The sequence below is a fragment of the Engraulis encrasicolus genome, chromosome 5 (genome assembly GCF_034702125.1).
Source record: "Engraulis encrasicolus isolate BLACKSEA-1 chromosome 5, IST_EnEncr_1.0, whole genome shotgun sequence".
In the NCBI taxonomy this organism is placed as follows: Eukaryota; Metazoa; Chordata; class Actinopteri; order Clupeiformes; family Engraulidae; genus Engraulis; species Engraulis encrasicolus.
Window position 1 is genome coordinate 36,170,103 of NC_085861.1, and position 110,000 is coordinate 36,280,102.

General features: G+C 41.5%; 1 protein-coding gene across 1 annotated transcript; it reads left to right on the forward strand.

Annotated features, from left to right (window-relative positions):
- The first annotated feature begins 11,294 nt into the window (after window positions 1–11,294).
- On the forward strand, window positions 11,295–72,553 carry LOC134449778 (solute carrier family 2, facilitated glucose transporter member 11-like). The gene is made up of 12 exons (XM_063199886.1): window positions 11,295–11,321; window positions 13,591–13,689; window positions 15,083–15,243; window positions 15,433–15,557; window positions 19,147–19,276; window positions 19,942–20,090; window positions 62,106–62,293; window positions 66,141–66,251; window positions 68,385–68,486; window positions 70,441–70,516; window positions 71,095–71,222; window positions 72,314–72,553. The coding sequence occupies exons 1-12, from the start codon at window positions 11,295–11,297 to the stop codon at window positions 72,551–72,553; spliced, it is 1,536 nt and encodes a 511-aa protein (XP_063055956.1).
- Window positions 72,554–110,000: the final 37,447 nt, after the last annotated feature.

Consider the following 110,000-nt stretch of genomic DNA (forward strand, 5'->3'; position numbering starts at 1 on the left):
TTGCAGCAATCAAGTGTTTAATTTTGAATGTATGCAGAAAGTTCTGCAGCACTCTAGCAGACAGGAACGCCTTCTGTTTTTCATCATCAATTCACAGTAAAGGTGACAAGCGATCTACAGAGGTTTAAAGAGGTACACTGTAACAAATAGCTGTTTATTTACGGCAATTCTGCAACAGCATTCTACTGTTTTTCGAAAAAACAGACAACTACTGTGAAAATATTACTTTGAGTCACATATTGAGCATAAACAGTAAGTACTGCACAATAGCAGTATTCGCCTGATTTTTAGGATCCTGCCGGATACCAGATCCACTGAATAAGATCCTGCCGGATCCGGAACCGGATACCGGATCCTACAAAAGGGTCGAAACATATAGTCTACTCGCACACGTGGGCCCTTTTTATTACGTTGGCGCAAACTATTTTTTAGACTCATTGGCTTATTGCCACACTGCCTGCAATAGCCGCTTCCAAAGGGATTTAACTCCATGCAGTGATTGGGGTTGTGAAAGACTGAAAAGCCTAGGCTAGACATGCACCAGACCCTGATTTTTAGGTAACATGCCGGATACTGGATCCACTGCTTAAGATCCTGCCGGACCCTGTGAAAAACTCTATTATCCTGACGGATCCGGAACCGGAACCGGATCCGGTGCATCTCTAGAAAATAACAAGTTATTTTAGGCAGCACCATTGAAACCCATTCATCCTCCACTTGTCCGTGATCACCATCAAACTTCAATACCACCTGAAGAACTGAAGTCATTCTGACTGGTTAAAGATTATCTGATACTATTAAACATGATGAAACAATTTCTAAGGAAATGCAGCAAAGTGTGTGTAGCACATGCATTTTGATAGTGATGAAAGTGTGAATGGCTGAAACATTTTAAGAACTTGTAACACTCTTGCAACAAGCAGCCCCATCTAAACCAATCTGCTAATCAGTGCCTGGCCTCACCTGAGTAGGGCTGTTATGCCATTATTCAATTACGGGCGTCACCTGCCAAGGGCCTGATGACTCTGGTCACATGGTACTCCTGCACCTGTATATAAATCTGGACTATCAACACTTCAGTTGCTTGCCTACCTGCTGGCTGGCTTGCATGGCACAGCATAGCACTTGTTTGCCTACAAGCTTGCCTACAAGCTTGCTTACATGCTTGCACACTTTCCTCTTTGTGAAAGCTTGCTGTATGTGGCATCATTTGTGGCATTGTTGCATATAATGTGCCTGCTGCAAATTAGGCATTGCTTTGAGAGCTAGCTTGTAGTGCTGCTTGTTTGCTGTGCTACTTGGTGCAAAATATTTTTTTAAAGACTGACCAATGCTATATTTATCATTGGCTCATCAAGAGATACAGTAAAAAGCCCACCTTGCACACTATCATTGTAACATAGCACTGCGTACTCTGAAATTTTATTCATGCCCACACTTTCAAAGGACCACCGCAAACCATTTTCTCAATACAGCATTGCGCCATAGTATCATGCTCAAGGCACTCCAGTCATGGTGAACGATGGGAGGGTGGGGTGGTAACATGGCCAGGGTACCACAGTTATGGAGAATGATGGGTGGGGTGGGAAGTTGCCATGGCCATATTCATGAATACAACTATGACCCAGTATTTGCCTGTCATCACACAGTACAATTCAACTTTTTAACTGAAATGTACTGTTATTTTTCTGTAGAGTACTGTTATTTAACAGTTCAATTGCTGCTGAAAAAATGTTATATACTGTGATACATTAAACAGCAAAGAGCTGTATTTGATTTTTGGTGTGAAATAACAGTAGAATTACAGGTAAATATACAGTATATCACGAAAGTGAATACACCCCTCACAGTTTTGCAGATTTTTGAGTATATCTTTTCATAGGAAAGCATTACAGAAATTTCACTTTGACACAATAATTAGAGACCTTTAAACAACATATTTAACCGCTTAAATGTCTTGTTCACTCAGAAAAAAACAAAATACAGCCATTAATGTTTGAACATGTACTCACAAAAGTGAGTACACCCCAGATTAAAATCCGGTAGAGAAGGGGCTGTGTTGGCTCGAATCGTCTCGAAATGAAACGAAATGAAAAGGGATAACAAGGGAGGTCATCAATGTGTGTGTCAACCTTTCTTTGCATTGAACTTTTACATTTTGAGTCTGCATCTGGCTTAAATAGATTGGTGTGAGATTTGAATGCAATCCTATGGAGAATATCATGATCTGCTTCAGTAGTCACAGTGCATGTTGACATGCATGTTTCTTTTAGGTGTATTTCAGATTGCCAATGTTGACAGCATTCATGCATCCCCAAACCATGTCAGTCCCACTATCATGCTTGGCTTATGAGAGGATACACCATTTTTGTACAACTCACTTGTTTACCACCACACATGCTTGACACCATCTAAAGCAAATTTGTTTATCTTGGTCTCAAGAGAGATGAACAGACCAAGGATATGGATCATTGGAACCATGTTGTGTGATCTGAAGATACCAAGATAAACAAATTTGCTTTAGATGGTGTCAAGCATGTGTGGTGGTAAACAAGTGAGTTGTACAAAAATGGTGTATCCTCTCATAAGCCAAGCATGGTAGTGGGACTGACATGGTTTGGGGATGCATGAATGCTGTCAACATTGGCAATCTGAAATACACCTAAAAGAAACATACATGTCAACATGCACTGTGACTACTGAAGCAGATCATGATATTCTCCATAGGATTGCATTCAAATCTCACACCAATCTATTTAAGCCAGATGCAGACTCAAAATGTAAAAGTTCAATGCAAAGAAAGGTTGAAACGCACACTGATGACCTCCCTTGTCATCCCTTTTCATTTCGTTTCATTTCGAGACGATTCGAGCCAACATAGCCCCTTCTCTACCGGATTTTAATCTGTGGTGTACTCACTTTTGTGAGTACATGTTCAAACATTAATGGCTGTATTTTGTTTTTTTCTGAGTGAACAAGAAATTTAAGCGGTTAAATATGTTTTTAAAAGGTCACTAATCATTGTGTCCAAGTTACATTTCTGTAATGCTTTCCTATGAAAAGATATACTCAAACATCTGCAAAACTGTGAGGGGTGTATTCACTTTCGTGATATACTGTAATTGCCAGTAACTGACGTTATTTTGCAGGGAAATTTTCTTAGAGGTAGCCATACTGTATTATATCTGTCATCCGGGGCATGGCTGCGCTGGTCACTGTTTATCACTGTTAATGTACAGTATATCTTCTCCTTTTCCCCTCTACCCCATAATAAAAACAGATAATTCCTTCCCGATTGAGAGTCATTAGCATTTGCTTTAGTAGCAGACATCAGCTAATACCACTATTGTATGGATTAAATAGGTTTCTGTTTATCTGTTTATCACTGATGTCACTGCATTTACTAAGAAGTGTTTTAATTTCTTTTACATTAATTAGCAATTTACGGGCATTAGCTGTGGTCATACCATCTGATGTCCGCTAAAACGTCAATGACCCTTGAACATGGCATCGCCTAGTTGAAATGCACTGCAGTTTTGCATAGTTCAAAAAGTGCAGACATGATGCTGTGACCTTCAAATGCACAGTGGTTTTGCCCTAGCTGTCAGTTTTCTCCTGAGTGCATTGTAACATTTCAGGAATTTCAAAGACTAATTGTTACTTGAAGGTGGAATACATAGCATAATCATCCACCAGGCAGTCTTCAGATGATGACACTCTCAAACATGGCCCTGCATTCAAAATAACCCACTGTAGTCTTGTCACAAAAACATTGAATTGGTACACACATATGCCCACAGAAGGAGTCTGGTTCAACTGATGTAACACTCAAACATGGCCCTATATTCTAAACAACCTACAGTGTTCTCACCACAATAACAGTAATGTTGCTACACACGTAGAGGCGGAGACGAGTTCAACATGGTGTAACACTACAATGTGACCCGCCACTACGACAATGCACAGTAGTCTTACCACGCTAACACTTACTATACAGAGGGACAGACTCAACTAAGATAGCAAAGAGCTAGGCCTGAAGTATGCTCTCTGTGCAACTTAACCCCATTTTAGCCTAAGCTCTTTTTGGTAAAGGGTGCCCTCTGCCTTAATATCTCTGGAGCACATAAAAACATGAAATAAGTTGTATTTAAAAGCTAGGACCCTAATGTTGCATTAAAATGTGTTCAATCAGCTCTAACATAGCCACATTTGTATAGTGCCACACGTATAGTGACCTAAGAGAACTGAACACACATGCAACCGGACAGACACCTATGTCCCGTCTCACCCTCTGTAGCACTCACCATCACATGGTGTGTGTGTGCCGTGTGGTGACTGGCCCAGGGAACCGAAAAACAAAAATGTACTCAGACAGAGAGAGACAGACAGACAAACAGACAGAGTGACCGACGGACACATCCTCTAGTCTAGTTCAGAACCCGACCACATGTGCAGAGACAGACGGACATCTCCTCCCTCCATCAGACTTTACATCTAGTGTGTGTGTGTGTGTGTGTGTGTGTGTGTGTGTGCGCGCGCACGTGTGTAAGTTTACAGTGGCTGGCCAAAGTGAACTCAACCAGGACTGACACTGTGCCTCTGACCCCACACCTAAAAAAGTAGCAGCTGTCAAAGCCAGTCGTCCTGTTTCTTGTACAGCTAGGGCGCACACACACACACACACACACCTTGCGTAACAGGAGATGTTTACATGAGAATGGGAATGAGAGGAGAGGGTCTGCCGCCTGACAGCATCATGCATTATTCATGCATTGTGTGTGTGTGTGTGTGTGTGTGTGTGTGTGTGTGTGTGTGTGTGTGTGTGTGTGTGTGTGTGTGTGTGTGTGTGTGTGTGTGTGTGTGTGTGTTTGTGTGTGTGCGTGTGCTCGGTTCACAGAGCAGTGAGTGGTAGCTGGACTTGGCAGCAGGGCCTGGCACACATACACCCAACAGGTGCTCAAACACACCTGAACGTCAGAATGGATTTAGTTCTCTGGGGCTGCAGCCAGTGTGTGTGTGTGTGTGTGTGTGTGTGTGTGTGTGTGTGTGTGTGTGTGTGTGTGTGTGTGTGTGTGTGTGTGTGTGTGTGTGTGTGTGTGTGTGTGTGTGTGTGTGTGTGTGCATTTCTGTGTTACATGTACTGTATGACTGTTTGTAATTTTAGGTGTGTGTGTCTGTGTGTGTGTGTGTGTGTGTGTGCATGTTCCAATGTTTGAGTCAGAAATGAGTAATTACAGTGAAGAGAAAATGGATGATCAGTCACACACACACACACCCACCCACACCCGCGCGCGCACGCACACACACACACACATACACACACACACACACACACACACACACACACACACACACACACACACACACACACACACACACACACACACACACACACACACACACCTGAAATCATCTGGTTTATATGTGTGGATATTTACTCTCTTAATGTGCTTCCACACAATTTATCTCACTAAATATTTACCAACTCAAAAGCGGTGATGCATTGCCAGATAGGTCTCAAACAAACCTGCAGAAATAAAATTGTTTTATGTGGAGGTCTTAGAATACAGTGGACCTTTTACTAAAAGTGCAGTTGTGTTGTTCTTTTATCGCTTCAGGTTAAATTTTTTAAATTATTATTTCATCACAACGACAATGATGAAATATACCCCACAAATTCAATTCAACACAACTTCATGGAAGGGATAGTGGTCGACAAAGGAATATAATGGAAGAGGCGGAAGCGTAGACCAGCCCATCAGCACAATTAAAATGTTTCCCTTGATATGGGGGCAACTCAAAGGCTTCTATCCCACTTATCACCGGTTGTGAGAAAGTAGATCCACAAGATTGTGCTTCACTTCCTACTTTTCAAGCAATAATGTTATCCAGTCCAAGTCAAGCTCAAACAAAACAAGATGGACATAGGGGCTTTTTACGCCTATATTCTAAGGACCATGTGAGATGGCGTCAGGAAGCGAGTGGGGAAGGACTGTTGACAGCTGATACAATTTTTTTTATAACCTTGCGAGTTGCCAAGGCGAGCCACGCAATGAGGGCAGTAGAACTTTGTACCGAAAATGTCCATTCAGAAGTTTTGCCTACTTTCTAGACTCTGATGTCTTTTTCTCTGTCAGCTGTCACTGGTGGTCTCCAACTGCTGCGTGCGAGGGGCAGGGTTTTTTAGAGCGCTGACGCTTTCAAAATAAAAGTGATCTAACGACGGGACGTTCATAAAAGGTTAAAAAAAAAATCACAGAAAAAAAACCCAATGCGTTAAGTGTTAACAAAATTGTTGGGCGATACTGGCCTCAATAGTTAACCCACCGTTAGCGCGTTAACGTTGCCCAGCCCTAGTTAAGACACTTTGACGCAACCAGAGCCCCATCCACATTCATCTCATTAACATAATGACTCATTTGCAAGTCCTGATCTTGAAAATGAAAATGCAAACAGCATTTTGGATTAGTTTCACCTACCAGGGATTCTTGAGAGATGGGACAAAACAAGTCCGGGAGATAAAACTCATGTTTGTGCTTAAAATGTAATTAAAAATTGCAACAAAATTAGCTGGAATGATAGAAGAACAAGTTTTGTACACTAAACTGTGATTTTATATTTACATAGTTTTATTTTTGCTATTTTCCTTCAAAACCCCATGTCCGAAAGCAAGATTTAGAATGTGACAATACCATAATAATTGGTTAAAATGAAATATAACAAACATCATAGCTACTGTCATTAAGTATTTTGGATAATTAATCAATCTACATGTATGTACAATGTTTTATAAACCTTTTTATATACTTTTTAAACTATTGAACATGTGTCCGGACTTTTAGTCAACACCGTAAGATTTTTTTAAAATACAAAAAAATCTACCATTACTGTGGTCAGCTCACACTCTAAGCAGCCTGGTATTACTTCCTGTTTGGTATACATGCCATGGAGACACTGTTCTGTTAAGGTCACATTTAATATTTGATTTTATCAATGCATCTTTAGGAAGGCCACCTATGTCACAACCATAATGTGTCAACACCATAATGCATAAAAATAAGGGTTATTTCAGTATTTTGTATAATAAAAGCTTAGAATAACTTTATTGGCAAGTCCTTAAGTGACTGCTGATGTACCAGATGATTTCTGTTAGAAAATCATGTGTTATTATGAAAAATAGCTTTATTTGTCAACTCCGTACGAGTCAACACCACAAGATTTTCTTATGGAGTTGACATGCAAAATCTTGTGGAGTTGACAAATTCACCAAAAACTGCTCAATATGCTAATATGATATTCTTTTCAAACGTAGAAACAGGAGGAAAAGTTATTTTAGGATATTATATGTATATTAATGTGCATATAATGCATATAACTACATAATTTTTCGATATATGGACAAAAAAGTTAAAACTAAAGTTTAATTCAAAACAAATAAACTTTTTAAAAAGAGAAGCTTAAGAATATAACAAAACTACAAAATAAACTGTGAAAAAACATTTTGCACTAAATAGGCTCCAAAAATCAGACCAGTTTGTCAACTCCGTCAGTTTTTCTGTCAACTCCGTAAGATTTTCCTCAGCATTTTCAGGTGTTTTTGTAACATTTTGGGGAAAAGGCTAATTCTTTAATTATTTTGTTTTGCTTAAGCAATAAAGGGTCAGCAGATCTATACCACCATGTATTTTAACCACTTTAGGTGTTTTCCTCATGGTTGCAAAATAAAAGATTAAGTCAGAAAATGCCAATTTTTCGAACTCTGTGTGTTAATAACAGTCTTAAATTAATATTTAAATATATATATTACATATTGCTGTACATCAAGGTAACTAAGTATCATTACAATACAAATCAGAGCTAAAGATTCTTGTTGGACTATTATAATAATTTAATTATGTACTTTTCTTGTGTCTGACGGAGTTGACGAAAATCTAGGTGTGAAGGTAAACATGTTAATTTGTTAAAAATGCCTTTTTACCTGGAGCCTGTATTTTTACATGCCTGAAAACTACACATCTTTATCTACATGAATATATAACCATCAACAACATATTCTGCATTTTCAAAATCAGGTTTTCAAAACGCGTTTTGTCCCATCTCTCAAGAATCCCTGCTACCTGAGTGACCATTGGGAGAGACCTATAAGTAGGGTATTGCAATAGTCAACTCTACAGGTAACAAAAGCATGGATTAATTTATCCAAATCCTGTTTACATCCTTAATTTTAGCAATGTTAGCAATGTAGTTATTTCACGTTTCACTTAATATACAATACCATACTCAGTGGCTTTCTGCACCTTTCTTTCAAGTTTCCTTTATTTACATCGAAAAACTGTTTCCCAATAAACTCTGCGGTTCTCCTACATCCAGATTAACATTACTTGGGATCTTCGTTTGTCGTTGGCAATCTGGATTGTGTGTAGGCACCCAATTAACCCCACTCTAATTTCCTCTACCAAAACTGACAGGAAGTGTGAGTGTGGAGAGAGAGATGGGGTAGGGTTAGGAAATGAGCCAGGCCAAATTCGAACCTGGGTGCCCCTGGGCATGCAAGCCCATTTGTGGGGGGCTTAGCGCCCCAGACCTGCAAGATCATTGGCTACAATTGGAACCAATCAGAGTGAGCCCTCTCCTCTATTCTACTCTGTGTGCTGCTACCAATGGAAAGGCCTCAAACTGGGACACAGACCACGGAATATTTCTGCAGAGAATACTTGACCCATGTCAGTGTGAACGACAAATTGTAAAATGAAGGAAGAACATGGAGACAAACTCAATGCTATTGCACTGCAGGAGGAACATGCACAAAAAGTGGTATGTTATATATTTGTTATAATCTAAGACTTGTTTACGCAAGAACATAAGTCTACACTGTTACAAATAAACCATAATGGCATATGTTTTTTGGGGGTAAGGGTAGGCCTGTCTGTGGACTACAATCTAGGTTTATAAGGACTCAATTTCTATCAAACTGGTGATGGGTTTTGTTGGAAATTTCGGGCCTTTTTGCCCTTCCCTGCGTGTTCTTTATTCGAGGTAAAAAAAAGGCAAACAAGTCAGTATTCAAGTATAATAAAAATCCAATGATATAATTCCGAAAAAGTATAAGTACAAAAAGTAGTAATTTGTCAAAGTTTAGACAACGAGTAGTAGAAGCATAACAGAGCTCTGGAGTTTCCTAGTCTTGACTGATCCCTGACCAATAAGAGTATTCTCTCAGTCCAAGATTTGGAAACTGACCTGACTTTCCCTAAGTGTATCTTATATAGGAATTCTCTCTGTGTGTGTGCCTATGTGTTTACTTGTCATTTCATGTGTGTGTGTGTGTAGGGGTGTGTGTGTTTGTTCATGGACCAGACACTAATGGGCAGACAACAGATAGAGGGACAGAGAGGGGTGAGAAGTCAGAGGGGAGGTCAATGAGAGTGGAGAGGGGAGAAGGGGATGAAGTGACAAATCTCATTCCCTGTAACATATGGATCATATAATCAACTAAATTTCAGACATCCTGACTGCTAAAAGATCAGGGGTCAACTCTGGCCTGGCAAATTAAGAAATGGTGGGAAGAAGGGGGACAGAGCTGATTAGGTTAAAAGCTGCTGCCGGACCCTGCTCCTAAACAGACAGCAAATGGTTTTAAACAAACTCCACAGGGTCAAAGGTTCCACCAGGCCTGTCACAACCACAAATAGTTACTCACAAGTTTATTAGTTGAAAACACATATGATTATATTTCAAATATAATGATACACATAATTACGAACACTGATTTCTATTTATAAACGAATGCACATACTATAAGCATTCTCTAATTACTAACAACTAAACTGCTTTGACAAAAAGGAAATAGGTTAAAAAAGGATATTTCTCTCAGTTTTCAAATAAATTGCTAGACATACCTGAGCATCTAAGAAATTGTAGCGGCCTACCCATACAGGAAAAAACAGAGAAAAACTAGATGCTTATTAAAACTTAATAAGAATAAGTAGTAACCCTTGTACAAGTATTCATCTACATATATATATACCAGTGGCGGCTCTAGGGTGAATGGTATTGGTAGGCAAAAAAAACCCTGTAAAGATGCCTTTCTAGGGCATGCGTCCCCACAAAATGTTTAGATAAAAATGTTCTTAAATAGTGACTTTTGAGCATGTTGTAGCGACCAAGAGACACTGAAAATGACGACTGCCAATCACCTTCATTAGCTCTACTCTGTGATTGACAGCTCTGCTCCGTGATTGACTGCTTCACAGTAAACGGTAACACCCAAGTTTGCTAATACCAAATTTACCTCCGTTTTCAGTTATCATCTCATCCAAGTTGAACGTCCAAAACCTCCATAGCGTACGAAGATCCTATCGTGCTTAATAAATATCCTTTTGATGCCTGTGTTGATTTTTTGGCGTAAATAACTGGCTTCTCTGTATTTCTGTCAAAGTCTTCAAAACTGTTTGAAGCACTGCTTGGTTGTGATGACACAATAGAACGGTGCAAGTGAGGGTTATCATTCATCAACTCTACTGTCAATCATAAGTACCAGAACGCTATTGGTTGAGGCAAGCTCATTATTTTGCCTCAAAACTGGGACTTTCGGCGGCTTCTAGCCAATTATTATTATTTTTTTTAAATGTACTGTCATTGACATCAATGTCTTCGAGAGTCCTTGCCTCATTCTGCTATACCGTGTCTCACCACACCATGGCTAGTTACTACTTGGCGTCGCTGTTGAGTCAATTATACAGCTCAAATTCACAGAATCAATAGCAGGGAGGATTTAAATTTGGGTGTCGCGTTCATCTTTTTTTTCTTGTAAGCTCTGCCTCAAATGCCTCAATGAAGAACCGCCATTGATTTATTCCTGAAAGTGGCCCCTTTTGTTGTTTTGACATAGAAAATGATATGGTGAAACTAGTATGAATTAAGTACAACATGTACATGGCATTCACAGATAATGTCTATGATACAATTAGTTTCTTTGAGTGCTTCATATAATGTTCAGTGTGAGATGTATATGCATTTTATATGTAAATTCACCCAAATATACACGTTTTCACATACACATTTCTACTACACGTACACAAGGGATACTGATCAGACGTTGATTAGGCAAAACAGAGCGTGAAATAGTCTGTGGAACTGAACTAGGACTGCAGATACACTGTATTTTGACAGATCTTTTACATGATATTTTGAAGTCGCCCAATGCAGTTTGTGTGAGAGTCACCATTTGCTTACTAATGATTCATTTGCACATTGGTTGACGGTCATTATTTATTTAACTTTTATGTCCTACCATGTACCCCAGTACAAAGTTTCAAGAGGTCAGAGTCCCCACACACCCTATATCAGGGGTGGTGAACCTTTTTCATTCGAGGGGCCACTTCAAATTCATCCGAGGGCCGTAAAAGTCCTCCGAGGGACGTATTATGAGCACAAACCAGGATTTCCCCCTGCACTTTAGGCCTATATTGAAGGCAGACACCTTTAAAACAGACCCCACCTTCTCTAGGTCCCCTGAATATAACTTAATTGTATTGCAAATGTATTTTAGGCGAGAAATGAGTTTTTCAACATGGCTGCCATAGGCTTATTATAAGGGTCAAGAGACACTCCAGGTGAATAGGCCAAAAAATTTAGCTTGCCGATATCACCATGAAACTTAATCCGGTGATTACTCACATATTTGTGAGAAAAAAATGTATTGCACGTTTTCTGGAATGCTATGTTTTAATATGGTAATTGGACTATATCTAATTAAATATGTATTAAATTTCAAAATGCAAAAACTCAAAATCTGAAAAAGCCAAGCTCAAAATTACTCTTTTATTTTGTTTCTAGTAAGCCAGAAGATATCTTCAGAAGAGATTATGGACATCTCTTTTTGTTTTGTAGTAAATCTAAAAGTCTTTGTGCAGACACACCAGCTAGCATTTATTTTTCAAAACATTATTATTTAACATCTCTCTTAGATGTAAATAATTGAGTTGGTTTCTCAAGTTCTTCCAGACATTCGTTGAGTCTGGTGGTATCATTTTTAGCAGGTATCAAGGGCAAGGTCAGCTGTCCTCAAATCATAGCCTCTCCACAGAGGTGTCCTAAGGGCTGATGCTGGGACTCCTATTTGCGATGTACACCACATCACTGGGCCATGTTATCTGTTCTCACAGCTTCTCATACTACTGTTACACCAATGAAGCACAGTTACTTTGTGCCAGATGACTCCACGGTCACACACATTTCCGCTTGCCTCTCTGAACTATCCACAAGTATGAAGGAATGTGACCTTCAGTTGAGCCTCACCCAAATGCACTGCTGGTGATCCCAGCAAAAGATTTAGGTTTGCCATGATATCGAACTCAATATGGATTCTGCTACTGTTGCCTCAAATAAGGCCACAAGAAATCTAGGTGTCATTGTTGATGACCATCTATCACTCTCTGACCACATAGCCTCAGTTTCACAGTCATGTCGCTTCTCACTGTTAAATATACATAAAATCAGACTGTATCTGACCTGACTGACTCAACTTCTGATATTGTCCATCTGACCTGAACTACTGCAACTCCCTCCTGACTGGTATTCCAGCTTGTGCAATAAGCCCTTTGCAAATGTCACTGCATGCCACTCCTCTTTTTCATGCCCTAATTGAATACAAGGCCCTGACCCTTGCCTATAAAGCTACAACAGGCCCTACTCTGGCTTACCTGAAAGCTATGCTAAAGCCCTATGTCCTTTCAGGACATTGTCTGTCTCCAGTACCAACCGTTTCACCTTGCCCTCTACTTACACATGTAGTGGCTCCTGTCTATTCAGTTCAGCTGCTGAAAGACCCAAAATACCTAGTGACACCATGCAGGGGCGCCGCTAAAAATGTTGGGCCCTATGAGAGACATACAGTTTGGGCCTCCAAAATGTCATATTATGTTATTAGCATCCTTCCAGGGGCCCTCTCAGTGCTGTCGGGCCCTTAGAATCTGTAACACCTTTCCCCCCCTCGCGGCACCCATGACACCATGATTCATCACTGATGATGTGCCCTGACAAACAGCACATGGATATTACCATAGCAGTAGTGTCTTTATCCACCCAAACAGCATTCCAAACAAACAGATCCTGAAAACGTGTTAATTCATGCCAATGTAATTATCATGTAGTAACCTTTATTTTAAAGAACTTTGATCTTGAAAATGACACCTTTCCTGAAGTTAGATTTTCCTAGAATTTTAGTATGTTAGTAAGGACAGCTGGATGTATTGAAATCAGTTGAAAAACCTTTTGTATCAATTTTTTGGGGGTTTGGTGCATTTTGGCCATAGATGTACTCGACTATTTTCTAAGATTCCATTACAAAATATGTCATATCTCATGTGAAGCTGCATAACATTGAAATGATGTTGGGGGCCGGATAAAATGGCCTCAAGGGCCACAAACGGCCCTCGAGACATAGGTTCCCCACCCCTGCCCTATATGAACTGTAACAGAAACACAAACACCTTAACAGCGTGCTGAACTACTGCATATGTGTGTGGCCAGTGCAACTTCTGCTCACTCATTATCTAATCACTGAAATGCAATTTGTTTATTTTCAAGATTCCAAGAATATCACTGATTTTGGCGGCCTGCGCTGTTTGCATCGGAGGGGGATTTCAGTATGGATATAACATGGGTATTATTAGTTCACCCGGCAAGGTAAGAATGTTTAAAATGTTATCCACAGTTTGGACTCTAAGATGTCTCTGAGTGTTTATGACAGTGATGATTTCAGCCAATTAGATGGCCAGATAAAAAAATTGCAGGGCAAAACTTGTGATCCCTTCAGCCACTCTCTCAGCCCACCTGCACATAAAACAAAAACAATCTTTGAGTCAAGATGTTTGGAAAATGGGTGGAACTGGACACGAAAGCATCAATATTGATGCATCTGTGTCCATCTGAAAACTCTGGTCATCTTGAAGGCATTGACCTTTCTTTGTTCATCAATTCATGCACCTTTTATGGCATATGGGCACACAAGATTTGATCCTAATCCATCAAGCTGTAACAGTGCAAATTAATCATACTTCTGTGATATCAGTATGTCCAGTGAGAGAGCAATATTTATGAATCCATTTTGCATTCTGTTGTACGAACTTATCTAATATACTCTATTTTTGGGACGTGTTTTGGTTATCACCTCATCAATTTCTAACATTTGCTTGTTAAATTTGCACAGCAGTATGCAAAATGGATTCACAATGAGTGTTGCTTTTTAACTGTACAGGCTGATATCACAGAAGTATGACTAACATTGCTTTGTTTTGGTGGGTTTTTTTTAGAAGTGTATAAAAATGTTTGCTGGATGGATTTATGGAGGACTCATGCAATGGTAGACCACTGGAAACCCACATGTATCAGGCACCATCTGTAGACGGAGGCATAGCTCATCACAGACAATTCAGGAAGGCTAAATCCCATTACACCCCTTAGCCCTACGCCTTTCCCCTTTTGCTCGTTCACGTGAAGGGCTAGGGCCGTCCCAATTCACGTTCAGACAGAGGGGAAGGGGTAAGGGAAATTACTTTCTACCTCTTCAAACGGAGATTATCCGAAGGCACACTTCAGACGGAGGGGTACGACCAAGTTCCCTGAATACATTGCGAATGCCTTTTAAAAAAATGGCGGCATCAACAAAGTATTTTGCCGTAATTTATGGCTTTACAGTTGTAATAATTATTGCATTGCACCAAGTTTAACATTGTCCCAATGTGTCATGGTCCTTGTCTCGGTGAAACTCACATGAAAAGAAACGCACATGAAAAAAAATGCTATTAACGTCAACCGAATGCATGGAATTAGTGACAGCTGTGAGTGTCATTCTGTGATTGCTGAAGGGGTGTCTAAATTCGTAGGGGTTGTGTTTCAAGCCCTACACCTTACTGCTTTGTTTGATAGCACGAGGGGCAAGGGGAAGGAGTAGCCAGGGGTAGGGGTAGAAATTAGTAATGGGATTCTTCTGGTCTGCCCTCTCACTTGGTGAGTCAGACTATGAGATGCCTGATCTTCTCACTGTATATTCTGTGACTATCTACTTGTCATCCTTCAGTATGTAATGAAATGTATTAATGAAACGTGGATGGAGAGGTACAACACTGAGATATCAGAAGACATGCCTTCCCTCTTCTGGACCATCATTGTGTCAATCTACCCTATTGGAGGACTAGTGGGCTCCTGGATTGCTGGAGCACTTTCTGTTAAATGTGGGAGGTTGGCATTCCAATTTTATTTTGGTTAATTTAGTATTCACATAAAAACGCCTCTGTGACAATATGCAAATATTAGCGGGAACTCTTCGTTGGAAATATATGGTTGATCAAATGTCTACACTTTAGACAGCAATCCTGTATATGAGAAGTTTAAATATTGCCTGTTTCTGTTTCACTTTTCACTTCACAGAAAACATGGACTGTTAATCAACAATATCTTTGCTTTGCTTGGAGCTGGTTTTGTTGGAATAAGTTATTTCAGTTGCTGTTTTGAACTGCTCATAGTTTACAGATTTCTCCTCGGTGTAAATGGAGGTAAGGATCATCCTACTGTATATTAATTCACTGCTGAGTGAAGATACACTCTGATCATCCAAATCATTGTTGTTGATAAAGCCGGATTTTTCCCCACCATTTTTCACCAAAAAAGTTGCCATCTGATATACGTTCACCTGATCATTCCAAGTGAACAATGAAGTGGTCAAATCACATCTGATTTTGTTATTGCGCCATTGCTAAAAAAAAGTTACCTGGTATATCATTACTGTGTTAAAGATGGTGGTGCAGGTTAAATTATACTGGATTTCTACCACTTTTTGGCAGGTAACACCCATTTAAACTATTTTCCATTGTATTTCATTTTGTTGGGTACCACAAAACACAATATTCTATGAAAAGGTGTCACTTATTATTCTCTGATAAAGCAGCGGCGTCACGTTGGGGCTTTATGATGAACTGGAGACCCAAGATTCTATAGGCCTATTAGAGCAAGAGCCATTCAGACAGATGACAGCAAGGGACACACCTGTAGTAAGACTACTGTAGCATCTCAAGTAGGTACAGTAACATACATTTTATACATTTGTACATTCTGAAATATAGGCCTACATACTAATCTGCAACACCCGCAGGTCCATCAATACGCGAGGCTGCTCAACTCCCACAGCACCGACGGTCCTGGCTGTTCCACTCGCAATACATGTGTGTCATAACAGAAGCGCTTTGAAACAACAGACAGACTCAATTTACTGCACACAGTTTTCATTTTAAGTGATAATGAAAACATGTCTCTTCTTTGCAGTGTTCTTGGTTCAGTTGCAACTCATCAGATGGGACAGGCTACACACAATATCACCACATCTTCGTTGTAGCTTATTTTATATGCAATCTAACACTTGGTTCAAGTATATCTCTAAGGGAGATTATTTCTAGTTGAGTTAGAAATACAAATTATCACTTGTTCCAGGCGAGAAACTATACTGAAGATTGGCCAATATTTTGAATACAACTGGCCTATGAAGTGGGGGCAGCATATCGGCAATGGTGAGGTTGAGGTTGTCATCTCAGCATGATATTATTAATTGGCTATTCAAAGAGTAGCCGACAACTACCTACCTGAACCAGTTCAAAATTACATTGATTTTGGCCAGCATAAATATAATAAATACATTTTTATTTAATTATTTATTTGCAACTTTTCTTATTTAGAGACGATACAGAACCTTGCAGTAGAACCCAGGGGGAGTCCCCAACGTGACATGATAACCAAATTACGTTTAAACATTTTGAGATTCAAAAACTATTTCAGATTTTTTAGAAGCATCCTAGCATGAGGTTATGTCCGTCCGTCAGTCTGTCTGTCTGTTATGCATTCTCATATTGTACTTCCTGCTAGTGTCCACAAGGCGACTGAGTGTATAGATGGACGCATCTTTGTCCGCCTGTCGGACTTGTTTTTGAAATGGTATACATATCTTCAGTGCTTTAAAGGGACACTCCACCCATTTGCATTAGGCTTTCCATTGCTTGACACCCAGTCATACTTTTGAATGGTCGTGCAACACTCTCTCAATTCCCCCTGAGACAGGAGAAATCCGTATTCACCTCTTAACACTTCCTCCTACAATGATGTAAAAACCGTCATTTTGCACCATTGTAGGAGGAAGTGTAAGAGAGGTGGATTTCTGTTAAAACTACAAGCCTTTTTCCCACCCTTTCAACCCTGCCTATAGGGGGTTGGACCTAATGTGCTAACAGACATATCACAGATCAGTGTGCTAGTGCTTTTGAAATCACTATGCTTATTTGAGATACCGCAACGGCTGTATGCGCATTTAGACAGCAATACATTCTGGCTTGAAAAGTTGCATGACGGTTAGATTTCCTGTCAAAATATCGGTGATGTTGCGTTGACGAGGTGACATGTCACATGGTGTCAAACTATCGCGGGATGAATGCGACTGCAGTCAGATCTTGCAACCTCTGCAGTTGCTTATCCCCTTCAACGCTCGTCTGCAGACCGCCTCCGAGGTCACGCACCCATGAACTGGTTGGTCAACAACTGACTCACGTGTGTATATGGGTCTTGTCTCACCTCTACACAAGTTTGCGCGAGTCCCCACTTCAGCTCCTCCTCACTGCCTGTCCCCCCACTCCTCACACGTGGTGTGTTAGTAGAGCAAACTGGTGCGAGCTCATCGTCTCGTTCATATTTGTGGCCGACTTTAAATGCGCTGTTTTAATACAACCCACATCTTGACAACAAGTTCTCGCTCAAATGCTTTGTCTACATAGATCGACAAAAATTGAGGCTCCAGTAATGGTGCATTCCCCAGAGGTAGGAGCTTCCTAGTAGGCAACCAGAAGGCAGCTACCTACCACTTGAAAGCGTTCCAACCAGCAAGCCAACCAAACTACACACATGGAGGGACAAAAATACATTTCCACTTCTCTAAGATGTCAGCAATGTAAACAATGAGGTGTAAACAACACCATGCGTTTTTTTTCATGTAGCCGCATTTCATCTTTGAAAGAGGCAATGCCAATAACTACACATTAGAAAGGTTCATGGGCGGTTTTGCTACTGCTAACCTGTCCAAATCAACTCTATTTGTCCATAGAATGGTGATTGCTGAGTAATGTGCAACATAAACTATTCCTAACACTGTGCGCTGCCATTGCTGTGATGACATCACGATTGTCAATGGGACAAAGTCGGTTTGCTTCGCTTTTGCCCCAGCTTGCGACTTGAACATTCCGCTTCAACAGCTTTCCAATGCATTTCAGCAAGTAGGAGGTCTGAAACATCCCGTCTCCCAATCCTGGGGAACGCACATTAGTCACTGGCAGAGATGCCTGGGTGTGGCCTGTGGAGCTTGAGCATTGCGATGCAACTTTGGGATTGATGTCACAAATCCACAAGCACTAAAAAGTCATTTTCTGCCTTTTCTCGGCCAAGAATGCACCAAATTAGAAATGTATGCTACTATTCTACTACATATATGACCCACTTTCAATACATATTCATTTCTTCACCGGTGGAATGCCCCTTTAAGTACTTTACATATTCATCATCAGTGGTACTTAACCTACACCACCACCTTTAACTAACGTTAATACGTTTTTTTTTGCATTTGAACCAAACGTAATCAATTTTCAAAAATCATGACACAAGCTTTTGCCTGCCATCTTTGTCATTTCTATTCATCACAGACCTCCCAACTTGAGAATGCTCTTGAGAAACCGGGTCCTGGCCCGATCAGAATAAACTAAGGCTGTTTTAATTCCTGACATTTACCTGGAAGCGAGATCATTCATATGGTTTGAATCCACACACTGCAATTTTCACTGTCGGCTTCAGAAGTGGAGAGAATCTCACTGCAAGACCTCCAAACTGGTTGGAAATCTGCTATTTGGTTTTCAAATCCCATTCACCTCTATGGAGATGCTATGTACTTCACCGTGACTGACTTAGCATAGTTACTGCAGCATTTCATTGATTGGTCAGTTGAAAACTGATAAAAACTAACGGCATATTTAAATGGCTTTCATAATGCTTTGGGGGAAAAAGCATCAATTCATTGGCTTACTTGGTCTAAACAAAGGCCTTTTCTCCTCTTTACAGGTGTGGCCTTGTGTGTCCAAAGCATGTATCTAATTGAGATTGCCCCCAGGGCATTGCGTGGGACTTTGGGCATGGGTACATCCATATCCCTCTCACTGGGGATTGTCATCGGACAAGTAATCGGACTGAAGTAAGTATGAATTAAATCAGGGTTACATTACATTACACATAGCTGACACTTTTATACAAAGCAACTTACAGACATTGAAGGGTATGGAGTAGTGTGGGCATAGACGTGTCTTACTTAAGGGCTCTTCATTCATGGAGGGAGGAATGGATTGGTAAGGGTGGGCATTGACTATATTTTGCATATGGACTGTTACCTTATTCACGAATAATCAACCACCACCATCAAATTCAAAGTGTTCATTATAACTGGGAAAATTGCACTTGTCATACAGAAATAGACATTTTTAGCGGCAAAACGTATTGTACTTTGGTCATATTAGAAAATATTAATTTATTATTTAGTAAATATTCATGAAAGATCAAATTGTGCAGTAGGTCGCACAGTTTCAATGAGCAACAATGTTGAAATACCTATCTCTGGCCAACACCCTACAAAGTGCACCTTCAAGGTTAAAGCACCTGCCTTAAACAACATGTATCACCTTGACTAGGTCTGCTGAAAAGACTAATGTGCCTGTGTGTATGTGTGTGTGTGTGTGTGTGTGTGTGTGCGCGTGTAGGCATATAAATCCTTTTCAATCATGACCATCACATGACTGTGATTCTGGCTAACCGCCCACCCCAACAGAACTAAGCAAGAAGCACTTGCTACTGAATGTCTTATAGGGAATTGCTGGGGAGAGAGGAGTTGTGGCCTGCCTTGCTATCAACCCCCGCCGTCCTGTCAATACTGCAGCTCATCACCCTGCCCTGGTGCCCAGAGAGCCCACGCTACTTACTGATCGACAAAGGCAACGAGACTGCATGCGACGAGGGTATGCTATTTAAAGTCTTGATTGAATTTGGCTGATTATGGGCAGATGTCTTTTGGGGTCTCTCCTGAAGTTCCAATCTTCCTAGCCGCATACTGCAACTAATCATATACAGTAGGGGCTTGTTGATATCTCATTCAGAACTGCAGTTAGAGCAAGGGTTTCTGAAAACATAGCTTTCTCCTTTTTTGGGGGACTATACCAGTATTTCATGACTCTGTATGACCGTATCAACACAATGACACGAGGTGTCTGAGTTTGGCACCATGCAATGTGGCTACAGTAGCTTTTGAAGTTTCACATAAATATACGCATATTTAATAAGCTTGGGCCTCATTTAAATTCAAAGAAATAAAATTCTGAAACTTCCGATGCAAAATAATCTTCGGTTTTATGTCCCTAATAACTTGGAGAAGTTTAGTCTTGTCTATTAATCTAAATTCTTGGCCTATCTAGGTGTGCCCTCTCACCTTAAAAACAATATCTGTAGAGTGACACATTCATATCCATGCACAGAGCGGAACAAGTGCCTGACTGCCATGTTACTTTGTGTTGAAAAACAGCACTGAAGCAGCTTCATGGCGAAGGTCATGGGCGATTTTAGCTTTGGATCTTTAGAGGGGCCTGGCCCCTGGTGCTGACGGTGGTACATGACAGAGGTACCTGACAGAGCAAGCGTTCCATTTCTATTTCAGATTTGAGATTTTGTTTTCAAAAGGCTTTCAATTTTAATTAACAGTTCACTCAATGAAGGACTACCCACAAGTCATGACATTACATTTTCCCCCACGAAATCTAACTTACATTACCTAGGCCTACATAGGTTGATCCTTGTGATTGGTAGCCTACTGTGTGTGAGATATGCACCCTAATGGTTGTTATAGTTCTTATGTGATTGAGAGGAAATAAAAAGAGAGAGGAAAATATTACAATAGAGTATAGGAAGTAATATACAGACTACAAAGGTAGATACAAAGCAAGATGAAAATGAAGCTTTTTTGTCAAACCATAATAGCCTCCAGTTAGGGCAGCTCTACAGGTAGGCCTACAGTAATTTGAACAGGAAGCTTGTTCCGTCATTTGACAGCATAATGGCTAAAAATTGGCACAAAAAGTAGAGAAGACACTGAAGAACTAAGACTCCTAAGTGGATGGTATTACTGTAGCATATCTGCAATATATGTAGGGCTAGGCTATTGAATGACTTCAAAATAATTAGAAGAGTGACCCCTCTCATGTGCGCTCCTGCACCGCAAATGACCGTTCCAATCGGTAGCTCAACAGATGAATATTAATTGTGAGTTTTTAAAATCTATCTGACATCTCCTTCTCAAGCAAACATAAGAATAACAAGTAAAACATCCCCTACCGAAAGTCATGCCGATGAAGGGAATCTCGCAACAAGCTGCGCGCTCCCGTTCACACATGTAAATGGACAGTATACCGCGCGGGCACCAAAGTCACTCCGGCTCATTCCGAGCCAGTATGTTCCAATAACAATAGCAAAGTAACGTCCAACCTTCACACAGTTTCCAATCAGTAGACTAAGTGAGAAGTTGGAGAGACCCCATTCTCACATCACAATTACAGCATCACCAAAATATGGATAAACCTATGGGCGAACCTCGACTATCAATGTAATGTGACTAGTATAATTTCCAGCCGATATGCCTGCTGTTCGCTAGAACTATTCCAACGCAAGACTGAAGCATGTTTAATTCCCTCACAACTTCTAAACGCTGCCAGGCAGATCATTTTGACTGTCCTGATGGTAGCGTAGGCTATGAGTAGTAGGATATAACAACCTTATTTTGCACTCTGTCCTCATCATTTGTGATGCATGGCATGGTTTTCCACCGTAGGTTGATTACGCATTGTATTCCACCTGTATTTTGACTCCTCTTTCCGTTATCTCGTTACCTCAAGCTTTTGTGATTCTCACTGACTCACCTTGCATGAAGTGGTCAACAGAGAGCCCCTTACACCGGCGAAAGTGAAAGTATTATGCGTCGCAAGGGACCACCTTACAAAATCTTAGCCACCACCTACCTATGTTAAGCATAGCCTATTTCACGGATATCCACAACCTAACAGTGGACGATTTTAATGATCTTTCATTGCAACACTTTTTTTTACCAACGTTTACCAGCTTACAAAAATATGCCAGTTATGATGACAATCAATGTTATCATAGTCCGCATAGCACTACAGTAGCCTACACCACTTTATTGTGTGTAGTGTGCACCTTCTCATCACGAGAATATGCACGGATTTGGGTTCTGCCTCGGCTGTATGACAACTCCAGAAACTACCAGAAACTCCTTTCGCAAAAATCATAACTGAACACAACTCTGGCGGCAAGCAGTTGCATGAAGATGCAAACCAATCAGAAGAGGTGTAACAGACTCGTCACAAGACCTTTCTTGAAGCCCAGACGGGGCAGTCGCAGCAGAATATTGGGCGAAGCGACTGCGCTCTTGCATTCATTTCCAATACAATTCACAAATAATATTTTAAAAGGCTCCTAAGCTAGTGGGGCCGAGCCAAGTCACGGTGGGGCCGTGGCCCCACTAAAAATAGCCTAAACTCGCCCCTGGCGAAGGTGGATATCTCAAAGAGAAGGCAGAGATCGAGAGGGAGAGACGTGATGATGCTGGAGTGAAACCGAAGAAACCCTGGGAACTGTTTCGGGACCCGAGCATTCGCTGGCAACTCGCCAGCATCATGGTCATTAACCTGTTTTATCAGATCAACGGCATTAATGCAGTAAGTCCATAACTCCTGTCTATAGAGTTCGGAAGTCACCCTGAAGCATGTAGTAGACTGTAATCTTTCTTGTTAGCATTTTAGGACTTCCCGGTTCCCACTGGCGATCGAAAATGAATAGGGACCAGTCTCAAATAAGGCGTGAGTGCAAACACGTGATTAGCGAACCCCCGCAAACTGTCGTGGGTGTTAAAAATAGGCTGTAGGCATGACATGGTTGATCATTTTGTGTCAAACGGCAACATAAATACGATATTGCTATCAACATGCTAAAGCGGGAAAACAGGCAGACTACAGAAAGGTGATGTAACTCTGGAGATACTCATCTCACTGGCCGTGTCCATGGTAACCTGTGGTAACCGACTCACACTATACTTCTTCTTTTTCTTTTTGAGTTTTTAATTGCGGTTGGCAGCTTAACGAAAAATCACACTACTGTCGTACGAGACTTCGAAATATTTCTAAACAAGCCCTGATACATGTCGTTTTTCACTCCTGACAACACTCTTTTGTTAAAACTTAAACAACATCATTACTGCATTAAATCCAATCGCCTTGGTTTAGTAATATAATTTCAAAACTTACCATCGAACTGAAGTTTGCTTATGCAACCGTCTTTACAGCGGAAAGCTCATGCGAGATGTGAACACAGATTTTTTAAGGAAGTAAAGGTCTGTGATACTTAAGGCTGTAACGATACACCCAACCCACGATTCGGTTTGTATCACGATATATGACCCACGGTTCGATATGCCCCACGATTTCACACAAAAAAAAATCAAAAAAAAAAAAATCAAAAAAAAAAAATGATAAGAAGAAAATAAATTATAGTTATACTTTGTAATTAATATATTTTTTGCATTTATCTGCCTGCATTAATTGTGTAGGTTTACAAGGCTGAATGATGTTGCTACCACTGCAACCTGTTCCCAGGTGTTGACATCAAAACACAACACAGAGAAATATGGGATATTAGTTCACCAAGGAAAAGGGCTTATATAAATAGTCTAAGGTATGTTGAAAGAGAGAAAGAGAGAACAAGAGGGGGGGGGGGTCAGGGTGTATGGTCATTTGGCAGCTGTCTTACTTTATCAAACATTAGGCCTATCCAATTAATATCCAAACATTAAAACAACACTGGCCATAGGCTATATCGTCAGGAAACATGTTGTATTAAGTTAGACTACTTAAAGAAATGCAACACTTAATTTTGATTAAGTTAAATATTTCCGTAGCTTTTTTTGATCGCGCAGCAGCGCTTGCCCGTAGCCTACAATCAAAACTCGAAATGAACCTCAGTTCTCACTGCTACGTCACGCGCACGTTTTTCGTTTTGTTTTGTGGTTTGACATTTTATTAAGAGCGAGAATGAATGCAGAGGCTGAAATGGAGCATGCTTTCTGTTTATGCAGGCGGTAATTTTACAATATAGCCTAACATTAATGTGGGAAGAAATAATGCTGCCTAATATCCTGCCTATCGACCTCAACGTTCGTCCGACTTCGGGCACCTCCCTACAAGCGATTCCAGGCGGAGCATCTCGTGCGCTCTCTCTCTCGCTCTCTCTCCACTCCAACGTCAAACTCCACTCGCAATACATCGCGCATGCATGAATGAAAAAATCTTGACACGTTTATAAAAGCCTTCTTGGTCTGTTGTTCATTTGTCCTTCACCTTCCTATGTTTGCCCAAGTTTTTCATCTCACGGAGGTTGCTCAGGCATTGGATAACAACAACATGCTGGTTGGAAGGAGCATTTTATATGAGAAAGGGGTGAATGGAACTGTTACTCGAACGTGTGCGCCCTTTTTCTACTGGTCTTTTTAAGCGCATATGCAAACTCTTGCCTGTATGTTGCCTGTTGTGTTCTACACTGAGGGGTAACAACTTTAAAAGGGCACATCGCAATTCTGTGAGGAAGCTTCGCGATAGGGGTTCGTGGGTCTGTGTACCGCGATCCCTCGGTTCGATGCAATATCGTTACAGCCTTAGTGATACTAGATATGTAGTTCTAAAAAAATCTCCTTTTAGCTTTGGGATATCACTTTATTATCGTTATGTTTCATTTGGTAAACACATCCATGTGGTTGTGCTGTACATGGCACTAATGAGGGAAGGATGCGGGGACACGCAAATGTTGGTTGTTGACAGCTGTCTTATATTTTTGTCAAACCTAAATTCCTAATGGTCCGTAACATTCTGGGAATTCTGCTAGGAAACGGATGTCGTTAAATGCTAATCCGCCACATACAAGTTGATATCACCCACTTGTGAGCTCTATAGAAAGAGAAGACTAGTGGGATCTTAGCCAGGAGGGGGTTTGGTGAGGTTTTGCAATGACCATGTCTGTCTGTCTTTCTCTCTGTCTCTGTGTATTATGACTTTGTTTCTCAGATGTATTATTACGCAACACCTATGTTTGCTGAGGCAGGCATTACAGAAGATAAGATACCATATGTGACAATCGGCACAGGACTAAGTGAATTCTTACCTTCAATCCTCTGTGTGAGTCCATTGTTGTGCATGTTATTTCATTTGTGGTGTACAAGTCAATGCTTTTCCATCCTTTCCGGTGGCTTCCAGGCTTGTGACGCGGTGCACAATGTCATCTATAATCATATTTGTAATTCAATATCAAAAATTAAAGCGCACAATTAAATTGCAAAAACATAATTCAAACGTAATTCTCTCGTATCTCTGCAATAGAGATGCTGATCGGGTGAAAACCAACAAAAAGTCACTCTGCACTGCAGGGGAGACTAAAGCCGGGCTTACACTGTGCGACTTTCGCACCGATTTTGCCACTATTTGGTACTCGCACGACTTTTTGAGAGTCGGGCCGATTTCTTGCTCAATAGCAGGTCAATCGTGAGTCTTGCATCGTGTAGTGTACATGGAGTAACGACAATAGTGCAGCAATTACCTCAAACAATCTTTCACTTGGTGATACAAGCATCAAATTTGGTTCAGAGGTGCTTCAGACCCTACCCTTTTAGAAAAGGTCGCTATCCAGGTGAAAAAACAAAATGGCGGCCATTTTCCAAGATGGCCGCCAATTGAACTGCTTTTAAATGGCTTTTATGTATATTTTGATTAACTGATCATATTTTGAATATCTATGTATGGAAATATATTATGTTGAGCATGGAAAATTCAATGATACACTCAAAAAAAATATTGACAATTATAGTATTTTCATAATTACATGTAAATAAACTAACACTCACTGAATGATTCTAAATATTACAAAAACAGAAGTAGGCCTATAATGATTACATGTTTGTTGTTTGGGTAGGAAAACTCTCTGATGCATATGTTGGATTAGTTATTTTTAGTCCTCACATTTGCAGGAACATAATTGTGTACAGTTGAGGCTAAAGCAATAGCATTTGCATCTTCCTCGGCAGTCAGTCTTGCATCCACGTTTTGTCAGTTGCTGGCAACTCTCCGCAATTGTAGGAGGCTTTGACCAGAGAACTTTCCAGGCCTCACCATCTTTTTGCCACCCCCAGTTGGCAGGGCTTTCAATTTGCATTTTGCACACAGTAGCTCGGCCCCATATACAGGCAGTTTGGCAGCGGACCGTTTAACATGATGGACAAGGGATGCACTTGTTGGTGGAATGGCATCATAGGATCTTTGTTTTCGAGCAAACAAGTCCAGTCTTAACCTCATCCACCTTGTCTGTTGTGCTGTTCTTGTCATGCATATTGATGACAAACCTCTCAAGAAGGTTCAGGTCAGTATGTTCAATTACTTCTGGGTATGAACTGAGCTTTTTGAAGACATGAGTCACTTCAGGGCAGACGTCTCATGTTTGCCATGCTGTTTTCTTGCCTTTGCTATGGAAAGCTGATACAACATCACAGCCAGTGAAAGAATGGAAGGACATCATGCTTTTGGATTTCTCTGGCCCAAGATTCAACACCATGTCATGAATTGGCAGCCACCTGATGGAATGACCATGGCCGAATTCGATCCACATCATCTCTAATCCTGCATCCTGGAGAATTTCTTTACATGCACTGGCCATACAAAGACTTGAAATTACGTTTCTTACTTTCCCATCTAGACATAGGCATAGACTTTAAGCTTAGGTGTGGACTTAGGCAATTAGACATAGACAGTACACATGCATTACACCTAGAGTACCTATACAATACCCTTACAGATATATAAAGTGCAAGACTGGGCAACAGCAGACATACATAGAACATGTATTAAGAAGAGGTATTGTTGTGCATTTTCAGTTATGTCCTATTGTGACGATTCTGATATGGTGATAGTAGCATTGTGAAATAATAATACATATAAAGTAAGCAATTGTAATGTGCAATATTTACAACTACAGTTTGTAGCTAGTTTTCCAGTACAGTCATTAAGTAACAGGCATGAAGCAGCAGCAACATGTGTGTGCATGTTTGTGTGTGCTTTTGAGTTAGTTCAGTGTTGTGTGTGTGTGTGTTTTGAGTTAGTGCAAGTAGAATGTGCAATCACAATTCAGTGTTGAGGGGGGGCTATCAGTGATAGGAGGACGGGTTAAGAGTTCAGCATCCTTATTGCTTGGTGTATGAAGGTCTTTGCCAGCCTGGTGGTATGGGAGCTGAGGCACCTGTACCTCTTTTCAGGAGACTGAACAGTTTGTGTGCAGGGTGACTAATGTCCTTGGTGATCATCAGTGCTTTTCGGGTGGGGCAGGTGGTGTAAATGTCCTGCAGGGAGGGAGTGGCGCTCCAATGATCTTCTACGCTGTGTTCACAATGCGCTGGAGTGTCTTCCTGTTTTGCTCTGTGCAACCTCCTCCCCACACTGTGTCACACAGCTGGTCAGGATGCTCTTTATGGTTCCTCTGTAGAATGCTGTCATGATGGAGGGTGTAGCACTTGCCTTCTTCAGTTTGCACGAAAAGTAGAGGCGCTGTTGGGCCTTCTTCACCAGTGATGATGTGTTTGTGGTCCAAGAGAGGTCGTCGCTGATGTGCACTCCGAGGAATTTTGTGCTGCTCACTCTCTCCACAACATCATTGTCGATGGTCAGTGGTAGCAGTTGTTTTTGGCCCCTCTGAAAGTTGACAACAATCTCCTTGGTCTTGTTGACATTCAGCAGGAGGTTGTTGTCCTTGCACCATTTGGCCAGCAAGTCTACTTCTTCTCTGTAGTGAGTCTCGTCACCCTTAGTGATGAGGCCCACTAGTGTTGTATCGTACGCAAACTTCATCAGATGGTTAGTGCTGTGGGTCGTTGTGCAGTCATGTGTCAGCAGCGTGAACAGCAGGGGGCTGAGCACACAACCTTGCGGGGCCCCCGTGCTCAGGGTCAGGGTGATTGAGGTGTTGTTCCCGACACATACTGCAGCTCAATGGATTTTTAGCAGACATCTTGTGTAATACGGTTAAAGGCCGAGGGTCTATCCTTTTACCACCCAACCGTTCAAATTATCAAAGCACATTGAGATATGGGACACAACAAGGTTAACTCATCTTCTGCCCTAGCCAGTCTCCGCCCTACTGGTGACGCTACGCCTTCGGCTCAGCTACACACAGTAGGGCCAGGAGCTTGCTCTCTCCCGCTACAGCGGGATCTCCACCCACTTTGTCTGGAACCAATCAACTGTGCATTTCCCGCTGTCCTGGGTAGAGATGTGTTCAAGGCAGTGACGTGGTTTAAGCAGAGACGTTCTATTGGGCTAAGAAATGTTTGGTTTAAACTTCGGCACAGCCCTCAACCAGTAGCAAGCCGAGGGAGGCGGGTTAACCAGGCCATGGAAACAAAGTTCTGTATGGAAACGCTAATCGTTATAGTCCTGGTCAGACCAGAATCGCGGTACGTGATCTGAAGTCTATGAAAATCAGGCAACTTCTGCCCTACACCCAGCCCGATCGTTCATCCAGTGTCATTTAAGTCCTGTGCAATCTGTACACTATCCCGGGTAACTGAAGCCCTGTTACCCTTGGCTCGGCTCTCCCGCGCTGGCACATCCTGTCAATTCAGGTGCGGCTATCTTTTTATCTATCTATCTGCGGCTAGTTTTTTTAATTTATTATTGTATTGTTGATGAGTGTATTGTAATGTGTCCAATGTGGGCCCTGAGCCTGTAATAAAGTTTATATATCTAACTAAATTTCTAACTACACTAACTACATTTCTAATTAAGCTATATACAGGGTCTTATTGGATAGTATATGGGAGACTATAAATACTAACAACTAAAGTGAGTATACTAAAGAGTTAGTAAACTACAACTACAGCTATTGTACCACAAGCCGACACTGAACCCCATGCTGAGTCTCACAGCAGTGATGTCACCAGTGTGCCCTGGTTGTGCTATAACATCACTCTAATACAGAATGTAAACAAGTTTACGACATTGTATTCCAACAGTGATGGCAAGGTTAGTATGCATTAATGAATAACTGCTATCGGACAGCTGTATGTCATAAATGTGCATTTTCAGTCATGTAAGGGCTGCCATTTTGAAAAGTGGTGGCCATTTTGTGATGAAATAATGATACTATGAAGTTGTCCTTGTCAGAATGCATACATTTTAATATTTCCATCACTCAGATATCTTGATTACTTGGCATTCTAAGACGAAAACAGCTTTTTTCACCTTTAATGAGGCGGCCATCTTGAAAAATGGCCGCCATCTTGTTTTTTCACCTGGATAGCGACCTTTTCTGGGAGAGTAGGCCCTGGAGCACCTGTGTACCTGATTTGGTGCTTGTATCACCAAGTGAAAGATTCTTATGGAATATTGACTTAACAAGCCTGACTACAAGTGATTTTACCTTGTGATCGTGCAATCGCAGGGTCGCAAGAAAATTAGAACTTTTAAATTCTGGTCATGCCTCGTGAGTAAATCGCACAGTTAAAGCAGTGCTACAACCCGATTTGTAGCGATTCGCCTGGTCATGCCTCGTGAGTAAATCGCACAGTTAAAGCACTGCTACAACCCGGCCGTGCAATTTGCTCTTTGAGCGCGTCCTCATCTCCACCTCAGATCCGCATGTTCCCTCCTCAGCAGACCCGGGAAACATGCCTGTCATGTCGCACAGTGGAAGCATTCGGCTCGTATAGTGTGAGGACGTGAGTCGTGAGATGTGAACTTTTAAATCGTGAAATTCCCTCGAGCAGTGTGAGCAGGACCTTAATACCCACGAGTGAAAATATTGCATAGTGTATGCCCGCCTAAAGGCTCTTTTCCACTGCCGGTTTTCTACCCAGTGCAGCTCGACACAGTGTGACTCGTCACTTTTTGCTTTTCGATTGGGCACAACACTGCTTGACTCAGCTCGAAAACGAGCCGACTGGCTGAAGCGAGCTGGGTGGGTCTTTCGCTGCCTACTTGCAGAATCTGTGTGAGCTTGTCCTCACCGGTGAATAAAAAATAATCATGACTGCCACGGGATCAACTCTCTGGGAATGCTCTTTAGTTTGACACTGTATAAGTTTGATATTAAAATTGAATGCAGAAATCAACATTGTAGTATCCAAATTTGATGTCGCTGAAACTACGTATCTATAGCCTACTACGATGAGAGATAACTGTTGGCCTAACCTCATGTCAATTACCCTACGTAAAGTAATTGACATGCTTTTTTAACCCAAATTGCTAATTAGTATTTATTAGCTGGGCTAAATTAATTGCCAGTAACCCAATGAAATTGATAAGACTTATTCTGGGCTATTTTGCTAGTACACAATTGTTACACTGATTTATGTATATTTTACTAATTCTGCCATAAATTGTTTACTGATGGTTTATTGTGCATTTATAATACTATTATAAGCATTGATATGTCCTTATTAAATCAATTGTATAACACTTAAACGTAAACTGTGCAAAAAAGGTGTGAAAAAAGTAGTGGTGGGCCGTTATTGGCGTTAACGTGCTGCGATAATGTGAGACTCTTATCGGGCTGTAAAAAAATATCGCACGTTAAACTATTCTCAAAATTGGGTTTGGAGTTTGGGTAGCCTATGCACATCACTATAGCATTTTTGACAGACGCTTTCAGCGCTCCAGTCGCTTCTCCTCTCCACCTGCTGCTTCAGCAGACCTACTAAATATGAACAGTGTTTGCATGCTGTAAACATTAATCTCTCTACCGTGGTAGGCGTTGTTTGAGTGTTTTTATTTTCATAAGTGGTAGACTAGAGAGTTATTGTTTGAGGTGAAGCGAGAGACATTATTGTGTGTGACCAGCCCGACAGCTATTGCCTCGCGCATTGCATGGAACACAAACAACAGTCCTGTTCCAGAAATCTGGCCTGTGCCATAATTGCAAAACATTCCATGTGATATGCTTTTTGAAGATTGTGAATCTGAAACTGTTAATATCTACTCTCGCTAAATGTTTGTGTTACAATCGCGCATTTGCGACTCAGTGAGATATTCTCATGTCAGACGGTAATAAACGTGTAGCGCGGTCGTCGCGCTTGATATTTCTTTCTTTTTTTTGCAAACTGAATTCATTTCGAGTTGTGACTCCTCTGGCATAGCCTGGGCGAATAGCCGACTGTTGACTCCGTCTGAGAAATCCGTCTCCGTGGACGATGGGAGATGGTCTGATCTTACTCACGTCACCACTCTCAACTGTTTGCTGATTGGCGAAACACTGAGAGAACCGAGCTTGAGGCTTTTGCCAGACGATGTGCGGAGCCAAAATCTTTGGATGGAGCACAGAGGATGGCGTCGCGAGGCTACCTCCGGCATTCTAACTTTGGCCCACAGCGATTTGACAGTTGTTCTCAGAGCTGTATGTTCTAGATATCTTGAGCGTAGTAGCCTAGCTCCTCCCTCTCTTAAAGGAGACACCTTTTTAACAGTCAGTGGCAGATTCTCTCTCTCTCTCTCTCTCTCTCTCTCTCTCTCTCTCTCCCTCTCTCCCTCTCTCCCTCTCTCCATTAGAAATGCTGAATTGTTGATGTAATTTTGTTCAAATAGCCTAAATGTTTGATAGATGTATCTATATTTGCCTCTACAATGTATAGCACTGTTCATTTTGAAATTTCAGTATGACTGTAAATGCTTCCTAACATATTCAACACACTTTACAAATATTACAGTGTTTTTATCAGTATCAACATGACCATTTTTTTTGATGCTGAGATGCATTTTGGAAAAAAGAGATGAGCTCTGGTGTAATGCGCCATCTGTCTTAAGAAATCCCCAAGGTTTTTTTCATCATTATTTCGCTAGCGAGCCTATTCTGAATGAGCCATTTTGATATCGATTAATCTAGATTAATTTCATAATTACAGTGAGATAATCTAGATTTTAAAAAATAATCTGTGCCCACCCCTAGAAAAAAGGTACTGCAACTATGCTGCTCATTGAAACTGGGTTGCCTATTGCCAAAATTGATCCTTTCATGAATGTATACTTAGTAATAAACTAATATTTTCTAGTATGGCCCAAGTATGGGTAGCATGAATTCTGGAAATAAACAACAAACAATCCTACACAGTGTACCTTTAACTAAAAAGTTATGCAACTATAATTCTATACTGGAAAACTAGCTACCAACTAGTTGTAAATATTGCACATTACAAATTGCTTACTTTATATTTATTATAAAGTAGTTGCTTAGCGTATTTTGTTTTGTTTCAAAACCTCTATCGCAAAATTATGCATCAGAGGGCGCGATTATGCCGCCCTTTCCTCATATTGCGCTCTTGGCGACGGCCTATACTTATCGCCGCCTATGGCTGGGCTCTATTTGGAGAAACGCCTTTAGTGTCACAGAGGACACAGGAAAGAACGAGAGAACAGATTGACTTAAAAAGGGTGTGGGACTATTATAGAATAATCTGCATATTTGTGTCAAATTCATGCTTACTGTGTAAGAGAAATGTGCCAAAAATCCAATCACATTCATAAAATGTTAGCCTACTAGAAATTAATGCTGTTTTTCTGTTTGTTCTGCAGGGCATCTTAGTAGTCGAGTACATATATGGCCAAAACACACCAAACCCCAAAAAAATTGATACAAAAGGTTTTTCAACTGATTTCAATACATCCAGCTGTCCTTACTAACATACTAAAAATCTAGGAAAATCTAACATCAGGAAAGGTGTCATTTTCAAGATCAAAGTTTTAAAAAATAAGGGTAATAACATGATAATTACATAGGTATGAATTAACATGTTTTCAGGATCTGTTTGGTTGGAGTGCTGTTAGGGTGGATAAAGACACTACTGCTAGTAATGTCCATGTACTGTTTGTCAGGGCACATCATCAGTGATGAATCATGGTGTCACTACGTATTTTGGGTCTTTCAGCAGCTGAACTGAATAGACAGGACCCACTACATGTGTAAGTAGAGGACAAGGTTAAACGGTTGGTACTGGAGACAGAAAATGTCCTAAAAGGAACATAGGGCTTTAGCATAGCTTTCAGGTAAGCCAGAGTAGGGCCTGTTGTAGCTTTATAGGCAAGGGTCAGGGCCTTGTATTCAATTAGGGCATGAAAAAGAGGAGTGGCATGCAGTGGCATTTGCATAGGGCTTATTGCACAAGCTGGAAGACGAGTCAGGAGGGAGTTGCAGTAGTTCAGGTCAGATGGACAATATCAGAAGTTGAGTCATTCAGGTCAGATACAGTCTGATTTTATGTATATACAGCTCCAGGCCTTTTTATTAGAATACCATGAAAAAGTTGATTTATTTCCATAATTCCATCAATAATGTTAAACTGTCATGGATTGTAGATTCATGGCCCAGTTTTTTAACTATTCCAATCATTATTTTTTTTCTTTTTATATACGTTGGCCTTCCAGCTCAAAAAACCCATGAATTGGGGAATTCGCATTATTAGAATATTGCTATAAAATCAAATTTTTCTTCATCAAAATTCGGGTCACATTAAATCAGTTGAAATTTGGTACTTTCTGCATAACATGCAATGGTCAATACTTGGTTAGGACATTCTCTGTCCTAAGGACATTCTCTCTTGTTTGCTGACCTGGTGCCCCACACTTCCCTCTTCAATATACCCGAAGATTTCCATGCCACGTTTTGGTGTTAACTCACCAGTTTAATTCTAACTCAACAGAAATTAAACCCCATTCATTTTCAATGGGGTTTCATTTCTGGTTATTTAGAATTAAACTGGTGAGTTAGCGCCAAAACGTGGCATGGAAATCTACAGGGTATATTGAAGAGTGAAGTGTGGGGTACCAGGTCAACAAACAAGAACAGCTGACAGCAAAGCATCAAGGATATCTGGGCTTCCATAACTCCCATGCACTGTTTTTGCCATTGACTTCAATGTTAAACGCATCATGGCCATTATGAAGACAGAGAATGTCCTAACCAAGTATTGACCATTGCATGTTATGCAGAAAGTACCAAATTTCAACTGATTTAATGTGACCCGAATTTTGATGAAGAAAAATGTGATTTTATAGCAATATTCTAATAATGCGAATTTCCCAATTCATGGGTTTTTTGAGCTGGAAGGCCAACGTATATAAAAAGAAAAAAAATAATGATTGGAATAGTTAAAAAACTGGGCCATGAATCTACAATCCATGACAGTTTAACATTATTGATGGAATTATGGAAATAAATCAACTTTTTCATGGTAGGCTATTCTAATAAAAAAGGCCTGGAGCTGTATAACAGTGAGAAGCGACATGACTGTGAAACTGAGGCTATGTGGTCAGAGAAATGATAGATGGTCATCAACAATAACACCTAGATTTATTGTGGCCTTATTTAAGGCAACAGTAGCAGAATCCAAATTGAGTTCGATATAATGGCAACCTAAATCTCTGGCCACCAGCAGTGCAGTTTGAGCGAGGCTCAACTGAAGGTGGCATTCCTTCATACTTGTGGATAGTTCAGAGAGGCAAGCGGAAATGTGTGTGTAGACCGTGGAGTCATCTGGCACAAAGTATAGGTATAACTGTGCTTCATCGGTGTAACAGTAGTATGAGAAGCTGTGAGAACAGATAACATGGCCCAGTGACGTGGTGTACATGGCAAATAGGAGTCAGAGCACCAGCCCTTAGGACACCTCTGTGGAGAGGCTATGATTTCAGGACAGCTGACCTTGCCCTTGATACATGCTAAGAATAATACCACCAGACTCAAAGAATGTCTGGAAGAACTTGAGAAACATAAAACTCAATTATTTACATCTAAGAGAGATGTTAAATGATCATGTTTTGATGTGTGTCTGCACAAAGATTTTTAGATTTACTACAAAACAAAAAGAGATGTCCATAATCTCATCTGAAGATATCTTCTGGCTTACTAGAAACAAAATAAAACAGTAATTTTGATCTTGGCTGTTTCAGATTTTGAGTTTTTGCATTTTGAATTTTAATGCATATTTAATTAGATATAGTCCAATTACCATATTAAAACATAACATTTCAGAAAACTTGCAATACATTTTTTTCTCACGAATATGTGAGTAATCACCGGATTAAGTTTCATGGTGATATCGGCAAGCTACATTTTTTGGCCTATTCACCTGGAGTGTCTCTCAACCCTTATAATAAGCCTATGGCAGCCATGTTGAAAATAACTCATTTCCCAAAGTCAGATTTTACTAGATTTTTAGTATGTCATTTAGCAGGTCCAACAGTAATAGAATCCATAAAAAAACCTTTTGTATCAATTGTTTTGGGGTTAAACCCTAAATGTACTCGCCTACTTGATTGACTCACTTGGAAGGAAAGTCCTCATCATTGGGGGGTACTTTCTAATGGCTCTCTGGTGTTTAGGGATAACCCTGACCCTCACTTTCGCTGCAAGTCCTTTTTTTACTCTCTATAGAATTATACTCAATAACTTTGTGTAGCATAGTTCATTTTCTCTCTTGCATGAACTTGAGAGTCCCTACACCGATGAGCTCCAGGGAAACAAGGAGAACTCCTTGAAGCACTCCGAATTCCTGTTTGATTTCTGTCTACTATGATGTTCATTAAAGCGACCATCCGGTATTTTTGACACTGGACCCTATTTCCTAGTTAGTAAGAGTCTTGTAGACATGTGGAGATACTTATTTTGATACTCCAAGCAGTCCTTGTAATTTCAGAGGGGGCTGGTGCTAGGCTAGCACAAGTGAACGGCTTTGAGCTAGCCTCTCTCTAAAAGGATACCCAGTCCACAAAGCGCCAGAAGCAAATGAATTAACTCTTCTAGACTGTCGGTAAGAATGTCTGTCGGTTGCATGCTTTTATTGATAAACTAACCTTGTATTTATACCTGAGCAGCAGCAGTCGACTTCCTTTTTGACAGCTTGGTGGAGTTCGTTCTTTCTGGATCTTCCGGTGGAAATTAGTGAAAACTTTTCGGTTCCCATATTGGAGGATTTGAGGTATTTGCAGTGGTGTAGTCTACTTTTTTATGGTGGGTATACTGTATATTTGAGCATTTTTTGAAGTGGGTATACTGTATATAGTTGTGCTATTCAAAACAATGGATCAATCAATTTTAAGTGGGTATACTGAAATCCCTGAAATTTAGAAGTGGGTATACTCCGTATACCCGCGTTCTACGTAGACTACACCACTGGGTATTTGTATAGTGACTGCGGTATTATGCACAATGATTGACCAGGTTACGACTTGGTTACATTGAGTTGGTTACATTACAGCTGACTAGAGCAAGGTAAAATTCCGCTGCTGCTGAGAAAAATAGTCCATCAACATGTGGCAATTATTTCCATACAAGGTTAGATTTATTTCAATCGGTATTCTATCAACACAAACACTTACATCTGGCATAATAATTTATATCATTGTTGTGCTTTGTGGACTGACTATAATACGGTTTTACAGATAGCGCGTTCAGGCCGACTGAGAACCGTGCTGGAGCCCGTTCCCGCACCTAATCGCGAACCGACCGTCTCCTTCACAACATAGATATTTGCGTTCGTAAACCGGGAAGTTGGTTCGCAATGCGAACTGCAAAACACTAGGTTTTTCTCCGCGAACTGCGAGGACAGCGTGGCCGTCAGCAGGTTCATCCGGGTAACACAGTCACGTGCGGAAAAAGTTCAGAGCCCGGTATGAACATGGGGGTTCTCAGATCAGCACTTTAGTGCCCAACATAACTGGTGCGGGCACCGGCTCCGGCTCCGTTCTGGTCGGCCTGAAAGCCCTATGAGAGGCTACTAAAAGCAGTTCATTTGCGCTAGCCTAGCACCAGCGACCTCTGGAATTATAAAGACTGGAATTGGAGTTGAAAAAAGTATTTCCACATGTCTACAAGGCCCTGACTAACTAGGAAATAGGGTCCAATGTCAAAAATCCCGGTGTGTTGCTTTAACTTGCTTAACTTTCCTCCCTCAGGAGGCAAGTCCATGGGTGCCATATCTCAGCATCGCATTCATTTTTGCCTTCATCGTCAGCTTTGGCATGGGACCAGGTAGTCAAATTATTGATATACTGCAGTGCATTTTGTATTCCAAAAGTCAACAAATTTGGTTTGCTCTTTGGTAGAGCACAATTGTTAGGAAAAAAACTGTTTTGTATGTCTAACTGGGCGAATAGACTGGCTGCGACGAGATTCAAGCAACAGAGAATCGCCGCTGTGCAGCAAAAGCGATATGAGTGATAGAGGCGATTAGAGTATGTCCGTTAAAAGCAGAATGCAAGCATTCCAACATTCCCATTGGCTGTGGCGGCTGTAGGCGAACTGCATCATAGCTCATTTGCACAACATTGCCTGGAGTTCAACTGCAAACTGTCGCTCTAGTCACGCGAATCGCTTTTGTCGCGCAACTCAAAAAAAAATCAATTACTTCCGCCGCTAGACTCGCTCATGTCGCGCTTCGTCCATTCATGCCTTAATTGATTAGAAAGTCTGGACCTGTCTCTCTAAAGTACAGTTGCTAACCAGTTAGCAACTTGCATGGTTGCCAATCCGAACCAAGGAATTAGTTAGTTAACGTCATTGTCAAGAAACACACACCTGTAGAATCAATATTGTTTTTTATTGTTTAGGTGGTGTTTCTCGTGCTCTAACCTCTGAGATCTTCACCCAAGCTGTGCGACCAGCAGCATGCATTATTGGGCTAACAGTCAACTGGATTGGCTTCTTCATCCTTTCCATGGTCTTTCCATATACAGTATAGTGGTAAGTGCAAACAAGTGTGTAGTGTTTTCTTCCTTGCAGGCTGTCTGTGTAGCTTAAAAAAGCCATGTTATTCTGAATGCGCCAAATATCTTTTTAAATGTGACAACAAAGTCAATTTCAAGTTCATTACCCTACTTCTGTTGCATTATCACACAGTGGTTCTGTCTGATTGCCATTCTGCATTCTGCAAAGACTGCATCCTACAGCCCTCCTATATGTTGCACTAACACTTGGTCTAAAAGGCTAATATTTAACTTGCTAAGATATGCAGACACCTGGAGCCTCATGTACTAAGAACTGCGTGGATTTCCTACCAAAAAAGTGTGGGTGTGAAAATCTTGAAAGTTGCTTACAGACAAGTATGTATCAATAAGTGCGCAACCAGGTTTTGCCATTAAATCTTGCGCACATGCACGAGCACATGCTAGCTCAACTGACTTAAAAATAAGCTGCAAAAGTTTGCAAAATAGTTAAGTGCCATGATAAGGTGCAGTGTGGTACTCAGCGATAGCAATCTGTTGGCATAACCTCAGCATTCTCTTGTGCGGATTTTTCTGTGCTTTGAGTCTTGGCTGTAGACATGTAATGTCATCAGCACAGAAAGGCCTTTTCGTTTCATATAGATATTTCAACCTGTCAATGTTCAGTCCAGGTGGGGATAGGAGAAGAAGACTGTCAATTGGTGGAAGGGGTGCTGGATTGCGAAATACAGTACAGTAGCTCAGAAAATATTAGTAGATATTGTTTTAAACTCATGATGTGCAAATCTGTAGAACCACTTCAATATACTTCTGCATCATGGTGATATTATTCAATTCCATCAGTGATTTAAACAAATGTTTTAGTCAATTGAAATGACGATGCCTAGGACAGCAGTTTTTAGCGGGTGTGGACAGTCAAGAAACACATCTTTCAAACATCTTTCAAACCACTGTACATTAGTGTAACAGACCCCTTGGTCATTACCTGGATTTATTTTGTCCATAAAAATGTAAACGAAATAGTGCTTTCATAGCTGGGGTATGTATTTGCCAAACTTTCAAGAATCAGTGTAATACAAATTTCACACAATTGGTATTATATTATTTTTTTCATCCTCAGGAAGGGCTTGGGCAGTACTGTTTTCTTGTGTTCTTAGTCATCAACCTCATGATCGCCGTCTACACATTGTTTTTGGTCCCAGAGACCAAGAACAAAACCTTCACGGAGATCCAGGCAGCATTCCAAATCAACAACAAAACCTTCCAGAAGATCAAAGCATTGTTCCAAACCAAGACGAAGAAACAGAATCAGCAGCAGCAGATGTCTGTCGCAGAGGAGGTTCTGGCAACATACCTTTGAAAGTCGGAAAAATGTTCACAATGATGTTGTTGAAATGACATTATTTACTCATATTTATTATTTATCACGCCCTGACTGGAAAACTTGCACTTTACATACATGAAAAGGGGGATGTTCTCCATAGTCAGCCATTTTGAATTTCTAAAAATTTTTAGCTGCAAAAATGACTATACTTGGGCCATACTAGAAAATATTATTTTATTACTTAGTAAACTTTCATGAAAAGATCAAATTTGTCAATAGGCAACCCAGTTTCAAGGAACAGCATAGTTGCAGTACCTTTTTTGACCATTTCCTGCACAGGGTACCTTTAAATTGAGGATCTAAATATATTTTCACGCCCCAAAGAGAATATCAGTAGCTCCCAAGTTAACTATTTTAATGAAAAAAACACTTGGATCACTTCTGTTTACAGCTAATATTATCATCTGAATTGCTAGTTACCAGTCTATCCTGATGAACATGTCATTCAAGTATAGAAAAAAGTAAATGCGCCACACTCACCACCGTTAGTTTCTGCTGTTGTGTTGTGCTGTTTTTTCATTCCAAACTTCCATTTTCACACCTAATTTGAAGACGGCAAATCTCCTCATCCTTCTGCCTGTGTTTACGACAAGCTAGCAAAGCCCTGACAGGACGCTAGGTGTGTTTTGATGACTGAGGCGACTCGATGTGACGTGAACAGGAAGTGTGCATGATTTCATTCGCTGCAATTACACTCAAATACTGCGTTGTGATAAATTGCACAGATTAAATATCCAAATCGTGACTTTGTAGGAGTTTTGACTGTAGGTGTTTTCATAATCTATGTCTGTTTTGTTCATCACATAATTACAGAAATCACACAGAATGTGCATTAGAATGTGTAGATTCAGAATCCACTAAAAACCCCTCAAAAAAGGGTTTCCCCATGGGAAGTAAAAACTGTTTTTCCCGTGATTTGGTAGTCAATGTGTTAACTTAAAAATAGCCATGTTTGAATAAAGGCTCTTTACAATATTTGGGTTTGAAGGGTGCCATCGACTCCCTCCTTTTGGACGACATTATTTACTGTTTTGATGATTAATATATATTTTTTGATGATTAATATATATATATATATATATATATATATATATATATATATGTATATGTATATATATATATGTTAACTTTTTATTATATTATGTTACTTTTTTACTATAAAATCTTACATGTAGGAGTGGTTGTGGGTCATTGAGTGAATGTCTGCCACCTGTTGAGAAGTAGCTATGCCTTACAGTGTTGGGAGTAACTTACAAAAGTAATTCATTCCTGTAAAGTATTACTTTTTGCTGTTACTAAGTAATGTACGGCATTACAGGGGTTACAATAGGTTTTACGGCAACTTGGATTTTAATGGTGTTCACTGTGATTGGTCAGAAAGAAGCTATTCCTGAACCTGCTACTTTTTAGTTTGCATGCTGCTGAAAAACCTCCTGTATGGGAGGTGAAAGAGTCATGACTGCATGAGCTTGATTTACACTCTTTATAGCGAGATCCATATTACATTACATTACATTGCATTGCATTTGGCAGACGCTTTATAACCAAAGCGACTTTCAGAAGAGGACATAATCATAGCCAACATCACTAGCAGATACAAAGTGCACAGGAAATAAACAGAACAAGTGCAGATGCATGTGTCACAGGTGGGAGGTGCGCGTTGCCAGGCGGCACCTCCACTTACTATCGAATACCGCGAGGAGCAGTGTACGCTCAAACACACCAAGACACTAGAGAGTTAAAGTTTAAGATTTATTTTCTGCAGTGGACACATGATTCTGTGGGCCTAGTGTTCATGTGTGCATGTGGGGTGCAACCGGTCCATTCGAACAGGGGCGGGTCCATTCTGTCTCTCCCGGGGGCACCCAGCACCAATGCCACTATTCGCTCCAGTCATGCCAATCCGGCGAATGCTGGGGAGGACAAGAAAACATCACCAGCAAGTGTTCATACATGATGCCACCGTCGTTACTCTTATTATTTATGGGTGGGAGACGTGACGCCTTGTTTTTTCGTAACATTGGTTAAAAACCTACAAAACTGTTATTTTTCCTTTAAAAAACATATGTCAATGAAAGAAGATGTGGTACATTATGTTTCATATTAGTCTTAGATGACAAGAAACATTTTTGTTAAGATTTATGTAAAGGTTTATATGTCAAATATCCTGCGGTGTGACTGTAACATTAATGAAACCTGGAATATAATATATATATATATAAAAATTAACCAACAACATTTAGAATAATGTATGAAGCATTTGGCATGATTGCATAAATATTAACTTTATATTAAGATATGTGAATGTGAAAAAAAACTCAAGACAGTAATATTAACTACAAGTTCAATTTCGTAACACAAATTGCGTCCTGTGGGGTGACATGTATGTCAATGTTTGTGAATGGGCAGCTGCAAGGCCAACTACAAGCATCTTAAAGACTGGCTCCTACCCAGTCAGTACCTCAGTTATTGAAGAGTGCTGTGGAAGTTTAAGGTGACTCTTAACCTCTTAATATGTCTTCATATTGCAATCTTTCTGTCACGCAATGCTTAGGTTCATTTTATGGTGTCCTGTGGTGTGACTGCTCTTATAGGAGGAAAAAAAGTTTTTTATAAATGAAAAGGCATGTTAAGATTAAACACAATATCATTATCAAGTTAGCATGAGCTCAGATGTCAGTCATGTATACAAAAGGATTAAAATGGCCATAATGCAGTGAATTCCCTGTGGTGTGACTCAATTTTCCTGCGGTGTGACATGCCTATGCAATGTGTTGATGCAAGACACATTTTCCCAAAAATGGCAAAAATAAGGTGAAATTCCACAGACCACTAAGTGCTTTATTTTTTTCTATTTTTTTCCAATTTTTATCCATCATTTTTTCCAGGAATTTGAAAAACTTTTTTTTTTTGCGTTACGCCCTTAAACGTCAACCACCCTTATAAATATGCACACGGGATGGCCGGATTCTGATAACACACGTGATTTATAAACCATAGCACACACTGCATTACACTGCACTGCAATCTCCAAAAATAGTGAAATACTATGACGGCCATCCGGTTACACATTTTAAGGATTGTTTTCGTTACTATCTTATGGCGAGGCTGGGGCCCAGGAGAGAGAGAGTGAGTCGGAGCAAGAGTGGAAAGGCAGGTGAGAGAGCGAGGGGGAGAGAGAGAGAGAGAGAGACTCGTTTAGAGAGAGAACAGGAAAGCCGAGCAGTCTGCCTTCTTGGAGGGAGGGGGCTTCTTAGACTTGAAGTGACACGGAGACTAGGTCACGGGAATGCACTTATCTTTCTGAGGGGCGAGCGTTCTCACCCCTCCATTTCCAACGTGGCATGACACTCTGCGCACAGGTCACGGACTCTCATCGGGCAGAATGCCGTCCGCCTCTTCCATCGGGTCGCAGGTGGCCGTTCTCGATAAGTAGGATCATCTGTTCTTGTCCGCCTTCTTCCTACTGTAGGCCCGTCCGGCTACCGGCTTGGCGTCCCCCCAGGCCTCCGGCATCTGCTTCTCAGCTTCGGCTCGGCCAGGTCACGTCTCCTGCATTTCGTACTTGTCAGCTGGCCCCCTCTCTCTCTTCCTCTCGCCTCCCCCTCTGCGTCGCCACTCCTCCGTTTCCTCCGTTCCCGTGTGTTCAATCACCTGCACATAAAAACCCTTACTGACCAGAATCTCAGAAAAGGCTGAAGATTTTTTTTTCTCAGGTACTGACAAGTTGATGGTAGTGTGAGCATTACAACTGCATGTCGAAATTGGCAGAAGTTATCCTTTAATGAATAACTATAATCCGTGGTAAAATCATGGTCAGTTTTCAGAGTAAAGCATGCTAATTTTCGTAAGGGTGTAGTGAAACCATAGTCAAACCATGATTGAACGATAGCAAAAAAAAACAAAAAAACATGTTGAACCATGTTCAAAGAAACATGAAACCCATGATTTACCATGGTCAATTTGTGTAAGGCAGGGCTGATAGTATTCAGGCTCCATGTCTGATTTCAGGCTTGACGGAGTTTGCAAAAATAAAAACATTGATAATAATTAGTCATTAGGTTATTCTTATCTCAGAAAGTGTTACTGGCTCAGGGTTTTCTTCTACTATCAGGCTTGAATAATGGTCGTACACAGGCTATTAAATGTTTGAATAATGTGTCAAAATAGGCCTACGTTACGTCACTATGCTGTATCTTGTCGTCATCGTTAGAGCAGGGGAAAAAGTTCAGGCTCAGGATTTTTTTTCACTATCACCCCTGGTAAGGGGTGACACACATGGAAGAGGGTGAGGGGAGACTTCAAAATGAAATGAACCCTGGGGTGAAGAGAGGAGACCAATGTGGAGATGAGGAGGAGAGGAGAGGAGGAGGAGGGATGGACAAAGGTGTCTGTGAGTATGTGTGTGCAGAGAAAGGCTAGCTGTGTGCGTGTGTGTTTGCATGTGCATGTGTGTATATGTGTGCATGTGTGTATGTGTGGTGCGTGAGAGAAAGCATTGCAGTGTAAGAAAAAGAATAAAAGAAGAGAAATGAGATTTGGAGTGCTGTGAGTTCCAGTCTGACCTTTAGAAAACACATTTCATGTCACTCTCTAAGTAGGGCCAGAATGTCAGACAACCATCCATAAAATATATGCCAAGACACTCAAAAATACACACACACTCAGACAGACACACATACTCTCTCAGGCAGACACACACACCCAGACACCAAGACGGATTTTGAACAACAAACACATATCCATTAATATCGTGTCCTGTTAGGGATGCAAACGACGTTAATTGACTTTAATCGATCATTGCATTCATCGATTAAAAAAACATTAATCGACAATTCAACTGACAAGAGACCCAGGTGAAATGGGCATGTGAAGAGTGTGTGTGAAGAGGGGTGTGAATAGTGGGAATATTTAAATCACCTTTGGATTAAATAATTTATTTAAATGTGGTATTTTATCTCAATGTTTAATAAAAATGTTTAGATTTAGTAGGTTTTTTTCCGAGAAACATTGAGATTTCGGGGGGGAAACGCCGCTTATCAATTAATCGTAAGTCGATCGATAACACTATCAACTAATGATTAATGAATTAATCGATAATTTGCATCCCTATGTCCTGTTCAATGTAAAGAAAAGAAACCAATGCAAACCCACACAGCACACACATGTATACATACTCAGGCCTGGTTCTAGTCCATTTACAGTCCTAGGCAGCACCCCTCTCTCCTTTTCATGAATTTCAGATCGAGCATATGCATATCAAGCATTATGGTATACTGAGTGCCCATGAATAATCATATAATTGCCAATGTAAACGACCGCCTTGTCTGCCTATGCCAGTCGCCAGCCCTGCACATACTGTACACACAACAGATACAAGTATACTGTAACTGTTGCAAAAGTTACCTCTGATAGGTGAAATATGGAAACAAACATATAGGCTGGTACAGTTTAAATGAGAGCTCTTTGGGCAGTCATAGTTAAGCAGTCAGGGTGTCGTACTTGTAGCCCAAAGGTTGTCGGTTCGATTCCCGACCCGCCAGGTAACCAGTGCTCTCCCCCATCCTCCTCCATGATTTACCCTGAACATGGTACCGTCCCACTGCAGTGCTCCCTTTTCGGGAGCCATGGGGGCTGCCCCCTTGCACAGATGAGGCATCAATGCAAATTTGTTGTGTGCAGTGTTCATTCTGTGGAGCGCTGTGTCACAATGACAATGGGATTTGGACTTTCACTTTCACTCTTGATGTCTGTGTGATGCATGGTGGGTATGTCTCAGCCATTATTGGTGACTATCTTGTTTTTTCTCTGAGAGACATGTGAGTGAGGGGTTGAAATCCGGTGACAAACTGTATATCTACACAGCAAATTTGTCAGAGTTAGAAAAAAAGCCAAAATCTGAACATCAAGAGTTGCATCAACACTACACAGTGTTATTTGACTCCTCTGGAATGGAGTTGTTGAGATAAGAGAGCTAGAGAGTTATGAAAACCACGCCTCCCCAAATTTCAAATGATTTGGCAGCATGAGCAGCCATTTTTTTGAGTCCCCCATAAGTGAATCAAACTCAATCCTCTGTAAGTGAACCAAATTGTGAAACAACAGACAAAGAATTTTGTTCCGTTTTTCTTCACATTGTGACATTGTGTGTATACTACAAAAAGCAGGTGCTCTTTCTGGTCTTGTTAGGCTTTTTGAGTCCTCTTTTTGTTCAACAGTTTGTACAACTGTTAAGGACTACAAATGGCAACGGATTGCACAGTTTGCAGTAATTCACTGTAACTTATATATTTCTCCGGTGATAGCCTATGAACAGTTAAGCCTCATTTAATGTGTAAAATATAGGCTAACATAATTTGAAAAAGTCTACCTGGGACAGTAATCCCCTGATTCAGTCTCTTAGAAGTAGCCCAGTCTATTTGAACCTGTCATTCTACCCCATCCAAATCAATCTGTCAATCAATCCCTGACCTCACCTGAGTGCTAAGGGCTGTCATGCAATGATTGAATTACTGCCTGCACTTGTAAAATGCCTCATCACTCGGGTCACATGGTTCACTTGAACATGTGTTTAAACCGTGACTGTTGCATTGTACTGCTCACTGGTTGCTAGCTAGCTGGCTGGCTGGCTGTAAGGCTGGCTAGCCGGCCGGCTGGCCGGCCGGCCGACCGACCGACCGACCGACCTACCTACCGACCTGGACTGGCCGGCCCGGCTAGCTGGTCACGCTGTAAGGGTGGCTGTATGGCTCGCTAACTAGCTTGTTTGTTAGCTTGCTTGCCAACTAGCTGTGGCCTACATTTTCAGGCCATTTTTTTTTATAATATCTGAGGAATGCATTTGCATACCCTTCATTTATGATACTAGAATGGTCCACCTGCCAGCACTAGCCAATCTGGCAATCAGGCATTTATTTTACGTATCTAATTAGGTTGATGTTTATTGTACTCCAGTGAGTATAATCAGTCCAATAACTTGTCTGATTCTAATTAGACTGACCTGAGTATAATCAGTCAAAGCAGTTGTCTGATTGCAAGTCTATAATTGGACTCACCTGAATCAGTCCAATCAGTTGTCTGATTGTAACTCTATAGGCCTACAGTGTGTAATGGGAATTTCACTCTATTTGGTGTTACTAGGGAGTTAATAACTAACTCTGCTCGGAGTTATTGCAACTACCTCTGCTTGGAGTTACTGCAACTCTCTGAGTATTAACACTTTTGGGAGTGTTCTACTAACACTCCACAGATTGGGACAATATAAACACTTTCATAGTGTTAAGATTAACACTCTCATAGTTGATTCTAACTCTCTGGAATTTGCTGTGTAGTGTGGAAGACAGGAGAAAAGGAGAGAGCGGAGGACCCAAAAAAGATGGAGAGGATGCAAATCAAGGTCATGCTGTTGGAAGAGCAGGAGGAGTGAAGGAGGCTGAGATGGGGAGGAGAGAATGGAAGAAGGGGAGACGACAGGAGGAGAGGGAAAGGAATGAGGAAAATGGAGAACATGAAGAATATGAGAGGAGAAGGACAGAAGAGGAGGAGAGAGTAGAGGATAGAGATGAGGAAATGATGGAAGTCGAGGAAGAGGAGAGGGAAAAAGTTGAAAATATAGATTTGATTAGGAGTAAAGGAGGAGATGATGGGAGTGGAGGACGAGAGGAGGTCAGTTCAGCAGGAGAGGAGGGGAAGAGGACAACAGAAGAAGAGGACCAGATGAGATTAGGGGGAGAGGAGAGAGGAAGCGGATTGTCTGGGAGTGGGGGTGGTAGTGGTTGTGTGGTGTGTGTGTGGTGCGAGGGGGTGTGATCTGCCATCCAAGAGCTTTTTGTCTAAGCTCCTCTGGCACTCCTGATCTTGCTGTCTCTCATTTTCCTCTCTCTCTCTCTCTCTCTCTCTCTCTCTCTCTCTCTCTCTCTCTCTCTCTCCAACATGGAAGGCAAAAAATTCAAGCATAACACATAATGCAGCTCAACACATGGAAAAGTGAAGGGGGCTACTTTTTGCTGATGATAACGGCAGACATTTCCACTGATGTGGTAGATTCCATTGGCTTCTTCAAGGGAAAGTAATTATTACTTCTAATGGTGGTTTAAGTACATGAAAAAAGTCTAAATCACTTTCAATTTCAATTTCTCTCCCCCCCTCCCTGTCTCTTTCTGTACCATATCTCAGTGGTTCCCAACCTATGGGTCGGGACCCAACTTATGGGTCGCCAAAGATCCACAGGGGGTCGCGGAGCCCTCTTGATTTTAAGGGGTTTCATTTTAAATATATATAGCCCATGTTGAATAAATGACAAAGCATTTAACTAATAAATGCAACAAATTTTAAGTGCTACATTAAACATTTATTCTATATTTGACCAAAGACGAATTGAGGAATAAAATAACTCAAATTAGTTTTAGCAGAAAACAGAGGGCATCTTGTGACTCTGTCTCGTGCGGGCGCTCGCGTGGTTGGGTCACCAAAGCTTACAATAGTAAAAACATGGGTCCCTTAAGAAAAAGGTTGGGAACCACTGCCATATCTCACTGGTCACACACACACACACACACAATCTATTTTGTCTGCTCCGTGGTTTTGACATACATAGGGCTTAGTGTTTTTGCGGTGGTCTGGATCCCAACAGTAGTCTACTTGCCAGCCCATAGGGCCCTATAGTGAACCTGGAAATGTTTGGTACTTTACCCCAAAGTTTTTTGATGGAAATGTATAGTATAGGTCCCCAGTACATAGAAACTGCCGGATGCTACTTTGTAAATGTTGAGCAATTTTTTTATTAGCATAATTAGCAGAAATTAGCATAATCGCCTTTATGACCTTATTACAGGATCAGTTTGACCACTTTACACAATCTTGGTGTGGTTTTGGGAGGATGCTGAAGTCATTTCTGACATTTATAAATGCCTATCAGATTCAAAATTCCTCTTAATGTCAAGGGTAGACACATTTTATTCCTTGATGAGCTGATTTTAGCAACGTTTTTGGGTAATTACATACCATAAACCTTACCTATTTCAATTATTCCTACCCATGGGCCTACTATATGAAGTAGATGAGCTACATCTATTGCCAAAGACATAGAATTAAGGTAGAGACTTGAGGTGCTGTAATACAGTGTATGTGGAAAGTGAGTGTGATTCTTATTTTCTTTACTTAATGCATTCGAAAGATTTCATGGTTTGTGCTAACTTCAGTCAGGTATTTTAGTTTCAGGATCACTTTTTTTTCTCCTCACTTTTTTGGAGGGGGGGGCACTATTGTTTGTCATTTGATTGAATTTAAAATGGGGAAGAAATGTCACTTTGCTAACTGGCATGGCAAAGATGACGACTTTTAAATAACTGGACCCACTGGTATAGCTATCATATTCAAAAACAGCAAAGAGCCTGGTGACACAGCTTTTCACAAGGCCTTGTTGAGTATTACTGCCAAACAAGGTGCAGCATCAACCTCTGCAACATGTCACAAATCGTATAGCCTACCTCTACATCTCACAATGTACAAACGAAAGTCAGTCAGGTCATAGCCAGGTGTAAAATGAAATGTTCGACCACCAACAGCAGGGTTCCAATATTCAAAACAACGTCTGCTCCGTGGAGAGATGTGTAAGCTAATGCAGCTATTGACCTCCATACTGCGTATAGTCAACCCATACAAGGCCTCTGGCCCGGACAGGGCGGAAGAGTGTTGAAAGAATGCTCCATCCAGCTAAGTGGTGTTCTCACCAGGCTTTTTAAGCATCTCCTGGACTCTGCCCCTGTGCCCCTGACCAATGGAGGGAATCCACCATCATCCCCACCCCGAAAAAGTCAACTGCTAAAGATCCCCAGGACTACAGACCAGTGGCATTAACATCTGTGCTGTGCAAGTGTATGGAGAGAGTGATGTGTGGCCTTCTTTCCTGTATGGTGTCAAACCAGCTGGACCCACACTAGTTTGCCTAGGAAGGTTGACCATTTAATGAACACAGAAAGGGCAGATTTTCACAAGACACATTTTTTGTCGCCTATCGAACATAATGTGAAAATAGATAAGTCACTTCAAAACACTTCAAATACACAGATCAGGTGTCATACTTAATCTACACCTCTTCAGAAAATCATCTTTGGCCTTAGGTGTATGTTTAGGGTCATTGTAATCGTGGAAAGCAACACAATGAAAAACAACATATTCACTATTCGTAGAGCAATACATGTCTCAAACACCGGCAGCATGCATGCAGCTCCACATAAGAGCTGTATCCCTACCATGTTTCACTTTAGGCACCGTGTATTTTTTTTTCATATTCTTCATCTCCAACACCATACAGTTTTGATGCTATCAGTTCTAAAATGATTGATCTTGGGATCATAACTTCTGAGTATGAGTCCCATTAACCTTCATTTTTGTCAGAATTAGGCCTGACAAACACTTTTTGTGACAGGACAGTGGGAGAGACTTCTTTGGTGGATGACAACCACATATGCCATTCCTTGCCATGTGCTGCATTTTGTGTCATGGGAAATAATCACCCCAGTTTATATTTCTACTTTCTTAGATAACTGTGATGAACTTAAATAACAACTTTCTATAACCATGTTCACCTGAATTGGAATTGGAATTGCAAAAAACAGCCTTGCATGCCTCCCGGAGTTTATCCAGGTGTTTTGTTTTTCTTCCATGCTTCCTTTTTCATCCTAGGCCAGACATAATCAATGATGTTTGTGTCTGGTGACTGGGCTGGCCAATATTGTACCCAAGTGACAAAATCAGATAACAAGACTGTTGAATGTAGTCAGACCCTTTACTGCCACAATGGAAACAGGAGCCAACACCATTTTTCATGTACCCCTTTTAATTGTAAAACCCCTAAATGGCTTTTTTTCCCTCCAAGAAGTGCAGTGTATGATGTGTACACGATCTACAGACAGCCTACCAATGTCCTTAGTTAGCAACTCTCACTCGTGCATGTAAATGAAGCTTATGAAGCATCTGATGCTGAGTAGGTGGTATGGTTGCCTGGTTAACACCAGACCTAATCACAAGTGAGATTAGGTCTGGGGAGTTGCCTATATTAAATTCCATAGGTGGCAGAATTCTTGGTTATTATGACACACTGCCCTGCTCTCTGATTGGGCAGAGAAACTGTTAAGGTCGGAATGCTTGGCCATTATGACACAGGTACCATGATCTTGTACGTTATGAGTCATCCTCGCCATACTGTCTTTCAGATCGAAACGATTGTGTAGAACTAAAGGCAGTATGGGAGTTCCCAGGCTAGTGGTATGGGGGTCCCCCAGATGAAATTTTGCTCAGGGCCCCATAAAGGCTTGGGCCGGCCCTGTATGTAGTGGAAGAAAGTTATCTGGTTTTGTCACTTGGGTACAATATTGGCCAGCAAAACCTTTTGCAACAGCTGTATTTTTCATTTCATTTTGATTACTATGATGGTATAATAGTGCCAACCATTGAAAAGTAAATGGAGTTCGGGAAAATGTACATCCACGCTTCACTTTGACTTTTTCAATGTGTGCCAAGATGGAAATTAAAATGAAAACAGGTGCAGTTTGTGATTTCCTTTTCATTCCTCTGTTTGCATTTTTATGTTCAAGATCAGGACTTGCAAATGACTCAATATGTTTATGAGATAAATGTGGGTGGGGCTCTGGTGTCGTTAAAGGAGCACTTCTGCCAATTTCATTATGCTGTTGTATTGCTCACGTTACCCTTGACTTGTCACTACCCGGTGATGCTGCATTTTTCGGCTCAGCCCTTTCCGAGATCTCAGCTATGCTAATGGGGGGCAGATTTTGTTTACATTTTAAAAAAATCTCAACATAGGCCTACTCCAAATATTTTCCCAAAAGGTATCGCTGTTTGCTGTTGTTGCAAATCTTTTTGGATGTTTTTTTGAAATGTCAACAAACTCTGCCCCCATTACAATGACCAGGATCTCAGAAAAGGCTGGTGAAAAAATCTCAGGTACTGACAAGTCCACGGTAGTGTGAGCAAGTTATCCTTTAAATGAAATGCACAAGCAACCCAGATTAGTTCTGTTAAGACACTTTGACGCAACCAGAGCCCCACCCACATTCATTTCATTAACATAATGACTCATTTGCAAGTCCTGATCTTGAAAAGGAAAATGCAAACAGCATTTTGGATTAGTTGCACCTGCCTGAGTGACCATTGGGAGTGACCTATAAGTAGGGTATTGCAATAGTCAACTCCACAGGTAACAAAAGCATGAATTAACTTATCCAAATCCTGTTTACATCCTTAATGTTAGCAATGTAGTTGTTTCACGTTTCACTTAAAGTCCTCCATTAACGTGACAAAGAAGATGGAGGTGGTCACTTTTAAACCCAATTCATCCACTAATTACAGAAATGACTCTAGGTTAAGCTTGGGCCCCAAGCACTATTTCAAAGGAAAATCTCACTAACAATACCATACTCAGTGGCTTTCTGCACCTTTCTTTAAAGTTTCCTTCATTTACATCGAAAAACTGTTTCCCAATAAACGGTGTGGTTCTCCTACATCCAGATTAACATTACTTGGGATCTTCGTTTGCCGTTGGCAATCTGGATTGTGTGTAGGCACCCAATTAACCCCACTCTAATTTCCTCTACCAAAACTGACAGGAAGTGTGAGTGTGGAGAAAGAGATGGGGTAGGGTTAGGAAATGAGCCAGGCCAGATTCGAACCTGGGTGCCCCTGGGCATGCAAGCCCATTTGTGGGGGGCTTAGCGCCCCAGACCTGCAAGATCATTGGCTACAATTGGAACCAATCAGAGTGAGCCCTCTCCTCTGTTCTACTCTGTGTGCTGCTACCAATGGAAAGGCCTCAAACTGGGACACAGTCCACGGAACATTTCTGCAGAGAATACTTGACCCATGTCAGTGTGAACGGCAAATTGTAAAATGAAGGAAGAACATGGAGACAAACTCAATGCTATTGCACTGCAGGAGGAACATGCACAAAAAGTGGTATGTTATATATTTGTTATAATCTAAGACTTGTTTACGCAAGAACATAAGTCTACACTGTTACAAATAAACCATAATGGCATATAGTTTTTGGGGGTAAGGGTAGGCCTATCTGTGGACTACAATCTAGGTTTATAATGGACTCAATTTCTATCAAACTGGTGATGGGTTTTCAAATAAATTGCTAGACATATCTGAGCATCTAAGAAATTGTAGCGGCCTACCCATACGGGAAAAAACTAGATGCTTATTAAAACTTAATAAGAATAAGTAGGAGCCCTTGTACAAATATTCATCTTAATATATATATACCAGTGGCTGCTCTAGGGTGAATGGTATTGGTAGGCAAAAAAAAACCCTGTAAAGATGCCTTTCTAGGGCATGCGTCCCCACAAAATTTTTAGATAAAAATGCTCTTAAATAGTGACTTTTGGGCATGTTGTAGCGACCAAGGGACACTGAAAATGATGACTGCCAATCACCTTCATTAGCTCTACTCTGTGATTGATAGCTCTGGTCCGTGACTGACTGCTTCACAGTAAACGGTAACACCCAAGTTTGCTAATGCCAAATTTACCTCCGTTTTAAATTATCATCTCTTCCAAGTTGAACGTCCAAAACCTCCATAGCGTATGAAGATCCTATCGTGCTTAATAAATATCCTTTTGATGCCTGTGTTGTTTTTTTTAGCATAATTTACTGGCTTCTCTGTATTTCTGTCAGTCGTCAAAACTGTTTGAAGCACTGCTTGGTCGTGATGACACAATAGAAAGGTGCAAGTGAGGGTTATCATTCATCAACTCTACTGTCAATCATAAGTACCAGAACGCTATTGGTTGAGGCAAGCTCATTATTTTGCCTCAAAACTGGGACTTTCGGCGGCTTCTAGCCAATTAATTTTTAATTTTTTTTTACTGTCATTGACATCAACGTCTTCGAGAGTCCTTGCCTCATACTGCAATACCGTCTCACCACACCATGGCTAGTTACTACTTGGTGTCGCTGTTGAGTCAATTATACAACTTAAACTCACTGAATCAATAGCAGGGAGGATTTAAAATCGCGTGTCGCGGTCATCTTTTTTTTTTTTAAGCTCTCCCTCAAATGCCTCAATGAAGAACCGCCATTGATATATGCGTATATATAACATATATGATATACTCCTGAAAGTGGCCCCTTTTGTTGTTTTGACATACAAAATGATATGGTGAAACTAGTATGAATAAAGTACAAAATGTACATGGCATTCACAGATAATGTGTATGATACAATTACTTTCTTTGAGTGCTTCATATAATGTTCAGTGTGAGATGTATATGCATTGTATATGTAAATTCACCCAAATATACACGTTTTCACATACACATTTCTACTACACGTACACAAGGGATACTGATCAGATGTTGACTAGGAAAAACAGAGCGTGAAATAGTCTGTGGAACTGAACTAGGACTGCAGATACACTGTATTTTGACAGATCTTTTACATGATATTTTGAAGTCGCCCAATGCAGTTTGTGTGAGAGTCACCATTTGCTTACTAATGATTCATTTGCACATTGGCTGACGATCATTATTTATTTAACTTTTATGTCCTACCATGTACCCCAGTACAAAGTTTCAAGAGGTCTGAGTCCCTACACCCTATATCAGGGCAGGGGAACCTTCATCCGAGGGCCGTAGAAGTCCTCCGAGGGCCGTATTATGAGCACAAACCAGGATTTCCCTCTGCACTTCAGGCCTATATTGAAGGCAGACACCTTTAAAACAGACCCCACCTTCTCTAGGTCCCCTGAATATAACTTAATTGTATTGCAAATGTATTTTCTAAGATTCCATTACAAAATATGTCATATCTCATGTGAAGCTGCATAACCTTGAAATGATGTTGGGGGCCGGATAAAATGGCATAGGTTCAATGACATAGGTTCCCCACCCCTGCCCTATATGGACTGTAACAGAAACACAAATACCTCAACAGCGTGCTGAACTACTGCATATGTGTGTGGCCAGTGCAACTTCTGCTCACTCATTATCTAATCACTGAAATGCAATTTGTTTATTTTCAAGATTCCAAGAATATCACTGATTTTGGCGGCCTGCGCTGTTTGCATCGGAGGGGGATTTCAGTATGGATATAACATAGGTATTATTAGTTCACCCGGCAAGGTAAGAATGTTTAAAATGTTATCCACACTTTGGACTCTAAGATGTCTCTGAGTGTTTATGACAGTGACGATTTCAGGCAATTAGATGGCCAAATAAAATTTTTAAAAATACAGGGCAAAACTTATGATCCCTTCAGCCACTTTCTCAGTCCACCTGCACATAAAACAAAAACAATCTTTGAGTCAAGATGTTTGGAAAATGGTTGGAACTGGACACGAAAGCATCAATATTGATGCATCTGTGTCCATCTGAAAACTCTTTGTTCATCAATTCATACACCTTTTATGGCATATGGGCACACAAGATTTGATCCTAATCCATCAAGCTGTAACAGTGCAAATTAATCATACTTCTGTGATATCAGTATGTCCAGTGAGAGAGCAATATTTATGAATCCATTTTGCATTCTGTTGTACGAATGTATCTAATGTACTCTATTTTTGGGACGTGTTTTGGTTATCACCTCATCAATTTCTAACATTTGCTTGTTAAATTTGCACAGCAGTATGCAAAATGGATTCATAATGAGTGTTGCTTTTTAACTGCACAGGCTGATATCACAGAAGTATGAACATTGCTTTGTTTTGGTGATTTTTTTTTAAAGTGTATAAAAATGTTTGCTGGATGGATTCATACAATGGTAGACCACTGGAAAACCACATGTATCCATCTGTAGACGGAGGCTAGACGGAGGCATAGCTCATCACAGGCAATTCAGGAAGGCTGAATCCCATTACACCCCTTAGCCCTACGCCTTTCCCCTTTTGCTCGTTCACGTGAAGGGCTAGGGCTGTCCCAATTCACGTTCAGACAGAGGGGAAGGGGTAAGGGAAAGTACTTTCTACCTCTTCAAATGGAGATTATCCGAAGGCACACTTCAGACGGAGGGGTACGACCAAGTTCCCTGAATACATTGCGAATGCCTTTAAAAAAATGGCGGCATCAATAAGAGCACACAAATAAGTAATAAGTATTTTGCCGTAATTCATGGCTTTACAATTGTAATAATTATTGCATTGCACCAAGTTTAACATTGTCCCAATGTGTCATGGTCATTGTCTCGGTGAAACGCACATGAAAAAAATAGCTATTAACGTCAACCAAATGCATGGAATTAGTGACAGCTGTGAGTGTCATTCCGTGATTGCTGAAGGGGTGTCTCAATTTGTAGGGGTTGTGTTTCAAGCCCTACACCTTACTGCTTTGTTTGATAGCACGAGGGGCAAGGGGAAGGCATAGCCAGGGGTAGGGGTAGAAATTAGTAATGGGATTCTTCTGGTCTGCCCTCTCACCTGGTGAGTCAGACTATGAGATGCCTGATGTTCTGATATAATTATCTTCTCACTGTATATTCTGTGACTATCTACTTGTCATCCTTCAGTATGTAATGAAATTTATTAATGAAACGTGGATGGAGAGGTACAACACTGAGATATCAGAAGACATGCCTTCCCTCTTCTGGACCATCATCGTGTCAATCTACCCTATTGGAGGACTAGTTGGCTCCTGGATTGGTGGAGCACTTTCTGTTACATGTGGGAGGTTGGCATTCCAACTTTATTTTTGTTAATTTAGTATTTACATAAAAACGCCTCTGTGACAATAAGCAAATATTAGCGGGAATTCTTCGTTGGATGGTTGATCAAATGTCTACACGTTAGACAGCAATCCTGTATATGTGAAGTTTAAATATTGCCTGTTTCTGTTTCACTTTTCACTTCACAGAAAACATGGACTGTTAATCAACAATATCTTTGCTTTGCTTGGAGCTGGTTTTGTTGGAATAAGTTATTTCAGTTGCTGTTTTGAACTGCTCATAGTTTACAGATTTCTCCTCGGCGTAAATGGAGGTAAGGATCATTCTATATTAATTCACTGCTGAGTGAAGATACACTCTTATCATCCAAATCATTGTTGTTGATGAAGCCGGATTTTCCCCCACCATTTTTCACAGGCATGAAAACGGGTCAGGGGTGAAAAAGGTGAGAAATGTGCGGCGTGGCACGGAGGGGCGCGTGTGCTGCAGCGGTGCGCGCGCATGTGTGGTGTGCAGTGGCATTTTTGGGGGATAGTGTTGTGTAAGAGTCATACTAGGGGGGTCTGGAGGCATGGTCTCCCATGGAAGAAAATTTAGCTAAAACCGTCTTTATATTATGAATTTTGAGCATACTGTAGCGACCCAGGGACAGTGAACATAAGAAGAACTGCCAACCACCTTCGTTACTTCATGATTGTCATGCTGTCATGTCTGATGAGGGGGGCAGATAGATAGATAGATAGATAGATAGATAGAAAGATAGATAGATAGATAGATAGATAAAATGAGTTTTGGTTCTCACCCTTTTTTTTAAAATAAATTCCCCCTTGACCTCATCAAAACCCTGCCAATGCCCCCCTTAAAAATAAAATAGACTAAAGCCCCCCAATGGCAACTAAGCACCCCCTCCTCTCAACACTATCCAATGTCCCCTCAACGCTTGCCTGGTTGTGATCTTTGAACAGTTAATCATAATTTTCCCTAGGAAAGCTCCAATTTTGACCGTGAAAAAAAAAGTTTGACCGTGTTCCACTAAATATAAATCGGTAGATTTTTAATATGTCATTTAGATGTAGGCTACCAAGGGATTACAAACAACTTGGCATGATGATGAACAATTTGTCCCGTGTCAAACGATTGACTAAGTTAGGCTTCGCCCTTTCTCCCTCGTGCGTGCTATAAGAAGCCGCAGCATATGATTCGAAGCATGATGTTGGATGCCTTGCGTAGCCTATGCGCTTCTTCCCCGTAGCACCTAGATACTTTCGCCATTTCGTAGCGCACATACACGTTAAAATAGCCGTCAGGGAAACGTGCCGTAGGCCTACCCAAGCTTTCATTAACGGAGCTCTTTTGAGAATAAATACTTTTTCACGAGGGCAGGGCAAATGCGGTTACAAATTATTAGGAAAAACAGTGTGGCTAAATACATCCACTCACTTCTCATCGAAATGCTTGCGTCTTGATGTTCTCATAACAATAATCATGATCTCAAATAGCTACCTCTCTGGGAAACGTGTAGACCTTCTGTGACAGATCGTTTGGACATTTTCTTATAATCAGAGATGTTCTAGAACTATGAAGAAAGATATTTGATACAGCCAGCCCCGCAGACCAAAGCTGCACCTGTTTAAAATTGCGCTTTCAAAGAGAAGTATGAAGGGCGGGACTTAGATTGAGCTCGTTCACGTTATTGGCTGTGCCGACAGCAACAAATGCTGTGATTGGCCAAACGTCATTGTCAGTTGTGGAATCTCTCCTGAAACTATTAAGTTTGCTGCGGTAGATATAGAGCGCTACACAATGATACAGTAAGTTGGCGCTACACTTTTCTCCTCGCTCGACCACTTATGATGAACTGGAGACCCAAGATTCTATAGGCCTATTAGAGCAAGAGCCATTCAGACAGATGGCAGCAAGAGACACGCCTGTAGTAAGACTACTGTAGTATCTCAAGTAGGTACAGTAACATACATTTTATACATTTGTACATTCTGAAATATAGGCCTACATACTAATCTGCAACACCCGCAGGTCCATCAATACGCGAGGCTGCTCAACTCCCACAGCACCGACGGTCCTGGCTGTTCCACTCGCAATACATGTGTGTCATAACAGAAGCGCTTTGAAACAACAGACAGACTCAATTTACTGCACACAGTTTTCATTTTAAGTGATAATGAAAACATGTCTCTTCTTTGCAGTGTTCTTGGTTCAGTTGCAACTCATCAGATGGGACAGGCTACACACAATATCACCACATCTTCGTTGTAGCTTATTTTATCTGCAATCTAACACTTGGTTCAAGTATATCTCTAAGGGAGATTATTTCTAGTTGAGTTAGAAATACAAATTATCACTTGTTCCAGACAAGAAACTATACTGAGCCCATAGGGGGGTTGGACCTAATGCGCTAACAGACCTATCACAGATCAGTGTGCTAGTGCTTTTGAAATCACTATGCTTATTTGAGATACCGCAACGGCTGTATGCCATACCTGTCAACCATCCCTAATTTCCCGGGAAAATCCCTAATTTTGACTCATTTCCCGATTTCTTCCCGATTTGAAATTTTTCCCGGAAATATCCCGGATTTTTCACATAATCAAAAAACACCGTCGGTCCAGTAATTGTACCATCGGCCCCTGTCCGACGAGCCACACCCCCTCTTGAAGAGAGAGACAGAGGGTCTTGCTTATCAAGCTACCTGCCAGAAGATTGTATGCCAGATGCCATCAAGAATTGAAGTTCCTTGAAAATACGAGCTGTCACCCTCGAGCGTCATAGCGCTTGTGCGCCCACTCGTTTCCTCAGAAAGCGTCAGTTCATGCAACGCATAAAATGGCCTCGGAACAGCGAATCATGCGATTAACCTAATCACTGCCAAGTGAGTGGCCTGTGGGGATGCTGCCAAGTCATGAAAGACAAAATCTCTCGTGCCGCCCTGACACAGTTTGCTGAAAAGCTTGCTCAGCGCCGAGTTTACTCGCAGATATGCCGACTTCGAAGCAGAGCAATTCTGATTTCAATTGCTCAACAATCCATTTGCCGTCGACATCGAAAGCGCACCAACCAGCATCCAAATGGAACTGATTGAGCTCCAATGCAGCGATACGCTGAAGTCAAAATACGACACTGTGGGTGCCGCAGAATTCCCACGTTTCCTCCCCCAGACAATGCCGCAACTCCGTCAGCAAGCTACTCAGACGCTGTCAATGTTCGGAAGCACGTATCTATGCGAACAACTTTTTTCTCTGATGAAGGCAAACAAAACGCCTCATAGGAGTCGGCTAACAGACGGGCACCTCCACGCAATTCTGAAGATTTCCTCTGCCCAGAGCTGGATTCCAGACATTGACAAGCTGGCATCTCAGAAGATCAAGCCAGGTGTCTGGCTCGCAGTGCGAGTAGCCCATGAACTGTAAATGAACTGCCACGAACTGTTACAATAGTTACAACAGTTACAATTACAATTTTGATAGGCCTATAGTTGTTAAATGTTATTTACAATTTGTATAGTTCACCTGCAAAATAGGCCCATTTATTTTTCTATTCATTTACTAATTTTTTTCTATTGTAGGCCTAGGAATGCCTGCATTCTATTTTTTCTTGTGTGTATACAGTTTTAATTCAATGAAAACATTAGTTATTAAATAAACGCTACGTTTGGCCCGCGACATACTCCCAGTTCTTAATTTTGGCCCCCTGTGAATTTGAGTTTGACACCCCTGGTCTAGATTATAAAAAAATGGTAATATACTAAGTTGCTAACTGGTTAGCAACTTGAGAATGCTCTTGAGAAACCGGGTCCTGGCTCGATCAGAATAAACTAAAGCTGTTTTAATTCCTGACATTTACCTGGAAGCGAGATCATTCATATGGTTTGAATCCACACCCTGCAATTTTCACTGTCGGCTTCAGAAATGGAGAGAATCTCACGGAAATCTGCTATTTGGTTTTCAAATCCCATTCACCTCTTCACCGTGACTGACTTAGCATAGTTACTGTAGCATTTCATTGATTGGTCAGTTGAAAAATGATAAAAACTAACGGCATATTTAAATGGCTTTCATAATGCTTTGGGGAAAAAAACATCAATTCATTGGCTTACTTGGTCTAAACAAAGGCATTTTCTCCTCTTTACAGGTGTGGCCTTGTGTGTCCAAAGCATGTATCTAATTGAGATTGCCCCCAGGGCATTGCGTGGGACTTTGGGCATGGGTACGTCCATATCCCTCTCACTGGGGATTGTCATCGGACAAGTAATCGGACTGAAGTAAGTATGAGTTAAATCAGGGTTACATTACATTACACATAGCTGACACTTTTATACAAAGCAACTTACAGACATTGAAGGGTATGGAGTAGTGTGGGCATAGACGTGTCTTACTTAAAGGTTCTTCATTCATGGAGGGAGGAATGGATTGGTAAGGGTGGGCATTGACTATATTTTGCATATGGACCTTATTTACGAATACTCAACCACCACCATCAAATTCAAAGTGTTCATTATAACTGGGAAAATTGCACTTGTCATACAGAAATAGACATTTTTAGCGGCAAAACGTATTGTACTTTGGTCATATTAGTAAATATTAATTCATTATTTAGTAAATGTTCATGAAAGATCAAATTGTGCAGTAGTCCGCACGGTTTCAATGAGCAACATTGTTGAAATACCTATCTCTGGCCAACACCCTACAAAGTGCACCTTCAAGGTTAAAGCACCTGCCTTAAACATGTATCACCTTGACTAGGTCTGCTGAAAAGACTAATGTGCCTGCGTGCGCGCGTGTAGGCATGTAAATCCTTTTCAATCATGACCATCACATGACTGTAATTCTGGCTAACCGCCCACCCCACCAGAACTAATGGTGCGTTCCCCAGGATTGGGAGATGGGATGTTTCTGACCTCCTACTTGCTGAAATGCATTGGAACGCCTGTTGAAGCGGAATGTTCAAGTCGCGAGCTGGGGCAAAAGCGAAGCAAACCGACTTCGTCCCATTGACAATCGTGATGTCATCACAGCAATGGCAGCGCACAGTGTTAGGAATAGTTTATGTTGCACATCACCATTCTATGGACAAATAAAGTTGATTCGGACAGGTTAACGGTTGCAAAACAGCCTGTTAACTTTTCTAAGGTGTAGTTATATTGACATTGCGTATTTCAAAGATGAAATGCGGCTAAATGAAAATAACGCATGATGTTGTTTACATTGCTGACATCTTTGAGAAGTGGATATGTAGTTTTTGTCCCTCCATGTTTGTAGTTTGTTTGACTTGCTGGTTGGAACGCTTTCAAGTGGGAGGTAGCTGCCTTCTTGTTGCCTACTAGGAAGCTCCTACCTCTGGGGAATGCACCATAACCAAGAAGCACTTGCTACTGAATGTCTTATAGGGAATTGCTGGGGAGAGAGGAGTTGTGGCCTGCCTTGCTATCAACCCCTGCCGTCCTGTCAATACTGCAGCTCATCACCCTGCCCTGGTGTCCAGAAAGCCCACGCTACTTACTGATCGACAAAGGCAACGAGACTGCATGCGACAAGGGTATGCTATTTAAAGTCTTGATTGAATTTGTTCTGGTTATGGGCAGATGTCTTTTTGGGTCTCTCCTGAAGTTCCAATCTTCCTAGCCACATGCTGCAACTAATCATATACAGTAGGGGCTTGTTGATATCTCATTCAGAACTGCAGTTAGAGCAAGGGTTTCTGAAAACATGGCTTTCTCCTTTTTTGGGGGACTATAAACCAGTATTTCATGACTCTGTATGACCATATCAACACAATGACACGAGGTGTCTGAGTTTGGCACCATGCAATGTGGCTACAGTAGCTTTTGAAGTTTAACCTAAATATACACATATTTAATGAGCTTGGGCTTCATTTAAATTAAAAGAAATAAAATTCTGAAACTTCCGATGCAAAAAAATCTTCGGTTTTATGTCCCTAATAACTTGGAGAAGTTTAGTCCTGTCTATTAATCTAAATTCTTGGCCTATCTAGGTGTGCCCTCTCACCTTAAAAACAATATCTGTAGACTGACACATTCATATCCATGCACAGAGCGGAACAAGTGCCTGACTGCCATGTTACTTTGTGTTGATAAACAGCACTGAAGCAGCTTCATGGCGAAGGTGGATATCTCAAAGAGAAGGCAGAGATCGAAAGGGAGAGACGTGATGATGCTGGAGTGAAACCGAAGAAACCCTGGGAACTGTTTCGGGACCCGAGCATTCGCTGGCAACTCGCCAGCACCATGGTCATTAACCTGTTTTATCAGATCAACGGCATTGGTGCAGTAAGTCCATAACTCCTGTCTATAGAGTTCGGAAGTCACCCTGAAGCATGTAGTAGACTGTAATCTTTCTTGTTAGCATTTTAGGACTTCCCGGTTCCCACTGGCGATCGAACATGAATAGGGACCAGTCTCAAATAAGGCGTGAGTGCAAACACGTGATTAGCGAACCCCCGCAAACTGTCGAGGGTGTTAAAAACAGGCTGTAGGGATGACATGGTTGATCATTTTGTGTCAAACGGCAACATAAATACGATATTGCTATCAACATGCTAAAGCGGGAAAACAGGCAGACTACAGGAAGGTGATTTAAAGGGGCATTCCACCGGTGGAGACATGAATATGTTACTGAAAGTGGGTCATATTTATAGTAGAATAGTAACATACATTTCTAATTTGGTGCCTTCTTGGCCAAGAAAAGGCAGAAAATGACTTTTTAGTGCTTGTGGATTTGTGACAACAATCCCCATAATGCACTGCGATGCTCAAGTTCCACAGGCCACACCCAGTTATTTGGGACTCTATGCATCATCCCTCCCTCAGCTTGCAGGCAGTGTTGCCAGATTGGGCTGTTTCCCGCCCAATTGGGCTGCTTAGGATGGCCGTGTGCGGGTAAAAATGGCATTTAGCAGAAAAACCTGCCCAATTTTAGCCATAGAAATCAATAGAATTGGGCGGGATTTTGAGCTTCTAGGCTGGTTTTGAGCATTTTTTGGGCTGGAAATCATCAGCCTCATCTGGCAACCCTGCTTGCAGGTGCATCACAGTGGGACAGACATCACTGGAAAGGAGAAGCTGGAGCACACTGCAGCTTAGTTTTCAAGACTTTATTTTGTGCACACACGCGACCAACGTTTCTGTGTTGCTACACCTTCTTCAGAGTCAAATGATAGCAAGAGAGAGACACACATTTCAAGACTTGACATTCACAGGTGATCCTACTTGGTTTGGCTAAATTGGTCTGATCTCATTGCAGGTAATTGACCCCACCCCCAACACCAGGACAAGATTGTAGACAATTAGACAGCTTGCCAACTTCCCAAAACAAAATAAAAAAGTGAAAAAAAAAACAATACACAAAGAACAGTCAATAAAACCACAGCTACAATTATTACAAGACCACAGCCGCGATGCTGGAACAATTTGTTACAGAGAGCAAGACATATTGTGTTCCTCATTTATGCCCTAAGGCGCCACTGAATTTAGAGTATGGATCCAAAATGCCTTTCTACGAAGCCTCTCTGTCTAATTGTCTGCAATCTTGTCCTGGTGTTGGGGGGTGGGGTCAATTACCTGCAATGAGATGATACCAATTTAGCCAAACCAAGTGGGATCACCTGTGAATGTCAAGTCTTGAAATGTGTGTCTCTCTTGCTATCATTTGACTCTGAAGAAGGAGTAGCAACACCGAAACGTTGGTCGGGTGTGTGCAAAAAATAAAGTCTTGAAAACTAAGCTGCAGTGTGGTCCAGCTTCTCCTTTCCAGCTATGCCAGTGACTTACTGGCAGTGTTGCCAGATGAGGCTGATGATTTCCAGCCCAAAAAATGCTCAAAACCCGCCTGGAAGCACTAAATCCCACCCAATTCTATTGATGTCGATGGGAAAGATTGGGCGAGTTTTCCTGTAAAATGCCATTTTTACCCGCAGACGGCTATCCCAAGCAGCCCAATTGGGTGGGAAACAGCCCAATCTGGCAACACTGCTTACCGGAGCCTCAATGCCAGTGATTTCAAAAGCACTGGGACACTGATCTGTGATAGGTCTGTTAGAGCATTAGGTCCAACCCCCTATGGGCGGGGTTGAAAAGGTGGGAAAAAGGCTTGTAGTCTCAACAGAAATCCACCGCTCTTACACTTCCTATGTCGATGATGCAAAATGACCATTTTTACATCATTGACATAGGAAGTGTTAAGAGATGAATGCGGGTTTCTCCTATCTCAGGGGGAATTGAGAGATTTTTGCAAGACCATTCAAAAGTATGACTGGGTGTCTAGCAATGGAAAGCCTAATGCAAAATGGGTGGAGTGTCCCTTTAACTCAGGAGATATTCATCTCACTGGCCGTGTCCATGGTAACCTGTGGTAACCGACTCACACTATACTTTCGTACGAGACTTGGAAATATTTCTAAACAAGCCCTGATACATGTCGTTTTTCACTCCTGACAACACTCTTTTGTTAAAACTTAACCAACAACATTACTGCATTAAATCCAATCGCCTTGGTTTAGTAATATAATTTCAAAACTTACCATCGAACTGAAGTTTGCTTATGCAACCATCTTCACAGCGGGAAGCTCATGCGAGATGTGAGCACAGATTTTTTAAGGAAGTAAAGGGCTGTGATATGAGATATGTACTGTAGTTCTAAAAAAAATCTCCTTTTAGCTTTGGGACATCACTTTATTATCGTTATGTTTCATTTGGTAAACACATCCATGTGGTTGTGCTGTACATGGCACTAATAAGGGAAGGATGCGGGAACACGCAAATGTTGGTGGTTGACGGCTGTCTTATATTTTTGTCAAACCTAAATTCCTAATGGCCCGTAACATTCTGGGAATTCTGCTAGGAAACGGATGTCGTTAAATGCTAATCCGCCACATACAAGTTGTTTTTATACGGCACTCTAGAATGGTGCAAGAGCTCCCATTCACTTTCAATGGGCGGACCCAACGTTCGGTGGTCACTACTTTTCTGTAATGCCCACCTAATAATACCCGCTGCCAATGGCAACGAGTTTGGTCACTTCAGAGATGACTCCGCAAGTGGATCGGTCATATCTTCACTGATGTGGCTTGCCTTCTGATTTGTAGCAGTATGGCAGCAGCGCGATTAACGCATGCTGCTGGTGGCCCACTGATGCTCCGGTAACCAACCACTTCTCAAACGTCTCAAGACGAATTGCAACAACACTAGAAGTCGCATTCAGTGATTCATTTTAACAGTTAGGCTATGTCATCCTGACGAAGTTAATACAAAAAAGGCCGAGTGGTTGGTAGCCCATCAGGATTCATCAGCAACATCTCATGTCCAAGTGTTGCCGTTCCAAGAAAGCAAACTGTCACTGTCCGCCGGCCGCTGTCGTGACATCTTTTATTAACACTAGTATTTTTTATTTCATTTCTTTTTTTTTTACAAGTGAGGAGTTCGTTGACAGTTTCCTTAAGGGTGTAGCCTGTAGGGTAGAAGTTGCCTCCTTCAGCCAACCATCCGGCGCACAGTTCTCTGCCCTGTAGCAGGATCGATAATGATGGTCAGGGCGCACAGCAGTGCTTGGGTTGCATGCTTTTTTTCTGGAATACTGTCGCCGATTAGATATAAATATTCCTGTTATGAAGATATCGCGCAGTGAACGAGGCAGCCTGCAAACAGTTTGAAGCGCAACGTGGCTGTAACAAGTTAGAAAGTAGCCAAACTCTGTTGCTTGGTAACCTTTTTAAATTATGAGCGTTCCACGAACTATCTTTCTTTGCGCACGCTATAAAACATGTTATTTTAAACTACTGGTTAACTATTATGCTTTCTAATGTTGGTAAAAGCCGTATAATAAGCGGGATAATGTATTGTCCCCACGTGACTATCGGAAAATATTTCCCTTCGAAGCGGAATAACACCTAACACCTTCCACCTTCGGCGTCGGGGGGTGTTATTCGCCCAGTCGGGAAAATATTTTCCGATAAGTCACGTGTGGACAATACATTATCCCTTACATATCACCCACTTCTAAGCTCTATAGAAAGAGAAGACTAATGGGATCTTAGCCAAGAGGGGGTTTGGTGAGGTTTTGCAATGACCATGTCTGTCTGTCTTTCTCTCTGTCTCTGTGTATTATGACTTTGTTTCTCAGATGTATTATTACGCAACACCTGTGTTTGCTGAGGCAGGCATTACAGAAGATAAGATACCATATGTGACAATCGGCACAGGACTAAGTGAATTCTTACCTACAATCCTCTGTGTGAGTCCATTGTTGTGCACGTTATTTCATTTGTGGTGTACAAGTCAATGCTTTTCCGTCCTTTCCGGTGGCTTCCGGGTTTGTGACGCGGTGCACAATGTCATCTATAATCAAATTTGTAATTCAATATCAAAAATTAAAGCGCACAATTAAATTGCAAAAACATAATTCAAACGTAATTCTCTCATATCTCTGCAATAGGGATGCTGATCGGGTGAAAGCCAACAAAAAGTCACTCTGCACTGCGGGGGAGACTAAAGCCGGGCTTACACTGTGCGATTTTTGCCCCGATTTTGCCACTATTTGGTAATAGCACAACTTTTTGAGAGTCGGGCCGATTTCTTGCTCAATAGCAGGTCAATCGTGAGTCTCGCATCGTGTAGTGTACATGGAGTAACGTCAAGTGATTTTACCTCGTGATCGTGCAATCGCAGGGTCGCAAGAAAATCAGAACTTTGAAATCCTGGTCATGTCTCGTCAGTAAATCGCACAGTTAAAGCAGTGCTACAACCCGATTTGACACTGCACGTGCACAAATTGATAGGGCCGTGCGATGCGCTCTTTGAGCGCGTCCTCATCTCCACTTCAGATCCGCAAGTTCCCTCCTCTGCAGACCCGGGAAACATGCCTGTCGTGTCGCACAGTGGAAGCATTCGGCTCATATAGTGTGAGGACGTGAGTCGTGAGATGTGAACTTTTAAATCGTGAAATTCCCTCGAGCAGTGTCAGCAGGACCTTAATACCCACGAGTGAAAATATTGCACAGTGTATGCCCGCCTAAAGGTTCTTTTCCACTGCCGGTTTTCTACCCAGTGCTGCTCGACACAGTGTGACTCGTCACTTTTTGCTTTTTGATTGGGCACAACACTGCTTGACTCAGCTCGAAAACGAGCCGACCGGCTGAAGCGAGCTGGGTGGGTCTTTCACTGCCTACTTGCAGAATCCGTGTGAGCTTGTCCTCACCAGTGAATAAAAAATAATCATGACTGCCACGAGATCAACTCTCTTGGAATGCTCTTTAGTTTGACACTGTATAAGTTTGATAATAAAATTGAATGCAGAAATCAACATTGTAGTATCCAAATTTGATGTCGCTGAAACTACGTATCTATAGCCTACTACGATGAGAGATAACTGTTGGCCTAACCTCATGTCAATTACCCTACGTAAAGTAATTGACATGCTTTTTTAACCCAAATTGCTAATTAGTATTTATTAGCTGGGCTAAATTAATTGCCAGTAACCCAATGAAATTGATAAGACTTAATCTGGGCTATTTTGCTAGCACACAATTGTTACACTGATTTATGTATATTTTACTCATTCTGCCATAAATTGTTTACTGATGGTTTATTGTGCATTTATAATACTATTATAAGCATTGATATGTCCTTATTAAATCAATTGTATAACACTTAAACGTACACTGTGCAAAAAAGGTGTGAAAAAAGGTACTGCAACTATGCTGCTCATTGAAACTGGGTTGCCTATTGCCAAAATTGATCCTTTCATGAATGTTTACTTAGTAATAAACTAATATTTTCTAGTATGGCCCAAGTGGGTAGCATGAATTCTGGAAATTAACAACTAAAAATCTTACACAGTGTACCTTAAACTAAAATGTTATGCAACTATAATTCTATACTGGAAAACTAGCTACCAACTAGTTGTAAATATTGCACATTACAAATTGCTTACTTTATATTTATCATAAAGTAGTTGCTTAGCGTATTTCGTTTCGTTTCAAAACCTCTATCGCAAAATTATGTATCAGAGGGCGCGATTATGCCGCCCTTTCCTCATATTGCTCTCTTGGCGACGGCCTATACTTATCGCCGGCTATGGCTGGGCTCTATTTGGAGAAAAGCCTTTAGTGTCACAGAGGACACAGGAAAGAACGAGGGAACAGATCGACTTATAAAGGGTGTGGGACTATTATAGAATAATCTGCATATTTGTGTCAAATTCATGCTTACTGTGTAAGAGAAATGTGCCAAAAATCCAATCACATTCATAAAATGTTAGCCTACTAGAAATGAATGTTGCTGTCGCCCAAAAATGTGATAGGAGATGGTGCAAACAGGCAAATTATGGAGTTTAACATTTTTCTTTCTTTCTCTGTTTGTTCTGCAGGGCATCTTGATTGAATCACTTGGAAGGAAAGTCCTCATCATTGGGGGGTACTTTCTAATGGCTCTCTGGTGTTTAGGGATAACCCTGACCCTCACTTTCGCTGCAAGTCCTTTTTTTACTCTCTGTAGAATTATACTCAATAACTTTGTGTATCATAGTTCATTTACTCAAGGTTGCAATATTTGGTAACACTTTACAGTAAGGTTACGTGAGTTATGACGGAATAATGTCTGAAGTAATGATTGATTAATAGTGAATAAACAGATGAGTCATGTATACAGTAATGTCTACTCCATAGTAGTCATTAATTACTGATGGTTGGAGTAATAATGATTCACTATGAAGTAAATGTGGTACATCAAGGGTCAATTAAGAGTGTGAGTTCCAAATGTTAATAAATCATGTGTTAACATTGAGGAAAAAGATCATACCATATCTATCCGATCATATATGAGTCAGACCTTAGTTAACGGTGCATGAGTAATAATGGAATGATTTGGTCAGTAATTCCGATTCATGGTCTGTATTTATGGTGAAACAAATAATACCGCTCCGCGTCGGGGTCTAAAGATTCTCTCTGTCGTGCTGCTATTCCACGGTAGCGACCTTCTCGCCGAACGTTAACCCTTACCTAATGAAGTAGACATTACTGCATACATGAATCATCTGTTTATTCACTGTTAATCAATCATTACTTCAGACATTATTCCAGTCATAACTCACGTAACCTTATTGTAAAGTGTTACCCAATACCATTTACTTTGAGTGCCTCAGATTTTCTCTCTTGCATGAACTTGAGAGTCCCTACACAGATGAGCACCAGGGAAACAAGGAGAACACCTTGAAGCACTCCAAATTCCTGTTTGATTTCTGTCTACTATGATGTTCATTAAAGCGACCATCCGGTATTTTTGACATTGGACCCTATTTCCTAGTTAGTAAGAGTCTTGTAGACATGTGGAGATACTTATTTTGATATTCCAAGCAGTCCTTGTAATTTCAGAGGGGGCTGGTGCTAGGCTAGCACAAGTGAACGGCTTTGAGCTAGCCTCTCTCTAAAAGGATACCCAGTCCACAAAGCGCCAGAAGCAAATTAATTAACTCTTCTAGACTGTCGGTAAGAATGTCTGTCGGTTGCATGCTTTTATTGATAAACTAACCTTGTATTTATACCTGAGCAGCAGCAGTGGACTTCCTTTCTGACAGCTTGGTGGAGTTCGTTCTTTCAGGATCTTCCGCTGGAAATTAGTGAAAACTTTTCGGTTCCCATCTTGGAGGATTAGAGGTATTTGTATACTGACTGCGGTATTATGCACAATGATTGACCATGCTACGACTTGGTTACATTGAGTTGGTTACATTACAGCTGACTAGAGCAAAGTAAAATTCCGCTGCTGCTGAGAAAAATAGTCCATCAACATGTGGCAATTATTTCCATACAAGGTTAGATTTATTTCAATCGGTATTCTATCAACGCTAACACTTACATAATAATTTATATCATTGTTGTGCTTTGTGGACTGACTATAATACGGTTTTACAGATAGCGTGTTCAGGCCGACTGAGAATCGTGCTGGAGCCCGTTCCCGCACCTAATCGCGAACCGACCGTCGCGTTCACAACACAGATATTTGCGTTCGCAAACCGGGAAGTTGGTTCGTAATGCGAACCGCAAAACACTAGGTTTTTCTCTGTGAACCGTGAGGACAGCGTGGTCGTCAGCAGGTTCATCCGGGTAACACAGTCACGTGCGGAAAAAGTTCAGAGCCCGGTATGAACATGGGGGTTCGCAGAGAAGCACTTTAGTGCCCAACATAACTGGTACGTGCACCGGCTCTGACTCCGTTCTGGTCGGCCTGAAAGTCCTATGAGAGGCTACTAAAAGCAGTTCATTTGCGCTAGCCTAGCACCAGCGACCTCTGGAATTACAACGACTGGAATTGGAGTTGAAAAAAGTATTTCCACATGTCTACAAGGCCCTGACTAACTAGGAAATAGGGTCCAATGTCAAAAATCCTGGTGTGTTGCTTTAACTTGCTTAACTTTCCTCCCTCAGGAGGCAAGTCCATGGGTGCCATATCTCAGCATCGCATTCATTTTTGCCTTCATCATCAGCTTTGGCATGGGACCAGGTAGTCAAATTATTGATATACTGCAGTGCACTTTGTATTTCAAAAGTCAACAAATTTGGTTTGCTCTTTGGTAGAGCACAATTGTTAGGAAAAAACTGTTTTGTATGTCTAACTGGGCGAATAGACTGGCTGCGACGAGATTCAAGCAACAGAGAATCGCTGCTGTGCAGCAAAAGCGATATGAACGATAGAGGCGACTAGAGTATGTCCGTTAAAAGCAGAATGCAAGCATTCCAACATTCCCATTGGCTGTGGCGGCTGTAGGCGAACTGCATCATAGCTCATTTGCACAACATTGCCTGGAGTTCAACTACAAACTGTCGCTCTAGTCACGCGACTCAATAAAAAATCAAGTACTTCCGCCGCTAGACTCGCTCATGTCGCGCCTCGTCTATTCATGCCTTATTTGATTAGAAAGTCTGGACCTGTCTCTCTAAAGTACAGTTGATAACCAGTTAGCAACTTGCATGGTTGCCAATCCGAACCAAGGAATTGCAACCAAGTAAGTCACTACGTTAGTTAACGTCATTGTCAAGAAACACACACCTGTAGAATCAATATTGTTTTTTATTGTTTAGGTGGTGTTTCTCGTGCTCTAACCTCTGAGATCTTCACCCAAGCTGTGCGACCAGCAGCATGCATTATTGGGCTAACAGTCAACTGGATTGGCTTCTTCATCCTTTCCATGGTCTTTCCATATATAGTGGTAAGTGCAAACAAGTGTGTAGTGTTTTCTTCCTTGCAGGCTGTCTGTGTAGCTTAAAAAAGCCATGTTATTCTGAATGCGCCAAATATCTTTTTAAATGTGAAAACGAAGTCAATTTCAAGTTCATTACCCTACTTCTGTTGCTTTATCACACAGTGGTTCTGTCTGATTGCCATTCTGCATTCTGCAAAGACTGTATCCTACAGCCCTCCTATATGTTGCACTAACACTTGGTCTAAAAGGCTAATATTTAACTTGCTAAGATATGCAGACACCTGGAGCCTCATGTGCTAAGAACTGTGTGGATTTCCTACCAAAAAAGTGTGGGTGTGAAAATCTTGAAAGTTGCTTACAGACAAGTATGTATCAATAAGTGCGCAACCAGGTTTTGCCATTAAATCTTGCGCACATGCACGAGCACATGCTAGCTCAACTGACTTAAAAATAAGCTGCAAAAGTTTGCAAAATAGTTAAGTGCCATGATAAGGTGCAGTGTGGTACTCAGCGATAGCAATCTGTTGGCATAACCTCAGCATTCTCTTGTGCGGATTTTTCTGTGCTTTGAGTCTTGGCTGTAGACATGTAATGTCATCAGCACAGAAAGGCCTTTTCGTTTCATATAGATATTTCAACCTGTCAATGTTCAGTCCAGGTGGGGATAGGAGAAGAAGACTGTCAATTGGTGGAAGGGGTGCTGGATTGCGAAATACAGTACAGTAGCTCAGAAAATATTAGTAGATATTGTTTTAAACTCATGATGTGCAAATCTGTAGAACCACTTCAATATATTCTTCTGCATCATGGTGATATTATTCAATTCCATCAGTGATTTTAAAAAATTGTTTTAGTCAATTGAAATGACGATGCCTAGGACAGCAGTTTTTAGCGGGTGTGGACAGTCAAGAAACACATCTTTCAAACCACTGTACATTAGTGTAACAGACCCCTTGGTCATTTCCTGGATTTATTTTGTTCATAAAAATGTAACCGAAATAGTGATTTTATAGCTGGGGTATGTATTTGCCAAACTTTCAAGAATCAGTGTAATACAAATTTCACACCATTGGTATTACATTTTTTTTCATCCTCAGGAAGGGCTTGGGCAGTACTGTTTTCTTGTGTTCTTAGTTATCAACCTCATGATCGCCGTCTACACATTGTTTTTGGTCCCAGAGACCAAGAACAAAACCTTTACGGAGATCCAGGCAGCATTCCAAATCAATAACAAAACCTTCCAGAAGATCAAAGCAGTGTTCCAAACCAAGACGAAGAAACAGAATCAGCAGCAGCAGATGTCTGTCGCAGAGGAGGTTCTGGCAACATACCTTTGAAAGTCGGAAAAATGTTCACAATGATGTTGTTGAAATGACATTATTTAGTCATATTTATTATTTATCACGCCCTGACTGGAAAACTTGCACTTTACATACATGAAAAGGGGGATGTTCTCCATAGTCAGCCATTTTGAATTTCTAAAAATATCAATTTTTAGCTGCAAAAATGACTGTACTTGGGCCATACTAGAAAATATTATTTTATTACTTAGTAAACTTTCATGAAAAGATCAAATTTGTCAATAGGCAACCCAGTTTCAAGGAACAGCATAGTTGCAGTACCTTTTTTGACCATTTCCTGCACATGGTACCTTTAAATTGAGGATCTAAATATATTTTCACGCCCCAAAGAGAATACCAGTAGCTCCCAAGTTAACTATTTTAATGAAAAAACAGTTGGATCACTTCTGTTTACAGCTAATATTATCATTCAAGTATAGAAAAAAGTAAATGCGCCACACTCACCACCGTTAGTTTCTGCTGTTGTGTTGTGCTATTTTTTCATTCCAAACTTCCATTTTCACACCTAATTTGATGACAGCAAATCTCCTCATCCTTCTGCCTGTGTTTACGACAAGCTAGCAAAGCCCTGACAGGACGCTAGGTTTGTTTTGATGACTGAGGCGACTCGATGTGACGTGAACAGGAAGTGTGCATGATTTCATTCGCTGTAATTACACTCAAATACTGCGTTGTGATAAATTGCACAGATTAAATATCCAAATCGTGACTTTGTAGGAGTTTTGACTGTAGGTGTTTTCATAATCTATGTCTGTTTTGTTCATCACATAATTACAGAAATCACACAGAATGTGCATTAGAATGTGTAGATTCAGAATCCACTAAAAACCCCTCAAAAAAGGGTTTCCCCATGGGAAGTAAAAACTGTTTTTCCCGTGATTTGGTAGTCAATGTGTTAACTTAAAAATAGCCATGTTTGAATAAAGGCTTTATAATTTTTGGATTTGAAGGGTGCCATCGACTCCCTCCTTTTGGACGACATTATTTACTGTTTTGATGATTTAAAAAAAAAAAAAAATATATATATATATATATATATATATATATATATATATATATACATATATATATATATATATATATATATATATATATATATATATATATATATATATATATATATATATATATATGTTAACTTTTTATTATATTTTGTTACTTTTTTACTATAAAATCCACCTGTTGAGAAGTAGCTATGCCTTACAGTGTTGGGAGTAACTTACAAAAGTAATTAATTCCTGTAAAGTATTACTTTTTGCTGTTACTAAGTAATGTACGGCATTACAGGGGTTACAATAGGTTTTACGGCAACTTGGATTTTAATGGTGTTCACTGTGATCGGTCAGAAAGAAGCTATTCCGGAACCTGCTACTTTTTAGTCTGCATGCTGCTGAAAAACCTCCTGTATGGGAGGTGAAAGAGTCATGACTGCATGAGCTTGATTTACACTCTAAATCGCGAGATCCATATTACATTGCATTGCATTTGGCAGACGCTTTATAACCAATGCGACTTTCAGAAGAGGACATAATCATAGCCAACATCACTAGCAGATACAAAGTGCCCAGGAAATAAACAGAACAACAAGTGCAGATGCATGTGTCACAGGTGGGAGGTGCGCGTTGCCAGGCGGCACCTCCACTTACTATCGAATACCGCGAGGAGCAGTGTACACTCAAAGACACCAGAGAGTTTAGGATTTATTTTCTGTAGTGGACACATGATTCTGTGGGCCTAGTGTTCATGTGTGCATTAGAGCATGACATGGGAGTGGATTTTCACTCCCGTCCCATCCCGGTCCCAGAAAAAAAAATCCCATCCCGTCCCGTCCCGGAGTTGAGTAAAAGAAACAAATCCCATCCCGTCCCGTCCTGAAAAGAATGTCTCCCAATCCTGCCCACTCACTCAAAATCAATCCCACTCCCGTTTCATAGACTTTTAAAATGAAAAAATAAGCGAGCATTCCCGCTCTGATTCATTTTTATTCCCGCTCCTGCCCGCTCCCATTCATCTTTATTCCCGCTCCTGCCCGCTCCCGTTCATCTTCAAAATTTTGACTCCCATCCCGCGGGACCCACAGGAATTCCTGAAAAATGTCATCCTCTAGTGTGCATGTCGGGTGCAACCGGTCCATTCGAACGGGGGCGGGTCCATTCGGTCTCTCCCGGGGGCACCCAGCACCAATGCCACTATTCGCTCCAGTCACGTCAATCCGGCGAATGCTGGGGAGGACAAGGAAACGTCACCAGCCAGTGTTCATACATGATGCCACCGTCGTTACTCTTATTACTTATAAATATGCACACGGGATGGCCGGATTCTGATAACACACGTGATAGCACATAGCACACGGCACGCATTACACTGCACTGCAATCTCCAAAAATAGTGAAATACTACGACGGCCATCCGGTTACACATTTTAAGGATTATTTTCGTTACTATCTTATGGCGAGGCTGGGGCCAGGGAGAGAGAGTGAGTTGGAGGAAGAGTGGAAAGGCAGGTGAGAGAGCGAGGGGGAGAGAGAGAGAGAGAGACTCGTTTCGAGAGAGAACAGGAGAGCCGAGCAGTCTGCCTTCTTGGAGGGAGGGGGCGATACGTAGGATCATCTGTGCTCGTCTGCCTTCTTCCTAGGCCCGTCCGGCTACCGGCTTAGGGTCCCCCCAGGCCTCCGGCGTCTGCTTCTCAGCTTCGGCTCAGCCAGGTCACGTCTCCTGCATCTCGTCCTCGTCAGCTGACCCCCTCTCTCTCTTCCTCTCGCCTCCCCCACTGCGTCGCCACTCCTCCGCTTCCTCCGCTCCTGTGTGTTCAATCACCTGCACATAAAAACCCTCACCCACCCCCGTATGCACCAATCACATTCCCCAAATCTCCCGCCTTGCACCTTCAAGTTCATTAGTCCATGATAAAACCAGTCTCTGTTATTGTCCATCGGTTAAAACCTTCCCTTGAGAAACAAATAAAAAAAAATTCAGTTCCGACCTCCACCAACAGCCCTTGCAGAGAATCTCTAACAGGGAGAATGTTCACACTGATTGGTTCCCATTGTAGCCAGTTAGCGTTGCATACATACTGCAGTTCCTATGGAGTGTCCACTAGTTGGCGAGCGTCGGTAAGTCCTTCATGTGGGAAAATGTATGGAATGGAAAGGGGAACCCATATGCTAAATACATTGCTACTGCGATTTCCAGTCACAAATATCATCAACAAAACATTCCTGGTAAGCACTATGACTGTGTAACAATAGGCTGTATTGACAAATCGTTCAGGTGTGTAGTTTTACAGCAGGTTAGAAGATTTCGACCTGTACTCGCTAGCATCCCTGTGATGGAGTGACCATCAGGTTGTGGGTGTGTTCTGACGAACATGCCAACAAGCCTTGCTCTTTGGTGTAGCAGTCAGAGCCCCAGTTTACTACCCGAGAAGGTCTGGGTTCGAGTCCCAGCTGAGCTTTGTGACCCAGTATATAATAATCTAGTGGCGCAAAATAATCGAAACACTACTGAAATGGGGTCTTATTATTTCTAGCTTGGAACTGAATATTAATATTTCAGGACAAAACATTATAAAAAATCACAAAAATTATAATGGTAGAAAACTCCATTGACACCCATTCATTTTGCACTTAGGTAGGATTAGGGTTGTTGTGGCTAGTTGCTAGTTCCGTGAGTGAACACCCCCAGGCCCTTGTCACCCTGTGACACATGCGCTTTTCTTCATAGAAATTGTGTTCAAATCCAGAGAATTGTGTGTAGTGCTTTGGGAAAAGTGTGTTGTAGAACTGAAATCTGAGTGTAAAGAAGGAATTGTGCTTATAGTTCAGTGACATTGGTCAGGGGAGTTGGGAAATGTGTGAGGTGTTTTCAGAATTGTGTGAGAAATACCAGAAATTGTGTGCATACCTGCAAACTTGTCACCTTTCGGCGAAATTCGCCGTTTTGATCTCAAAATAGGTTACTTACGTGAATCGTTCCAAAGAGTTTTTTTGGGGGGGGGACTACAGACAGATAGACTGGATATGGTACTCCGGTTCGAGTAGTTTGTCACCTTTTTCAACCCTCCTGAGTTTGCAGGTATGTGTGTGGAAATCGAGAAAAACTGTAACATAGGCCTACTGTAAATATTATCCCAAAAGTTATCCTTTTGGATGTTATTGGGAATCAATATGTTTTTTTGAAATGTAAACAAACTCTGCCCCCATTACAATGACCAGGATCTCAGAAAAGGCTGAAGAAATGCTTTTTCTCAGGTACTGACAAGTTGATGGTAGTGTGAGCATTACAACTGCATGTCGAAATTGGCAGAAGTTATCCTTTAATGAATAACTATAATCCGTGGTAAAATCATGGTCAGTTTTCAGAGTAAAGCATGGCTAATTTCCGTAAGGGTATAGTTAAACCATAGTCAAAGAAGTTCAAAGAAACATGAAAACCATGATTTACCATGGTCAATTTGTGTAAGGCGTGACACACATGGAAGAGGGTGAGGGGAGACTTCAAAATGAAATATACCCTGGGGTGAAGAGAGGAGACCAATGTGGATGAGAGGAGGAGGAGGAGGGATGGACAAAGGTGTCTGTGAGTATGTGTGTGCAGAGAAAGGCTAGCTGTGTGCGTGTGTGTTTGCATGTGCATGTGTGTATGTGTGGTGCGTGAGAGAAAGCATAGCAGTGTAAGAAATAGAATAAAAGAAGAGAAATGAGATTTGGAGTGCTGTGAGTTCCAGTCTGACCTTTAGAAAACACATTTCATGTCACTCTCTAAGTAGGGCCAGAATGTCAGACAACCATCCATAAAATATATGCCAAGACACGCAGACACGCAAATACACAGACACACACTCAGACAGACACACATACTCTCTCAGGCAGGACCAAGACGGTTTTTGAACAACAAACACATACAGTACCCATTAATATCGTGTCCTGTTCAATGTAAAGAAAAGAAACCAATGCAAACCCACACAGCACACACATGTACACATACTCAGGCCTGGTTCTAGTCCATTTAGAGCCCTAGGCAGCACCCCTCTCTCCTTTTCATGAATTTCAGATCGAGCATATGCATATCAAGCATTATGGTATACTGAGTGCCCATGAATAATCATATAATTGCCAATGTAAACTTTATGTTTTATTTTCTCTCAAGTACCAATTTTGTAGGACTTTTGGGACATTTTGGTGCCCTAGGCGACCGCCTTGTCTGCCTATGCCAGTCGCCAACCCTGCACATACTGTACACACAACAGGTACAATTATACTGTAACTGTTGCAAAAGTTACCTCTGATAGGTGAAATATGGAAACAAACATATAGTACAGTTTAAATGAGAGCTCTTTGGGCAGTCATGGTTAAGCAGTCAGGGTGTCATACTTGTAGTCCAAAGGTTGTCGGTTCGATTCCCAACCCGCCAGGTAACCAGTGCTCTCCCCCATCCTCCTCCATGATTTACCCTGAACATGGTACCGTCCCACTGCAGTGCTCCCTTTCGGGAGCCATGAGGGGCTGCCCCCTTGCACAGATGAGACATCAATGCAATTTTGTTGTGTGCAGTGTTCATTCTATGGAGCGCTGTGTCACAATGACAATGGGAGTTGGACTTTCACTTTCACTCTTGATGTCTGTGTGATGCATGGTGGGCATGTCTCAGTCATTATTGGTGACTATCTTGGTTTTTCTCTGAGAGACATGTAAGTGAGGGGTTGAAATCCGGTTACAAACTGTATATCTACACAGCAATTTTTTCAGTTAGAAAAAAGCCAAAATCTGAACATCAAGAGTTGCAGCAACACTACACAGTGTTATTTGACTCCTCTGGAATGGAGTTGTTGAGATAAGAGAGCTAGAGAGTTAATGTTTAACTCCCTAGAGAGTTATGAAAACCACGCCTCCCCAAATTTCAAATGATTTGGCAACATGAGCAGCCACTTTTAAGTAGGTGAACCAAATTGTGAAAGAATTTTGTTCCGTTTTTTTTTCACATTGTGACATCGTGTGTATACAGCGGTGCTCATATGTTTACATACCCCAGCAGAATATACGCTTTCTCTGCGATTTCTCACAAAATATGAAGGATTACACAAAACCTTTTTTTTCACTCATGGCTAGTGACTGGCTTAAGATATTTATTAGCAATATTCTGTGTTTACTCTTTCAAAAGCATGATCACAACCCAAACTGCCCAAATGACCCTGTTCAAAAGTTTACATACCCTAGTTTCTGATGCTGAATATGGCCCTGTTTAATATCAGGGACCGCTCTAAATTGTTTGTGGTAGTTGTGGATAAGGCTCTTAATGTTCTCAGATGACAAAACAGCACATTCTTCCTGGCAGAATGGTTGTTTCCTATAACATCTTTGGGTGTCTTGCTGGAACCTCACATTTGAGGTTTCCCCTGAGTGGCTGAATGATGTTGAGATCAGGAGAGTGAGATGGTCGCTCAAAAACCTTCATTTTATTCTTTCTGAAGCTAATGACAGGTTGATTTGGCTTTCTGTGTCGAAATATTGTCATGTTGGCACCGTTGGAATTTCAATTCAGAAATGCAATATGAGGAGTTTGGTTGGAATCAAGCCAATGGGCAAGGGAATCATTGCATTGCAATGATCATTGCAAGGGAAATTGTTCAGGAGGCATAGGACAACCAAAAAATAACTTCAGGTGAAATGAAGGACAACATGAAAAAATGTTTTAAACTGTACAGGAAAGAGGCACTTGAGGAAAGATGGGCTGTTGGGGGTTGCCAGGAGAAAGCCATTACCACAAAAATGCAAACATGTTATTTTGCATATGATACACCAAATAGCACAGTGAGAAGCATCAAAATGCCTGTGACAAAGTCATTTGGAAAAATGAGATCAATATGGAACTTTTTTCAGCCACTATTAACAGTACCATTTGGAGAACAGTCAACGGAGCCTATGATGAAAGTTACACCATCCCTTCTGTGGAACATGGTTATGGACCACTGATGTCATGGGGACATTTGAGTTACAAATGCACTACACTTTTGGTCCATACTCACAGAATGATGAATACATTGCCCTGTGAAAAATACTGGAGGAAACTTGACACTCATCAGCCTTGAAACTGCACATGGTCCATTGTTTGGACATGCCAACATGACAATATTTCAGCACAGAAAGCCAAATCAACCCGTCATTAGCTTCAGAAAGAATAAAATGAAGTTTTTGAGCGACCGTCTCACTCTCCTGATCTCAACATCATTCAGCCACTCAGGGGAAACCTCAAATGTGAGGTTCCAGCAAGACACCCAAAGATATTATAGGAATTGTCAACTGATAACATTAAGAGCCTTATCCACAACTACCACAAACAATTTAGAGCGGTCCCTGATGTTAAACAGGGCCATATTCAGCATCAGAAACTAGGGTATGTAAACTTTTGAACAGGGTCATTTGGGTAGTTTGGGTTGTGATCATGCTTTTGAAAGAGTAAACACAGAATATTGCTAATAAATATCTTAAGCTAGTCACTAGCAATGAGTGAAAAAAAAGGTTTTGTGTAATCCTTCATATTTTGTGAGAAATCGCCAAGAAAGCATATATTCTGCTGGGGTATGTAAACATATGAGCACCACTGTACTACAAAAAGCAGGTGCTCTTTTTGGTCTTGTTAGGGAGTCCTCTTTTCGTTCAACAGTTTGTACAACTGTTAAGGACTACAAATGGCAACTGATTGCACAATTTACAGTAATTCACTGTAACTTATATATTTCTCCGGTAATAGCCTATGAACAGTTAAGACTCATTTAATGTGTAAAATATTGGCTAGCATAATTTGAAAAAGTCTACCTGGGACAGTAACCCCCTGATTCAGTCTCTTAGAAGTAGCCCAGTCTATTTGAACCTGTCATTCTACCCCATCCAAATCAATCTGTCAATCAATTCCTGACCTCACCTGAGTGCTAAGGGCTGTCATGCAATGATTGAATTACTGCCTGCACCTGTAAAATGCCTAATCACTCGGGTCACATGGTTCACTTGAACATGTATTTAAACCGTGACTGTTGCATTGTTATGTACTGCTCACTGGTTGCTAGCTAACTAGCTGGCGGACCTGGACCTGGACCTGGACCTGGACCTGGACCTGGACCTGGACCTGGACCTGAATCTGAATCTGGACGGCCCGGCTAGCTGCTCACGTTGTAAGGGTGGCTGTATGGCTTGCTAACTAGCTTGTTTGTTAGCTTGCTTGCCAGCTAGCTGTGGCCTACATTTCCCTTAAGGTTATTTTCAGGCCATTTTTTAATAATATCTGAGGAATGCATTTGCATACCCTTCATTGATGATACTAGACTGGTCCACCTGCCAGCACTAGCCAATCTGCCAATTAGGCATTTATTTTACGTATCTAATTAGGTTGATGTTTATTGTACTCCAGTGAGTATAATCAGTCCAATAACTTGTCTTATTCTATAATCTAGTGAAGGGCATGGCGATTCTTTCCTGACAGTTCGTTCTCTTCGTTCAGTTCTGCTAAGGAATTCGTTCGTTCACAGTTCGTTCAGTCGTTCACTTTGATTACGTCACGCCGCAATGCAAGTGACTGTCCAGCAAAGTAGTTCAGTGAACGAGAGGAGGAGGGGGCATTCTTACTTTGCCTATGTGCTTCTCTTGTCCAAACATATCAACTTAACTAATTTTGCCTTGCAACATTATTTATTTAACAGCAGCACACATTAAAAAAGGCTCAATTACAAGCTGCTTTTAACCAAAAAGTATGCCTTCGTCTCTGCCACGTTAAGTTGTTAATTCGTGGTCATGGAGACTGTTGCTATGCACCCAGGCTGTTCTCGTTCGCGGGCTGAACACAGTTTGTTCTCGCTGTGGTCCTCGTGTCTAAACCTATCGCCTGAAACCTATTTTGCAGATGAATTTCATTTATTGAACAGTAGCACCCATTAAAAAAGAATAAAAGATCATTTACAAGTGGCATTTCCAACTAGAAGTATGCCTTTCTCTCTGCCACGTTAAGTTGTGTATTCGTGGTCATGGAAACCATTGGCTGGAGTTCACTGGCTCCTTGTTCACGAACGAGAGCTCAGCTCGTTCAGAGCTGTGAACAGTGGACTAGGTGAGCTGCTGAGCTCTAAATTATGAACTAAATAGTATGTGTAAAAGCTCTGATATTATTAGGCTATCACATTAAGAGATAAAGTGGCGCCCCTTTGCGCAGATTAAAATGCTCGTTGGACGACCACTTCTGCTACTATCTGACTAGTGACAGAGACCGGTGATTAACCAATGAACGAAGAGAACGAGAGGCGGGAAACTAGTTCGCTTCGTTCAAAACGACCGGTTCGTTTGTGAACGACACATTACTACTATAATTAGACTGACCTGAGTATAATCAGTCTAATCAGTTGTCTGATTGTAACTCTATACAGTGTGTAATGGCAATTTAACTCTATTTGGTGTTACCAGGGAGTTAATAACTAACTCTGCTCGGAGTTATTGCAACTCTCTGAGTATTAATAACTAACTCTGCTTGGAGTTACTGCAACTCTCTGAGTATTAACACTTTTGGGAGTGTTCTAATAACACTCCACAGATTGGGACAATATAAACACTTTCATAGTGTTAAGATTAACACTCCCATACTTGATTCTAACTCTCTGGAATTTGCTGTGTAGAGTGGGAGACAGGAGAAAAGGAGAGAGCGGAGGACTCAAAAGAGACGGAAAAGATGCAAATCAAGGTCATGCTGTTGGAAGAGCAGGAGGAGTGAAGGAGGCTGAGATGGGGAGGAGAGAATGGAAGAAGGGGAGACGACAGGAGGAGAGGGAAAGGAATGAGGAAAATGGAGAACATGAAGAATATGAGAGGAGAAGGACAGAAGAGGAGGAGAGAGTAGAGGATAGAGATGAGGAAATGATGGAAGTCGACGAAGAGGAGAGGGAAAAAGTTGAAAATATAGATTGGATTAGGAGTAAAGGAGGAGATGATGGGAGTGGAGGACGAGAGGAGGTCAGTTCAGCAGGAGAGGAGGGGAAGAGGACAACAGAAGAAGAGGACCAGATGAGATTAGGGGGAGAGGAGAGAGGAAGCGGATTGTGTGTGTGTGTGTGTGTGTGTGTGTGTGTGTGTGTGTGTGTGTGTGTGTGTGTGTGTGTGTGTGTGTGTGTGTGTGTGTGTGTGTGTGTGTGTGTGTGTGTGTGTGTGTGTGTGTGTGTGTGTAAGAACTTGACTCTGTTATTTAGCCCAAAACCATCCTCAACACACTCAGAACAAGAAGTGCACTCAGAGAGTGCAGACCTTTGTCAAGGAAGCTGTTTGATAGAACATTTGACAATGTTACACCCTATTTTTTCCAAGTCTTTCTGCCTTCTTGTTCTGGAGTTAGAAACTCGAATGTCAAAAGTCACCCTATCCTGCAATGGTGAAGAATCTTTTAAAAAAAGTCCTTGTTCAGACAGATTTGTTCTGGTTCACATCTCCACAAAGCTTCATCCAAATCTGAAAAAAATTCCCCCAACATTTTTTTTTGTTATCCTGCTGACAGACAAACAAACATACAGACAGACAAACAAACAGACAGACAAACCAAAACAACTGAAAACATAGCCTCCTTGGCGGAGATAATGATTAGCACAAGAATTCAATTAGCATGAAACTAACTATGATTAAAATATTGTGCACATACAGGTATTGCACATTGTATAATACGTATTACAGATCACTGCACGGAAAGAGGGATTTCTGGATGAATGGGTCACATTAAATGTCTACAAACTGCCCACAAAAAACCCAGCATTTGTGGCTCCCCATGCATTGCTAATGTTTTATAATACAATACAGTAATAAGCATAGTTACATCATCTTTTTTTAATAGTTATGCATACTCATCTCTTGAACAGCCAAAAAAAAATAGGAGGTAAGTACAAAAACATGACAATATAACAAAAGTCACTGATGCATTTTAATTCAGATTTAAAATTCAAATTTCACAATGAAATTTTAAATGTAGGGCCTAAGTTAAGTAGGCCTACTGTATAAGTGAATATGTTTGTTACCTCCTTGACAACAAGACCCAGAGAGACTGCTGGCAAGAGGAGGGAGGCTTTGTTGATCTCAGTGACCCCCTATAATGATTCAAAATAAAAACACAGCCAACAAATCAATCGATACAAATATACAATAAATCCTGCTGTTTGGCTCTTCGTCCTGGCATAGCACTCCCTGTGCTAGCGTCACGCTCCATTGGCTATCATACCCACCTGACCTGCTAGTTTCTCAGCCAATAAGGTGATGCCCTTTCTCCTTTTCTCTTTCTACTTTCTCTTTACTTCTCTCACACTCCCCTTTCCCCCTTGTCTCTCTCACCTCTTCTTTCCTCCCTGACTCTACCCCCCCTTTCCAGTTTCCCTCTTGTGACCATCACCTGGAGGCCTGCTGCCTGCCAGTCAGGCCATGTTTTTGGCACTTAATAGATTAGATTAGACTAGATTAGATTAGATTTAGATTTTAATAGATTTAAGTGGGGCACTCAGAAAAACCCTTTGCTCTTTTTTGACTCCTGTGTGTGCGTGTGTAACTGAGGTGATCTGTGCTGGTTCGCCACTCGGTTCTTGAACTCACAACCTACCAGTCAATGCTACAGTTTGGGCATGGGAGCCACAGCACGATACCGCTGACCTAAAGGTCCAGACTGACAGCTCAGTGCTACCGATACTTTGTGAGGCTTTGGGAGGGAGGATAACAAATATTCTACCTCTCAACTGTACTAGTTGGCCTCTGTTACACTCACCCCAATAAACCTCACTCCCATCCCGGTCACAGCACCAGGGCAACTGAGGTCATCTGTGCTAATTTGCTACTCGGGGCTTGAAGCAGCGACCTTCCAGTCAAGGCTCCAGTTCAGGCATGGGAGGCACAGCAGGATACTGCTGAGCTAAAGTTCAAACTCTACTAGTTGGCATCCACAACATGCGAACAGAAGCACAGTGTGTGGGTGTGGGTGTGGGTGTGGGTGTTTATGTTTTGTTTGTGTTTATGTGTTATGTGTGTGTTTCTTTGCATGTGTGGGTCTGTGCGTTTTATAAGAGTCATATTCATATTTCACTCAAATATTCACACAAATACCGCTAAAGAGTATGTAAACTGCACCGTTTTTACCAAGTGTTATACAGTATATTCAGATATTCTCTCTCATTTACACAAATCATTGGCTTTGTCGGAAATAACATCGCCCCGCAAATAGGCCTCTTATGCTGTTTGGTATAGTTTCTGCTCGGTAGAGTTACATCATAAAAAGCAACCACAGGTGTATAGAACCTTGCAACCTTGCATAACAATGAAAGTTGCTGTATTACTAAGCATTGGAAGTTATGTTTGCACAGACAGATTGTCATTGTTTGCAAATAGTGTTGGAGGCAAGTGAAACCTACTGAAAAACGTGTTATTTATAGGCCTATATATTTCCTGTATTGCTCAGTCAGATCGGACTTGCCGCACCATGCCTCTCAATTCAATGGCTTTCCATACATGTCACTGCAAATCGAGTGATGTATGCATGATATGTAATCCAGTCAATAGTAGTAAACGGAGTGCAGCGCAGCATACTACCATATCTGCTCCTGCGGGACCCTGTTTCGAATCTGGCCTGGGTCATTTTCCAATCCTTTCCCATCTCACTCTCCCATTACTCTCCTGTCTCTGAACGGTCCTATCCAAATCAAGGCAAAAAGCCTTACAGTGTTACTGTCCCATTTTTGGAAATAAACTCATATTACACATCCCCTTGAGTTAAATAATTGAGTTTTAGCTTTCTCCTGTACATTCAACCGTTCTCTGAGTACGGCAGTGCAGAGGTAAAACTTTGACTCCTATGAGACCAGTTAGCCGCCAGCTGGTCTTATAGGACTCAATGTTAACTGCTAGCATGGAGGTAAAATTTGCACTTCCATACTCAGAGAACAGTTAAGAAAGGTAAAACTCAATTATTTAAGTCAAGGGGAGGTGTAATATGAGTTTATTTCCCAAAAATGGGACCGTATCACTTTAAAGTCCTACAATAAGACTTTTGCTCCTGGTACATACCCTTTTAAAATTACCAGTTGCGGGTAAACATTTGTATTGATGTTATATAAACATTAATATTAATACAGTATGTTATCATAAATATACTGTTAAGGTCTTAGTATTCAGATAGAATTCAGTTAGAATTGGACAGGATTTAGAGCCTCAAGACAGCTTCTGATCATTTTTTTGGGCTCAAAATGAATCATCGGTCACATCTGGCAACCCTGCATCGTGCCATTTTGCTTTGATTGTGCAAGTGAAGGCTGGAGCTGCATGCTGTATTTACAGTGACTAGGGGTCTTATCAATAAGGTGATACAATTTGCCAATAAAAAGCAATAGGCCCACTTTGACATATACTTTCAACTGAGGAAACAGTGCTTCAACATTTTCCTCATGACATCCACTGTGAGATATCCTGACAAAGTGAAAAGCCTTCAGCCTTTTCACACACACAATTCACAATATCTCCTTTTCAATAGCGAACTGCAGTCTCTCCATTATGCCTTTATAGCATTTACTGTATGGCCACAGTAATAGCCTGTGTGGCTCAGCTAGAGTGTTGTCCTTCAGATTTTAAAGAACTGAAAGGCAGTATTCAGGTCACCATGTAAATCATTATACAGGATACTGTATACGGTATCTCTTCAATGTCTGAATACAGCATGATGTGGACACTAAGTGAAAGCCTTATACAACAGCACATATGAAAACCCAAGTGCCACCACTTATTTGAAACATTCTCCTGGTATTTGTGCTCATACAGATCCATCATTCAATACTGCTGGACACTCACAAAAGAAATCCACTGCTCAGTACATTGTGCAATGAGCTTGGGTATAGACACCGGAAATCATCCACTGTGTGTGTGTGTGTGTGTGTGTGTGTGTGTGTGTGTGTGTGTGTGTGTGTGTGTGTGTGTGTGTAAACATACATATAAGGCATAAGAGTGATTCTACGATTCGCCTACGCTTTTGGCAAAAGCAAAATGCCAATTATCAGTATTTTTTTTCAACTAAATGACCTAGATGTTTACATACACTCGCCTCCAAAAGAGTTGTCGCCTATCCATCTGTTTGGAATAACAGCTAATAACCTGACTTTCAATTAATCACTTGGCTTCAGAAGTCACTCATATGAAAGCTACAACCCTCTCGAATGAAAATGAATGTAAAAAAATAAATTTCATGCACCGAAGAAAGATTGACCCTTTAATGAACACAGACAGGGCAGATTTTCACAAGACAAAAGTTTTGTCGCCCATGGAACATAATGTGAAAATGAGCAGATAAATCACTTCAAAACACTTCAAATACGCAGATCGGGTGTCATACTTAATCACTGATTCACTCACACCTCTCCAGAAAATCAACTTTGGCCTTAGGTGTATGTTTAGGGTCATTGTAATCATGGAAAGCAACACAATTCCCATGTTTGACTTTAGGCACCATGTATTTTCTTTCCAAATTCTTCACCTTTAACACCAAAGAAGTCTTTCCCACTGTCCTGTCTCAAAAAAAGCCAGCCAAGAGTATGTCAGGCCTAATTCTGACAAAAATGAAGGCTAATGGGATTCATACTCTGAAGTCAAGATCCCAAGATCAACCATTATAGAACTGATAGCATCAAAACTATATGGTGTTGGAGATGAAGAATATGAAAAATGGTACAGATACAGCTCTTATGAGGAGCTGCATGCATGCTGCAGGTGTTTGAGGGCTTTTATCATTGATTAAATCATGAAGTTAAACATGTATTGCTCTACGAATAGCGAATATGTCACCATCTCTCATTGAACTCCATTGATTTTCATTGTGTTGCTTTCCATGATTACAATGACCCTAAACATACACCTAAGGCCAAAGTTGATTTTCTGGAGAGGTGAGAGTGATTCAGTGATTAAGTATGACACCCAATCTGCGTATTTGAAGTGTTTTGAAGTGACTTATCTGCTCATTTTCACATTATGTTCGATAGGCGAAAATCTGCCCTGTCTGTGTTCAATAAAGGGTCAATCTTTCTTTGGTGCATGAAATTTATTTTTGTACATACATTTTCATTCGGGAGGGTTGTAGCTTTCATATGAGTGACTTCTGAAGCCAAGTGATTAATTGAAAGTCAGGTTATTAGCTGTTATTCCAAACAGATGGATAGGCGACAACTCTTTTGGAGGCGAGTGTAGTGTATATATTTAAGTTTCCAAACAAACAAATTGCCATGCTTAATCTTAAATCATTTGATAAATACTCTAATGAAAGCAAACATTTGCTTAATTATTTTGTCAACAGTGTTATGGACAAATACTATGTCTTTTCAAACATATATAAAAATACTACAGAGTTGAAACAATATATGTTTGAAAGTGCTTATGTCCCTTAGCAATAATGTTGTCATTAATCTGTGCAACTGATATAGAAAATGTGATTGTTGAGCTTCATAAGTAGGATTTTATGATTCACTGTGATACAGACTGACACATTTTTCATTATAAATCCCTGTAACGTCTGATTTGAATTTAGTCACCCTCCTTACACAAGACTTCCTTCTCCAGAGATAATCCCTAGTGTCTGTTCATAGGATTTTTCCAACACATAAGGGATCAATAGCGCAAAAACACTTTCAAAACAGTCAACCGTGTTACTCAACTGTGTTACGGTCAGCAGTGCAGGGGAACAAGTCGGCACTTTTTTAGGAGAAAAAACAGAGCAGACAAACCCATCTCCATAGAACACAAATTATTTTGTTTGTTTGTCTGTCAATATGGAGATAAATTGGCAAAAACATACTCCTCCTCAACTGTCATCAGTGTTGCCAGATTGGGCTGGTTCCCGCCCAATTGGGCTGCTTAGGATGGCCGTGTGCGGGTAAAAATGGCATCTATCAGAAAAACCTGCCCACTTTTTGCCATATAAATCAATAGAATTGGGCGGGTTTTTAGGGCGGATTTTGAACATTTTTTGGGCTGGAAATCATCAGCCTCATCTGGCAACCCTGACTGTCATATCTAATTTTAACACCATTGACGGTAACACGGTTGACATTTCAGCCATTTTTATGGTGTTGTGCTAACTGAGGACCTCAGAAGTTCCACCACAACACCTTAATCAATTCATGCACAGTATCTGTATGCTTTATCTGTGTTTTTCTACATGTGATTTCTAATTCAGATTCTTATGAATATGTTGATAACACAGTTGACAGGCAATTTTCCCGCTATGAGAACATGAAAAAGAATGGATTAAATTATGGAAGGATGGAGTTTAAAACTTACCAAAAAGTCTTCCCATATCCTGCCAAAGAGGTTATGACATCACGTGATGTTATTCGTATGGCCTAAGACCAAACCATTACTGATTTATGGAGGGGGTTTCAGACCGTGACACGGTTAACACAGTTTTCGTGGACACACACAAAATGCCAAATTTCATGTATAATGGAAAGGACAGTGGTCTTTCTGACGGTTTTGTCATATTGTGATGATTACTGTGAATCAACATTTGCAATCGTCTTGGGCAAAACAAGTTTCTTTACATGGTAATATGAAGACTGAATCTGACATTTGGAAAACAGGATGGCATGAAAACGAGAAAAACCAGTATTAAATATTCATTCTTGCTGAGGGAAATAATGCCATGTCTACACTTTCTGTATTATATGGAAGATAAATGTTTTCTAATGTCCAAAACATCATTGGATGCAGTTAATAGTTAGTGGAATTGGCAAAGAAAATCCACGGACTTAAAAGTGTAGCCGAATCGGAGAATCACTCTTAAAACAGGGATTCTCAGAACAACCCATGGGGATACTGCTGTAGCGATTTCACGTATTGCATTGCATTGCAGTTTTTCAGGGACTACCTGCCAATGCGGCGCGGACCACTACTTCAAGAACCACTGCCAAATAAAATACAGCTATTTTTCTCTGTCTGAATCCACACCTCTGATCTGTATACAGCTGTAGCTGTGGCCGATCCTGCACCACTGATGGGCCAATTATTTCCACTCACCAGTTCACCTCTCTCCAGTCCCTCAGCAGAGGTTTGGGATTTGCTAAAAGCATGTTGCCCCCCCTCTCCTCTTCTCTCCTCTGATGATAGGTCTTTCAGACTGGGCTTCCTCAGTAACAGCTTTGGCCTGTTAACAAGGCTTTGTGGTTTGAGGTTTGCAACGTGTGTGTGTGTGTGTGTGTGCGCGCGCGCGCGATCAGATATTATATATATGTGATGCTATTAAAGAAAGAAAGAAAGAAAGAAAGAAGGAAAGAAAGAAGGAAAGAAAGGAAAGAAAAGAAAAACAAATCAATGTATTTACTAAGTCATTGCAGCATGCCGATATTCACCCTCTGGTGGTAGAGTTGAACTAGAGATATGCTAACATACTCCATGGCCAGCCACTTGCTGAACTCACGAGGGTGTTGCAGGCTAATCCTCTTCCGTATAGTACAAGGGCATGCTCTGTAGCACTGAGCTCTCCAGCAGAACTATGGTATTTTATACAATATTTAAATTTAAAGCTTAACTGCCATGACAGATAGCCTTCCATTGTGATAACCTCCCATGGGACACAGTGGCATGACCAGTAGATCTACAGTATCTTCAAGTGGGACACGCTCCACTGGCTCCCTACAGGATTCATTTAATTTCAAAATCCTTTTATTCGTCTTCAAGTCTTTACATGGGCACCTTCACATTCATCAGATCTTCAAGAAGTTCAATTAGGCCTACCATCCATCTATAGGAGTCTTGGGTCAGCTGCCAAGCTCTGCCTAGTTCTCCCTCCATCTTGGCTGGAAAAAGCAGGGGAGAGGGTTACAATGGTTGGTCCTAAACTCTGGAATTAACTGCCACTGCACAGCTGCTTGGACAGCACATTGGCCAGCGGTGGTTGTTGCTTATTATGTGCTTTATAAATAAATGAGATTTGATATTATTGTAAATACACACATAATGAAATAGGACACTGTGGGTAAGCGAGTACCATTGCTGTTTCATATCTGACTAATGATCGACAGTATTCCAACTTCAGTATAAACTGCAGTCTTTTGAAGTGTCACCTACATCATAATTTCACGAGTAATACCATGCATTTAGCAGCAAAAATGTGGGTGGTGATTTCATTCATCCAAGCAGAGACGTTTCTTTTCTTTTCTTTTCTTAAACATGTTTTGGGGCTTTTTGGCCTTTATTATTATAGGACAGTGTGAGAGTAGACAGGAAATGATTGTGAGAGAGAGATGGGGCAGGGTCGGGAAATGACCCCGGCCGGACTCGAACCGGGGTCCCCGTGGGCAATGTAAGCCCAAATGTGGGGGGCTTAGCACGCTAGCAGAGACATTTCTGTGTCTGCTTGTTTTTTTGTGTTTTCTGCTTAAACTAGCCATAATGTGTGGCCATTCGGCACTTTCCTGAACAATCCTCAGGTGGTTAGGCCATCTGTTGAAGGGAGCAAATGGATACTAGCTGAGCCATTAACAACAAAAACAGAGAAAATGACAGCAGTGTTGTGCAACCTCAAAGTTGCAGTCGTGGGCATATGCTCCCTTCTCCAGATATGTGGAAACATGTCCAAAAAATGTATGAACATTTTGAATTTTTTAAATTATTATTATATCCAGAGCATGCTGGTATGATGGGCTTTGTTAGTGTTATCTGATTCTGTCTTTCTCGATTCTCAGTTCATGCCCAGCAGTCAGAATAATACGGGAAGCAACAAAGGAATAATTCCAGACACGTCTGCTGCTGTCTTTGCATCTGGTGCATCAACAGGAGATAGACACCAGAAGTAGGAGCAGCACAAGATATGAAAAAAGATTAGCATGTTTTACATTTCATTACATTAGCTGACACTTTTCTCCAAAGCAGCTTACAATTATTTTCTGGGAATTGGTTACAGTTCCTGGAGTCGTATGGGGTTAAGTGTCCTGCTCAAGGACACCTCAGCCATGAAGTGCGTTAAGGAGTGGAAGGGTGGGAATTGAACCTGCAACTCATCTGATCAAAGGCCCATCTCCTTGAACATTAGGCAGCGGTTGAGCGTATGTGCTGCTCCGGATTCTTCTCTTCACTTTAATGTATGCACCTATTTGTGTCTTAGGCCTAAAATATTGGCCAGATCTAACAATGGCAATTGCTAGCACTGTTGGGCAAGTTACTCAAAAACTGTAATGCATTACTAATTACTTGTCACTGTCATTTCAAAGTAATCTGTTACACTTGACTATAATATTACTATAGTTTTATAATGTAAGGCATTACAGGCATTGACTACTCTGCATTACTTTAGTTACAAAATAACAACATATAGATCTGGCCATTTACAGTGTAAATCAAGCTCATGAGTTCAGACTCTTTCCCAATCAGGAGGTGTTTCAGCAGCATGACGAAAAAAATCAGGAACGACAGGGAGAAGTACCAGGCCACAGAACAGAAACATAAAATGCTCTCAACAAAAGAATGATAAAAAACCTGCAACATATCCCTATCCACTTTAAATTGCCTTAGCTTTCGCATGAAGTACAGTCTCTGCATTCCCTTTTTGTAAATAGTCTCGTTGTTACAGTTCCAAGTTAATTTGTCAACAATTACAGTTCCCAAATATTTATAGTTTGTCACAACCTCAATGTCTTCCTCATGTATGACCATGTTGTGATGGGTGTGTCTCCCCGTTCTAAAATCCACAATGAGTTATTTTGGTCTTTCTTGTATTTAGAAAAAGACAGTAGAATCTATTGTGACTTAAAGGATTTATCCGGAGTTGGAACAAGTTTGCCTCATTTTTGCATGTTTGGGATGAAATACAGTCACTCTAGAGCAAAATCAAGGCAAAAGGATGCGTTTTGAGAAAGTTTGATAATATCACGTTAGCCTCGTTAGCCATATCAGCTATGCAATATGAATGATTGAGGGCATCGTTTCTCCGCGGTTACACACATTTCAAAAACACAACATTTTAACGTCTTGCACAGCTCAAAACAACGCCACACTTACCTCGTAATATGTTGAGGGTATCCACACATAAACCGAAGTGTCCAAAGCCCTTCATGTATTCTTGAAAGGTCTGCAGAATGTGTTTTGTGAAGCTACTACCTTGACAATATCTACAATTACGGTCATGCCAACTATTTGACACAAAAGTCCACAAAGGAGATTGCCGAGTGCGTCGCATCATCAGCTATGATTATTTCCATAGCGAGTAACCACAGCTGATGATGCGACGCACTCGGCAATCTCGGCAATCGGCAAAAATGAGGCAAACTTGTTCCAACTCCGGATAAATCCTTTAAGTTTCTAGCATTGGGTAGTATCACAGCCCCCCATAATGCCTTACATCACTGAGTTACAGCCAAACGTAATGCATTACAGAAATGAATTAGGCTACTGTTGTGATGCATTATTAGTTGCAAAGGATGGATTTTGGTTCTTTACCTTACTTTTTAATTTTAGGCATTTTATTTTTAGTTGTACAATAGCAAAAGATGGGTTTGCCATGCAGCCAAACAGTGGATTTTTTCATATACTAATACCACTGGAAAATATTATTGGGCCAACATTGGGATAGCCTGGAGCCAAACAACTGAAGGTTGCTTTATATAATTATTACTATTGGACAGGACAAGTCTGGCAGGGGAGCAGCCTGACATGCTGCTCCCAATAACGGAATACAATATCACACTCTGCTATTACTCGTCATAATAATCCTATTAATCCCTTCCGCACAGGGCCCCCTGCCATTGCTTAGCCGCAGGCTAACTGCCTCGGGCTGAATAGCAACATCTTTTTTATATTTCAGGTTAAAAAAAACAAATATGCATCAGTCATTGCTACCACAGATACAGCTATTGCTGCTGCTCTTTCTGCGTGTGTGTGCATGTGTGCGTGTGCGTGTGCGTGTACATGTGTGCGTGTAGTGTTACACATGTATCCTAATACACTAGTTCTTAACTGGAATAGTCTTGAGACACACCATTTTCCCTGGTCATTACGCTGTGGCACTGCTTCTTGTCACACCGTCGGAATCTTCAAATTCTTATAAGAAAATATAACCTTGCATTTAATTACAGTGAGTCCAATATGTATTTGATCCCTTGCTGATTTTGCCCGTTTGCCCACTAATAAAGACATGATCAGTCTATAAATTTATGATAATATGTATTCAAACATGGAGAGACAGAATATCAAAAAGAAATTCCAGAAAGTAACTTAAAATAATATATTTTAATTTATTTGTATTTTAGGCTAATAAGTATTTGACCCCTCTAGCTAAATAAGATAAAATGCTTTGTGGTAAAGCCCTAGTTGTCTAGCACTGAGGTCAGATGCTTCTTTGAGTTGATGACAATGTTTGTGTATATAGTAGAAAATATTTTTGCCCATTTTTCTTTGCAGATTATCTCCAAAACATTAATAGTTTGTGGCTGTAGCTTGGCAAATGGGAGGTTTAGTTCTCTCCATAGAATTACTATAGGGTTAATATTTGGAGACTGTCTAGGCCACTTCACGACTTTAATATGCTTCTTATTGAGCCACTCCTTCGTTGCTTTGACTGTATGTTGTGTATTATTGTCATGTTGGGAGATCCAAAAATGGCCCACCCTTCAGTGTAGTGGTGGAGGGAAGGACGTTTGCACTCAGGATTGCACATTACATGTCTCCCTCCATCCATTCGTTGACGACGTGAAGTTGTCCTGTGCCTTGGCCAGACAAACACCCTCAAACCATAATGATACCACTTTCATGCATGATGGTGAGGAGGGTGTTCTTGGGATCATAGACAGCAGTACTCTTTCTCAAAACACATTGAATTGTGTTAATGCCAAACAGCTTGATTTTGGTTTCATCTGACTACAGCACCTCCTTATCATATCCTAAACCAGCCTGATGTCTGTTGGCAAACCTCAGGTGGGACTGCACAGGTTCCTTCTGAAGTAGAGGTACCATGTGTGCACTACAGGATTTTAAACCTCTGTGGCATTAAGTTCCACCAGTAGTTTTCTCAGTGATTTTGGTCCCAGTAGCTTTGATATCATTGCCTAGTTCATCCCGTATAGGTCTAGGGTGCTTTCTTTCTGTTCTCATGGTTATCAAATCCCTACAAAAGGTCAAATCTTGTATAGAACCCCAGACAGGCTGATGGGTAGTAATTTCGTATTCCTCACATTTTGGAAGAAATGCATCAACAGCTGGGTCATTTAACCCAGTCTCTTTCTTGTGGCTTTGCAGCCCATTTAATCTTTGTTCAGGTCTAAAATCTTGTCCCTGATATCATTTGACCGCTCGTTGGTCTTTCCCATGATGGTGAGGTTGGAGTGTGACTGATTCACTCATACTATGGACTGATTCTGCTGAATAAATGTGTCTTTTATGCATGTTACTATGTACAGGTGTCTTTCATTCAGATGACAAGTTGATCGGAAGTGCCCATCTGGTCTGTGGGCCCGGAACTGTAATCAGTTGGCAGGGGATCAAATACTTATTTTGCTCGATGAAATGGAAATGAATTAATATATATTCTTTTAATTTAATTTCTGGATTTTCTTTTTGATATTCTGTCTCTCCATATTAGAATACATATTATCATAACAGTTATTGACTGATCATGTCTTTGTTAGTAGGCAAACCAACAAAATCAGCAAGGGATCAAATACTTATTGGACTCACTGTATATGTGATATGCACATGAGTAGTGTAGAGGAGAATTAACCATGTTTCACCCTCTCTCTCTCTGACATCACAGACATTGTCATTTATTCACTATAGCATCTTGTTTCAATTTTGTAACTGACAATAAAAGGGTGAATTAATACATTGTTAGACCACAGCTGCACGACCCACCCAGGAATCATCCGCGCCCCATTTTTGGGTCCCGACCCACCAGTTAAGCCCTATAGGCATGCAGGTCCTACAGCGATAATCAATGCTGTAGAGGGAAAGGCCTGTGGGCCATCCCTAGTAATGCAGCAGGGCTCCAAGTAAAGGGAGAATGGATCTCTCTCTCTCTCTCCCTCTCTCTCTCTCTCTCTCTCTCTCTCTCTCTCTCTCTCTCTCTCTCTCTCTCTCTCTCTCTCTCTCTCTCTCTCTCTCACACACACACACACACACACGTGATTCTACGATTCGACTGCGCTGTTAAGTTTGTGGATTTTATTTGCCAATTCCACTAACTATTAACTGCATCCAATGATGTTTTGGACATTAGCACACATTTATCTTTCATATAATACAGAAAGTGTAGACATGGCATTATTTCCCTCAGCAAGAAATGGGAGCTTGCGTAAATTCTACCAGGGAGACTCGAATTTCTCGGCTGTCAAACTTACTAGGCTAACCATCCAATCTCCCTTTTGACAGATCATACATGCGTCATCATTGCCCAGGATCGTCAACCAATCACAACGCGAGATTGGGGATTTCCCCATTACGCATCACTCAGGCATCGTTCCCTCTCAGCCAATGGATCGCATTCACGTTTGTTTAAAAATCAGTCACTCATTCTGATCTCTGCTTTCCAGTTAAGCCGACTTTGAAGTGGCTGTCCGGCGTTTTCGTTATCAAACATTCTGTTTATTTTCTACCTGGTTATCCTCACCTTACCGCTGCTGGGATGGAATTTCCAACCGCTCAAACGCGTGGCACGCAATCGGTGCTTTCTTATAGCCTAATATTTTCCTCGCAAGGCTTCAATCAATTTGCTTGGCACGCCGCTCCCTGATTTCCCGACGCTCGTGGATTTGCTTTTGAACTAGCCTGCCTGTGGATGGATTTCCCCGAACTGGTGTAATTCGTGAGTAACCTGGCGGCTTTCCCTTCACTTATCCTGCGGACCAAAGGAACGTTTATCTCAGCGAATGACTATTTTTGCGGGGGAGTTGTCCAGGCAAGTCGCCTCTCATGCCTCATACTCGGCTTGTTGCAATGTCTCGGATATCAGTCTCGTCTGGCGCTGGTTGACTGATGGCCTACGTTTCGTTTGCTGTCATTTGGGATAATTCCATGAACTGATTGGAGTGACTTTTGGATCATTCGCTGGGGAAGGGCGGAATCGAAGTAACTGGGCCCGCGGTGCTCTCTCGTTGCGCCTCGCTCACTTAGTCCGGCATATCTGCTCAGCACATTGGTTTTTACGGAGGCGTTATGGGTACTGCGAGTCAACATTTACTTGGTCGTCGTCGGCCTCTCTGCTGCGGATGGACTGGTGATTCGCTTGCCAACATTATAGAGCATTTCATGAACCGGTTGGTGTGGCTTTTTTGGAACGTCACTGGGGGTAGGCCTTCAGATTTAAATGGGCTAATTATATCTCGAAGCGCCTCGCCCGCACGCATAACCCGACGTTAACCTTCTGTGTTTCGTGCTGCTGCCTGTCGCGACACCGGACGGAGGACATTGCAGAGCCATGTACTCGTAATCGTCAAACGTATTGTTGCAAACGTACTTCCTATGTTCCGGAGCGATGTTGCAAGGACCTCAGCCTACGGGCCGTAGCACCGCCTACAGTTTTTCATTCATGTGGATTCCGGTCGTGCGTTCATCAGTTTGCACCCGCCTATTTTCAATGTTCCGCTCAGTAGCCTATGCCCACAACACAAGCTATTTTACGTTTTCGTTTGCATGGACTGGCCCATGTGGCGCAGGAGTGGCGGTCTCGTTGACTTTTTAGAGTTATGGCTTCGGTTCGTAGGCCTAGACTACTGGCTCGCACATTAAGCTATGCGCGCTTGCCAATCATCACCTCATGTCATCGCACTGCCTGCAGTTTGTATTGATAGAAGTGTACCTTGCTTCCTCACTCCCGCTTCAAGCCATTCAGGGCTGGATTTAGTTAAAGGGACACTGTGATTTTAGTTGTTTATTTCCAGAATTCATGCTGCAACTTCACTAATGTTACTTTTTTTCATGAATACTTGCCCCCACCATCAAATTCTAAGTATTTCTTATGACTGGAAAATTGCACTTTTCTTACATGAAAGGGGGGATCTTCTCCATGGTCCGCCATTTTTGAATTTCCCAAAATAGCATTTTTTTTTAGCTCAAAAAAAAAAAAAAAAAAAAAAAAAAACTTTACTTGGACCGTACTAGAAAATATTGTTTATTACATGGTAAACTTTCATGTAAGACCAAATTTGGCAATAGGCAGCTCAGTTTCAATGAGCAGCAAAGTTGCAGTACCTTTTTTGACCATTTCCTGCACAGTGTACCTTTTAAAGATCACGCGGGGCTTTCGGCCCACGCCCGGTCGCCGAGCATCAAGGGACATAGTAGCCTGTCGCAATGCCTTGTCTATTTCGAGTTATTTTGATCACAATGGGCTACATGTACACCGTCCAAATGTAAGGAAATAAATGAGTGATATCCGTGGAAATGTAAATCGATGATGACGGTTAATAATCATAATTAAATTATACATGAAACTCGGCCCATGGAGTCCTGTCAGGGTTCTGATCACACCCCATTGATAGCCGTCCATGGGCTAACCCTCTCACTCTGTACACCACTCGTGCCCTTAGGCTTCATTGGAATCGTCAGGTCGCTCGGACTGTGTGTCGGATTGTGTTTGTTTTCTCATATCTGGTGATGGTGGTCTCTGCTGCTTTCCCGTACACTTTCACCTACACGTGCATCTGCTGCTCCACATAGGGCATACGCTACGTAATGCACTGGGCATCGGCCCCAACGTCGGACTGGGCATCGGCCCCGACGATGGACTGGGCTCTGGCCCCGACGATGGACTGGGCTCTGGCCCCGACGAAGGACTGGGCTCTGGCCCCGACGAAGGACTGGGCTCTGGCCCCGACGACGGACTGGGCATCGGCCCCGACGTCACCCTGGGCCGGCGACTCCGCATCACCCTGGGCCGGCGACTCCGCATCACCCTGGGCCGGCGACTCCGCATCACCCTGGGCCGGCGACTCCGCATCACCCTGGGCCGGGGACTCCGCATCACCCTGGGCCGGGGACTCCGCATCACCCTGGGCCGGGGACTCAACATCACCCTGGGCCGGCGCCTCAGGGCTCGTGCTTTAACGGCGCACCTCAGCATTGCCCTGGGCTGTCTCACCTCAACACCACGGCTCAACACCACGGCTCAAAATCACAACTCGGCATCACAATGGGCCATCGCCTCAGCATCGTACTGGGCTGTCGCCCCAACTTTAGCGCCAGTCACCTGCTTGTATCGGTATCCTCATCCATCCTGCATGACAAACTTATCACAGCTACCCACTGGTAGCGAGTAGGAGTTTATGTCTATTTTGATATGCCATTTTTGTTCCGGTGCCGTTATTCAGTAATGTTTCAGCTTTCTGCTCTGTCCCTCTCAGGTCTCGATAACCGGCTCTCCAACTCTCCTCTGTCGTAAGCTCGCACTTTCTGCATTCTCCTGATTAAGGTGCCCCCCTTTTTTTTTTATTGCTAGTCTAATCATGCAGTTACCGCAAGTTGCCTCTCTCAACCAACCAGGGCATCCGCCCCACTGCCTGTGTCAATGCCTGCTTTGCACAAGCATTCACCGCGCCACACCGCGTAGGTGTTTATCATAATTGACATGGGGTTACTATTTCCTTGGTCGAGATGTTTTCTTGGTGTTTTGTTCATTGTTTGTTTCAGCTACAAGCTCTGCTATCTCCCTCTCTTAGGTCGTGATTACCAGTTGTCTGCCGATTCTCCTCTGTTTTAACCTGACCTTCCTGCTTATCCTGGCCGAGGTGCTTGTCTTTAATGTTAGCTACTCATGCTTTGTCTCAAGCTGTCTCTCTCATCACTCTGGGCAGACGCCCGCATAGTGCGGGCTTTCAAGGCAATGGGCTGCCGGTTGTCCGACGCATGTGCGTGTTGCATTCGGCTCATTCCTCGCTTTGTCATCTTGCTCAGTGTGCTGTTTCTGTTCTGTTAACTCTGTTTCCTTCTTCTCATTCCTCGCCCAAGAGGTATACAGCACGCTCGTTCAGAATCGGCGTGGCCACCACGGCCACTAAGCGGGGTCTGTCCCCTACTGCGATCAAGGCGCTGGGTCGTTGGTCGTCTGGCGCATGCGCTTCCTGCATTTGCCTCACTCTTCATCACGTAATTGAAGCATGCTATATCTGGTCTGTATCTTTATGTTTTCTATTCTCATTTCTGGTGACGGTGGTATTTTGCTGCGTCGGCGGCATTCACTCTATCTCTTGGGGGGCTATCGCTCCGGTCACCCGGTCATGTCTGTATTCTATCCTTCTCTCATCTATAAGATTGATTTTATAGTGGTCCGTAAGCCTGTTATCTCCATATTTTGTAACATCGAACCAGCCTGGAGTCCCTTTCTCGATTCTTGTCGTTGCTAACCGTCTTAAGTCGGTCTTGAGTTGGTCGTAAGTTGCTCTTGAGTTGGTCTTAAGTTGGTCTTAAGTTGGTCTTAAGTTGGTCTTTAGACGCAAGACCAACTTAAGACCAACTTAAGAACAACTTAAGAACAACTTAAGACCAACTCAAGACCTTGGTTACAACGTTGGTCTTAAGAACGAACAAAATGGCTAAAGTCGTTAGCAAAGGCACTGTCGAGAAACGACCCCCAGGCTAGTTGCAGTGGTTGTTTATCCGTGATGTCAACTATCATACCATATTACATTATATTATAGCCTACGTTCATTCATTCATCCATTCATTCATTTACTCATTCATCACCATGTTCTACTCTCTCCCTTAGGTCACGATTCCGGCTCCCTACCTACTGTCATAATCTAAGTTTTCAGCGCTCTCCTGACCAAGGTGCATCTATCAATCAAATCATAACGCTCTACTGCCTCTCTGCTCTCAGAGCATCTGCGCCATCGCCCGTTAACATAGCATCATCATCATCATCATCATAGTCATCATCACAGGGCTCCAGCCTCTGCCGGGCCGCCGCCCATAGCTTAAGCCTTCACTTCTCCTGACCAAGGTCACGGTTCTGGCTCTCCACCTACTCCCGTCACAATCTAAGTTCACAGCGCTCTCCTGCCCAAGGTGCATCTCTCAAGCATAACCTACCGCCGTGCTGTCTCTGTTCTCAGCGCATCCGCGCCGTGTCTTCTTGCATAGCCAAAGATACCGACATTATCATCATCACCATCATCACAGGCTTCATGCCTCGGCTAGACTGCCGCCCATAGCTTAAGCCTCAGAACATCCCCATCATTTATAATCTCATTTAATCTATCATCATTCGTCTTCCAACCTATCACCTATCACCCATCATCATTGTCATCATTGTCATCATTGTCATCATTGTCATCATTGTCATCATTATCATCATTATCATCATCATCATCACCTATCGTCCTTCATTTTCCGTCTATCAATCAATCATCTAACTAACTTTTCATGTCTTTCAGATGGTGTCTCCTTGTAAGCTGTAGGTGAGTTCACTTCTAATCTCTATTTTTGGGGCAGGCTACGCCCGCCTCCATCTCCGCTGGAGGATATGCCGTCCTACCCTGGAGTTCAACGCGAAGACGGGAACCTTCGCCAAACAGATTCATGCATTTTATATCAAGTGTAAATTGTTCGCCAAACGGATTCATGCATTCCTGTATCATGTCTATTGTTCGATAAATGTTAATAACGTTCATTTGCCTCTCGAGTCTTCATGGTAGAAATGGGAGCTTGCGTAAATTCTACCAGGGAGACTCGAATTTCTCGGCTGTCAAACTTACTAGGCTAACCATCCAATCTCCCTTTTGACAGATCATACATGCGTCATCATTGCCCAGGATCGTCAACCAATCACAACGCGAGATTGGGGATTTCCCCATTACGCATCACTCAGGCATCGTTCCCTCTCAGCCAATGGATCGCATTCACGTTTGTTTAAAAATCAGTCACTCATTCTGATCTCTGCTTTCCAGTTAAGCCGACTTTGAAGCCACCACCACCCCTCCGTCCACCGTCACCAGTGGTTCCTGTCTGTTAGGGGGCAGGCTACGCCCGCCTCCATCTCCGCTGGAGGATATGCCGTCCTACCCTGGAGTTCAACGCGAAGACGGGAACCTTCGCCAAACAGATTCATGCATTTTATATCAAGTGTAAATTGTTCGCCAAACGGATTCATGCATTTTTGTATCATGTCTATTGTTCAATAAATGTTAATAACGTTCATTTGCCTCTCGAGTCTTCATGGTAGAATGAATATTTAATACGGGTTTTGGGCGTTTTCATGCTGTCCTGTTTTCCAAATGTCAGATTCAGTCTTCATATTAGCATGTAAAGAAACTTGTTTTGCCCAAGACGATTGCAAATGTTGATTTACAGTAATCATCACAATATGCACAATGTGCTTTCCATTATACATGAAATTTGCCATTTTGTGTGTGTCCACGAAAACTGTGTTAACCGTGTCACGGTCTGAAACCCCCTCCATAAATCAGTAATGGTTTGGTCTTAGGCCATATGAATAACATCACGTGATGTCATAACCTCTTTGGCAGGATATGGGAAGACTTTTTGGTAAGTTTTGAGCTCCATCCTTTCATAATTTTAATCCATTCTTTTTCATGTTCTCATAGCGGGAAAATTGCCTGTCAACTGTATTATCAACATATTCATAAGAATCTGAATTAGAAATCACATGTAGAAAAACACAGATAAAGCATACAAATACATGAGTTGATTAAGGTGTTGTGGTGGAACTTCTGAGGTCCTCTGTTAGCACAACACCATAAAAATGGCTGAAATGTCAAGCCGTGTTACCGTCAATGGTGTTACGCATCAGCTATGACAGTTGAGGAGGAGTATGTTTTTGCCAATTTATCTCCATATTGACAGACAAACAAACAAAATAGTTTGTGTTCTAGGGAGATGGGTTTGTCTGCTCTGTTTTTTCTCCTAAAAAAGTGGCGACTTGTTCCCCTGCACTGTTGACCGTAGCATAGTTGAGTAACACGGTTGACTGTTTTGAAAGTGTTTTTGTGCTATTGATCCCTTTTGTGTTGGAAAAATCCTATGAACAGACACTAGGGATTATCTCTGGAGAAGGAAGTCTTGTGTAAGGAGGGTGACTAAATTCAAATCAGACGTTACAGGGATTTATAATGAAAAAATGTGTCAGTCTGTGAATAATAAAATCCTACTTATGACTACTTATCTGTAGTATTTTTATATATGTTTGAAATGACATTATTTGTCCATAACACTTTGACAAAATAATCAAGCAAATGTTCGCTTTCATCAGAGTATTCGAATGGTTTCAGTTTAAGCTTGGCAACTTGTTTGTTTGGAAACTGAAATATATACACTATGTAAACATCCAGGTCATTTAGTTGAACCCCCCCCCCTGATAATTGACATTTTGCTTTTGCCAAAAGCGCAGTCGAATCGTAGAATCACTCACACACACACACACACACACACACACACACACACACACACACCTATTTCAAGGTGAACCAGCATCTTCCATTCCATGTCGTGTCATACTATACGGGCTACAGCATCGACACACATCCGATAGTTCAATCCAAACAAAGAGAGGGAGAGCGTACAATCAAGTCTAAACACGCCACCACCTCCACCAGATCTTCATTGATTCGGCGCTGCAGCTACTATACTGCCCTACAAAACAAGAACGCAGTAACTCAGATTCTGGCAAACTGAGAAAAAAAGGCTTCAAAGTTCCCTATATTGCGCGACAACTGTGTTGTCGGTAAAGTGGTGGTGACACTTGGTAATACTTTTTTAGGATAGAAATTAAATGCAGACCAAAAAAAACGGAAAAAACAACATTTATGTGTCTTTTTGCCACAAAAAACAGAGTTACTGCGTTCTTGACTGGTATTACTGCCACAAAATGGAGTTACTCCAGGAGTTACTGCGTTCTTGGCTAGTATTACTGTCTACTCCCAAACCATTCCCATTGGAAAGTGCAGCAGTAACTCTCCGACTTACTGCGTTTTTGTTTTGCACGACGTAACCTTTAATCCAACACCGCAGTACCTTTTTGGGGTCATTTTTGCACTTTCAAAATGATTTTTCTCTAAAACGGGGCGGTGTTGGACCACCATTTTATGACACAAGACAAATGAGGTAGTTTAACCCTATCGCGCCGGACGCATCATATTTGATGCATCAAATTCAAAGCCCTCTCCACGCTGACAAAAAAAAAATGGATCTCAAAAACATCCTGCGTGTCATTTCCAAACGTCCTGCAGTACACGGAAACCGCCACAAGAGAGCAGCGGTCAACAACAAGTTGATCACAGCTCGGCGAAAAATGCAAAAATGGAGTAGAAGCGGTTTCCCTGACCGACGCTGAGATATCGTCAAATTGCAAAAGGTTTGTGTACAAATTTCCGAAATATAACTCTACATCCTTTAATTTGAACACTTGCTTTGTGCAATTAATCAAGGAAGAGTTTATATTTTTACACCGTGTTGCAGAGAGATCGTGCTAAAACTGATTAAACAAATAAGCACCATCCGGCGGTGGCAGGAAGTCAGCCATCAATGCATTTCGCCCATAGGGAAACTTACAAAGCATACCACGACGATCGTTTAACAAAACACACAAGTTGTTTTACTTCAAGGCAAAGATATTGCCTTAAGAAACAGGTTTTACTTGCAATTTTGAAAATGTAATGCAAAATGTTAAAATTATGATCTCGTAAAAAAAATGCATTGAAGTGAATGGAGAAATGGTCCAATTGTAGTAATGGACCCATATATTCAAATTACACATCAAAAATGAATAATGATCTATATTACACTCATAAATAGGTTGTTAAGCATTCGATCAGCTATGTTTTTACATAGATTTAAAAAAATTACCCAACCAGGCTGTGGGAAATGTAAAATATGGTCCTGCTAAAACAAGGAAAGGCTTAAAAAATGGCAGGATCTCACTAAATATTTAAAAATAATCCTCAAATTAAATTGTCTGACAACTTTTTTAAATTAAAAAAAGTTGTAAATGCATTAAAAGTCATTTTCCAATGGTCATGAAATTGGAATTTTCATTATTTTAAAGCCTGATGCATCATATATGATGCATTAAATATCTCAGTGACCTTAACAAAATGTTGAATTTTTTTTTACATTTCTTATGAGAGACCAATATTGAAGCAAATTCCAAAAAATTAGAATTTTCTCTCATTGCTTTCATGGTTCAGGTCTCACAGGGTTAAAGCCCATTTCCGATCTAAAAAAAATTCGACCATTTTTGAGTTACTGCGTTCTCGTTTTGCACGGTAGTATAGCCTACCTGCTTTTGTTCTACAATGGGCTTTACAACAAATGTATTGATATAAATAGAGAGTATCTTTGTGTTATTGTCTTTCAGTGAGCAACAACAACCTTATTGCCATGAATAGAGTGGAAGGGTCTTTTGTGTGTAAAAATAGGACAGGCCTGATGGCATTGCTACCAAACTTACATCAATACAGACAAAATTAATAATTTGCCAGCCAAATCGTGTGTAATAAGACGTGCTCAATTTGTTAAAATTTGCCAAGTAGTGTATGGAATAAGATGGCAGCTTGTGTGGCTGTGAAATATGAATCATTACGTCTTAGAATGGAATGATATGATAACATGAGAGAATAAATGTGATTAATTATATTAATTATTTCAAAATCAGACATTAATTAGGTCTACATTCATTTTTTTGATTGCCTGAGAGCATTAGAATTGCATATGAAAAACAAGCCACACTCAGACATCCGATTTATCAGACCGCTCGTGAGGTTGTCACAACCCCATTCAGACTCGTAATTTCCCTCCATTTCACACACTTCATAATTATTGTTATTTATTTTTTAGGGGCTTTTTTATGCCTTTATTGACAGGACAGTATGAGATGCTGACAGGAAATGAGTGGGTGAGAGAGATGGGGGAGGATTGGGAAATGACCCTGTCCGGACTCGAACCAGGGTCCCCATGGGCATGAAAGCCCAAATGTGGGGGGCTTAGCGCGTTGCGCCACAGTGCCCCGACACTTCATAACATTTGAGTTGAAGCCCTCCGGCATTTTATTTGAAGGTAGAAGGCTTTTTCACCCCTTTTCTATGATGTTGGTTTTGACAGTGAGGTGGTGACTGTTGCAATTGAAGGGAGAGAGGTCTGATGGTACAAGACATGGAGGAGTTTTTCATTTTTGGTGGGCCAGTGAATGTTCAAATTATTGTGACGCGTATGTGCACTCTCTCTCTCTCTCTCTCTCTCTCTCACACACACACACACACACACACACACACACACACACACACACACACACACACACACACACACACACACACACACACACACACACACACACTGTTTTCATGTTCAAAGAGGGAGACAGAGGGATGTCCTTTGGGTTGAGGAAGAGAATAAATGAATGAACAAACCACAGCCAATTACCCACAACACACACACACACCGGCGGAGAGCACTGAAAAATTGTCTTTGATTTGAGCCGTTTGTTAACGTTCCGCTGCCTGCAGTCAACTAGCTCTATTGGGACTCATGTGTCCTTTTGAGGTGAAGGCGAACACATTATTAAATTAAGACCATGGTGCAGTAGTTTCATTACTTCATGCATGCTCTATTACAACTCTGCCCTCTTTTGTGGGCCTCTCTGTCTCAGAGTCCTCTCACCCTGTCCATTTCTGTGTGCTATTTCTCTCTCTCTCTCTCTCTCTCTCTCTCTCTCTCTCTCTCTCTCTCTCTCTCTCTCTCTCTCTCTCTCGTGATAATCAGTGTTAAAAGTAAATGCGTTTTAATTTAAATGCTATTGGCCATTTTAAATGTCAATTGCCTACTTCACGTCTGAAAGAATCTGCAGACACACACTTGCGCTACACACACGCTTACAGTAACCTACACTAACGCTAGACACACACTTGCTCTAGACAGGGGTGTAGCAGCAAATTCTGTGCCCTGGGTACAACCAGCTTCTCTGGACACCCCCTCTCCCCGGAAAAAAAAAAACCACACTCAAAACCCCAGAATATTACATGATTATAAATTGTGGGTGTTAGAATGATTTAATTTGGTATTTAATAGGTTTAATATTGAAAATGAAATCCAGACTCCTTATGGGGGCCCCCTATACCTGTGGACCCTCTGAATCAGTCAGACTCCCCCCCTCTATAACAACCCTGCTTAGAGTAACCCACATCAACGCTAGACTCACACTTGCACTAGCAACACAGACACACACTACTACTACTGACACACACACACACACACACACACACACACACACACACACACACACACACACACACACACACACACACACGCACCAGCACTTGACAAGAGTCCCATCTGCAAGCTCAGATATTAGACGGCAGCTTGAGATGAGAAATTACTGCTAATTTCCCAGTGTTAAAAATTAAATGCTTTTAATTTCAATGCTATTTGCCATTTAAAATGTTAATTGCATACTTCACGTCTAAAAGAGCCTGGAGCCTTGCACGTACACATTGAAGACACACACTAGAACTAGGACTAGACACACTTGCCTTGAGCTAAGACACACTCTATTAAAGACACACTAGTACTACCACTTGTCGAATGGCATGGATCTCAAGATGGCTGTCCACCTTCTCAAATAACAGTTTCAGTCAGGGAATGGTGGCTAATGTCCCTGTGTCCAAAAATGAAACGCTTTAACACATTCACTCCCAAGTCACGTAAAAATACGTTTTTGCCTCCCATGCGTTGGCTCCCAAAAAGGTTTTTTTTTAATGGATTCTGAATCTACACATTCTAATGCACATTCTGTGTGATTTTCGTAATAATGTGATGAACAGAACTGACATAGATCATGAAAACACCTACAAAGTCAAAACTCCTACAAAGTCAGGATCTGGATATTTCATCATCTGTGCATTTTATTACACACAGTATTTGAGTTTTATTATAGCGAATCAAACCACTTCCTGATCACGTCACGTCATGTCTCACGTTACTTCCTAGAGAATCAAAACACATGTCCTGTCAGTGCCTTGCTAGCTAGCCTATTCCTAAACATATGATGGAAGGATAGGGAGTTTTGCTGCCATCAAGATAGGTGTAAAATGGAAGGTTGTAATGAAAAACAGCATGCAGTAACCTAATTTTGGGTGACTACTCTGGCACGTCTACTTTTATCTACAGAACGAAAACTGCCAGTCAAGTGATCAGCTAGCGAGCATTTCAGATGATGTGGCTCTGAACATTAGCCTCACCAGGTGATTTTTGCATCGAAATAGTTTACTTGGAAGCTACTGGAGTTGTTCTTCGGGTGTGAAAATGCATTTAGACCCACAATTTAAACTCGGAGAGTCAAAGAGGGCACCCGTGACAAAAAAGGCTTTATCTCAGTTCGAATGGTGAAAAACGCTATTTCTACCTAAACCAGTGCTCGCTTAAAGTGGAATAACTTCGGAATGGAATAAGCTAGAAACAAACCAAAGCTAGTAAAAATATACAGACAGCTGAGTTTTTGGGCTTTCGAACAGGCCCTGACATACGTCTGTAGGTTTAAGACAAAATATTCGGTGGCTGTTCAAAAAATGACAAAAAATTATGAAATTGGCTGGGAGTCTACAGCTAAAATTCCAACAAACGGCTGGTATTGATGTGTTAATGTAATTGCCATTTGCCTCTTTAAAATGTTAATTGCCTACTTCACATCTGAAGGACACCATGCACCATGCACACAGAGTCTAACTCTAGAGACCCATGAGCACTAGAAGCACACTAGCACTAGCATAAGTCTTGAAATGACTGCATTTCCCCTGACCGTCACCAAAGGGAAACTCAAATATTAAGCAGCCGCCAGAGATGGGGAGTAGCGGCTAATGTCACAGCCGTTAACACCGAGGATGCTAACAGACCCACAGGCAGACGGATTTAATCAGATTAAGGACTTTTGGGACACACACACACACACACACACACAAACAGTTCCCCCACACACACACATACACAGTCTACCACACTTAGTGCCTGTGCCATGCATGCACACACACACACACACACACACACACACACACACACACACACACACACACACACACACACACACACACACACACACACACACACACACACACCAGCCCCTCCATCCACAGCTATGCGTTGTGCCAGTTGATTGAGTTTTCTCTGCTCTGCTTTCCCCCATTAGTAGGCTTGAGAGGCGATGACATTTGGAGTTTGGAGTGGCTCGCTCTGTGAGACTGCCTCCATGCAGTCTAATTGGAAGGCATTTCTAATATGCGCTGAACAAATACACCACCTGCCTTTGCAGTGTGCCTGCAGCTGGGTTCATACAGTACACACAATCACACACAAACAGCCACACATCCAAGCATTTAAAAACGCACACCACACACACACACACACACACACACACACACACACACACACACACACACACACACACACACTACAGCACAAAGCAAATGGAAATGGACGGAACCTAACGCCAAAGCATTGATTCTTATGCTGCCGTGGCCATTTTGAAACTTGGCCATCATGAAAGTCAGCTATCTTGAAAGCCTTGGCCTTCTATTTGGCACTTTGGTAGGCAGAGCGGCATAAAAAAGGATTAAGGTGCCATTCCATGATTTGCATTCGAGCCTTTTTCAGAAAAATGTAAAGCCGGATTGGAGTGGCCTACTGAAATACAGAAGTGACTGTAATGAAGATAGTGGAGGCCTGCTGCATGAGCCTTGCTGCACGTCCAATTTGCACACGTCTGACCAGTTCCACGGAATTGATAGTCACCCCATAAGTCAATAAGAAAAGAGATAATAGTGTATAATATGACTGGACTGTACTGTAGGAGCCATTTTGAGTAGTGTATGTTTATTTTTCTTGTCGATATTGCTATTTACAAACTCGATTGTCTTACTTGTTTTGCTTTTCTATATCTAATATCAACCGTGTTTTGAGTATGTTTGAGAAAGAGTGAGAGAGTGAGTGTGAATGAATGAATCAGTATGCCCTCTACAGGCAAAGGGCATGGGCGTAGATTTGGGTAGGGACGGTCGTGACATGTCACAACCGATATTCAAGGGATATAAAATAGTCCCGACCAATTTTTGACATAGGCCTATTAATTGAAAGAAAAATGAAATAACTCAACGAACATCTACATTGATTAGTTTTATATTTCGATATACTATGCAGTGGTAGCATTCATTTAAAAAAACATTTTAAATTGGCTAGTTAGTGAGCTATGATGACCCATGCCGCTATTGGCTGCAACAAGCGGCCAGAAGGAAGCAGTGGTCCACGCTGGTGGTGCTGACAAGTGAACGCATCTGTCTCGTATTGGAATTAAACTCAAATTCATTCATTTCCTTCTGAATTTGACATTTATTATGAGCCTCAGAGATACCAAAAAGAAAAGGACGACTGGCATAAGAAGTTATGCTACCTCAACAGTAAGCCTACAGCCCCATAAGA

What these genes read in the sequence shown, in the direction of transcription:
- LOC134449778 (XM_063199886.1), top strand. Translation starts at nt 11,295, where the DNA reads ATGTACCCCAGTACAAAGTTTCAAGAG. An exon ending in AGATCAACGGCATTGGTGCA is followed by an intron (nt 62,294 to 66,140) that starts GTAAGTCCATAA and finishes TTTGTTTCTCAG; the next exon opens with ATGTATTATTACGCAACACC. An exon ending in CCCTGACCCTCACTTTCGCT is followed by an intron (nt 68,487 to 70,440) that starts GCAAGTCCTTTT and finishes TTCCTCCCTCAG; the next exon opens with GAGGCAAGTCCATGGGTGCC.